The 140,567-nt window shown below is 27.0% G+C and overlaps 9 protein-coding genes and 3 non-coding genes across 15 annotated transcripts; 4 read left to right on the top strand and 8 right to left on the bottom strand.

Moving 5' to 3' along the window:
- Positions 1–30,182: 30,182 nt before the first annotated feature.
- On the bottom strand, positions 30,183–35,539 carry LOC119680587 (TATA box-binding protein-associated factor RNA polymerase I subunit B-like). 2 transcript variants are annotated; one of them, XM_038093486.1, is made up of 7 exons: positions 35,497–35,539; positions 34,658–35,003; positions 34,407–34,602; positions 34,220–34,337; positions 32,010–32,486; positions 30,870–31,955; positions 30,183–30,742 (listed from the first exon to the last, which is right to left on the bottom strand). In XM_038093486.1, the coding sequence occupies exons 2-7, from the start codon at positions 34,854–34,856 to the stop codon at positions 30,206–30,208; spliced, it is 2,613 nt and encodes an 870-aa protein (XP_037949414.1). In that variant the 5' UTR covers positions 34,857–35,003; positions 35,497–35,539; the 3' UTR covers positions 30,183–30,205. The 2 variants fall into 2 exon arrangements, with proteins under 2 accessions (XP_037949414.1, XP_037949415.1); XM_038093487.1 differs by lacking the exon at positions 35,497–35,539 and having other exon boundaries at positions 34,658–35,064.
- A 1,972-nt stretch (positions 35,540–37,511) lies between these two features.
- Positions 37,512–40,850, top strand: LOC119681698 (retinol-binding protein pinta). Its single transcript, XM_038094957.1, has 4 exons — positions 37,512–37,750; positions 40,064–40,256; positions 40,333–40,562; positions 40,633–40,850. The coding sequence occupies exons 1-4, from the start codon at positions 37,563–37,565 to the stop codon at positions 40,832–40,834; spliced, it is 813 nt and encodes a 270-aa protein (XP_037950885.1). The 5' UTR covers positions 37,512–37,562; the 3' UTR covers positions 40,835–40,850.
- A 2,805-nt stretch (positions 40,851–43,655) lies between these two features.
- LOC119686214 (MOB kinase activator-like 1) lies at positions 43,656–52,143 on the bottom strand. Of its 2 annotated transcripts, XM_038100725.1 has the most exons (3): positions 51,719–52,087; positions 44,401–44,567; positions 43,656–44,333 (listed from the first exon to the last, which is right to left on the bottom strand). In XM_038100725.1, exons 1-3 carry the CDS (start codon positions 51,730–51,732, stop codon positions 43,855–43,857), a joined length of 660 nt encoding a protein of 219 aa, XP_037956653.1. In that variant the 5' UTR covers positions 51,733–52,087; the 3' UTR covers positions 43,656–43,854. The 2 variants fall into 2 exon arrangements, with proteins under 2 accessions (XP_037956653.1, XP_037956652.1); XM_038100724.1 differs by lacking the exons at positions 43,656–44,333; positions 44,401–44,567 and adding an exon at positions 46,859–49,319 and having other exon boundaries at positions 51,719–52,143.
- Positions 52,144–54,165: 2,022 nt separating this feature from the next.
- Positions 54,166–56,297, top strand: LOC119686212 (nucleolar protein 56). Its single transcript, XM_038100723.1, has 3 exons — positions 54,166–54,332; positions 54,511–54,913; positions 54,974–56,297. Exons 1-3 carry the CDS (start codon positions 54,330–54,332, stop codon positions 56,062–56,064), a joined length of 1,497 nt encoding a protein of 498 aa, XP_037956651.1. The 5' UTR covers positions 54,166–54,329; the 3' UTR covers positions 56,065–56,297.
- Positions 56,298–60,595: 4,298 nt separating this feature from the next.
- LOC119678484 (clathrin interactor 1) lies at positions 60,596–78,983 on the bottom strand. 2 transcript variants are annotated; one of them, XM_038090340.1, is made up of 8 exons: positions 78,802–78,854; positions 71,747–71,948; positions 71,535–71,684; positions 71,262–71,448; positions 71,095–71,185; positions 70,725–71,032; positions 70,272–70,664; positions 60,596–61,330 (listed from the first exon to the last, which is right to left on the bottom strand). In XM_038090340.1, exons 1-8 carry the CDS (start codon positions 78,852–78,854, stop codon positions 60,756–60,758), a joined length of 1,959 nt encoding a protein of 652 aa, XP_037946268.1. In that variant the 3' UTR covers positions 60,596–60,755. The 2 variants fall into 2 exon arrangements, with proteins under 2 accessions (XP_037946268.1, XP_037946267.1); XM_038090339.1 differs by having other exon boundaries at positions 70,272–71,032; positions 78,802–78,983.
- LOC119678483 (telomere length regulation protein TEL2 homolog) lies at positions 66,863–69,704 on the bottom strand. Its single transcript, XM_038090338.1, has one exon. The coding sequence runs from the start codon at positions 69,663–69,665 to the stop codon at positions 66,900–66,902; it is 2,766 nt and encodes a 921-aa protein (XP_037946266.1). The 5' UTR covers positions 69,666–69,704; the 3' UTR covers positions 66,863–66,899.
- A 1,773-nt stretch (positions 78,984–80,756) lies between the features above and the next one.
- On the top strand, positions 80,757–83,032 carry LOC119681618 (FAST kinase domain-containing protein 4). Its single transcript, XM_038094861.1, has 7 exons — positions 80,757–80,841; positions 81,011–81,213; positions 81,269–81,964; positions 82,027–82,276; positions 82,332–82,603; positions 82,666–82,735; positions 82,794–83,032. Exons 2-7 carry the CDS (start codon positions 81,030–81,032, stop codon positions 83,008–83,010), a joined length of 1,689 nt encoding a protein of 562 aa, XP_037950789.1. The 5' UTR covers positions 80,757–80,841; positions 81,011–81,029; the 3' UTR covers positions 83,011–83,032.
- A 377-nt stretch (positions 83,033–83,409) lies between these two features.
- LOC119676242 (IQ and ubiquitin-like domain-containing protein) lies at positions 83,410–87,708 on the bottom strand. The gene is made up of 10 exons (XM_038087479.1): positions 87,326–87,708; positions 87,125–87,267; positions 85,746–85,858; positions 85,162–85,379; positions 84,738–85,087; positions 84,345–84,508; positions 84,129–84,261; positions 83,939–84,051; positions 83,684–83,868; positions 83,410–83,617 (listed from the first exon to the last, which is right to left on the bottom strand). The coding sequence occupies exons 1-10, from the start codon at positions 87,706–87,708 to the stop codon at positions 83,410–83,412; spliced, it is 2,010 nt and encodes a 669-aa protein (XP_037943407.1).
- A 1,688-nt stretch (positions 87,709–89,396) lies between these two features.
- Positions 89,397–105,923, bottom strand: LOC119683994. The gene is made up of 2 exons (XM_038097925.1): positions 105,882–105,923; positions 89,397–90,123 (listed from the first exon to the last, which is right to left on the bottom strand). The coding sequence occupies exon 2, from the start codon at positions 90,120–90,122 to the stop codon at positions 89,397–89,399; it is 726 nt and encodes a 241-aa protein (XP_037953853.1). The 5' UTR covers position 90,123; positions 105,882–105,923.
- A 20,563-nt stretch (positions 105,924–126,486) lies between these two features.
- Positions 126,487–126,568, top strand: Trnas-gcu. Its single transcript has one exon. It is a non-coding gene; the product is annotated as a tRNA-Ser (tRNA).
- A 2,078-nt stretch (positions 126,569–128,646) lies between these two features.
- Trnas-gcu lies at positions 128,647–128,728 on the bottom strand. The gene has a single exon. It is a non-coding gene; the product is annotated as a tRNA-Ser (tRNA).
- Positions 128,729–130,150: 1,422 nt separating this feature from the next.
- On the bottom strand, positions 130,151–130,232 carry Trnas-gcu. Its single transcript has one exon. It is a non-coding gene; the product is annotated as a tRNA-Ser (tRNA).
- Positions 130,233–140,567: the final 10,335 nt, after the last annotated feature.

The raw sequence follows: 140,567 nt of genomic DNA, 5'->3' as shown, positions 1-140,567 counted from the left end.
CGAAAAATAATTGGAAAAATAATAATTGTTATCACTCGTATAATCATCATCAATGATAAATTGTTCATAGATTTCATTATATTTTTATTGATATATTGAAATTAAATCTAATATATACTTACTTTGCGGTTTCTTGGTTCCATTTATATTAATTGCTGTATTTAACATATTTCCGATTTTCGTGAAACTGGATTGGCGCATAAATGTACGCGGCGGAATTGGTGGTGGAGGTTCCGGTTCCAAAACAGGACTTTGTCTACCCCAGCGGCCCATTTTAATGTGAATGCTATTGTTGTTATTGTTATTATTATGACTAATGGCGAACAGTTTTGTTTCTAAATGAGAAAAAAAAAATTAAATGGAAACTTTTTTATTTGAATCGTTAAAACAAATATATATATGTATATAGTTATATATACGTGTATTTTTGTTTACTTTTTAAATTACTTTTTTATTGTAGTAGAAAATTAATTTACAGTAATAATCAACACCATTTCTGCGATTTTTTAATGCGAAATTATTAAATAAACAGAACGTATTTTGATAAAGTGAGAATTTTCTGGTTAAACACTAAATTGTGAGTACATTTTTTTCTATGCCATTTGTGTAGAGTATATGGGAAATATTTATCAAAAAATTACTTTTAATTGCTTTAGTAAATAACTACTTTGAGCAAAACAAGAGTTGCTAAGTAACACTTCAAAGTAGTTAAGATGAATGAGAGAGACTTGTACCATTTAATCAGTTTAGCAACGGCTTAAAGAATTATTAGACTATGTTACCTTACAGTCCAATAAACCTAATTGACTGCTGCTGACTACACCTTGAGATAAAATTATAAATACTATTGTAATTATGGTGTTTACATACAATTTTAAGTTTAGTACTACATTAAGCAAATCTCGTATTTATTTGTGCTGCTACTAGTTAGTTCTAACGCTGGAATTTCCATCTCCAACACTAGTATTGTGCTAAATATTTACTTATTTGGAAACCTATTATCTTTCATTTATTTTGCAATACAACAGGATAACATGAAGTCACAAAAGGTATAAGAATATTTTTCAAATATATCTGGTCCTCTAAAAATCTCTGTTAGTTGATTTCCTTTGTATTTACAACGTATATATACTAAAGTTTCTTTCATATAAATTGTATATCTAATAAAGTTAATTAATACTTTTAGAACATACTATACTAGTTATTGAACTACATAGAATCCTCGAGCGAAAAAGTGTAGGTCATTAGTATCTTCTTTATACACAATGACTTCTTTTAAAATATACTGTGATATTTACAAAGTTGAATTATTCAATTACATAGCATCGCACTTTCTATTATATAGAATAGAATTACATAGAACCTAAGAGGCAAAGCAGTTTGGGTCTTGTAATATGTGTTTACAAGAAGAAAAAATTGCAAGAAAATTTGAGAGTAAATAGACAATTATAGAATAGTTAAACACGTAAACCAAACACTATGTGTTACTTTGCGATGAAAAGAACATATAACGGGTAGGCTAAAAATTTTTTAATCGCTTATATAAATATACATTTTGAATAATAGAGTTTTCAATATTTTTATATATTTTCCTTCAACTCTAAAACAATTATTCAAACTCTTCTCTTTGCATTTTTGCACTTTTCTTATAGACCAATTGGTATAGATATGGAGACCTGACGTTGTTGGCAAACATTTCTTCATTTTAGCCTAATCTTTTTCCCAAGAGCATACTTTAAAGGGAAAAGTATAGTAATCTATGGAAACCAAATCTAGATAATATGAGTGTGTTAAAATAATTCGAAATTCGATGCGCATAACAAGGCCCGTCATTTTCTTTAGGTTATACCGCGGATCCCTAGGGATTTACTTAAACCTACAGGCTCATTGTGTTAGTCATTTTTCTTAACATGCAACGAAAACGATTTCATTATCTTGTTCAAAGAGTACCTACTTATTCATCTATAAACGAATTTCTTTAGCTCTAATAGTATGTTAATAAATAATAAATTATCTGAATGTCATAAAATTTTGATACATATCTTGGTTGATTGTTTGGAATGAAGGATTGAATTTTATTTCAACAGACACTATCTATATATCACCCTAAATATTTTTGAGGTTTTCTAGTTTTCTAGTGAGTAAAAACTAAATTGTTTAATTTTTTTTCTAGCTAGGATATCCAATTTTGATAGTGATGGTTGATGAATATATTTGTTTCAAGTCATATAAAGGCACTTTCTTAATTTTCAATGCCGATTCTGAAATAAGCTTTAATTGTTATTTAGTATTATAACTATATATTAAGGATTGTCTTAGTATGTGTATTTATTCCAGAACAACTCAATGCAAAATAATGGAGGAGTACTTTCATTTCAGAATCAACGTTTAGGCTTTGTTTGCAATCTCTACTATTATATTATTATTTCTTTTTCGGTTAGGTGGTAAATTATAGTATATTTTTGTGTCCTACAAATTAACTTGAAGGCAAGTAATGCATTTTTTGCTAACTTTCTAACAGTTTATTCATTAAATAATTACTCTAAATTCCCATATGCCCTTTTTGCAATAAATATTTTTTTTTTTAGACTATACAATGTCTAAAGTTGAAAGCTTTTACTTTCTAATACAATAATATATGATTCAGCCTATTATATCTATATGCACATATATTGTATATAAACATTCAAACAATAGACGGTGTAAATTTTTTTTTATTGATATATCTGTAAAAGTTTTTAAGAGACATATGTTTTCGACAATAGGTGATTCATATTCTATCATATAGTATAATGTGCAGCAACAAATTGTTTAGATACTTTTCTTTAAATTAAATTTGAATGGCACCAAATGGTTTAAAAATGACTTACAAAAACGTTTTCTGCTTTTCTTTTATATTGTTTTTTTGCTCTTTTTTTTTAAAAAACAGATATTTGTTTTTATATTTCTTTATTTCTATTAGCATAAAATATTAACATTCTTATGAAAATGTAAATTGTTACAAACAAAATCACAACAAATTCCATATTTATTATTTTTTTCATCGAAATGAACTTGGTAGTTTAGTCAATGACTTTCTGCTTTTTGTTGTAGATTTCCAAAGATTTGTACTAAAATATTAATTTATATGTTAAAAGTGTTAATTATTTAACAAAATAAAAATCGTGCATGATTTGTTAATAAAATAGCGAAAATATTGGACAAATTTTTTCAATATTTTTTTCTTCATTATTTTACTGAGCAAATATCGATATAACGAATGTGTATATAGACGTATGTGTATGCAAACAAAATATTGGCAATATATGTATATAAATTTATATATATTTAATTTATATTATATAATAAATATATTTATATGTATATATATTAAAAAAGTAGACGAGGCTATACAAATTGAAATATTGCAAAATTTTTAATTATTAAAATAATTAACGTTACAGTTTCAACTTGGAGTATCTCAACAAAATGTGAGAAAATTCTAGTTTTGGTGCTAGATTAAAATGATGGTTTGTATATCTCAAGAAATGGTTTTTCCTTTTATTAATGTATGTACGAGTACAATATGTACAATTATATATACACAATTAATACAAATAATTCCCATTTCAATAAATTTGTTAGAGTAAAAATGTTAATAATTTATTATTACTTATAATTTATAACTGTACTACACAGAGAAAAAAAAGTAACATGTTGCGTTATTTAATTTCAAAAAAAAAACGCAACGTTTTAAAAAAACATTGTATTTGTTGCATACAAACATAGCATGTTGCATTTTAAAAATAATATATAAAAATAATATATAAAAATAATATATAAAAATAATATATAAAAATAATATATAAAAGGAACATTCGAAAAATGTGCAATAGCCTATTTTAAAACGTAATAATCGGGTTTTTTCATGTCAGAGACATTTTATTTCAATTAAATATTAGGGTAATCTTTAACTAAAATCAATAGTTTAAGTTTACCTTATATTAATAGGTGGGTGTAGCTATGCCATATGGTATGTCGCCTAACGAATGCCTTGTGATATGTTTCATCCTACTAATGATTTAGTATTTTTACATTGTGAGGATTGCTATGTGTTACACGCTTTCCTGATTGAAGATTTGCTTATATCACTATATACAAGCAGTTTTAACACTGCTTGTAAAACTTGTATTTATATAAACATAAATATAAACATAATTATAAATATAAATATAAACATAATTATAAATATAAATATTAATATATAAATATTAATATATAAATAATAATATATAAATAATAATATATAAATATTAATATTAAATATTTATTTTTTCATATATATTATTTATTTAATTATATTTATACTTTAATTTGTGTTTATATTTATATTGATATTACAATATTAATAATATATAAATATAAAATAATATATATAATATATAAATATAAATATAAATATTAACATAATATTAATATTATATTTATTATTTAATTTATAATTTTATTATTATGATTTATAATATTATATTATTATGATTTATAATATTGTATTATTATATTTATATTTTTATTACAATATTAATATTAATGTATATAAAATTTAATAAATTTATAATAATAATAATAATTTATATTAAAAATTAAAATTAAGTGAAAAATTTTTGAAAAACCAATAGAGTCTAAATTGTTTATATTAAAAAAAATTGTATTAAAATTAAAAATTATTTAGTATTAACATAATATCGTATGAAAAAAAAAATAATATACTCATTAACTTTGAACTGAGTTTTCTCAGAATGTATCTGTATCTTCTATCAAAATAAATGTCACTGTCCTAACTCTCCATCTTCACATCTCTACTCGATACTATATACTTTAAGTGAATAATCAAAAAAAAAATAAAAAATAAGAAATTGTTATTTGTGAACCACTTTTCAGATATATTCCACTGGTAAACAAAAAACAAAATGTAATAAAATTTTTAAATAATTCATAAATTAAATGAAATACTAAGAGTTCGCAGAATGTAAACCAAAAAAATAATTCCGAAGTAATAAAATTTTTTTTATTAATTTATATAAAGACTAAATTTTTAATGCAATTTTATTAAATAAATAAACAAATTAAGCATTTGATATTTTGTTTATAATTTGATAATTCATTTGTGCTCTGTTTTTATTGCTTTTTATAATATCAGATATCAGTCTTTATTGTTTCAGTTGTTCTGGTTGTTGCTGCGCCAAATATTTACTTAAACGATTTTATTAGTTATACGAAACGGTGTTTCATACGAAGCCGTCTGTGAAAAACAACTTGAAATACTCATATACTTTAATACTCGTCTATATGTTAATTATGTCTCCACGTATGACATGTCGTTTGTTTATACGACGACATACATTCATACATTCCGTACCGATTTTATGACCTCTGTTTTGAGCGTTACTTGTTTGTTTATTTTTCAAGAGCCAGAAACCAAAAATCACAAAAGTCGCAAAAACGTAAACACTGCTTTTAGACATAATTGCGCTAATATCGCGCATAATAGCTCCACAGTACGTATGAGTGTTTTTTGTATTATTTTGTTTTTAAATAGTTTTGTTTTTATTCAATAAATTCAACAATAATTGCCATGCATGCACTGGTGTAGTGTTTGCTATTTTCCCATTAATTAAATCAATAAAATTAACAGATTATGAATATTAATGTACATTAAATGCATTTATTTAATAATAATTATCCGTTGCTCAAACAGATTAATAGTCTCGATTATTGCTAAGTAAATACTCGTAGTGCTAAAAACTATTTTTAGAGTGCAATGAGTCTCTATCGTATAATTTGCACAGGTCACAAAAATTGCTCTACATAATTTTTCACATTGCCTCAAAATCATTGTCAGTGTCAAAAACAGACTATTTTTAAATATTTGCATTCAACAAAAACGAAATTAATTATTATAATTATTTTATATAAATTTTATGTGTCGTTAAATTATTATCTAACAAAACGGGGAATTTTCATTAATTGAACTTTTAAGTTTTGCAGGAAAGAGAATGACATCCCGCAGGCATATGCTGGGACGTTGCCCAACACTGATGCTGGAATGAAAAAAATAATCAGACATCCTTTTTCGGACTTGGTTAAGTGGCTGCGATAAAATAATTTATTGGAGAAATTATACACACACAGACACAGACTCTGAAACCATTAATGTGGCAGAATAGATCTCTAGGTCGTAGTAATTGTAATAACAATAAAAACTACAAAATCTCAATCAACTAGTAATGAATAGCAAAATCGCTAGCTTGGAAAATAACACTAAAAAAAAAAATTATGAACAGTAGTTACTGCTCCACACAATGCCCGGTGACCGGATGCTTAAGTTTGGTCAAAAATCGAAAATGAGTATCGAATGGCTCATTCTTGCATATAAAATTTCAAGCACAATATAAGCAATTTTCTCACATTCTGTATGAATGACGTTCGAATGCATTCCACATATGTTCCAAATGCAAAGGAATCTATTGAACATACCCTAAATGAAAGCTCTTCATGGCATTTTAACAGTTTGAAAATGCTGCTTTGACATATTTACAAAAAAAGATAAACAAATGTTTGGTGGTTGCATTTTCTTTGAAACGATGCACCAATTTTTGGAACTTCTACTTCCCAAAAATAAATAAATCGAATCTAGAAACAAGTTTTTAGTTTATATTGTAAGGTTTGAAGGTATATTTAACCTTCCTGTAACATTTTTTTGGCACAGAAATGAAATGAAATGAGATAAAATGAAATACAACGAATGTAAACACTTTCAAATGACTCATCCAAAATGAGCCATTTTTGGCCAATGTAAACGCCGTATTAGATTGCGTACAAAACTATGTGTATCTGGGGAGTATACTCACAGCTAGAAGTGGAGCTGATGAGGACAAACTCTATCTTCGATACGCTAAGGATCATATGGAAATCGAGTCAAATATCTCGTAAACTCCACATTTTCGAATCTAATATAAAATATGAGCTTTTCTATCGCTGTGAAACATGAAAAGATTCGATCTTGCAGTGAGTCCATACCAAGCTTAATAAAAAAGTTCTTGCTTAGTATACTTGGTATAAAATGGCCTGAAATAGAAATGAAGAGCTGTGAAGCCGTACACAACATGAAACTGTTCCAATTCAGATTGATCGATTGAATAGCTATGAATTGGCTACACACTTCGAAGACCTGAGAACCATATTGCAAGAAAAGCACTCAGATGGAATTCCAAAGGCTCTAGTATGCCTGGTGCATCAGAATTCAATAATGCAAATTATAACTGGAAGCACCCAATAGAATTAGGTTAAGATGTCTGGAAGAAGACAACAGTAAGTAGTAAGTAAGTAAGCTCAAAAATCAAGAAACTAGAAAAAAAAATACAAACTTAGTAGAAACAAATAGAAAAATGGCATTGCTAAATCCGTTTAACTCGTTGATTCGATCAATATCGTATATATTAAGGGTTATTATTATTTACATCACAACAGATATTTTATTAAATTTAAAACGCCACTTTCATACTTTGTATGAAGTATGGTTAAAGTTACTGTACATATTTTAATTATTTTTATTTATATATATTTTTTTTAACAAATATATTAAATATAGTACAAAAATATATATTATACCATAAGACTAACCATATATAAAAAATAATTGTATAATTATATCACAGACGTAAAATAATATTTATAAGTATTATTACACATCTCATCATCAAAGATCAGCCATTGTCGCAATCCTCCCTTCCATTGGGAATTTAGTACCCTGTTAATGTCTACACATCTAATCATAAGTGATTATTTATGTTTTACAAAACCAAGCTATAAAACATATTGTATATATGATGACTTTATTGTCTACATCATAAATTATTCATCCTATTTTACAACTTTGATCCAAGACACAATATATGAGACTTTTTAATACTGACGTCGAGACGCGTCTAATAATATTATTTTAAGACTTTAATGATCACATATACGGTAATGCTTGATAGCATTTGTTTTGTTCTTAGTATATGTCTACAGAGAACAGTCGCAGAAGTGTTGAATTTCACATAAATATATTTGAAGTAATTCTAATATTTTTTAATAGTTTCTTTTGAAATAATCTTAATAAGGAACATAGATACCAAAAACAAGAACAGTACCTAATATACTTTTTGTTAACTATAAAATGCAGAATAATAAATAAAGAACTTACAAAACATATAATAATGACATTAGATACTTGAAGTAAAAGCTTAGGACGGATGTGACATATTAAAATTAAAGCATTTATATATATTTTTATTGGGATTAATAATTAGAAACTATAATTTCAAATCTACAATGGAAAATTAGATTACTTAAACAGATGATACTGTCTTTCTGGCGTTTACAAACAGTAGCAACGCCAGATGTGCTTTCCATTTAATAGAGTATGCAGAGTTAATAATACTAGAACTTAAAGAATAGTTTAAAATTCTATGTAAATTTTTACAAACCATTTTTTTTAAAACAAAGTCTAGTTCCAATGACTAAAAACAAGACCTCTACTCACATCTACAGACACTCCATACAACTTAAACCACTATCGTTTTAATTTACTCCACATTTATTTTACTGACAATTTAACTAATTCTATTATTTTACTTCTAATACCAAGAAAGAGACATTTTATTTGTCCAGAAGAATTTCAACTTCAGAAGGTTTTATCGTTTTCTGTTATGGATTTTGTAATGGCTACAAGATTTTTTTCTTTTAGTGTGTACCAGAATAAAACCAAGGCACTCACAACAGTTGACCATTGTGCCCGAATTCAAATAAAAAATGAGGTGTCTAAAATTGATGACGCTACTCTAGTTCGAATTTCTTAGTTTTCTTAATCAATCTAAGTAGATTAAGCAATGAGAGATCGAGAAAGAGGGACCAATCTTAATCAATCTCAACCAACAATCTTAATTTTGCAATGCTTGTTATATCTTGTTTCAATATCTATCATATATATCATAGCAAGTTGGATTGAAGCATTAAACATTATGAATAAGATAATAGACGAAAAAACGCCGGATCAAATGGTTAAACGATCTAAGATATATTACCTGATACCTGATAGTCACAATATAACTTTTAATTTATGCGAACATCATAATTTTTATTGCTAATGAATAATTTAGTTATAAGTTGTATTAATATATTTCTACTAATATGGTCATAATAACTTGTTTTTGGGTTTAGACCTGACGCAGCACTACTCTCTCTGGTAATTAGAGGAAAAAGATATTGATGAAGACCGTGTATTCAATGGGGATATCAAGTAGTGGAAATACTAAACACACTATAAGTACGAGAGTGAAGCAGGCGGGCACAAAATTCTTCACTCTCGTATTTACAAATAATATCTATCTATTGAGCAAAAACATTTAAAAACGCAGTAACACAATTTTTGTACAAGGACGACGGCTAGCCATAGAACAATACTTGCAACGATTGAATAACTTCCACCATTCCATCCATCCAACTTCCATTCATTACACTGATCAGATGTCACATGTCATAATGTTACAATGAAGTTTTATTAAACATATCAACACACAACAATTCTACTATAATAACACAAACAAAATTAAGTACATAATATAGTTTATTACAATATGTGCGCATATGCAAATGTATCTGACATTGTTTTGTTGACAATTTGTTTGCATTTTGTGGTTAAGCCTTATTCATAACGTGTAAATTACAATTTAAAATGTATTAAAAATTATAAGCCAATTAAAATATTTCTATAAATAAAAAATGCCATTGACTATTTGAAGGGCTGTTCGGCACAAAACGTGAGCCAAATGCAGACAACCTAAACGTTAGGCTGGCACAACCATTTTCACGGAAGCTAGAAGTATTTTTGGTGGACAATACCATGTAGTGTCTACAAATAATAATGAATTTATATTGTTGAATATTTTTTTTAAATAATATCTATTGCGATATATATTTTGATATTGCAAAATTTCAACATATAAAAATGTTCAAGAATAATTAAATTAAATTAAATATATATTTTTATGATTAGTTTTTAATGTTTACATTATTTTACATTACTTTAATATATTAAAAATATTTTATAAGTAAAATAACAAAAATTACTCCTTCTAGAAGTTAACCCGCGGCCTCTCCAATCCAGCCCCTTCGCTTAGTTTCATTAACGGCATAATAATGCGATATTATTCGATCGCCTGATTGCTACCAAACGGAAAATTCGAATATTTCCTAAGACCACTGATGATGAGTACGTTGCAGTACTCGAAACAGCGTTGTATGGTCAGCCAAATTTCAATAAATTAAATAAATTTTTGTCCTTGTCTTTTCTATGCTATTTGAATCCGTCTAACTTTTAAATAGTTTCTTTTCGTCATACAGACGCGCCACTTTCAGCAAGGAAAAGCAACTTGTTTGTCTGGAAAAGTGCGAAATGAGTTTTGTAGCTCTCAGCTCTATAAGCGAAACTCGTTCACTATTACTTTGACTACTGAAGCAAACGCAGTTAGTCGTCTTCGTATTTTTTAATTAATTATTAACTTATATACATATAACTTTCGGGGCACCGCATAGCATTATTTTTGATTAAATATCAAGTCGTCATTTCAATTGTCAGATCGCTTTGAAATGTTTATGAGTTATAGAGTATTCTTGTCTGTGTGAACGCTCTTATTATACTTTGATCTATACCATAATTTCGTCGAATGTGACAAATAGGAAATGATATAAACATAAATATGTCTATATATAAATATATACAAATACAAATATAGACTTTTGGATGAAAATATATTATATATATTTATTTAAATATCTATTAGCACATAAACTAATAAATAAAGATATCAAAACTTGTTATATAGAACCAAAACCTTTTTGCAGACTATCTTTTTAACAGATTAATTGTCGTTAACCTTTTCTTAAGAACACCAGAACATCGTTAATCTAGTTTGATAATTTTAGTATTCATATTAGTTATTATAAACAAAATAACATGTCTTATTTTAAAGTTTTTTGTGGGCTATTACAACAATTTTATTTTTATTTTAAAACAAACTATGTTGTTTCAATTAAATTATAAATTTAATTAGAATTTAAAAATACGATTAGTCCTAAATTTTTCGACTATCTTTGATGATTACCTTAAGGAACTATTTGCAACAATTGCTTCCTGTTGTTTGGAGTCCTGAGCATAACTGATTCCATAAACCAACATATTAACTTATACAGAAGGCTGTCAAAACTTCTTATTGTATATATAAAAGCCAAGTCTTTTTACAGACTTGTTTCTTACAAGTCTTTCAGAAATGAAGATATACACAAAGATTCGAGAGTGTGTAAAAGTATATCAAAGACAGAACCTTGAAATTTTTGGATTCTGTGGATGCGCACACTAATTTAGAATTGTTCTCTCTCAAATCAACTGCAATATATATTGATTGAGAAAGATATGCTGTATACTTCTATAAAATTATCTGAATAACATATTTTCAGAATTCCACGAAGCTCTTTTTTTAGTAGATCATCGAAGTGGTCACAGACACTATTAATTAAAAGTGCTTTAGAAACTTACTCGCGTTTCGTCAAGCAAAACGCATACTAATTAAGAATTGTACTCAAACCTATAATGCAATATATATTTTTTAGGAAGATATGCTGGACTTCAAAGTATAATTCTATAAAATCATCTGAATAATTTATTATTAGAATTTAACGAAGCTCTTTTTTAGTGGATCAACCAAGTGGTAACAGACACTATTAAGGAAAAGTGGTTTAGACACTTACTCGCACACTAATTTAGAATTGTACTCTTTCAAATCAACTGCAATATATATTCCGTCAGGAAGATATGCTGGATTTCAAAGTATAATTCGATAAAATCATCTGAATAATTTATTATCAGAATTCAGTGGATCATCCAAGTGCTCACAGACACTATTAAGAAAAAGTGCTTAAGACACTTACTCGCGTTTCGTGAAGCAAAATGCACACTAATTTAGAATTCTACTCTCTCAAATCGACTGCAATATATATTCCGTCAGAAAGATATGCTGGACTTCAAAGTATAATTCTATAAAATCATCTGAAGAGGAAGCTCTTTTTTCGCTGGAGCATCCAAGTGGTCACAGACAATGCTTTAGACACTTACTCGCAAAGAAGAATATAGAGAAACTAAATAAAATTCTGAAGATACTCATTAGACAAAGTCTGGAAATTTAGATCAGAGCACATTTTACGGTTTACCAATAGTCTTCTAATATTTATCAGGATGAGATTAATCTCTCTTATAACTTTTTCTTTCTTCCCAACAATCAATTCTCATTAAACTTGCATACACGTGTAATGATAAAGAACGGCGGATATAGCTTGTAATTATTGTAATTTTGTTGACTGTCACGAGTGCATTACACGAATGCACTACGATATAGTAAACAATAACAGGAAGACATATTGCAGCCAAATAAAATTAACAAATAGCAAACATTAAAAAAGTTTTCGTTTTTAATTAATTTAAGCATGAAGAGCCCGTGCCCAAACATAAAATGTCACATACTCGTACAACACACATTAGGAACTATACGATGAGATGAGATGAGATGGGATAATAAATTATTTTACAATATTTCATAAAAATTAATTTCGTTTTGTAGCGATGACATTTATAGAATGCTCGACTTAATAAGTTGCCTGGTTGATCGGCTGTTTGCCGTTTGTGTTACCTAAAAATATGCTTACATAAAATCACACACAATCAGCAACATTTGCTTCCTAAAGAATTATTTTTAAAAATATCTACCCGTACATAACGATTTTTTCACGCAGCATCCGTCGTCCACCTTTAAACTGAATGATTTCGCACGTGTTGTACCACAAAGATTTTTCCCCAATGCACGAGATACATTTTTAAACAAAAATGTGACTTGCCGTCTTTGCTATTTTATATACATATATTATTGTTGAAGTTGCTAGTGTTGTTGTTGTTGTTGTTGTTGGCGGTTGTGTAGTGTTGTTAATGTTGTGCTCATATCCAACAACATATTCTTCTATTAAGCAACTCATGAGAGCAACAACAAGTCGGAAAAGGGAAAAATGCAAAAAATAGATATCATTGACATCAGCAGCAACATCATCGGTTGCTGCGCTAAGCGGCAACATCAACAACAACAACATAAGCAGCAGCAACAGCAACAGCAACAGTAGCAGTAGTAGTAGTAGCAATGATGATGTTGTCATCATTATCCGTTGAAATTAGTTTATTTTTGGTTGGAACTTAATTTTGCACGGTATGCGTGCCATCGAATCCACATCCACATTTCTATGCCGTTTCTATTTGTTTTTTTATGGTCTCATGCATGGTTACTTAATTGGCGATTAAAATAAAATGTACACAATCTTTCCTTTTTTTTTTGTTTTTTTTTTTGTTGGGGGTATTTTTAGCTTTAAGAAACCGAAACAATTTTTTAATATTATTTTTAGTATTTGTTTAAAATTTAAGTATATTTGTTTGCTTGTGTGTCTGTCAGACTGTCAATCTCAGTGCGGCAGATTCGTATATACTTTCAAGTATGCGGGAAACTAGAGAAATTTCGAATTTCCTTCAACGATGCTCACCTCCAATCATTGCTGACAGACATATGGGCAACGCGTCATACGCCATTTAAGCAGCTGGTAAACAGAAGGAGGCGAATCTTATACTTAGAGACTTTTTCGATATTTTAGAATAAAAAATCATATTTTGCATAATTTTTAATTTTATATAAAAATATTTGTTTTATTCTGCACTATGTATTAAAAAAAAAAAAACATTTAATTTTTCTAATATTTATTATTACCTAAAAATAAAATTTATTAAATTCTATCACTTAAACAAATTTTTATGAATGATAAAATTTAATTTAATATTCTATATATTCCAAATACTTCAAGGCAAAAAATAATTTTTTTAACCTTCACTTAATTAATAATACTACAGACTAAGTTAATACAAGATATTAGCAAGATCTCAGACCTCCGTTTAAGAAGCATTTTAGACTTTGCAATATATTTGCTGTAGATTCAAGGTGATTTTCACCTTGAAGAGTTTGTATAATAGAAGAATGGGTTTGATATTTTAGAAATTCCAAATATTTCAAGGCAAAAAATAATTTTTTTAACCTTCACTAGATTCATAATACTAGAGACTAACTTAATATAAGATTTAAGCCATCTGCAAGACCTCCTTTTAAGAAGCATTTTAGGCTTTGCTAAACATATGCTAGAGATTCAAGGTGGTTTTTGAGACCTCGAGAGTTTATATAATAAAAGAGTGAAGGTTTAGTAATCTAGATATTCCAAATTTTTCAAGGCAAAAAAATATTTTCGACCTTCACTTAATTAATTATATTAGAGACCAACTTAATACAAGATATTAGTCTTCTGCAAGACCTCCCTTTAAGAAGCATTTTAGGCTTTGCTATATATTTGCTATAGATTAAAGTTGGTTTTTAAGACGTCGAAAGTGTATATAATAGCACAATGCGTTTGATATTCTAGATATTCCAAATATTTCAAAGCAAAAAATAATTTTTAAGTTTTCACTTATTTAACTATGTGAGAGACTAACTTAATACCAGATCGCATCCATCTTCAAGACCTCCCTTTAAGAAGCATTTTGAACTGTTATATATTTACTATAGATTCAAGGTGGTTTTTAGGACCTCGAGAGTTTATATAATAGAAGAGTGGGTTTAATATTTATATATATATATTTATATACATATATTTCAAGGCAAAAAATAATTTGTTGAACCTTCATTAAATTAATTATACTTGAAACTAACTTAATACAAGATCGTAGCTATCTTCAAGACCTGCCTTTAAGAAGCATTTTAGGCTTTGCTATAAATGAATCTATACAAAAGATTAAATATTCTTTCTCTAATTTACAATTAAGGGGTTTCAAGATCATAAGATTTTATATAATAGCACAATGGGCTAATGGATATAATTTTAATACGAGAATCGCCGGTATAGCTTGACTTTTGAAATTTAAAATAATGTCAGTAGAAGTCATGTAAATAAAATTTTAAGCATCATAAATAGCGATAACTTTATAAAAATTATTTATATTAATTTAGTGTATAATATAAAATAAAAAATAATAAAAAAAAGTTATAAATAAGTATGCACAAAGCGGAATATTTTTAACTGTTTTCAAAGTAAATTGATTATATCACGAGATATATGACATATTGAAATATCTGACTAACATATATAACGTCTTAGTAGTAATCATCTTAATTAGCGATAATAAACTTATAGCATGCGTGTCACAAACGACACGTTTTAAAATTTTTGTTGTATTCATGTTATTGTGTTTTACTTAGGATATTTTTAAAATATAGTACCCTTTCTTCAAAGCAGGTCTCTTCCGAAATAACAAACTTATCATCAAAACACTTTTTGAACATATTTTTCGGAATCGATTTAAGTACTCGTCGCGAATTCTCTTTTATGTGATTTATCGACTGAAAACAGGAGCCTCGAATAGGTAATTTAGGTTTTAGAAGAAGAAAAAATTCGGACAAAACCATATCAGTGAAGCAGGGTGGCTGTTCATTGGAAGGATAAAAAGATATTGTTTGACAGATCCTTTAAGGACTGTTACGTCAAGAAAGCTAATAATACTATCTATTGACAACAGTTTAGGTATGGTTAAGTTGATATGAACATTAATACTTGCATTCATAGGGAATTATTGTCTATATTGTGCTGTTTTTGAAGTTAGCAAGAGGAAGTAAACTAGATTAATATTGTTTCTAATATAGCTCATTGTACTATTCTTGTTAAACAATTTGGTGTTGCAACTGAAATGGAAGAGATCCGATAAATCTACTATCGGTTAGACTTATATATAAGTCTATAGACGAGTGTACTTTCGTTATGTCTGACAGACAGTGAAGAAGCGATCTTCTAGACATTTCAGTCACTTCGTATGTGCTCCCGTGCATAAATATAAAAAGTGATTGATAGTTAATTTTAAAGCTTAAAAATGTCCATAACATAAATTCCGTATTATTGTTAAAAGATAAGAACATCTATTTTTCTTGTCTGCATATAAATTGTTTTTATTATTATTTGCGAATATATATAAATATATATCTATATATACGTATTACATATTTTTATATTTATATATATTATATATCTATATTTTATCTTTATTTTAGCTAAACTTTAAGACCAAGATAATTACACAAATAATTATGTTAATACCAAAGCCCAGAGAATAAGTATATATATATATATATATATATATATATTTGGAAGTATTTTTTTGGCAATGTGGTAAGACATACCATAAGGAGTATCATTCTTATTTGGTTAGAAAATTGTATTATATTGAATTGAATTTTTGTAGTAATAAATTTAAATATGTCTCTAGGCATTTATTATTTTTATCATAACATATTTAATAACTTAAATAATAATAATTTAATAACAAGATATTTAAAAATCACATATTTAACCGACCTTAAATATACTTAACTCAGACCTTGCAATTGTGGTTACAATAATTTATGTATGGATAAATAATAAATACATAATACATGAAGTTTAAAGATTTTTCGTAATATTTGAAATACATTTTAACTATTTAAATCGAATTAATTATTTCATGCCAAGATTATTCAAGTATATACCATATATACGTAGTCGAATATACAACTGTATTTGAACTGGCGGGAGGGAGTGTGTAAGGCATGTGCACAAACTAAAACAATGAACTTCAACTCATGAATAATAATGCGTTTTTTAAAGAAATATTATTTATGAGTAGCACATACATACATTTTATATAATATTGCAAAACAGAAACCAAAAATAAATAAAAACATATATTTTAAAAATATAATAGAATTTATGAAATGTTTTTACAAAATGTTTATGCAATATTATTATGCAGAGCTTTTAGAATTTTATTCAATTTGATTTTATTCAATATTTATTGCTAATATTTGTTTGTTTATAAATTACGCACGTTTAAGTTAAAACAATAGATAATAATAATGTTTATAGTACTTATTATTATTATTATTTTCCTGGTTAGTATCACAGCTCTTGATAAGATCATAGGGTTTGAGTTTATAGTATTACGTAGAATGAAACCTTTTGCAAATACAAAATAATTACTACTCTTAATTTATTAATTAAGATTAAAGTTAGATTAACTAATTAAGTTTTTTTTTTTCTAATAAAATAAATAATGAAGCTGTACCCGGAAACATTATTAACGTTTCGCTTACACGAACTAAAATATCTTTATTTAAATGAGATAATATTGCTTATTCTATAAGATTTATGGATATAAGATTATCTATATGAGATACATAGATTTATAATCTTATAATATATTGATAATAATACGTAGTTACTAATGTTATATTGAAACGTTAGTGGCAGGCCGTACCTTATAAAATGAAAAGGATTTTCTCTCTCTATTTAAATAAAAAATGTTGCTATGCCTTATAAATATTACAATAAAATTGTGTCCATTCGATTTCATTTCTAATCCAAATATCACAATATTTTAAAAATTATTTCTTTACTTAACAAAACGAAGCTTTAGTTTTGTTTTCTATAGGTCAGTAAAGAAGACAATGAAGCAAGTGTATTTATTGATTTATGGCCATTGCACTTAAGTGGAATATCAATACACAATAGAAGCAATTGACCTCTGAGATAAAATTTAGTTTTTTTTGGCAGTTTTGTGGCAATAACCTTAAAAACATTGCAACTTTTAAGAATGGCACTTAAAAAGTAAGTTAAGAATAATTTATAAATATTTTTTAGATTCTATAAAATTTTTAAATTTCGTTTAGGACAATATTGAAGGACTTTTCTTTCTAAAAGCAAGAACTAATATTGTCGACATATGAAAAAGACTAAATTAAACCATATGCTGTAGAATAATTGGTAAGAATTAAAATAATTAACATCCACTGAAAACGAAATTACTTAGAATGATTAGAACAGTCTAAATTAACACTTCTATGAAATTAGTTGAGATGATTTGGGATGACACTTTTAAAGTCAAATGGTGTTGGTAACTTCTTATCCACCTATAAAAAGTTGAACAATAATACAAATAAAATTATTTTTCATGATAAAGGCAGAGAAATAGATCTGAAGATACAATAAACAGTGTCATTTAACGTAATTACAGATTAGTTTACTAGCTCGCATGGTTCCGGATTAATCAATGTGCTATAAGTAATGGTATTGGAAAGGTTATAATGTTAAATGTGACAATGATAACTATAATTTTTACAAAATAAAGCTAAAGTATTCACTGGTTAGTTTTATTAAAGTAAGCATACTTTTATAAGTATGGCTAGATAAGTATCTGGTGCATTTCAATTCCAGATTCCAGGCTAGCTTTTAGAATCTTACGCTCCGTCTCTGGAATAGACTTGCAAGCACGTCTTATATTCGCAAAAATATGTAAACATCCTACATAATGCTTGCCTACAAATTTAAATACACTAATAAATGTTAGTATTGCTGATATATTACATTAATGTTTTAATATTCCTCATATATAATACAAAAAATCTGATAAAGGATTTGAAACTGAAATGACTGTATTAACTATAAAATAACTGGCTACTATTCTCAACAAATGGCATGAAAAGATCAGGAGCAAACCATCGAAGTGTGGCAACAAAGATGGAAAAATAGCAGACAACGAAGATGAACAACTAGACTGATATCAAATATAATCACCTGGCTCAAACGGAAATCAAAAGACAAAAATTACTAAATCACTCAGATACTGACCGGATATGGTGGCTCACATTTAGAGAAAGGATAAGAGCCCAGATTATACTGATAAATCCCAAAAATATAGTGGAAAAGATGAGAGCAAACCTAGAGAGCTGGCGAACGAAAGAGTGATATGTGATTCAAGTTTTTAAAGAGACGTAGAAAGGAGAACCAGAAACTAGGCTAAGTGCGGTGAAAAAGTGGAGGTATGGATGCAAATCAAAAATTACAAGAGTATGGCTTGAAATGCTAACATAAAAGAGTTCCTCCTCCAAGTAATGCGAAAGCAGTTTCAAGGTGGAACAAGTATTGCCGAAGAGGACGTGTTTTAGTCCGTATACTGTATGTTAATATTAAGGAGTCGGGCACACCATTCCGATGACGGTTGGTCTGACGGTGCAAAAAGCATTCTACGCCTCACCACAAAAAAAAAATTACAATATAATTGCAATTTCTATTGAAAACTATTGATAGATGTGTTCATAATAATCTATGCTTAATATTTAAAATAAATCATATCTTATCACTTTTATTTTTTTATAGTATCTAAAATGCTGTAGTATTTTTACAAAAAGAAAACTCCAAGCAGGAGAGAAAGTTTCATTCAATAAATAATTTTGAGAATAAATGTGGTAGATAAAACAAATAAGATAACACGATTTTTGGTTAACACCCCGGTATTACGGCACTTAAAATGAACATAAACACAAGTAATCAGTCGGCTTATAGTATTGACTGGTACTCAATATCTAAGTTTATTAAAATTTTCACGCTGATAAATGTATCTTAATTTATGAATAATTCTCTGTCAGTATACATTAGTTTATGATACTTATATTCATTTTGATGTGATAATATATTATCATATATGTCATCTTATTTTATTATCTGTTTTATATTAGGTGCTTATATGTAAATAAAGCAAAGGATTAGCTTTTAAATAACATTATTTAAAACGAATCATAAGTAAGTAAGGTATGTAAATGTTAATATAATATTTTTTTATTTATACATACAATGATTGAATGAACTTTGAAAAGGGGTATTATGAAACAGGAATTTGATGAAATGATAAACAGAATTATTAAATATATATATTCTTGAATCAAGTTATTAAACTTTTAACGATGTACTTTACATTTGGTTTCAAAATTAATGTGCGCAACACTGAAAAATTTTTCAATTACTAATTAATTACTCAATTTAAATGTATTCAAAATACTATATTAAACATTTTTTATTATAATTAAATTTTTATATATTTAAAGAATCATATGATATGTAGGTATTTGTTATTATCTTTTTTGTTTGAAGTGCAAATTTATTAGTATCTTCTAGCTAATGAGCAATTAGCCTGTTTGTCAAGCAAAAGTAGTAAGCTGTGTTGATCTTCTGTTTCGTAGTTAATAACAATATATATTAATAATTTGTTTAATTTAAAAATTTCATATAAAAAGTAAATATACTAGTATAAAAAATCAAAATATTTATACATGTTGTTTAATTTGTTTTTTAGTTGAATTAGAAGTTAAACATTTAAAACAGCAAAACAATTTAATTAAAACCATAATAGAAAAGAATAATATAAAGTCTGTATGACGTATAGACATTAAAACTAAAAGATTCATTAGTAACTAAAAGAAAAATAACTATTTCACTTATATGCCAGCTATAGTCAAATTTTCATAAATTCATGAAGGCTTCAATAGTGATACATCATTTAATATTTATATCAATATTCAATAGTGATATATAATTTAAGTTGTTAAAAAATTCATAAAACTATGTTAATAAACCATAAAGTTTTTATTTTTATAAACACCTATATATCAATCTTTCATTTATAAGTCAACTATATTAAAATCTGTACTATTCCGAATGTATTAAATGTAAACACTTATCAAATATCAACTAAATATTTCTACAATTAAATAAAAATCATAGCCATTGGTTTTTATGGTAGGTTTAGGAGCAGGTTTAGGATTTTGGTCATTCCGATAACTGTTCATCGTCATTATAATTTTTTTTGCAGATAGTTTTTAGTGGATCTAAATCTGTCGTACAGCATCCATCTAGTTCTTTGGATCCTTTAGTTTTCCAATCATGCACTTTTATATGTTATATATTGGCTACTCCTGCACCTCTTATGCAGTTTACTTTTTTCTATTGTTCGAGATAGTTCCGCTAATATTTTATTTTGTTTTTTTCTATATATATGGAATGCTTAATACACCGTCAGACCGATCGTCAGCGGAATGGTGTGCCCGACTGCCCAACATTAATGTGTGGTATACGCCCACTACGCCGAGACTTATTCCCCCTTAGAACCGCTTTCGCATTACTTTAAAGAGGAAGGTAGTTCTGCTAGTAAAAAATTTTATTTGAAAATTTTTAATTTGGCATTCGTATAATCCATGGCAGTCGCGATTTATTTACATGACGAAATACTTTGAATATAATAAAATAAATTGATTGATAATTATTTTTAATTTCATTTTATAAAAATTACTTTAATAATTTTTTTATAAAAAAATATTCATGAAAAATAATTAAAGTTTAATAAAAAAAATATATTTATTTATAGTTAGATTTTTATTATAAACAGATTAGTATGCCAAATTTTTGTAGACTGTGACGTAGTTGCTTGGACCAAACTTTGGAATTTTAAAGCAAACATTTTAAATTTTCTATTGTATAAATTTAATTAATTAAATTTTATTGAATGCAAAGATTTAAATTTATATTTAAAAATGTATTTAAAAATGTATAACAAAATGTTCTGTGCTAATATTAAATTGTTAATGTATACATTGTCAGTACCAGGTTTGCGCTCCAGATAGTATAACTAAGGTATACTAAAAATACCATTAGTACGACTAATAAGAAATAAAATAGATGATTTCAAAATTATTTTCCTTTAAAAAATACAATAAGGTAGAAACAAGTTATAGTTTAAAATATATATATCTTTTTTGAAATCTTTTTACTAAATTTCAGTCTGCTACTGAACTGGAAGACATAATGTTAGATTAATTTTGTTAAAAATATAATTATCTAAATAAAATAGGTTTAAATTAAATTCGTAAACTAGAAAAAAAACGAAAAGTGTTTCTTTAGGCAAGTTTATAATGGCTACATTTATAGGGAATGGTTTGAAAAAATTAACTCAAGTTTTAAAATAGGTTATAAGATATACCTAGTAACAATGAAATGCTAACAGGCTTTAAAGTATAGAAGAGATACATGGCAAATTACTTTGGTGGACTTTGGTGCCCAACTTAGTCCCACTTTGGTGGACTAATGGTCTGCACTAGAAGGTAATACACCAATATAAGTTTCCTTAGTGTTATTTTCAAAGATTTTTTAATTTCTCAAATGGATTCATTAGAGAAAAGATAATGGTTAATCTTTGAAATTTCAAATACATTCTTAGCGAATTATTTGGCACTTAATCTTGTGGTAGGAAGGTCGGAATATTACATATGTTTTGAGTGATATTCATCTATTATTAGTTAGCTGAAGAAAATAGAGGTTAATGCCGTCCCTAACGATGTTCAGCAGATCGTAATGGACCAATGCTGATATATATTTATAATTATTCTAAAAGATTTTTAATTTCTTAAATAGATTTATTAGAAAAAAGTTCATGGTTAAACAATTAAATTGCAGGTTTATTCTTAATTAATTATTTAAGATTTGATTGCCAATTGAAATTATGACTAACATAAGTCATGGTAAGATACTAAAAAATTTCTTGAAAGCATTTTTTTTCATAATGGTTACAATACCAATTGTATTGCACAGATATACTATATACTATAAGTCACTTTATTACTGGTGCTAGAATTCTTATACATACATTATTATAGAAGTTATTCTCTTCTTCTATGTAAGAACACATATTGCAATATACATAGTTTTTATTGTATTTATATTATACTTCTAGGAAATTTAATATTTTTAAAAATAATTCCAAAATTATAAAGAAGCGTCATCATAAAAATTTGTTTATTGATTTAATGAAAAAAAAACACTGTTTTTAAAGACAAAACCACTTTAACTCTCATTTTAGCAATGACCATAAAAATACTGACAAAAACCGCAAAGCTTAGAATATCATAAAGCCGTCGTCGATACTATGTAAGTAATTGTAAATATTGTCTAAATATCGGTGATGATATAATATTTATTGTTTTTGTTTGTTTTAACTATAAAGTAAGATGCAACAAAAATTTAATGTGTAAACAACATTTTTTTTTAAATAAAACAAAATTGTTGATGTATGCATATTAAAGCATTTTTAGTATTGTTTTAACTTAAAACTATAGATTGAAAAATTTATATATTTCTCACATATTTCTCAACGTTATTCACGTAAACTTTTAATTCAAATTAAATTTAGAAAAAGAATCAAAAACCGCAACAAAAATATTAATGACAATGTCGTCAATGTTGTTCACCTCAAACGGTATATAAAAAACGAGTACATGTATCTGTCCGTCTCCACATAATGTGAATACACATTTAAGCAAACTTAAATACATGAGTATATTTTGTTTTTTAAATGTTATAAAATATTTATTTTTAAGGCATATGAAGGACTTCCACACAACTTAAAAATTTTAAACAAACTGAAAATCAAAAAAATTATGAAATTCTAAGAGCGTCCGATCTAATAGATTTACGCACAGCCAATATCTGAATGAAAACTATTGGCTTTCATTATTGACAAGTACAAATGCGTTTTTTTTTATTGAAGACAATAAAGTTGTAAAATGCATATTAATATAAAAACAAATTATATGATTCTATTCCATACCTTTATATAACGGGAACTCTAAATTTTCAAGAAACTGTTTTTAATATGCTTTCTTCTCAAAAAGTATCCGAATTTTGTTGTTTGTTAACTATTCCTTAAGTAATAGACCTTTTTCAAAAATTTTTTTGTTATGTTGGTACACCGTTTTTTGACATATGGTACAAATCTGAGCGCCATCTGTCAATTAGTTTGTTTACAGCAGCTGTTAATGTGAGACTACCTCAAGTACATTTAACGATTTTTACTATGGAAAATTCTTGTTGTACGCGATTTTTTGACCAAACACGGAACCACTGTAATCGGTCAGGCACCATATTCGCCAGATCTGGATCCGTGCGACTTTTTCCTGTTCCCGAAACTCAAATTGCCCCTTAGTGGTAAGAGTTTTGAGTCGATTGAATCGGTAAAAGAGAATTCGCTGAAGGAACTAAAATCCATACCTTCACGGGCCTACGAAAAGTGTATGGAAGATTGGGTTAAGCGTTGGCATATGTGTATCGCTTCAAAAGGAGCATATTTTGAAGGAGACACAATAAATTTGGAATAAAATTTAAATTTGTGTGTTTTATTTACAAAATCCGTGTACTTTTTGAATAGAAGGTATTGTACATTGAATGATTTATTTTCAAAGAATAATAAATTTATCTAAAACTTGTTTACAGTAGTTAATTTTTATTCAATGAATTCAGTAAGTTAGTTGAAGTGGAAGGAAGAACGAATCCTCCTCAATAAGCTAAGAATTTTCAATCCACAATTCCTTGTATTAGTGGGTAGAAGAGACAATCGACGAGAGTCTAGCATATGCTTATACTGGAGATATCGCTGAGTGTGTTAAAGAAGGGTGCCAAGAAAAACCTAAGCCTAGACATAGACACAACAGTTGTTTTGGTGTACTTTTTTCGAAAGTTGGTAGACATGGGTTACAAAAGATACCACAGGGTAGGCCGAAATAACCTAGATAGCTTTGACTTGCTTCTATGTATCAAGTCAGTGGTTCTTCATTTAGAATACGTTAGCCATGTACTCCTTGACCTGTCTACTAAGGTATTATGAACCCACTCACTATCAGTCTGTCGCAAAACAAAACCAAAAACATAAAGCAACCTCCGACTTTAACTGGTAAGGGCAGGGATTGAAATAGGGGTATCCGTAGAAAAAGCACACAGTCTAGCAAGCTTATCTCAATAAATTTAATTTAAGATATTTTTTATACAATTAATTTTACTGCAATATAATTACAGTTCAAAATAATGTCTTAATTAATTATTATATACTAAATATTCAAGTCGATACATTTTTTTTTAAACGTATGCTTTTCAACACAAATAATCTATATAAGACCGATGACTTTATGTGACTGTTACAGGAATCAAAAAATTATATACATACCCCATTCTCTATATAGCCTGAAAACTGCACAGACCATATAGAAATATATAATATATAATATATTCATATTATATTATTATTTTAATTTTTAATGGTAAATAATTCAGTTACATTTTGTCTGTAAACTTAAAGCAAAAACTCTTGCAGTAATCTGCCTGTAAAAAATTTATATAAATTTTATAGAGTCAGTTCGACAAGATAAATCGATTTAGCTATGTCAAACTGATCATATTTCTTAATGTCGGCAAACAGATCTCTTAATTTATAAACCTTTTATTTATGAATATTATATTGAGTATCTATTCTGAATCGTCTCTCCGAAGTGGGAAAGTGGGGTTTTATTCCGTATATTACATAATAATGTTAGATAGTCGGGCATACTATCACACCGTTCCGGTTTAAGGGTGCATAAACCATTCCACTTTCTCACCATAAAAAACAAAAAAAAAACCTGTAAACCGTCTGGACCACCGATGTGCAAGTAAATTAAGGAGGCTTAAAGCTCCTCATAAAATTTTAATTAAGTATTAAAATTAATTGTTATTGCAAAGTAGATAGCTTAATTAGAAACCGTTTATTCCTTTGATTGTCCTTTGTGCAATAGATTATGGTCGATTTGAAAATAGATGGTAAATAGATGGTGTATATATAAAAAAATTTTAGTTAAAAAAAATTATTTTGAGATAAAACTTCATATAAAAATAATTCTACAATTTTCAAATTCTGTAATTATAAATTAAATTCAAATAAAAAACAATTTACGGAAACACTAAAAAATATCTCTAAATATGAAAATATAAACATAAATTAAAGCGATTTATTAGAAAACATACGAGTTTTGCTAATATGAGATTTGCAAAAAGTTTTAATTTAAATATTTAAGAATTGCAACCTTGAGGACTTTTTGTTAGTTTTTGTTTTGTTTTTCTTTTTTTTTTTGGTTCACACAGCACATTGGGATAATTTTTAAATTTGGGAAAATAAAAGAGAACAGAAATTTACAAACATTGATGGAATCCTATTCAAAAAAAATAATTTATAGTAACCGATCAAATGTAAAAAATGTACCCTTCGTATCCTCTTGATGCAAAAAAAAAACATATATAAATTGCATAGTATGCGTCAAAGAAATGGTGGCAATATGGTAAACGCCATATTTTTTGACAGTAAACGTAAAGAAATGTTTGTTTTTACCGTTTGTTTTTACTTTTAATTTAAAAAAAAAAAAAGAAATACATGCAATGTGCAAATATTATCGTTTCTCCCCTGAATTTGAATTTCTTCAATTCTTAATAATTGATCAACACAAAACAATTGATCATCCTTTCAAGTACTAATTAAGTAATTATTTATATAGATCGACAAGCTCTTAGAGCCATTTTTTAATTTGATATATCATAATTGATACCAAACTTACCGCACTTGACTTAAATTATTGTGGTTATTGTTTTTCGCTATGTTGAAAATTAATTTGATTGATGTAATCTAATATTTCGATAATTAATACTTTTTCGATTTATTTATTGTGTTCTTGTGCACCGTTTATATTTTTAGTTCTTTTAGATGAATGATTAATATTATTTACTTTTTTTTATAAAATTGCTGTTTTTGTTTTTTTTTTTTGTTGTAAAATATATTCCTTTTTCTTTAAATAGTTTTCTTCATTATTCTTTACTACACAACAATAACAAATAACTTTTTCAGCTTTTTTTCTTCATTACTATTTGCGTAAAAAATAGCAAAATTTAAATATGTTAACTGTTTTTATTTAATTACACATAAAGCACTATAATTTATAATTAGTCTTTATAATATTTAAACTATAAATTATAAATTTTAATCATTTTCGTGTATATTCGTTGTAAAAAAAAATTAAATCTTTAATTTAAAATCCATATAAATCCAAATAAAATTAATTTTTTTACATTTATAATTAGTAAATATTTTTAAACTTTAATATAAAATTTTATTAAATAAACTCGCACAAACTTGTTGCCTTTATTTTGAATTGCAACTTCACCTCCCGTAACGACACGTCTTGTTTCACGTTGGTAATGAAACTAAATTTAATTTAAAAAATTAATCTATGTCTTGTCTCTTTGTTTACTCTCGCAGCCAGCAAATTTGTTGTTGTGTTTATGTCGTTGCCGCCATGCACAATGCTTTTTGGTTTTGCATGTGTGTACTTTACTGGGGGGCCGCCACCTGTGTGCGTTGTTGGTATTAAAATAAATTTGTGCAACGTGAGTGCCATTGTTATCAACAAAATACATAAAAAATATGTTTTTTTTTTACAAAGCAAAGTATTTACTCTTTCATTACTGCGTATCAGGAGTTTTGCTAAACTCCACTTTAAAAACCATTTATGGTTTCTCTTTAAACGTTTTGAAAAAATTTTAGCAAATAAGATTTGGCATACAGTGGAGCTAAAAAAAATATTTAAAAGAAAAATAACTAAAGTATATCAACGGAGTCTTGATGTGTCATTCATATAATGTATTATAAATTATAAATATTATATACTCGTAAACTATAGAAAAATTAAATCTTTATTATGAAATATTATAATATGAAGTTCTAACCATGAAGATAATAAAAACATTTTCTAATAAGAAATTATATAATAAGCAAGCATATACATATGTACATAGATATGTATATACAAAATAAACTACTTTAAAAGTTGTACAAAGTATATACAATATATAAAAAAAATTAAGAAATTATAAGAATATTAAGATTTAATAAAATTATAAAAATATTTTTTTTTATCGATTATTTTTTATGTTATAAGACGACAAATATATATTTATTCTTTATTAAGTTTTGTAGCACACCATCACTCACGTGTGTCTGTTCTTGAACACCATCATCCACTGGATTTTCCAGACAACCCATTTTAAATTAAGTTGAAATAATGTATTGTTTTTAATAGCAATACATTAAAATTGAAGATAGTTTTATAAATTAAGACAACTCTTCTTTCAGATTTTTTTTATTTAATCATAATTTGAATTGCATAATTTGAATTAACTGACAAAGATATCATAAAAAATTTCGGTAATAATCTTGTAAATTAATCAATAACTAACTATACATAAATGGCAGAATCAACTTTGGTACAGAGTCAAGTCTAAAATATATTGTGATATACATATGTTATAGTGTGATATCAACACATATACACATAAAAAACTCATACTCCCAAAATATAAGAAAATACTATCAATATTTTCTCCAAATATTATATTATCTAAAATATCGCACAATTAAGTTTTTTTGCAGTTCCTTTTGTAATCTATAATGTTTGAGCTCAACTTTATGAATTAAAGACATTGCCGACAACGATTCCAACAAATGCATTCCGAGTCTCATTTGAATTAAGAAAGGACCTGAAGTAAGATAAAGATTTTTTCCTGGATATCAAAGTCTATATAAGTCAGAAACAAGGACAAAATCTAAATACAGGGTGAGTAAGAAAACTCTTATTGTTTTCATCTTTTCTTCTTCATTTCATGCCAGAAAGTCAAAAATTATGAAGAAGGGAGTTCTTCATTATGAAAATAATGACTAATAACTAATATTTAAAGTCACTTTAATAGAAATTTTGGAATTTAACTAGCTAATATCTTATAAATAGCAAAGCTATTATCTTAATTGAAGGAAGCAATGCATTTTGATCGATATTCTTTCTAGTCTTTGCGTTCAAAGTTGTGGAGTAAATTGTTTTAGACGATATACCATGTAAATATACTTCCGATATAATCCTAATAACATTGTTGAGAAATACAGACCATAATAATATTATTAACTTATATTATTATGTATTATTTATTATATAACGGTAAATGTTTCTCTTGGAATTTTAACGATTAGAGATGGCAAAACGACACGGATTAAAAAATAATTAAAAAATAATTGAATAAATAGATTTCAGACTGAATTTGCGACATAATCCACGTAGAGCTCCTATAAGTTCATTGCTTTAAATAAAAAATAAGTACATTAATAAATAAATAAATAAATAAGTCAATTCATTAACTTATTTAAGTAGATAAATAAATAGATATTGATATTTAAAAAAAAGTATACATATTTAAAATAGTCTGAAATTAATACTACACTCTGCAACAATTTAATCGGGCATAAGTAAAGTAAATATTATAACACATTTAAAGTAACTCTCTATAAATAATTTGAGTACTATTTTGTCTTGTAATTTCAATGTAATATTAAAACGAGTACCTGGAATTCTATTCAAATTTATTATTCACAATATATATATTGAATTCACATATATATATTCGTGAATACATTTGTATTCTTTTTATCATAATAAAAATGTTTTAGCTAAGTAACGTATCAATATAACATATATTAAATTATTTATTTTAAATTATTTTAAAAATCAATTATTTTTTATTTTATTATTTTTTTACTAATACAAAATTATAATTAATTAAATATAGCAAAAATTAAAAGAAATTAAGGATTTATTACACAAAAAGAACGGACATATTCTAAACTAATAATTAATATAAAAATCATAATTATTTAATTAACATATTAATTTTATAAAAGGTAATATAAATTTAAATTGCGTATTACAATTTTAAATATTTATAATACATCCCTATACTCGTATAAAAAATACAAAAAACAAAATTGTCGACTTTATACAGATTTTTCATATCCTCAAGGCATATATTTAACTAATTATAATAAATTATAATTTTCTTTACATATGAAAGGTAAAAAAATTATTATGCAGCCTTTAAAAAATAAACTCCTACTCTGTCAAAATAAAATTTACTACTTTATTGGAAAAAATTGGCAAATTGGTAAAACGCAAACGATGACGACATCGATGCGTATAAGACATGAATCATTGATAAAAGCACAAACACGCGATGTCATTTCTTAAAACCAATTTCCTTTTTTCTTCTACTGCAGATAAATAACAAAATGAGGATATAACGTAAATATACATATATCATTCTTAATCAATATAACTATGTAGGAAAGTTTGATAAAATTCATTTCATGTGTACAAGGTATTAAATTTAAAATTACTTAATTATAAATGTTTTTCAATTTAAAAATATATTGATTAATTTTAGTTTATTTTCTTTTATTTTTTTGATGTAATTACCAAATTTCACGGTATGCATTAATTAACATATTGATTTCCTTTGTAGGATTATTGTTTTTAAATCGTATACAATCCTGAAATTCATTCAAATTTTCTATGCCTTGAGTAAACATTAATTCAATTGCTAATAATTGCTCATATACCATAATCCAGTCAACTCCGATTGTGTTTGCACATGTCTCTACTAACCAAAGGAATGAACGTGGAAGTTTAGTTTCTAATACTTTTTTCTGGGTATCCTTTATATTAGTCATATAACCCATCAACGTCCAGCAGTCCATACGAGATTTTAACAATATCATTGTATTTTCATCAGCAGCATTGCTTAAATATTCTTTAATTTGATTAATAGACATTGATGCTGTTTCTGTATTTTGGCACTTGTCTTCTTCATCATCGCTAACATCTTTAAATATATTTACTTTGTCAAAAACAGTACGTGGTTGATTTAAAGTTAGATTGTTAAATGGTTCCATATCTTCTTCATCGAATATGTCGAAAGAATGTTGTGATAACAAATCTGTATCAATCACCTTCGAATTTCCAAAAGAAACAAAAAGCAAATTTTACAATCAAATTTTACAAATTAAGTTAAGTTAATAATTTCATTAATAAGTTTGCATATAAACATGTTATAAATAAACAATGTAATTTACTTACATTATTAGAAATATGAATTAAGTCTCTGGAAGGTTGTTGCCGTTTTAGAGCTTCAGCTGCTAATTTTCTTTTATATAATTTTTTATAACCTTTCAACTCTGTAATAAATTCAAGGTCGACAGCTGGAGGTTCAGGTTCAATAGATTCATGCCATTCATTTTCATCAATATCGAAATCAACTTTATTTGCGTGTAATTTTGCAGGTCCACCACTTTTGCTAGCTACACGATACACACCTGCAAATTCTCGATGACCGGTACACGGCATGCTCAACATTTTCAGATTCATATTGTGAAAACCAAAGAATTCACGTAATGAATTCCCGCTCATGTAGGTATTTAATGAACGCTGGGTATGGTCAACCCGCATAAATTCAGGTATATTTATAGTTAAATTCGGTGATTTGGAATAGTGTAGCAATATTTGTTTAAAATAAGAGTGACCAGGTGTTAAGCTAGGAGCGAATTGTAATATTTCTACCTTTTCAACTGGTGCCGTGTTACATGTTTCCATAAATTTTTCAAATAATTTCTGCATAAAAGCCACCTTCACATTATGTTGTGTATCCTGTGGTATTAATGTATTTTGTTCATTTTGCCTGATTTGTTCCTCATTCATTTCTTCAAGTAACTGTGCTGTGCTTTGGCATTGCTTGAATTGTCGACAGAAATTTTTATTATATTGTGACAAAATCACCTTACGCATTTCAATGTACTCTAACCATTCACTCCAGACAAATAGCTTTGGATGAGATTTATGCAATGTGTTTAGATTTGCTAATTTATTATTTATATTTTTTGCTGATTTTGATATTAGTTTTTCTGTGTGTCCATCTAGACCAAACATTAACTTTAGTACAAATACTATGTAAGCCATTGCACGTGCCTCAAAGGATGCATAAACATAAGAGCCCCGTACTTTCATTTGTGGAGGCAGTAAATTTATTAAGCGTTCAACGTAAGTACCAACTTCAGGCGGTAAATTTAAATCTAGAACATAACGACATACAAGTTGTTTAATATTAGGAACTTTGAATTCACTTATATGTATAAATCTGGCTAATAATCCGACATGCTCACGAATTACCTAATAAAAGTAAACTGTTGATTAAGAAATTCATATAAAATATATTTTATTTACCTTGTCTGCATATATAAAAGGATATGCGTAGTAGCCGATATCACGTAGTATTGTTTTAATATTTCCTCTTAAATTATCTGGAAAAAATTGTATTATATTTTTACCACTTAAATGACCTTCTCCAACAAAACGTACTAAATCAGCCATTTGAATATCATCTTCAATAAGATTTAGAGCTATTGTTAAGATGGAATAAACATTCCTGATACTCATATTGTGCAGGACATGATCTCTGCGATGAGTTTTTCGTACAATTGGTCGAAGAGTATGGCATTTTAGTATTCCTTCGGCATCCTGCTCATGCTTCTTTATATGCTGTCCAGGCATCATCTGTTTTAATTGCTTTCTTGCACGAGCTGAGAATTTTAAACAAATTGCTTGAGTTGTACTCCCCGTTGATGAAGTACACGCTGATGAATGTGTGTATAAAGATGTTTCCTTTGAAGAAACTGAATACGCAGATTCATCCAATTTTCGCTAAAATTAAAAAGTATGGTTTAAGTAATTATTGAATGAAAAGTCTGGAAATAAGTAAAGTATAAGGAAGTGTTAAATTTCAAATAAATAATCCCAGTTATATCAACATATAGCGTAGTGAAAAAAGTTGCTCATAATATTTAAATTTATCAAAATCTTTTGTCAAAATGCTGCACCTGGCAAGTCAGAATGTAAGTAGCTAATTAAATGTACAATTATGTAGATCTTTTAATTTATAATTAAAGTCATCAAAACATAACCTATATTTCTAAAAACATTTTTCAGATTTTTTAATAAACTTTTGCTTATATTTAATTGCTAAATTTTTATTAATTTTTAATATATTTTAATATTTATTTAAACTAAAGCAAAAAACCGTAAAACTGCACACCTTAGAATATTTTTTAGCAATTAAAAATATCAATATTCTATCATATGGAACAGAAACATCAAGATCGCTCAAGTTATTATATAATTACAGTTTATAAATAATATAATTTAAAATTAAAGCATTTTCAATACTAATACCTAATTATATAATATATCTCAAAATGTACTTTGCTAATGATTTATTTAAAAAATTTCTTTATTTGCATTTAACCTTCGATTTACTTCAAATATGATTGATGAGCTTTATTTAAAAATTTAGACCTAACCTATTAACGTGTTCAGGTATAAAAGGCGTGTACTATTAGAACAAATTCAGTTTCAAGAAGAGTTTTGAAATTATCAGTTTAAAAATGAAGCTATTCATTTTGATTTGTTTGGTTGCAGTTGTAGTTATTGCTTCTGGTGCAACAATTGGCATTAAACCACCTGTTGATGGCGGTAATAATAATAAAATAAATACAATAATAATTATTACATATTTTTTTTTTATTTTAGTTGATTTAAATGAGCCGATTGAGGATGTAACTCCAGCAGATCCTGATCAACCAACTTTAGCTATAAAACCAGAATCACGTACTTTGTTCCTCTTATTACCATTATTGTTCCCTGATACTTTCTACTTCTCATAAATATTAATATTTTATATATTAATAATTATCTGATTTATGATGATGGTAATATGAATGAATATATAAGCAGTTCAGAAATTAAATAAAGAAAATTTGAAAAATATTTTTGACTTTCTATTAATTTTAGATATTAAAGATATTAAAAATTTATAAAAAATATAAAAAATATTAAAAAGATTTTTAAAGAAATTCAAAATATTCGTTACTAGTCTGACTGGGAAAAATGTAGTTACACTTTCCTAACAAAATATGTATAAAAGTATGTAAATACAATATATAAAAAATAAGGGTATAAAGCATGTTCATCATTTATCGCCTTAATGATTTAAATAATAATAATTTTTTAGTTATAAATAGATATTTAGTTTCGTAATAAATATGCATTCACACAAAATATGTTCTATTATAATAGTTAAATGATTATTATTTATTATAGAATTTATTATCATTAAATAAGGAATACTATACATCGCGACTCTAGTGGACTTTTGTGATAAACGCAATTGTTTCGTTGTATTTCACATATTTGCATGCGGTATTATAAAAATGTAAATGAAATGAAAATGTATATAATTTCAATAAGAATCTAAACAATAGTTATGCCAAATGCGAAGACATTGGAACAGAAGTATAACTAATATTATTTAATATATTATTAGTCTCGTTTCAAATCAAAATGGTTCATTATTCAATTGTGACAACCATTTTAAATACCTTTGCTTTTCGCCAGTCACGTGCACTGGAATCACCACTGTGTATAGAACTAGTATCCTTTCGTTTACGTTTTCGTTTAGTTGCATTTAATCCATAATTATATAATGTTTGAGCATCTCTGAAGCAATAAAAATATATTAATATTTACATAAACAATATTTTCTTAAAAATATTTTTGGATATAGACCTTTTATTAAAACGCAGTCCTAATTTTGGTAATTCGGCTTGTTTTTTATTGAAAAATGCGACTTCCATGCGACGTAAATAAGCTGCCCATATTTGCAATGTCACAGTTTTCAATTCTTCTTTTGCGCCCATCTGCAAAAGTTCCTCCACCATACCACGTAATATGTAATTATAACATTCCCACGACGTTAACTCAGCTGAAAAGTTTTCATGTTAAATAATTAAAATAACAAATTTTAAGATTATATTTACGTGCATTCGCTTTAACTTTCTTTATTTTAGTTTTTCTCTGAAGTACACCATCAGGATTCTCGGTGTCAACTTCGACTTCACGTAGCTGCTCTTGTTTAGTGCCACACTCATTACAATAGTAGAAACCTTCTCGCAACGTAAATTGAATTTCGCCACATATTTTACAAGGATCTGTGTCAAATTTTAATTCTTCCGACATTATAGATTTATTAAATTTATTCGTTTAAAAAATGCTTGTAGTTATTTTGAAATTTTTGGTCACACTTTTAATTTAAACAAAAACAGCTGATAATTGACATGTCACTTTTCATTTTTCACAACTAGGTGTCGCACACGAGAATTTCCTCTAAACGTTATAATAAGATTAATTTTAAATTGTTTTTATGTTATAAGGCGGGATTATTAGCATAAAATTATAAAATATTATAAATATTATAGATATTATTTTTTTATGATAAGGATACTGGTAACATTTTGTACAAGTGATTTTATCATTTATTTTAAAATTAAACAAGTGGAAATTTAATTCTTCATTTCCTAATTTTTAAACTAAGTACAAAAACTTAGTTTCGTATAAATACGGATGAAACTTAATTTTTAATAATATTAAGTAATACAATTTATTAATAAATATATTTATGAGACACAGACATTTTTCATTATATGGAAATAACACTAATCTTTTATGCTTTTTGCAATATTTATAATAAACATTAAAAAACTTCACGCGTTTAATTATTTATTATTTTTGCAATCATCGAATGATCCAAATCAAAAAAAAAAACTATATTAAATCCTTTGGAAAAATTTTTTTGATGTAGTGATTTATCTTTAAATACCCTTTTGAAAATCCCCCGTTGAGTTCCACTGATAGTTTTAAGATATAAAAACATATCAAAAAAAATAACGAATACTTTGCTGAGCGATGATTAAAAAAATTTTTCATTGGCATGCTTGTTTTATTTGCTCCATATATTTTACACATCTTTATTAAGGGTTTTGATTAAGTTATATAACTTTCATCAATATCTTTAAAATCTTTTTGAGATTCTCAGTTTTTTAATACCTAATTATATATCTAAAAAAAACTATTGTATTGTTGGCTGATTGGTTAATTTATTTTTCATTTGCTTATTTGGATTTACATTACAGTAATCCTCCTTATAACGCAAAAAATTGGTTCCGCGTTATAGGAAAACGCGTTATGGGGGTATTCCTATATACACTGTGCAAAGGTACGCAAAGCTTATTATAAACTGTACAAATCTCTTCGTTATATGTTATACGGGGAATAAAATCGCGTAATATGAAAACGCTTTCTAAGCGAACCGCGTTATAAGGGGAATTACTGTATTTGTTTTACACATTCTTAAAACGTTTTTAGGAGGAAGCATGTACTCCATTTAAAACTTAATTGCACACGATATTTACAAATAACAAATGTAAGTATAAAACAATTGAGAATTGTTTTTATAGTAGGGGGGATAGCAGAATATTAAAAGAAAAATAATAATTACTGAGTAAATTACTAATTATATTTTTGTATATTTTAGTGATTAATAAACATATTTCGATTCATATGTTCAAGCAAGTCACTCTTCTCGATTTTATGAGAGAATACCGTAAGGTGTTTCATTGAAGTTCTTTGATAAGTGATATACATAGCCGCAAATAAGAGGAACACAAGTTCTTTTTTTTTTTGAGATTTTTATTGAGTTTTCAGAAAGTTACTGGTACAACTATATTACAGCTTTGCCAATAGGGCATGAGGTATATAAAATATAGCAGAATCGTTTTCTCGGCGTTTGAAAATTCCAAACCTATATTTTGAATTAAAAATGCAAGTTTATATATTTAACTAACGCAATATTTATAATATTATCAACGTTGCTGAATTAATAGATTATATGAAATTCAATACTGAACAAAAACTTCTGTTCAAAATTTTAATCTTAGCACGCGTACATATAACAATAAACTGCAATAAACAAACTACATAGTTTTTGCCTATAAAGAAAACGAAATATGCAAACAAGTGTTAGTAAAGTACAGTATAAATATTTACGTTATCAACTAGCGTCGTCGTTATATACTTTTACTTGTTTTTCTTTGTTCTCTTTGTGTTCTTTCGTACACAAGGCTAATATTTTTAATCGTTCTGAGTATTCTGAGTTTGCATGTCAGTTAAGTACGGTTGGATTGCGCGGGCATAAAACTTGTAAACACTTGCACCACTAATCCAATTGCGCTATAAATAATTTATCAAGAATTAATCGGTCGCAATTATCGTGTAAATTAAAGCAAAGTTCAGCATTTTTATTCTTTTTGGGTCTCAGGTGAATGAAAAACATCAATGAAGGGTATAAGCTGCTCATTGTCAAGGCAATAGCCATTGCACACGGACGAAATTATTAGAATCGGCTGAATTAAAAGATATACATGTTTTTTTTATAAAATAAAATAAAAAAAGAGCTAATAAATTATTGCGCAAATCTATTGTATCATTGATATGCAGGCGGTCTAAATGCAACGAGCTTATCGCTTTGAAAGCAAAAAAAAGTTCATATTTTAAATCGATTTGGAATATCATAATTTTTTTTTAATAAAAAAATGGTGACAAGTACAAACATTAACCATAAAATTATTAATCTCTGTCGCAAGAAAATATCGAACAAATTGCGCAAAACTTGGTATTCGATTCAAACGAAATAACTCCGCATTCAAATACTCACGATCTTCAATGCCGGGCATTACATTCGTTTCAGTGTTTAATGCATAAGTATAGACAGCATAAAGAAAAAGAAAGTAAAAAAGCAAATTTTAATTTATTATAAAAATAAATAATACAATTTTAAATAAATCAAAAAAAGTTATTTTTTAAGAAATAACAAATTTTGTGGTAAAAATGCAACCTAATATAAAAATAGGTGCGATCAGCTCCGATCCTGAGAAAGTGTGTATACAACTACAACATCTTCGGAGATGGTTAGATGAAAATCCTCAAATTAACGCTCGTAGAGATGCTGAAACTTTGTTGTTTTTTCTACGAAACTGCAAATATGATTTGGAACGTACCAAAAAGAAGATCAAAAGGTGGGTCTACATTATTATGGAAAATTGATTCTTAGGCAACAAATAAATCAAAAATTTGGGTCGTAAACTATTATAAGTCCATATTTCTCAGAGCTTAGCTCCATTTTAAACATAGTTATTATTATGTAAAGTACCTATGTTAATACCTGTTGAACTCCAAGCTTCAGTGGTATATACAAATGCAGTTGTAAGATACAAAGCCTCTTAAAATATTTTGGACCCATCGATTTTGTTTAAATAAATGTTTTCATATATTCATATCTTTCATAATACATATCTCTCTGTCACTGACCAGAATTCGCTTTACTTCACTTATTGAAAATCAAGATTTTTTTTCTAATCGTACGAAGTGGCATCCAATCGATCGTAAAATTAAATAAATACTTTGTTATTCAAGGTACACCTATTGCAGGATATGTAGTAGGACATGAACCTTGTATTACAAATTTTTTATTTATTATTTTTTCCACTACAATAAAAAAAGGTAGTGAGCTCCAGTTATTTAAAATGTTAACTAGCTAATGGATATTCTTTGATTTTACCAAAGGTAAAACATTAAGTTAAAAATAATATAAAAAATCTGTGTCCATGTTATTGATGAGATATATACGTTTTAATTAAAATAAAATTGGCGAGTATAAAATGAAATATTAATAAAAAAAACTATCACTTATATATAACTCAGGGCATCAACTCAGGACCCGAACTAAAAAAAAACACCGATATTTTTACCGGAACGAAAATCAAAACCGATCCGATATATTTTTTTTTGTCTTGAACCAAAACGAAAAAAATTCCGGTTCGATACCCTGATATAACTACCGCAACTTCAATATCTTTTACATTGAACATGTATAATATTTATTTCCTTTCTTAAACTATATGGTATATTAATTTTATATTGGACCGCTATTAGAGTTAAGTAAATACCAACTTATATTATTTAGATACATATATTATTTAGTATAATAAAGCCTTTATTAATATACTATTTTAATTTGAAACTAAAACGTTTACTCTAACTCATAGTGATGGAAGGTTTCTATTTTTAAAATTAGAATCAACAATTCCTTAATAGAATTCCTTATTTAATGTTAGGTTAATCTATTTGACTGTAGACCTTTTGGTCTCTAACAATACCATATAAAGTACAATCTCTATACAGATTGTATAATGGACTTATTTAAAAACTGCTTAAAAACTCAATTTTTGAGACTGAAGCACTACATTTTCTTTTTTTTATTTTGAACAAAGAACCTGTGTGCCGTGGTTCTAATAGATACGTATTAAGTATGTCAAAATAGCAGTACAATGACTCCAAAATATAAGTTTATTACAATTCCAATTTAACTTTTTATTACATTTAATAATCAACAATAAACTTTAGATCCATAATAGATTCAATTTTAGTCTATCTTTATAATATTTTGCATTTTCTAAAGTATAAGAAATCATAAAGACTAGTGACAGTAAATAAAACTTTATTACTAATAAATTTGTTTAATATATACATATGTACAAATATGTTATTTAAAAATTGTATAGAAAATAGAAAACGTGCTTTGAAGCAAAACAGATCTTTATTGATCACAAAACATGCAATCATATCATGTGAGGTATAAAACTTTAAAATATAAATTTCCTATTCAAATATGGTTATATAATTATTTCTTAATGTAAAAAAAATACTGTAATTTAAATTGTAAATCTAACATGAAGTAGTGAAGTGATGCTAATTTAATATTCTATAAGTACTTGTTCTATACGTAGACCCTGATGTACAGTACATCCCGCTATATAAGTTATCGAGCTAAAACGAAACAAGTATGCAACTACAGCTTACTATAATTGTATATATTATGACATATAATAAAAATATGTCATAATATATACAATTATTTAAGAAGATATCTTAAACATTAAATTACTAATTACTTAAATTTACAAATTATTTATAATTTGTATTTACTATAAATAAATTTACTCAAATTCCCAGAGAAAATAATCGAGACAAATTAATAAAAAGTATTACCATTATGTATATATTTATCGTTTTTCTTACTTGACTACAAAGATCAGATTAGAATTTTAATCTAAGAAATTTTATTACCCAAAACGATAAAAATCTTTGATCCCCATTAAATGATAACAAAATTCTAACCAGTTCTTTAACCTTAATCTAATCTATAACTTACTAAAAGTATATTTAAAAATTAAAAATTACTTCTTGTCAAATCAAAGTTTAAGTACTTTTAATTAAACTATTAAATGACTAATAGTTATCTATTAAACCTATTTATTATTATTGTATAGTTTTTACCAAATGCGGGCTGAACGTGTAGAATGGTTTGCAAATCGAAATCCATTATTACCGGAATTACAAGATCTATTACGGTTAGGTGTGTTTCTTCCCGTGGACGGAGTTGATGCAGAAAACCGCAAAGTAGTGATAATAAGAACGGCGGCACATGATCCTAAATTACATACACAGAACAATGTATTTAAGGTAATTGGATGGTGACAATATTTTAAATAATATATGTATTTAAAAATAGAAAAAAAATAATTATTAAATATTTTAGACTAGTAAAATGATACTTGATTTATTGCTGAAATTTGAACCAGAAAATTGTGCAAAAGGTATAGTGGCCATATTTGATATGCAGGGTGTACAGCTGGGTCATGCTCTACAACTAAACCCAAAACTCATTAAACGATCTGTTGAAAGTTGGCAAGCATATCCATGTCAACCGAAACTGTTGGAATTTATCAATACACCAACTCATGTCAATTTAATATTAAATACTTTTCGGTAATTATAAGTTCTAAACATTATTAATAAATATTATATCAGTAAATTTATTTTTAATTATTATTTATAGTGTTTTTATGTCGTCAAAGATGCGTTCCCGTGTCGTTGTACAGAAACGTAATTGTTCAGTTAAATGCAATAATCTTCCAGTTGATATAGGTGGTACTGGACCAAGTTACCAAGAGTTGGCAATGAAGTGGAAGCAATTAGTGGAGCAAAATGCTGATTTCTATGTTGAATATGATAAATATAAAAGTATATTAAACACTTAAAGTTGATCAAAATCTATATTATCAGTACTTTTAATTGTTAATCAATTTAAACTAAATACTAACCAAACTAAATATGTTTGGTGTCTTTATAAAATTATAAATATATGTCGAGATTATAGAATGCAATATAAATTTACTCTAAGTATACTCTTTTATAATTAATGTGTAGGGATTAAGATACATTTGTTAAAATTTTTTATTTTGAATATTTTCATCTTCAATAGCCATATAAAAACAAAACAAATTAATGACTTTTTCCCTAGTTTGATAAACGGATAACTATAGTTCTCTTTTCTTAATAAATTCTAAGGATCTTACCAGAGGCATCTCTTTCACCACTTTTAGACTTTGACTAATTAAACACCATTCTGTATAAAATTGTTGCAGATTATGAACAAAAAAAAAAATTCTTCGTTCAATGAAACGCTAACTATACCTCCCTATTTCTGTTGAAATATTGTCAATGAAGAGAAGATTCTTAGAATTTGTTGTGACTTCTTTGTCACCATAAAACTTCTCTGTCATTATAACAGCTAGGAAATAAGATAAAATATCCAGACAAAATATCGGAAATCTAAAAATCATATTACTAAGTGCATGCTAGGCTATTAAAGAAAATTGGGCAGATTGAATCAAGCACTAGCTTAGCTGCATTGCGTTAAGTAGGATGACTTTTTTAAAATTGTTAAAACCAATATTGATTGATTATTATTGTGTTATAAATAAAAATTTAATTATTTATATTATTTTGTTGAGAAAATTTCGAAAAGTACTGAAATGCAACAACCAAATTTTTAATTTATTTTTAATTAATTGAAATTTGTTTTTGCAATTTAGTACTATTCGAAACCGCTCTATTACATACAATAGTCTCTATTAAGTAAAATAGTCGATGCCGTCATAACAGACGTTGAAATCAAATTTGTTGGGGCTATAAAAAAAATAAGAATGAAGATAGTTACATAAACTACTTATTTTGGGGTACTTATAAACCAGAACCAGTTGCAGCCCGAATAGTCTATATGACAAAACACAAAAATGGATTTATAACGCGTATACATATATATGGGTTAGAATAAATGTGGTTTTAAGCCAGGAAAGAATTATAGTAACTAGATATGTTAATTTTTTTTGTCTTCTTATGACTGCAAACGTCTAGTCTATTTAAGAAATGCACCCATTGTTCTAATAGAAATATGTATCTTAATCTAAATTAAATTTAATATTGCATTTGTATGTAATAATATCCCTTGTATTTATTTTTATTAATTATAACATAATGAGTTATGTTTTAAATGTATACTTTTATTGAAAACCATCATATTATATTATGTATTTATATTATGTATTTGCATATATACTCGTATATATATATATTTATTTTGAATATTTCACATATGAAAATATTTTTGTATATTATTGTAATAACTTTACATGACCATATAAATGCTTTTATCGTTTCCATTTAAAATATTTATTTATTGCAGTTTTATTGTGCAATATTTTCCACTTAAATATTTTTTATAGTACAATATATTAGTATAAATAGATTTTAAAGTACATATGTACCCTATATTTTGAAAGCGGTGCTAAAATATAATTTATCATGTAAGTTCATATCAAAATTCTTTTCTTGTAAAGTTAATAAAAATATTTTATAAAAATTGAAGTCTTTATTTACTCTTACACTTGTTTAAAATATTTTTAATGTATTGTATATACATATATAGTAATTTATTAACATAAGACTTTTAACTACTCTTTTATAGCAAGTACGTAATAAAAATTCAACTAAAATAACAACATAAAATCCAAACGTTTATAGCGTTAATCCATTTTAAATTAGATTATTATATTTTTTTTTTTCAATTGAAACTACAAGTATATAGATTAGCAATGAGGCTTAAAAGGATTAATTCTATTTTTATATCACTAATTTAATAAAAGGTAATTTAGTGTAATATAAACGGTATTGTCACTTGAAAATGCTTATTACCAAATAAAATGTTTACTAAGCTTAATAAATCCAGGGATTATTCATATATTACGTATGCGTTTTTTTTATTGACCCGGAAAGAAACCTAATACTTTTTCAATTTATTTTGTTTTTAGTTTTGTGATGTCAAAAAAAATGTGTAAATTATATGATATAACTATTTACTTGGTCATTTTATACTTTATACTATTTTTAAGTAACTGTAAACAGGTTTTTTAGTTTCGGATTGAAAAATAATTAAAACTAAAGCTAATTAGGAATTGACAGTAAGACAACAAAATTTATTCGGCCCCTTAAATCGTATGAAGCCTTATTTTAAATTTAAATTTAAGCTTATCTAATATAAAATTAAATTCAAATACTCATATTTATATATAGGAATATCTAATAATTATAAAATTGTTCTTAAATTTATACGTTTTCATTATATTAATAATATTTCAGTACTACATTTTATTGTGCTTTTGTTAAAAATAAAAAACACTATCTAGTATATTTATAAGAACAAAATATTAAAAAAAATCACTATTATTTTTTAAGTTCTTTATGTATATGTATTATTATTATTATTATTGTGTATATTATACTTAACACCTAAGGTAGTTCTTTATAAAAATATATATATACTTTTATTTAATTGTTTGATTACATTCATTAAATGAAGCAAAAAAGGAGTTTTGAAGCTGCTAATTGGTTAAAGCTACAATTAACAAAAATATAAAATATAAAAAAAATAAATTTAAAAAAATATTAATTTAAAAATTACATTAGATTACAATATAATATATAATCAGACTTAATTTCTAAAAATTATATCATGTTTTCATGACATATTAAAAATAACACGAAATTTTCTTCAAGCAAGCATACTTCAACTTAAATCGATATTAATAATAATTTATCCGACAGGCAATTTGCTTATACGACTATATATTTATATAAATACTCGTATATGAAATATTTGTATAATTTTAAAAATTACTTAAACTGAAAACTCCGCTTGTCTAGCGAGTTTCATCGAATCCTATATTTGCCGTTCATCCTTTGCTGTTAACTTATCAATGAGTTCCTGTAAAGGTGCCAACTCCCGCCGTTCAATTAAACTAAATTCCTGCACAAAGAATATAAAATGCTTAAATGATGTATTTAAGTGTGCCTCCTCTCCAAGTGTTACAACTTCCGAAAAATGTTGATGATATATATGTGCATAAACACGGAACAGACGCTTAAGTATGGTCTTGGCTATGTTAAGAAAATTCTTTGGAAAAGGTATACCAATTTTAGATGGAAATAATGTTTCATCATCTAATTGATCCTGCACCCAAGTCATAAGATAGTCAATGTATTTTGGTGCACTACATTTAATTGGTTTCTTTACGGTCAATCCATCTGCCCAATGATATTCATACTTAGGTCCAGCTGACATTATACCACAACTATCTTCTGTACAAAATTCAGTTATCGTACCGTACAGCATATTTATTTGATTGAAAAAATCAACAGCTAATATATATAAAAGAATAAATAAATACATAGTTTTAATAAAATAGCCATAAAGAATTTAACTTACTGTTAACAGCGACCCATTCATTTAGATCCTCTCCATCTGGTAATGCTACTGCATTTCTTAAGTTTCCAGAACCCAAAGTGGCCGCAGCATGCTTCATTAAATCATATTGATGGGTACCCTCAGGTATGTTTTTTTTAGGTTTAAAAGTCTTACTGGAACGTGACCCGCTATAACATTTTAAAAAGCAAGTTTTTATATAAGAATAGTTTATATGAAAGCTATATTATAATTTTAATAGATGAGTCGAAATTTGAGTATACACAAAGATGCTTCTATCGAAACCATAAGTTTACATAAAACTTTTAGGTATATAATGTCTGTTTTTGCACTACTCGTATATAGACTTTTCAAAAATAAGCATATTATTTTTTGTTCTATAAATAAATTATATTAACTTAAAAACTGTATACAATTCTAATTCTTGAAATAATTTAGTCATCAAACATTTATTTTTATAACACATTACATATATTAATTACATTACATATATATATATATTATATATTACATTATATATATTAATTTTAGTCAGTGAACCCTTTCTTTCAAACTTTGTTAAAGATGTTATTCCGATTTTTTTCATTTTTGAATAAGCAAGAACCAGTCAAACCACATTATAAAATTTATTTATATTATCTACACATACTACTCAAACATGCTTCTTTTGAGTACTTGGAAAGCAATTAAGTCCAGTTCTAGTCCAATTGACTTATAGCTCCGCCACACATAAGATCCCAATAAACTTACATCTAGTTTTATTTTCAATTACCCTGTTTCCTCACATCCACTCCTATCCCAACACATCACTTTTTATTTACTGCTACATTAATATTTCTGTCATTTTATTTTTGTATTGCACATTTGGTCTTGTACCTCCTATATTTTCCAAAGGATGGTGGAACGATTAGAGACGTTAATAAACATATAACAATTAATATATTCAAAGCCGAGCTAACTAATATTTTTGGCAAAACACATACTTCTAGGTATAGTCCTTTTAGTAGTAATAAACAGCGTTTAGTCGTTTGGATAGAAAAGTAATCGTGGCAACACAATTAGTACAGCTCTCTCTCTCCACACTGTGTCCGTTATTATTTTTCTTCGATAACACATATTACAAAGAAACTGATATCAGTCCAGTTGAGTACAAAGTACTAACTATCCTCCATATTGCAGCAGTGTTTACTTCGAAACTACGTTTGCTAGCAATAAATTTTTCAATAGGTCTCTGCCTGACATTTCTAAAAAAGAAGATCGCCTTCTTCATGCATTAAAAGCTGTCGTAGCTTAATTAATCTCAAGATTTAGCTAAACACTTACTTGTCACACCTAAACACATCAGATCACAATGCTCAGTTGCAGTTCTACTCCCCATACGTTACTAGACTGATGTCAGTCAGAGGCCTTCCTAGTGCAGCAAGCCTATCTTTGCCAAATAGTGGTCACGACTTATTTAACACGTCATTTGTCAATAAATGCCCTAATTGCACTTTTACTCCTTTCAAAGCGCTGTTCTTCTATCTAAATTTCTAATCGAAACCTATGGCTCCGCCATACGTGCACCCACACGGTTATCACCATCTTACACACAATCATTTTTCTATATCTATGTATGCCACTCATGTTTCCAATTATATACATTTTTACAGTCCACAACAACATATTTTCGACATTCATTGGATATTATCCAGAAAAATTCTCACATATATCATATATTAACTAACTGTGTTAGTTAACAATGAAGCAGCTTACGTATCAATCATTTATTTATTTATTATAATTAATTACAAAATATAAAATCTTATAACTAAGATAAGAAAAAAACGAGCGCTATCTGCCAAGGCCTTCAAGCTGAAGGCTTATCAATCATTTAGGTTATGTTATAGTAATAAAATATAGTCTGCGGAAGTCGTTAGCACAAAATCACGTTTATCTTCCATATAAGCAGGCATACAGACATATGAGCATGGCCAGACAGAAACTTATTGTCGAGTTAAAAAAAAGTGAACTCACAGATCACAATACGATGTCACCTTTATCTTGATAATCCTAACACAATTCTACATTTTTTTATTAACATAAATTTTTGAGCTGAAAGCAATGAAAACAAGACATTTATTTTTTTGACCTGCTTTAGTACTAATAGAGATATGTATCAAGAAGTACTGCAACCGTATTTTCCATGGGTCTTTCAAAAGATTAGCTAGATATGGAGAACAGGAGCTTGAATGAAATACAATTATGGAAGTTACGTACGACTGTAACAAAATTTAAATATAATTTTATTTGTAAATATTCTTTTATTAAATTTCAATTTTTCAACACTATTCTGAATTCATATAAACATAAATTTCAATTTATATAAACATTTATATATATTAACGTAATATGTGTAGTTACAAATAATATTGTAATTCATTGTAGACGTATTTCACAACTAAAATTCTTAATATATATTATTTAAAATATAATATTGTAATTCATTACAGACGTATTTTGCAACTAAAATACATACATATTTAAAATATAATTTTGTTTATAACAAACAAAATTTTATTTTATACTTTAAATTAATTATTAGCCAAAATATGTGATGCAATTTTGCTCTCAATTTTTTCCCTTCTTGTGGTTCATTGATCTCCTTCTCCTTCTCCTTCTTGATCTTCAGTTCGTTCTCTCTTAATTACCAGCATCACGGTTATAAAACCGGAACGATTAATACGTATTTGATATACTTTGCCATCTACAACACGTCTAAATCCTCTAGGTTTACGGTCTAATTTGTCTCTCGGTTTGCTTTTAATTTCGTCTTTTAATTCTTGTGGCCATTCTTCTTCTGGGAGTACTAGTTTCGTACTCAGACTCGGTTGTTCTAATTGATTTATACTAGTTAAGTCTTTTGCCTTATTTTGTCCAGTTTCGGGCGCAAGAGGAACCTTACTTAAGACGCTTATAGCATTATTAGTGTTAGTTTTATTATAGCCAATACTCGGAACTGCGAACGGTAGTGGTTGAATTTGATTTGTACTTAAATGCTGAGGTGTACTAAGTGCCGTGTTATTTGTGTTAATTGAAGGCTTATTGAAGAGCGGCAGTACTATCGCAGTATTGCTGTTAATTAGATGGTACGTAGTCTTGTTTACTGTTCGCAGTAAGGACACATTATTAAGATTGCCTATGGCATTAGTGGTGTTTGTGGAATTATTTTTAGCTTTTTTAAGATTTGGAATATTATTACTATTTTGCGCACCTTGTGAGGACTCATTGGGATGTTTTCCTTTATTGTTTGTATTTAAATCAAGACTTAAGTCACCAATAGTTATAGTAGTACCTATAGCTTTCAAGAAGTCTATACCCAGAATTATATCATTAACTACATTAGGTTGTACCAATAGTTTAAGAATCACTGTACGCTGTTCAAACTCGATCTTATTACGTATTTCCGCCACGGTACCTTCCATTCGGACTTGCGTTGCTCCAATTTTTTTAGTTAGTTCTTCACTGATAAAGCTTCGCGTAGATCCAGTATTTAATGTTGCATCCACCATCTGGCCACCTATTATGATTCTCGCAACAAGGCGTTTACCATCTACTCTGAGATTGTTTGAAGTTTTTGGTTTGCTCTGCTGTTGTTGTTGTATCCCGCTGGGACCTGCTTGTGAAGTCTTTGTGAGATGAGTCGAATGGCACTTGGTCGTAGTTGACGTGGACCCGGCCGTTCTTGGAACCTGTTTGCTCTGTGATGTGCTCTGTGTTTGATCTCGCGTTTGGTCGCTTACTTTCGTGGAACTAGATTGGGTACTCTGGTCATTTTGCGCGTTAGACTTACAGCAATTAATAGTTCTGACGTTTAGTTTACCGCATTTCCAACAAAAGAGTAAACGTGGATGTTCGCAGTTGTTTACTAAATGCCCATGATTACCGCATTTGCGGCAAGCTTTCTTCGGATTTTTGATTTTTAAATCGATATATTGCGGTAATTTGCTTAGATTTTTTTGTAGTGCTGCATGTTCTTCATTTGTTGGTAATTCTTCTACAGTTCTAAAATCGTGCTTTTGATCCATTTGCCAGTTATTACCAAATGGCTTGCATTGTTGACTAGCGTCACTAACCGACTGCGGTATTAGATCACGTAATCCTGTTACATAGTCCATAAAAGATTCATGATGTTTATCTCGACGAAAACGTATTTCATTTTCTAGTGTATCCAAAGATCGAATAGGTGAGAAAAATCGAAGAAAATCAGTTTTAAAATCCTCCCAATGATTCCAGGTTCTTATATTAATATTATTTTGAAACCACAATAACGCTTCACCTTTCAATAATACCACCATGTTTCTAGGAATTGTGTTAAGGTTAAGGCCACATACTTTTGCAAGTTCTTCCACTCGTTCCAAAAATTCAAATGGACTCTGAACACCAGTATATCGACATGCCCATCTTCGAAGTTGTTCCATGGTTTGCAGACACATATCACTATTCGGAGCTATCATTTTTTGTGAAAAAGGATCTTGAAGTTTTTGCGTGAAAGTTGGTGAATCATAATGTCTGCGAGAGAACGCGTTTTCAACATTTTCGTCATATTTTTCTTCGCAATTGTAATTAGCCAAGCGTTGTTGCAATTCCTCAAAGGTATTTGCTTTTTCGAACTTGGACTCGTCTGCATAATTCAAAACTTCGTCATTTCGCATATTCAACTTCCACGGCCTGCTTTGATTGTAGGGATCTTCTGGATTTTGATCAATACATTCTCTATTAATTCTAAATTCCTCCATATTGTTTCGGTTATAATCACGTCGTATTGGAATCTGGTTATGTGTGTTCTTGGGTGCCAGTAATAAAAAAAACCTTTTTTTGTATTTACGGATTTACAATAGGCCTAGTGCGTGTCCAGAGTAAGTCAATAAATATTTCCTAGACTTGTTTTTGAAAATAAAAAAAATTATGTCATATTAAAATATGCTTATTAATAAATATATGCTTAAATTATACATCTCTTATTTGAATGTATTTAAATAATAGTAAATAGTTTCCCAAATTAATTAATTTAAAAGCTTAATTCTTTATAGTCATTAGGACACAGACATTAGAACTATAAAGGATCTACGTAATGAGAACTCAGTTTTGATGTATGTTGTTGTTGGTGTTGAGATCGGACTTCACCGTAAATGTACTGTGTTTTAGGCAATGCTGCCGCACTTGGTGGTGAGAGCTTAGCTTGGCGGTTAATGAGAAATCATATAGCCAAAAGATTAGTATTTAATGATGCTGAAATTCAATAGTCCTGTTAAATACCCCAAAATTTGCAGATGACGAGAATACAGTCTTCCTATGGGTACTGCGATATCACACTACCAAAAAGGTTAACACTTTAAAGTACTAAGAAATTAGTATTTGTGTATGGTGATACGGATGCTGACAGATGAGTTTGCCCATTAAGCATTACTTCTACAAAGTTATTACGCTGTAGAGTGAACTGCGCAAGGATTTGAATTTAAATGTGATTTAATATTTGTTATAATGAATGTTACTTTGGATGTTAAGAGATTAGACTTCACAAAAAGCAAACATTAAAGCTGCTAACAGATTAATCACTCTGAACGTTACGCTGAGTGCTGATAAATCAACCTGTAAGTTCAGTTATGAGAGGTGCTGAGATAGAAATGCTTAAAATTAGTATTTTAAACATGCTGAAAAATCAGCCTTTCTGTGTGTCATTCTGAAAGATCAGACTGTCATAAATTTATTATGATATTATTTCATATTTTATTGATATATTAGATACTGAGATGAGACTTACCAAGAATTAGTAATTACAGGTGCTAAAAGATTAGCCTTCCTGTGATTTGAGTGCTGAAAAATCAGCGTACAAAAGAATTATTATTTACAAAATGTTAAGAAATCTGTTTTTGCTGTATTTTATCATCGATACTGAGACTTCAAACTGACAATATATCTAGTTGTGACATCTAGATTTATTTCGCTTTATACCCAATACACGATTAAACCACATTTCCCTACTATTCTTAGAGTAGCTAATAACTCTCACTATAATCCAATTGAACGGAATACAGTATTTAGTAACTATAGCTTAAAGGTATGTTTTACAATATATTAAGTAGAATGCTGAAAGATCAAATTCATATTTTCTTGTAGCCTATTATTAAATATAGGTATTACTGGGAAGTGACGTTATGAGAGTATTTCTAATCCATATTTGCGATAGCAAACAGAAATATATTAGTTTTCAAAAATATATACCTGTTAATTGATTTGCTGTCAATGATGCAAATTACTCTTTAAAAGATTAATGGCTAATATTCAATTCTCATTAAAGTATTGATTCGACGTAAGATATTGGTTTAGTGTTTAATATCACACACTTAAGAGCCACTTAAGTGTGCATTGTAAAACTGGGTATAAATATAGTGTCATTAAACAACTTAGTAAACTATAAATCAGGCTTCAGTTCAGTAAAATAATTCTATGATATGAAAGGTTAACTTTACTAGTTTTATATGGTTTTTCTCTATGGTTTTTTTTGCATTGTGGAATATCGCTTTCATTGCAAATAATTATACATCTTCTTCGTCTATAGTTTTTGGAACCTAAATGAATAGTTGTAGTAAAAATTTGATTACACAGTAATCCCCCTATAACGCGGTAGATTGGTTCCGCGTTATAGAGGTATTCTCGTATATCCCGTATACACACGTGCAAAGGTACGCGAAGCTAATTATGAACTGTACAAATCCGAGGGATTGGAATCGCATAATATGAAAACATGTTATAAGGGTACCGCGTTATAGGGGGGATTACTGTATATCACTCGATATATACTTCCATAATTACTTCCATGCAATTTTTTTTATTTGTAATTATAGAATCAAATGAATATATTATGCAGAACCTAAATAAAAGACTGTATTCCATATAAAATATATTAACATTCAGTAAAAATTTTTAATTATAAATTGAAATTAAATAGTTATTAAATAAAAAAAAATCCTAATAAAAAAATAAAAATAAAGTTTGACTGTTAAAATCAACCGAACAAAATCTGTTTTTTAATTAACATTATTTTTTTCCAATTGTTATACAAAAACAAAATGATTGCTTTAAAAGATATTAAATTATCTTGAAAAAATAACAGCATTTACTACGTATTTGCAAAACTTTTCTTGCGGCTACTGGCGTGGGAGGGTAGAACAGCAGGTCGCTGCACTTTCTCGAAAATTTCGATAGAAAGAACAAAAACTTAACAAAATAAGAATATTGAGAAAGTAACATAAAATTTTAAACATTTCCATTTACTTACAATAAAAACTCCATATTGCTGTAAGTTACTGTAATTTAATGCTTATAATTATATTAATAATTAATACGCGCTCTAAATTGTTTTCGGATTTATTTTTAGCAAATATGACGAATAGGATTTATACGCCTTGAATAGAATCAAATCGTTAGTATTCAACACTACAAGGATTGTTCCATAGGCGCTTTAACCGTAAAAAATGTTTTAAACTTATATGCAAACGTGATCGCCGACTTATATATTTAAATTCTTTAAATTTCAGAAATTTTATTCGTCTTCTCAATCCTCCGTCGTCTAATTTCTTTACACTCTTTAACACTTATATTCATTGTTGTTCTGACTTTACATCATTTTTTATCAGTTGCAACTTTCTTAGATTGACATATGTTTGACAACAAACTACAGTACAGCTAAAATTTGTTTATTATTAAATCATACATAACAGATATATTCACACAAAATATGCAAAGCATACAATAAATATTTCGTCTACTAATAAATTAAGAAATATTATTTTTAAATTAAATTTTTATTTTTTATGTATAATCGTATATTTGTATAATATTAATTGTACATAATCCGTACGCATTCATAATGTGTCATCAACTGACTAATGTCTACTATAGTAATATAAATAGATCGTCCTTCACGATTCGTATATAACATTCTAAACTCGTGTTAAATATCTCAAACCATTAAGTGTTAAATTTATGCTAGTAATATTGCGAGAGATGTCAAAATGTGGCGTAAAAGTCAAATGTTTAACATTTCAAAGTATGAACAAATTTGTTAAATATTATTTTCAATGTGATTAATTAACTATTGCCACCTTAAAGTGTATTCACACTGTCTCATTCAGGAACTTGCTCATTTATATTAATGTGTGAAAGTTCATATTATATTGAGCTTCTTTATGCAATTGAAAGAACTTTTATAAACTTAATAATATAACAATATACTTAATAATATAACACACTAATAAATTATATTTATAATTGTTATATTAAATCTTTTACATATATTTTATATATCAATTAAAAATTCAATTAATGAAAACAGAGATATTATTAATTACTTACTTCCTCAGTGCCTTTGCTTACAGCTCAGCTGTTGTTTGTTTACATTTTATATATAAAGCATAAAACAAATATTTCTTATATTGATAATTTCTCTTTTGGAAAGTTTATTTTTAAGGGTTGCATTCCACTTTTTTTTGCCTTAAATGAGCTGATTTATTGATAATGACTTTATTTATATGAAAGCTATTTGTGAGGTAAATCATTAATGAGCAAAACCAACTAATATTATATTAAATTATTTGCTTTTGGAGCCTTTAGATTAATGTGTATTTAAAATTTACAAATAAAGTTGCATAATATAATTTCTTTGTGTTATGTCAAGTCTTGCTCCATAACTTATGGTACACACAGAATGTACAATCGCAATGTTACTGCTTAATTATTATAAGGGTCATGTTATGTAGTATCATGGGCTCGTCATGTTGTTTTCAATGCAAATTATAAAATTGAGAGACAGAGAAAAAAGACAATATATCGATTTGAATTTGGTCATAAGAGACAAGGCTATCTATTCCTTGTCAGTTTGACAAAGCAGTATTATTTAGTAATAAATGTCAACATTTGTGTCTTTTAGAAGCAAACTACCATAATTTCTGTGGCACTCTACATAACATGCATTTTAGTCAAAGCCCAAAAGAGACAATTTTAACGAGCTCATCACACCTATATAACTTGGCCTTAATAGATGTTATTATTAATATGTTAATTAATTTAATATATATAATTTAATACAAATTAGCATGCTTAACAAAAGTCATGTAAGTGATTTTTGTAAGATTTTACTTTCTTAGGAGAAGATGTGAAAGATAAATAAATCGGACATGGCTTTTAATCACAACAGCATTAGGAGAGGTAAATATTATAAAAATATGTACGAATTTTAACTAATAAACATTTATTTGTAATTGATACAAAAAGTGCATTTGGATGCTTAAATTTTAAACGTCTTTATATTTTTCTGAAGGCCTATCGAAGGTAAATTATTAAATAAATATTAAACATAATACAATTTTTTGTAGTAGAAAAAATTTAATACATAAACTTATTAGAAATTTAGACAAATTAGTGCCAAATTAGTATATTTCATAATTCTGGTATGGTGAATAAATAAAAGAGATTTTTTTGTGATATTATACAAAGAGGCACAATTATTTAAAATTTCTTGTCAGTTTCTTTTTTTATCTTCTTTGCTACGTATATTCAGAAAATGAGTATCACTTATTATATTTCATAGCATTTCATCAAATTATTTAGATGTGTTTTATATTATTTTCATAAAAAAATTGCGCAACTTGATATAAAAGAAATCAAATTTTTGACAATGTAAGGAAGTGCTAATAAAAATATTTTAATAGCAGTGGTATTTTTACATTGTGATCAAGAGTGTCGTATTCATATATATGTTGTACAGTACGTTCAAAAACCTCTAAAGCAGCGAACGAAATCTGAACACACGTGGTAAGCATTGTGCGTACCAGTTCAACTCTCAGGGTTTATTTATAAATTGGATCCAGTGTATTTTCTTTTAAATAAATATGGTAAGTATTAATTTTAGTTTATATATTTTGGATAAATAAGTATTTAATATATAAATACTGTTAAACAGAGTACTTAAACAAGTTAATTAAAAAATTTGTAAAGAACTCATAACCTTAGCATAGTGCTAGGCCAAGGTGGCACATATTTTAATAAAATGTGAAAATTTATTAATTGCAGACGAGTCTTTATGTGCTCTACGAGCACGCGGCAGGTTATTCGCTGTTCTCCGTGAAGGAGTTTGAGGAAGTTTCAATGTTTTTACCTCAAGTTGAGTCTTCAGTGACTGATATTGGTAAATTTAATTCAATCGTAAAACTGGCAGGCTTCGCACCCTTCAAAACTGCAATAGCTGCTTTAGAAAACATTAATGCCATTTCGGAGGGCATAGTTCCAGAGTCATTGTTAGTGTTTTTGGACGATTTCTTTTCCAAGCTTAAAAAGAAAAAATGTACGCTTGGTATTGCTGATGCAAAGTTAGGTGCAGCCATTACAGAGTCTGTTGGTGTGCAATGCAGTCATTTTGGTGTCGTTCCTGAAATAATACGTGGTATACGGTTCCATTTCCATAAGCTGGTTAAAGGTGTGCCTATATTTTGATATATTTATTAAATAATTCCACTAATAATAAATACTTTTTAAGGATTTACTGATAAATCTGCGGGTGTTGCGCAGCTTGGTTTGGGCCATAGTTATTCGCGTGCTAAAGTCAAGTTCAACGTACATCGTTCAGACAATATGATCATTCAAGCTATTGCACTACTTGATCAACTTGATAAAGACGTCAATACATTTTCTATGCGTATAAGAGAATGGTATTCTTATCACTTCCCAGAATTGGTTAAAATTGTCCCAGATAATCATATGTTTGCCAAAGCAGCAAAATTTATCAAGGATAGAAAGTCTCTAACACAAGACAAATTAGAAGAACTTGAAGAAATTGTTATGGATTCGGCAAAAGCGCAAGGTATAATTGATGCAGCAAAAATGTCAATGGGTATGGATATATCCATAGTTGATTTGATGAATATTGAAATGTTCGCTGAGCGTGTCGTCAAATTATCAGAGTATAGAAAGAAATTGGCTACGTACTTACATTCAAAAATGGAGTGTGTTGCTCCAAATTTGCAATCGTTAATTGGTGACCAAGTGGGGGCCAGACTTATATCTCATGCAGGTAGTTTAACAAATTTATCTAAATATCCTGCATCAACAGTACAAATATTGGGCGCTGAAAAAGCACTCTTCCGTGCATTAAAAACACGTTCTAATACACCTAAATATGGTTTAATATATCATTCCTCGTTCATTGGACGTGCTGGATTAAAAAACAAAGGACGTATATCACGTTTCTTAGCTAATAAATGCTCAATAGCATCGCGTATTGATTGCTTTATGGATCAGCCTACATCGATATTTGGTGAAAATCTAAAGCAACAAGTTGAAGATCGTTTGAAGTTCTATGAATGTGGAGAGGTTCCTAGGAAAAATATTGATGTAATGAAAGAAGCTATTGCTGCAGTAAAAGAAGAAGCTGTGCAAGTAGCCGATGCCAAGGCTTTAAAGAAGAAAAACAAAAAGAAGAAACGTAAGTTAGAAGAAGCTGCTGAGGAAGAAGTGAAACCTAATGGAAATTCCGTTGAAGAAACCGCAGTTGCAGCCGAAGAAAATGGTGTTGGAGAACCAAAGAAGAAGAAAAAGAAGAAGAACAAGAATAAGGAAAAAGAAGAGTAAACTACTACCAACGTATGTGAAATGATGAATAAGAAATTTATGCAATTAAAATAAATTAAATAACAAATGAAGTTTAGGTACGTATTAGTTTAAAAATACAAAATGCAGTTACAATAATAATTTTGCTTTTAAAAAAAGTTGATAGAATAAGAATTTCTGTTTTTACTATACGACTGTATTTTACAATTAAGATAAGATTTGAACACTTCGTTACATGTAAATAAATATGTAATTCCCATATATATGTAATTCTTAATGTAAAATTTAATAAATATATTTTTTACAAAAATACTTTTATTTTATTACAATTTTTAGATAATGTTCATCAGATATATGAACAATGTAGTGTCACAATAAATGTGTCCAGATATTGAATAATGATTAAATTGTCCATCTTTGCGCTAGGGCTGTATGGATACTACGCGGTTAGAATTAGTCAAATGGGTGACGCTGTTAAGAGTTAGGTTATGGTGTTAATATTTTTGGTGATACAACCATAACCAAGCTGGGTTTGGAAATATAGCATACATAAAGTGTAGAGATACATTTTTCTTTATCCGATTTTATTAGAAGAAGAGTTGACACATTTTGAGAACTATGTTGTAATAACAGCATAATCTCTAGCACAATAATTTATTGAATCATAAGTGAAGTAGTACTGGTATAAGTTATATTTCAAAAACCGTTTCAATCCCGAGTCACTTACATGGTAATTCTTTCATTATGAGCCATTTACATTATAACAGTTTAATTACCGATGGTTTTGCAAAGGGCTTAATAGATCATTATCTTTTTTTCCTTATTCTGATAGAATGTTGTAGTAGTTGAATTTTATCAAGAACTGATGATGTATGTGTTAATAAAATAAAAATTATAGAAATTATGTAATATAGATTCTAACATCATTATTCGTAAATAGTCTTGTTAAAATATTTTTTTCAGAAAATAAGAATGTTCACTTGTTTTTTCGATTTCCCATCGTAATTGATTTAGTTTAAAAAAAATTCGAGTACAGATGAATAGTTCTTCGGTGATAAATATACGTTAACCATCATTAGCAGTAGTATTATTATATTTTAAAAACCATCCCTCTTTATAGTGGTTTGATATTATTAGCAAATCGAATTAGTATTCAAACTGATTTAAGCATTATAACCTCTTTTCAACCAATGTCCATATTAGTGTACAGAAAATAAATAAATACTCCACTAACAACAAATTTATATTATTCTAACATTTTCCGAATGAATTAAAAATTCAAATTAATACCACATATCGTTTAAAATTATATATACATATATTTTTTTAGTAAAATCAAGAGAAAAGTAGCTTTTAATTGCTTATAAAGCAAATTTCAATTGAAATAATTTTAAATACAATATATATTTTATTTGTTATTTAATCTTTATACATAATTCATATGTTTAAAAACATCATTTTTCATTATTTTTTTTTATATTGTAAATCTGTAAATTTTACAAATACTTCAATGTAAAATTTCAATTTATTTTATTTCATAATCATACAAATTATTTAATATATTTTTTTTTTCAATAAAATACTACAAAATACAACAAAATTATTAACGAAAATTATCACGACATATAAACATTTCACAATATTAAAATTTTTAGTACTAAATATATATATATATATAATGTTATTATTATTTTAAGTTATATTAAAATATAACTTCTAGGTCCATATAATATTATATAAACATATTTATAACAAATATTGCATTTCACATAAATTCTATCGACTGTTTATTTGTTTTTTTTTCTTTGTTATTTATTCTAATTTTCTTTAGATTTAACAAATCTAAACTTAATAATAATTTTAATGTATTATTCTTTTGTTTTCTTTTCTGTTATTTATTTTATATACACAATTATATTATGATCAATTTATATGCAAAAATAAAAAGTTAACAATATCATTTTGAATTGAAGTAAAAAATAAAATTAAGATATCTTTGACAAAATTATATAGCAAAATTATTAGGAATGTTAATTTCATTGCAACTAATTTTTAATAAAAATATATTAAATATTGCACAACATTGCTTGTGCGACAGTAAACAAATTTAATAATTTTTAATTATTTTTTTTTTATATAAAAATATTTTTTTCATTATAAAAAAAATATTTTACTTATAAATACATAATATTTAGATCCAATAAAAATATATATGCTTATCAATTGCTTTGATTGTGATGATTTAGCAAATTTGATATATATAATCATAATATTGAATAATTCATTCTAAACATAACCAACACCAATTATACTAAATATTAATATTTAACACAATTAAATAACACTAATTAATATTAACATGCTAATAATTTATTAAGTTTTACATATATTAAATGTTCAGTTTCTTCAAAAACTAATTGAATGTGTTTAAAATTAATTCAATTTACTTTTAAGACATTTTCTATTTTATTTTATTATTATTTAAAATAAAAGTATTATATTGCATTTTTATTTCATTTAAATATCAATTGCGGTATTTTAAACATTTAAATTTACAACCTTTTATTTTTATTTGTTACAACTATTTTCCATTTATTATTTTATTACTTTTTAAAACAAAATTTTAATAATATTAGCACAGGACGGAATGGGATTTGAAAGTTTTAAATTTTGAAATACATGTAAAACGAAAAGAATAAAAAAATAAATTTTGTTTAAGAAGAAAACAGAAAAAAATCAAGTTATATATATTTTCTTATTAAATAAAATAAAATGTTTGATGAATAGCTGGCTCAGAATAATATTCATTAAATTTAATTTTTAAATAATACATAATGTTACAGAAACAATGTTTTTTCTTGTATTTAAAAAAATATATTTTAAACAAAAAAGAAAAAATAGTTTAAATATTTAATATTGTTTTACTTTTTTATTTTGTCTTAAATGAAACAAAAAATACATTGTTTTAACAATATATATATTAAGAGAAATAATACATATTTAATTAATTTATTACTTTTAACAGAAAAACTAAGAGTTATTTGCTTTTAACAATATATATTCTTAAGGAAACATTAAAGTATTTATTTCTCAATCAAAAAATAATTTTATTAATATATATTTTTACAAAAATATATTTAATTAACTTAATATTTTTAACTGAGAAATTAAAAGTATGTTATTTTAACAATAGATTTTGTAGAACTAATAAAAAAATAAAAATATAAATTGTAATAATATTGTTTATTTAATTTTTTTTATTTTTCAACTGAAAATGTAACAATTGTATTGTTAACAATATATATTATTGCAGAAATATTGTATATTAAAATAATTTTTTATGAGTATTTAGACGTAGCTCGGTAAATCGTTAACATTGTAATTTTACAAAAACAAATATTCACAAAACATGATTACTTTACCAAGCATTTCTAAATTTCCCTATTATTTCTCAACAGAAACAATAACACAAATAATTAATAATTTCATTAATATTAATTGTAACAAAATTATAATTTAATATTTTTCAACTGAAAATCTAATAAGTATATTTTAACAATAATTAAAATATAAATTATCATAGAAATATTGTTTATTTTATTATTTTTGATTTCTCAACTGAAAAACTAATAATTATATTGATTTTAACAATATATATTGTTACAGAAATATTGTAAATTATAATTGTTTATTTTTTTCAACTGAAAAATTAGTAGTTACATTATTTTTTCGTTACATATTTATACAAAAATATTACGTATACAAATTTTAAACTGTAAACATAAAAATTCTATTAATTTAGTAAGTAATATATATTGTTAAACCAATAATTATATTTTGTTTTATATACATACTATTATAGAAATATTATTTATTTAATCATTTATATCTGTCAACAGAAAAACTAATATATATAATATATATTATAACTGAAATTCTATAAAAATAAATAATTTATTACTTGTTTATTGAACAGATAGATATGTAGCAATGTACTGAAAAAAAAGTATTTAAATATTGAGTTAAAAATTGGTTATTAGATCTGGTTTAAATGTTTAATATAATCTGAATAAATTTTGAAAATTGAATAAAATTTCAATTTAAAGCTCTTAGAAAAGTTAGGGTGCAACTTACATAACATAAACAGTATTTTCACTAATTAGTTTTCTTACTTGATATTATTTATAACAAATGTTCAATTGTAAAGATAATATTTAAATTATATAAACATTCAAATAAGCAATATGAATTCACCTCATTTAAGAATTGTTAAGTTACAAACAAACATTAAATAGCACAAATTATATATAACAAAGTCACAATATACAAATGCAAATAATTATTTATATATAATTAAAAAAAAAATAATTTTAAATAATTAATCTTTTTGGAATGAATTATTGAAATTAAAAAATTTGGATAAGTGGAATGATTAGTAAGCAGTATTTTGTTTATAATACAGAAAATATTCTAATAAAAAATTTTTACATTTTTTTTCTTCTCTGTATATTTAAAGTTTTTCAGTTGTAAAAATATATATAATATATATTTTCTATACGTAAGTCATATAACACAAATGCCATAATCTCTTTCATCAAACATATTTAAGAGAATAACATAATAACATATACATATATATATATAATAATTGCATAAAACAAAAAATAATTAAATTTCTAGAAAACATAAAAATTTTAGATCATAAGACAATATCATTGGAACAGATCAAAAGATTGTGTCTGTAAATTATTATTAACAATATTTTGTTGTTGTTGTTGCTGGGTTTGTGACAAGTTTGGTTTATTGAGTGCATTAAAATTTGCAAACATGGCTGGTTGTTGTTGTTGCTGCTGTGGAATGCTTTGAGTTGCATTGAAGAAGTTTGTGTTACTCATTCCAGTAGGTGCACTATAGCCTGGACTTGTAAGTGGTGATATGCCACTAAAAGCATTGAAGTTACCCATCGTTGGCGTTTGTATATTGAGCGCTTGATTGTTTGGTAACTTGGTTGGCGTTTGAGTTTTGAGCGCATTCATTGAGAGTGCTGGTGTATTTGATTTGCTGGATTTACTCTTCAGTAAATTATCCAAATCAATATTTAAATTGCCTGCATTTAGATTTCCTGACCATGTGGCACCAACATTTTGTGTTGTTGTATTTGCATTGCTTTCAGGAGTTCCTGTTGAATTCTGATTATTATTATTATTGTTGTTGTTATTGTTAGCGTTGATGGGTTGTAAAAGGTCAATATTATTGTTGGAAACAGCAATTGGTGGAAGAATATTGTCTGAAAATAATATTGGATAAAATTAAAAATAAGTAAAATGTTGTGTTAATATAAATCAATAAAATAAAATAATCGCTTCAATACATTTAATTACAGTTACATTACTTTTACAATCAAATTCATGATGTATTTATCACATTAAAAAAATAGATTTCTTAATAAACCAAATATTTTACAAACAGGAAGAGATTTTAGGTGTATGAATTTTAAAAATATTTTTAATATCTGTTTTGTTAAAATTATATAGATTATAAATAAAAATTTTAAATATTTTATATATACAAAAATATTAAATATTTTATACATATAAAAGTTGGAATTATTTTATATATACTAACACTGAAGTAATATTAATATATAAAATTGATTTGCCGTTTCTATTATATTAAATATTACAATTAAGTAATGTAGGTATATAATTTTGACACAATTTTTTATATATATAAAATTTAAAACATTTTATATATTAGAATATATAAAGATTATTTTATAATCTTACGAAGATTATATAAGGAAATTTAAAAAGACTTTGTCTATATAAATTTCATACATATGCATAAAATAACTGAAGATTTTATATATAAACTCTATCGTTATAAATAAAAACCAAGAAAAACAACTTCATTTTTTTATTTTGACTTGTTTTTGTTTTTAAATTTTTATTCATAAATTGATTAGAATTAAAATAAAATAATTAAATAAATTATTGTTAAAAAAATTGATTAGCCTAATTCATTTTTTTATAATTTTAATCATAAAATAACAAATAATAAGATTTAGAAACAAATTTATAAATAAATATATATATATATATATACATAAATAAAATAATATAATATATATATATATATATATATAAATATATATTGTAATATATATAATATAATATATTTATATATTATTGTATATATTATAATTATATATATATATAATATATATAAAATTAAAAAAACACCAAATTTTCTCAAAATTATATCTTTTTAAGATATAAGAGTTTACATATATAAAATTTAGAAACTATTCTATATATATATATATATAAAATTCTTAATAACTTTGTATTATTATAACAAAAAGATATATAAGATCAAAAACATTAAATTATTAATGACATTATATATATATAAAATTTGGAAATATTATATATATGTACATATACAATTTATAATTATTACATATATATATAAAATTTAGATATATTTTTGATATATAAATTTAAGATAAATTTTTGAGATTTAAATTTATAATGTTTCTAAATACGAAAATAATATATTTTTTAGAAAACTTTAATATGTATAAAAATTATACACAAATTCTTTTATATCTAAATTTAATATGTAATATATTATAAAGATAATATATAGAAAGATTCCATATATAATAATTCTATATATATATATATAATTTTGTATTAAGATTATTATATGTATAAAAAATTTTATTTTTATTATAATTATGTATATGTAATATTAAAAAAATTTTTTCCATTTAATAGTAAGAAATATATAGAACTTTTAAGTATACAATTATTCGTGAGACACGGTTTTAAAAATAGTGTTTTACAGAAAGAAGTACAATATAAAATAGAAATTTTTACATAAAAACTTATAAGGTAATTACCATTTTTTAACATAATTAAAACATTTGAAATAAGCAGATTAAAGTATATAAAAGGGAGTGGTTCAAGTCTATATTCATATCAGTACATATATATAAATATAAGATAAAGCCAGTTTTAAGAAGTGCTTTATGTGTTTTCTTACTTAGCGGTGATAGAAATATTTACCAAAGATTTAAGTGGATTTAATATACGAAAAAAAATATTTAGTGATGTGTAAGCAGACAAAGAGATAAGACAATTCAAAAAAGGGCTAAGGGTCTATATATAGATAATACAAAGATATATGTTTTTATTATTAATATTGCATAAATAAAAAAGCAGTAAGCATTTTAAGCCTTTGAAGCATACAACAACCAATTGAATCTTTACCTAATGTGAACGCGTCCGCGGCGGTACTATGCCAGGAATATTCAGAAATGCTTTTTGGTTTATTGTATAAATTTATAAATGTTTTTTATTTTTTAAATATCCAAAATGTTAAGCAAATTTGTAAAGAAAAAATGAAAAAAAATTAAAATTCTAATAAAGAAATATAAAATTTTTAATACAATTATTTAATTATTAAACAAATAGTTTAAACATTTAATGAATATATATATATATCATACACTGTAAGTAAATACAATAATTTATTAATTGTTATTTTTGTCTTCGAAAACCAAATGTCTTATAGCTGAAATATTTGTTATATATAATTTCCAGCAAAAAATATAAAAGTTGATTTGAGAATAAAAATGCCAACAAATAATTTATAATTTTTATTTTTCAAAGAGTAACTTATATTACAATAGCATTTAATTCATTATTACATTTATAATTTAATTAATATTTTATTAAATAATTTTATTTTACATATGAAATTAATATACATATATTATGTCTACCAAATAATATTAATATATATTATAAATGAATATATAATAACAACGTGTACATATATATATTAATATTATATTTTGAATAGCCAACCATTTTGTTATATCTCTACACCTTTCTTAGATAATATTAATATATAATATATATGCTTGCATAATAACATGTACATATATATATATATATTAATATTATGTTTTGAATAAGTAACCATTTTTTTATATCTCTGTCCTTTACATAGATGATATGATGATATAAACATTATGTTATAAATGAAAATAAAATCGCTAGAAATCTAAGTATTGCAAATAGCAAAGAGTTGGAAAGATTACCAAAACTCATTGAAGTCCATTCTTATCGGTTCATTGCACACATCAGTATGCAAATAATCGTGTAAGTGCTATAAAAAAATTCCATTAGTTCGGGAAAAATATTTTTAAGATGAAGCTATAAATATAAATGCGGCAGATAATTCATTGGGCCGTGAAAGAGTATAAGAATTTGCAAACTTTAAAGTAGCAATTTTTGAAAAGAAGGATCAAATAAATATGGTAGTAAGACTACCATATTATTTTTGTCTATTAAACAAAAAATCCTCAACTTGAATCCTTAATAATCACGAAGTAAACCTTTTCGTTTTACTTGTGCATGCAGTCAGTGCTGAATTTAGCTCAAATATGTATATTAAAATAAACAAAAGACATAGAGTGAACATCAAGTCATCAAGTCAACTCGTCAACAGCATTAAAAGAAGCAATTAAATAAAAAATAAAAGAAGTTAAGAAAGTGCTCCACCAAAAATATGAAAATAAAAGTAGAAAAGTTTTCTAGAAAAAATATCTGTGTAAACGTTTTCAATATCAAATATTGTTTGAGAGTGGGGTGTGTTCATTTTTTTTAAATATTGCCGATATATAGGAAGTCTATTTTTCGTTTTTTAAATAAAGTATCACTTCCCATATATATGTCGCTGTGATATGGTACACTCCATATATGTACATATAATATAATTTATTTTGTTCTTTTTTTAAATTTTTTAAAAAGTTTATTTATAATTAATATTTTGTAATGTAGTACAAATGTTTAATTTTTATTTAAATTTTTTTAATATGCTTCATAGTTATAATTAATTTTATATTTAATGTCAGAATGATGCAAAAATGTTAAGAATTTATATTGTTATTATAAATCATTTTACACTTATACAATTTTAATCAAATTAAGTTGCGAAAAAAATTATTTAAAGTATTTTTTAAAATTTCAATATAAATAAATTATAACTTGAATGTTATTTATAACTTAATTATAATTTAAACAGATCAAATTTATTTAGTTATGTGTATAAATAAATATGTATTTAGTTGTGTATGTGTTTAATTTTTCCAGGCTTTAGGTATTTTTTTTTTTAAATTATAAATTTATATAACAACTTATGTAAAAACCAATTTAAGATTAAATAAAAAAAAAATAAAACAAAATAAAGATTAAATAAAAATCACAGTTGTTATCTTATGTATATATTTATTTAACAAATATTTCGATTTACTTCGTAGAACAAAAACCCAAAATAAAAACGGTGTAACACTGAAAATGGTGTACGAACCGGAATAATATATTAAGTAAATATATAAATAAGTTAACAACTGTGATTTTTATTTAATCTTTATTTTGTTTTTATATAATATCCTTAAATATAATTTTTAAAAAATTGACTTAAAGCCTGAAAAAATTAAACACATATTAGTATTGAGGTCGACAGCAATTTAAACAATTCTAGTAAAAGTGTTTATTAATACTAATATGGACTATTTCCATAATCAAGTAAAATTATTTTTAAATTGATCGAATAATTATTTAATTTTGAAATTATAAATAGAGAACACGAATTGCAAAGTATATTATTTAAAACTTCTTTTCTTAATTTCATTTTAAAAATGTATTAAGCATAATTTTATTTAAGAACAAAAAAATGTTATTTCCGTATTCTCTCAATATATTTCTTACACCAACTTATTTGTTATATCAAAATTTTATTATATTTTAATTTACTTGTTTTATAGAGATATCCTTATAGTTTATTATATAAACGCAAGATACATATATGTCAGGAAGTTTTTTTTATTAATAGCTTACGACAAAAATTTAGGTATTTAAGTGATTTCTGGACTTGTAATAATTAGATATATATATATTAATATTTTAAGTTAATAAAATATTCGCATTAATTTTTATTATTTAGAATTTATATATATTCAGTAATGTTTGTGTGAAAATAAAAAAAATATATATGCAATCAAAACATAATGCTATTATTTGTAATATATTTTATTAAATTTATTTTTTTATTAAGAAAAAAACTAAAATGTCTACAAAATAAATTTGTTTACAGTTATTGAAAATTATATAAATTTTTTTTAAAATATCTTTTAATATTTACATAATTCTTAAGATCTGATTTAACAATCGTAACTTAAGCCAGTGTTGGGACTTAAGTTAAGACTGTGAAATCGGACCTTAAAATTTGGGTAAAAATTAAAATATATTTAAAAAAATATAACATAATGATATTATATCACAGTCGTAACTTAAGCCAGTATTAAGACCTGACTTAAGACTTTGAAACCAGACTTTAAGGTTTGTATAAGAAAATTAAACATGTCGTGATTATTTTTAGTATCTTTAAATAAATTTATTTTGTCGTCGTTTTAAAGTTTCTTCATAGGAAAGAAATAAATTTTATTAAATCCAATATATTAAAAATTATAGCAATATTAAAATTAAAAATTTGATTTTTTACATATATTTTTTCATATCCACGCAAGCCTTAATTTTTATATATAACTTTTTAATAATTAAAATTAGTATGAACAGTTTATGAACTTTAAAATGTGAATTTTGATTAAAGCTTAACATATTAATTAAAAAAAAAAAACTGAAAGAACTTAAATGATTTAATACCTTAAAATTAATAAATTTTTATATGTATATTTCTTATTTTCATATCGATTATTTTATATGGAATAGTTATGATACTCTATATTATATATAAACTTAAAAATTGCTTCATATTTAATTTTACATTAATTGTGATGCTTCTTCATTTCGCGCTGCATAAAGTTTTTGTAAAATCTGCGTGGCAAGTGTCCTACACTCATCGGATGATTCTCCTCCAACATAAGGTGATTTTATAATGTCTCGCAGCCAGTTTTCTATTTCCAAGATTTGCTCAGTGAACTGCTCCACCAGAATAAAACGTGGTGTAGTGACAAGTGTAATACCAATTAGTTCCATAACTGCTAAGCGCACCCGTGGCTCTGCACTAAAACGTATAAAAGTGCATAAATCGAATACTTCACGTGTGATTATTGGTATTATTGGACAATTCTGTGCACCCATTACAATAACAGCAACAGTACGCATAAAATATACCAATAACATTATATCAATATCATGAGCAATGCGATCTGTTTTGGAATATATCATCTGTTGTGTGCGCTGGCCACGGACAAGTGAAAAAAAGAATGTACCTGCGACAGCATGGAATGGATTTGGTTTAGCTTGATTTTTTTCAAATGTAGTTTTACTAATAAATCGTCTAGTTTTATCCTTTAGACGTTCTTGTATAATACGTTCTGCTTCAGCAAGTCGTGTCTTATTTTCATCTTTAAAATTAAATTTCCTTACATGATTAACTTCTACATAACGTTTCTTTTGTGCATACATTAATTCATCGTCACTATCTTCTTCCTTTAGGGTAGCGCCCGAAAGCTCTTTAACTGCACCAGTCAATACTTCTAACATGAATATACGCAAGTTAGCATTATAACAGGAATTATCGGTATGAAATTCACCGCAGATGTATTTAGCACATAGTTCCGGTTGTATCACACATATTGCTAATACACAATTGTACTTTGTTCTTTCGAAATTTTCATAATAATACTCCATATCCAAATGTAAAAATATTTTCATTAAATCTACAGCCAGTTTTGGGTCATGCTGTGGCAATTGTGTGCGTATCATTTGTTCAGCAGAAGACAAAGCCGTTTCGAATATATCATAACTATCGCATTTCGTACTCAAAGTATGCAAAAGATCAAGTACAAATTTTGGACGTTTTTCCATTATTTGTGGTATATCATTGGACATGTCGTATGCAGGGAAATCATCATCATCAGAATCTAACTCCATCTTTACAGTTTCAACTTTGTTAGTAGTAGAAATATTTGCAGTTTCTTCTTCGCGTTTAATTTCTTCGATGATTTCTGTATTTTGATTAGTTAAAGTTACTGGAACAGTTTCTTTACCATCTTCAGCAGACATGAAATCTTCTAGTAGAGTTTCTAGACATTGCATATCAACCTCAAAGGCTTTTTCACTTTTAAGTTTATATTCTTTGACTTCACCAATTTCATCTAATTCTGTTAAGATCTGACCTTTGGATGTTGTGTCATATTTTTCATAGTCAAAATGAAGACGTTCTTCCTCTGATTTCTCATCGGTTTCAGCATAATTAAAAACTATTTCAACCGTTTTCATACCAATCATACGTTTTAGATTGTCTGGACTTTCTAAATGATTTTTCAGACCAGTAAATAAACTTTTTTTAAAATTAAATAAATTACTGTCCTTGATATCATCGTTTTTCCTCGTGGCATATAAATGTTTTGCAGTCAAAATTAGTAACTTTGACATTATTATATGTTCCATATTGGTTAGTTGCTGCAATGCGTATCTTCTGCACCAAGCACCGGTAAGTTGTTGCAGTAGTTTAGGTAGTAATTCTGCTTTGTTAACTATGGCTAAATACTCTACCAATGCTTCAAGTTCCTCATTCTTTTCAGGCGCACGTTGTGTTGTTAATTTATATAAAAAGCATAGATTCCATGTTTCTGACTGCTGCACTGCATCTCCAAGCAGCAGATATATATTTATATTTGATTTAAGCATTATCAGTGCCAAAGTGTGTGCTGCATTTCCAGATACTTTCAAGAAAATTGTTTGTAAAATATTGTGAGTATGTTGATGGGTTTTGGCTAATTCATTTAATATATGCAAAAAATTTATAAAATTTTTGTCTCTATCTGCGACATTATAGAAATTGATCACAATGCGTGTCAACAATTGCGATAAAAACTCAAGATTAAAAATTTGAGTGTCTTCACATTTGCTTATGAAGTTAAGAGCTTTTAAGAAATGTTTTAATAAGAGATGAGCATAATTTTTAGGTATAAAAATATATGGTATTTTACTCTCAAATTTATTTGCCACACAATTGGGGAGGGCAATAATAGTTTGTAGGTATTCAGCAATGGTTCCATCCAACTTTTCAATACTGATCTCTGGTAAATATTTTATGGTTCTTTCGTGTTGCTTGATTAGTGCTGCTTTCTCTCTGCATATATGCAGGAAACTTATACACAAAAAGTTGTCATCATTTAAGAGCTCAGTAATTACTTCTGTTACTTCAATGGGTTTCCTATTTAGTTCCTGGTTTAAAACATAAATTGTTTCGTAGATAAAAGCAAAAGAATGATCAATTTTAAATAAATTAAATACAACTATTTCCTCTCCTGATTTTGGCCATACTTGGTTAAAAAGACTTATCAAAACTGTTAAAAGATCGTTGTATTCATTCTTTGCTATATCTGTCCAATCGAATATGTAGTGATCAACTCCAATAATTTGTGCTGCTGTCGCAAAGCCTGGGAGCAAATTCTTAAGATATAGTTGTCTTATAATAATTTGTACTTCATTAATATCAGATGCGCAAGTAATCTTATCTAAAGTTTTTAGCTTCATAATGGCGTTACGCAGCTCGGTTTTTATGCTGTTACTCATCTTTAGTTGATGTTTAGCTGAAAATGAAAAATGTGTGCATCCGATTGGAATGTATTTCCGAAATTGTTTATAGAAGAGGCAAGGATACTACTAAAATTTGTATACGAAATTATTTTGTAGTAAAAATACTGTTAACGCGTTAAATAATTTTCGCTCAATAAATGATTTTATGATACATATTTTCTTTTGCATGCATGAACAATTTACGAAAGTTATTATACTTCGATTAAAACAAATCAATTGATATTAAACAACAATTGTCAATAATAATTATAAAAAATTAATTATAAAAAATCATCGTTACAATAAGCCGCAATGTTTGCCTTGTTACAGAATTTGTTATAAATATTATATTAATCCTGTTATATGTACTTTAACAGAATAACATTAAGCTCTTTTATTGTATTTTCAAAGTAAATCAAATATTTATAAATAAAATTTGTTGACAATTGTATAATTAATATAACAAATCCCTTTATATACTTTTCATATCCATTTTAACAACAAATACAAAAATTGATTAATTTACAATTATTTATAATATATAGCCTATATACAAATCATTTAATATAATAACAATATTATTGTTTATTGAAATAAACTTACCCATTGGCATAGTTTGATGTATTGAGAGATCTCCCAGTCCGGCTAGAAGATCGGTAGCAGTAGTTGCACCGGTGGTAACTGTATTATTAGCTTTGATTCCCGTTGTAGGGTTAAATAAATCGAAATTTTCATTAGAGGGAGCTATTGGATTAAACAAGTTACTATCCAAGCCACCAGCAATAAGTTGTGAGGAATTTGTTGCGGTAGGTGCGCTTTCTTGAAAAGCAGAAAAGTCAGCAAATTCATCAGAGGTATTGATAATACCAGTACTTGGTTGTTGCGCACTACCAAATGCTGCTGTAAAATCTCCAAATTCCTGTTGAGTTTCACTAGCACGTGGATTGAAATCATCCATGTCATTAGCTAACATAGCTAAGTTTGTTTTATCACCAACTATACGTGGTGAACATGTTTTAAAAAGATCATCCGCTACATTATTACTATTGGTATTACCTTGACCCGTTGTTGATGAGTTACTATTTGTGATTGATGTTCCACTATCAATTAAATCATTGCTACTAAGCGGTGTATCACGATGAGTTGGTGAATGTATACCAGCGGCAGAACTTGACATTTTACCAAAATTAGCAGCTGCTCCTAAATCGAGTTTTTTTGAACCAGCTACGGGTTTAGCAGGTTGTTTTGTTATTGTTGTGGATGAATTTGAACCAGATTTTGTTCGTATATTCATATTAATAGTATTTGGTTTAATTTCAGAAGCTATATCAGCTGGGCTTGCCCGATCATTTTGTCGATAATTTCTATTAAAAATAATATTTAAAAGTTAATAATATAAATACAAAAACATATATAATTACTTTACCTAGGACTTGGGGAATCACTATCAGAAAACTCCTTTTCACCTTCATACTGTGTTTCATCATCCTCATAGCGATCACCACGTGAATCTGAATCTGTAATAAGCGTAAAAAAGTTTATTTATTAAAATTCTATATATTAAAGAAGATATAAATATAAATTAATACTTACACCAATTATCTCCATGATAATTTCGGGAATTATTCCATGAATCATAACTACCACTATTACTATTCAGTGAGCGCCCACCCATACCATCACAACTCATTCCAACGTACTTGTCTTTATTTTTCTTCGCCTTTTTACGTTCTTCTCGTAATCGATCATCGTCTTGTATAAAGTCTATTAATTCTCTCACCTAATTAATATAGATTTATTATTATTTTTAAATAATTTTATGTTATAATTGCAAAATTTATATAATTATGTTTAAATATTATGTACCTTATGTCTAACATTAACACCTTGGTCCTTACCACCTTCGTCAGTAAAGGTATAATTTTCAAGTGAGCGTAAATCATATATATGTTCTCTTGAAGACGTAACAACTCGTTCTGAACCATTTCGTACTAGGTAGCTTAGTAAAAGTAAACTCTGTAAATTAAGAGAATAATTTTTATAACACAATTTTAAATAAATACAACATATAAACAAACCTTATATGTACGACGCCAATTAGTTTTATTGTCCTGTAACATTCTTTTCCATAACATTGACATTACTTCAGGGAAACTTTCATATGAAAAAGTTGCATGCGCTAATTCTTGCATTAGGGGACCAGTTGGTCCCCAAGGATCATCATTTGTTGCTTCGCGAACTTTACCCTCAATTTCTGTATAATTCATTACGACATTGGTGCTGTGAACAATAAAAATACAATTATTATAAAATTAAAATTTACAATATTAAATATAATTAGAAGATGAATATTTGGTGATATCAGAAAAGTCCAGGAATTCACTTCAAAAAAGAATTCAAAAAAATTATTTTTTGGATTCCAATTGTCACACTATTACCATCCTTTTTTATACGAAATAAATTTCTATATAATTTATAATAAGCTTTCTTATTCTTAATAAGCTTTTTTTTATAACAAATAAGACTAGTTAATTATAATATATATTATTAATTATTATCAAAATCTTAAAAATTAAATATAGAATATATAAAAATACAGAAACTTTTAGCTTAACATGTAATTTATTAGCACTTAATAAAAACAGTAAATTAATTCCAGAAACGGTCGTGTCCATATCGCAAACTAATTCATTTATCCAGACGACTAAGTGCTGCTCATCCTTTTCAACAACAATGTATATAAACATTAATTTTTTGTAAATTAATATTAGCCTAACGTATATTGGTTAACAATACTATAGTTTATATGACAATAGTTTATCTGTAACTATATTGAAGATATGTTTTCTATGTATACATAAATATTCTTAATATGTTATATTCTTATATAATACAGGGCTGCCAAGTAAATAAATTTTTGAAATTATAAGGTTTAGTGTTTTGAAAATACTCTCAACTATTTGTTTGATATACCGTTTTTTAATGCAAATCTAGAATGGCTTGGCAATTATATTGATAAATCGGCGGTACTGGTTCAAAACCAGCGAGAATTCGTGATATATAATATAATGGCGACGCCAGTTATGGGATTGAGATATAAAATGTTGTGCTTTTTTAGTGTTTTAATGGAGACAATAAAACATCCGTTATGGCGCTTGATTGAGCTAGAGTGGCCTTGCACTAGTGATTACTACTAGTGATTAAAATTAGTGTTGTTTGTTTAGTATAATTTTAATAATATAATAATAATAATTAATAAACATTTATTTATTATAATTTTAATAATTTTTAAAATTCGTGCAGAAAATGAAAAAGTAAGATTCAAATGTAATTAAACAAATACTGTTAGCAGCTAAGGTATGAATATTGTTTCAGAAGCGTCAAGATCTAATCTAGCTGACCAAGAGCCCTTCACCAACTCTGGTTTGATTTCAATGCATGTTAAGGTAGTTGCAAAACACGGATTACATGCGCAACATTATGTGAAATGCATCACTGGATACGATAATCAAGAGTTCAACTCTAACTAAATAATCTAATGATTCTAACTCAGCATTATTTAGTAATTCAATAAGTCTGAGATGGCTTTAATTAGAAACAAAACTTAACAAGCTCAGTCAAAAAACTGATTTAACAAAACAATTTATTTTTTTAATAATTTTTTTAAACTCTTCTAAATTAATATAAAACTCTGAGTAATTCAACTTCGAATTAATATTAATTATTACTTAATATTACTCACATTCATACTTTGAAAATTCACACACCCATATATTATAATAATTTAAACAATAATATCAGCAGCAGTAATAAAATAAAGCAAAATTAATTTATTGATAAAATAAAAAATATTTTTTCTAGAAAACCTCTAATAAACCGTTTTCAACGTCGAAAATTTGCAATATTTTATAGATCATATTATATATGTGAATAATAACACAGCTGCAAATAGACCATTTTTAAAGTTTACGGAATTTCTTATGTCTGTTTTTGCCGAAAGCATTACATATATGAAAAGGCATGTTTATGGTTTGTTTATATTTAAAAAGGTGGCGTTTTAAATGGTAAATAATTTCTTTTAATTCTTTTTATCATTAATGATAAGTTTTATTTGAAATATGTGTATATATTTATATACATTTAATCTTATAAGGTAGAATACATTGGTAATAAATTCTACATTGGTAGAATTGGTATTCAATATCTGAATTATTTTGCGATCTTGTAGTAACTGAATATTGTGTTCAAGAACAGATAATTATTGTTTAATATTGTTTAAATATAAATTATAAGCTTATGCTAATTTTGTGAACCTATCAATCTGACCTATATATTTCGGATTAATTTTACTTTTTATTGCAACGAAATCGGAAACACAAAGGTTTTTAATTTTTTCCATATCCATAGACTTGTGTAACATTATAACCCCTTTATACCCTTATCAATTCGTGATTCCGTAGTAATTTTTGCAATCTTTGAAAAGGTGAAAAGCAAGCAATATTATTTTAAAAAAATTAAGCAGTAATTATCATGAATCTTGACATTTCCTTGAAATTGTCTTATGATCATCATTATCGTCGTGGCGATCCTAATCTTATCTTAGCCTACTTAACAAATTGCCTCCATGTTTTTCTGTCACTTGATATTATTTTCCAGTGTCTTCAACCAAATTCTTTCGTCGTTCGTATGTCATCTACTAAGTGTAGATTTAGCCTATCTCCTCTACTTTGGCATTGTATCCATTGTCTGAATATGTCAAGCCCTCTAAAGTTTTTGCAAATTTAATTGGTTTGCTATACTCTATACAATACTTCATAACTTTGATTTATATGTAATTTAATCGGTTGGCTACTTGAACCCTGATCTGAAATCTGGATTACGAGAACATTTTTTTTTCTTTATATTAATTATTCTATAAAGTCAACAAACTGCTTAAACATCAATAAATATGTTATACTTAATACCATTTTTAAATTTCAACAAACTTTATTAAGAGGTATTTTAAGAGGCGTTTCTGTTTAAGGGAACATTAAGGGTCCTTTATAGTAAAGTTTATATTTTATAGTCATTTTATTATTTCTTATATAGCAAATAATAGCATCTTTACTTATCTAACAAAACAGTTCGGAACTAAGAAATGCAATTAAAGTTTGCTTTTTAACCGATTCCTCAATAAGTTTATTACTATGAAAGTAATTATTGAAGTCATTATTGTATAAATGTATATTATTACTTTTTTGTTTATACTAAAAATATTTAGAGCACTAATTCTTTATTTAACAATTGTATACTTGACAATACTTGATTTTCACAGAATGTTGTACTACAAAGAATACAGAAAAATTATCAGATAATATAGTGGCAAAACAAAAAATAATATTTGCCTGGAAAATTAATGATCAGATATATACAACAAAAATATTTGACTATATTCTTACTGCGAATTAAATAACTTTAATGGAGTCGAATAGGTCACGTGTTCAAAACATTCAGAATGGAACATCTTCAACATTTTAATGAATGTTCCAAGATTACTATCTTCGCTCAAAAATTTCATATAATATGAAACAATATTTGTAAAATATATAATTCATTAGTAGTAAATTTAAAAAAGATCAAGAAATTCTTTAAGAACAAATATTTCTGTAACTTTTCTTTAATGAAATGATAAATTTGAACATTAAAAGTCAAAGTTTATTATTAAAGTCTTCAATAAATCTTCAAAAATATTTAAATAACTTTAAAAATCAAAACAAAGCATTAACTTTCTTTATTGTTAACACATTTCTTTATAATAATTAATTTAAAATGGTATTCGTGGCGTAATTTTTCAATTACGATAAAAATTTGATGATAATGTGTAGAGTAAATATATAACTATACATAAGCAAAAGTACAATAAAACAAATAGTCAGTATAGAATACTTATCAGTTTGAACATTTAAAAATAAATGAATAACATTGCAGTAAAAGAAAACAATTCCGACGTCTGATAAAAATTCATATTTGTTAAATTTCTACAGGTAGATAGGTAAGGTAGGCCAGTAAAAACACATACAAATTGCTTCGAACTAAATTTTATTAATAAATAATCAGAAATCTGTGAAGCGTACGCGGCAACGGAACCAAACATAATTTATTTCCGACATGCTTTATTAGTAGTCATTGTTATCATTCCGTAAAAAAGATATATATGTCAATGTCCATAAATGAAATGGAACAAGGGAAAATGTTTTGGGTGTTTTATTTAGAATTACTATAGCTCGACAGTAAGCTTGCAATTCATACAGCTGTAAAGCTATTACTGCCATTTGGATAGTGGGATTTAAACATAATAACGATACTATTTTATGATGGGAATTTACAACTGGTTATGTAGCACATACTTATCATTGTTCAACAAATATTATTTGCATTAACAGGTTGAAGCTATAATTATCCAACAATGATACAGTTTTAAGATATATTATCGATAGACAAAGATGATAGGCTATGAACAATTTTCAAAAGCATATGTGATTAGTACCTCACATACATTAAAAGAGTGATTTTATGATCCATCAATGACATTAATATTAATTTATGTGCCGTTATCAGGTAAAACACCATACTACAAGTGCGGGTCTTAGTAACTGTTATATCCAATGCATGATGTAGCAATATTCATCGTCTACTGTATTTAACATAATTACACTATAATGAGTATCATAACTTATTATTGCTTAATCATGCATTGGCATAAGTCTATATATTATATCATAGGTAATTTGATTGTTAAGGGGATCAATTTGCAATCACAATTTAATTGACATTATTAACATTGAAATAACTGTGACTAGTAATCACTGTAAAATATTTATCTATATTTACAATTATGAAAAAATAAAGTTACAACAAATTATTTATCTTATGGCTAGACATCTGCATAGACTTGATCTGAATATTGATCTGCTCAAAAATATACAAAAAATCTACTAGTAAGCTGATTTAGCTAAAGCGTAACCTGCTTAGTATCGGTGCTGACAGTTCACTGCGCACTAAGAAAACATATTATGAGACTAGGTCTATCCTATAATGACTTTTGTTGGGGTTACGGCTTTGCAAATGAGGAAGCAACTCTGTTTCACGTCATGTGTTAGTGAAAAAGCTGTCATCTTGCAATTAGGAACTATATCAAGTTTATAAACTCGTCAAGTTGATTCAACTTCACTTCAATGGGAAAGTCGTGTTTTTAAGCATTGCTCGCAAGTTGACTATTGCCATTCCTTTTGGAATCTTTCTGGTCTGCGTATAAACAATGCTAATCTATGGTGTTACAACGGCTCAATATTTGAGCAAAAATTATTTAACTGGCTTGAGAAATAAACTTTCAAGGTTTAAATTTTGGAGCTAATCTAGAGAAATCAAATTACTTTCACTATACAAATTTATAGTGAAAGTAAACACGTTTTTCCTTGGAACTCACAGTTATTCGAAGCAGTTAAATATACAAAAAGAATCAGTTCGAAATATATATATATTTTTATTATGTAAATAAAATCATACTAATATTAATTGGCATAATGAGGTAGATATATTAGAAGTAAAACTAGTATGATACATTTTAATATAGAAATGTTTACCTATTAAAACTATGAAATTAAAATCACATATTGATCTTAATAGAGAATAAAGAAAAAATATTAAAATGCTCCATCATTTTTAACTTTTAATATTGTTCATTTTTAAGGATTATAAAATAAAAAACTAATAGTAAACAATTGCTAGAAAAAATTTAGAGAAAAAAAACTATTTAAGTATATAATAAAAAAAGAAGTGGTGTCTGCAAAGAAACTAAAAACTTTTCAATGGTCTTGAGCAATGCTGAAGACACTAGCGATTGGGTATGAGTAATCATTTAATATTTTATACTTTTTGTTTTTTTTTTTGGCTTTTTAGTGTGTGGGAAGTTGTGAATTGATTTTAAATGATTTTGTTAATTAAAGAAATAATATTATATTTGATAGATTTCGTGGTTTTTTACCACGAAAAAATATACTTTTTAATGCAGGTATACTATGTATGCTGTATAAACAATATAATATAATGTTTATATAATATATAAACAATACAATATATAACAATATAATATAAATATAACGATATATATCCTAAAATAATATCTATTATTAATAATTTATTTGTTTTTAATAATTTATTTATTTTTAATAATTTATTTATTAAATTATTATTACAAAAAAAAATTAAATTATTTATTAAATTAATGTATAGGAATTCCAAAATATGTGAACGTTTTTTGGCTTTTTTTTGTATATATTAATATAGTTATACCTATTATTCGTATATTGGAACAGTCTAAGTATTATCTTTAGTTTTATTATTTTATATAATTTTAGTTAGTTTTTTATATAGTCATATTAGTGCATATTGTTGAATTATAAATACTTGCAAGATTAGTTGTCATAAAATCACGCTCTAATAAAAATGTCAAACAATTTCGAAACGTTTAAAAAATATATAAATTAATAAATATATAAAAACAAAGCCACTGTTTTTATAATAAATATATATGTCTTTATATAAATATAATTAATAGAAAATAAACCCAAAGCATTCGAGTAAGTTTCAAATTATTTCGGTCACTCGCTTTTTACCAAATTTAGATATTACCCATAATGTTTAGTTTCAATATAAGACCAATTTAAGTTATTAACTAATTTTATCAATATATTTATTACAATGTGTTTAATATTTTATTGCTTAAATAATTTAACACATAATTGTTATAATAAATTGTAGTTTGAAATGTGTACGCGAAGTAAATATGGCATAAACACAAATATGTGCGTGACATATTTAACAAAAAGAAAGACCTTGAAAAGTTAATAGTTAATGTTCAGCTTAATATAATTTTAAAAACTTTAAATATAGACTATTATTTGCACCAAATTTTTTTAAATTTATAATAACTACTAAGAATTAATTAAATTGGTACAATTGCACTTATGCTAATTAGGGTGGGTGTGTGATGGAATGTCTTCTATTACCTTGACCTAACACTCGATATCAATTTAACAAATATTAAAAACAAAAAAGGTATTATTTATATAACTTTTTAATATTATTAACTTACACCATGTCCGCCAATTCGCGCACTTTCCACATCGATATGAATTTATCAACCATTTTGATGTTATGCTATTTCCTGCTTAGAACTTTTTCACTAAATTTGCAAAGGTTTTGTTGTATTTTTTAACTTGTTCTACTTCTACAGTTTCTTTTTAATTGTATTTCTTTACACAAAATACAATTGCAATTAAGAAAATAAAATTTAACCAAAAATTTAGAAATAACTTTTTGCAAAATTATTGTAAAACTATAAAAGAAAAAAAGTTTTGGTGATTTGGCTTTTGTCTGTCACCATAAATTCTTTGCAACTAGTCTCTAGTAAGTTAAGTTGGTTGCGATTGAAGCTGTCAAGTAAAATTTTTATGAATTATCTGGTATTGTGAATAGTCATTAAATTGAATTTTGCATTCTCTTCTACATGTATATATCTGTAGTAAAATTTTTATGGAGATTGATTAATGAGAATAATATCATATTTCCACTGCCACTACTTATATTAATGAAATTATAATTTTTCGTTTCTATTGGCATAAGTTGGTTTATATATGTGATTTTGGTAATTTCCTTTGTGGGAAATTTATTTTTAGGGTGTTCATTCGATATTTTTGAATCAATTGATTTAGTTATAATGAGCTCATTTCTATGAAAGGACTTTATATGGTAAATTGTCCTCATTAGCGGCCTTAATAAACAGAGCTACCAAATTTGAGACAAGTCGAAATATGTTTATGTAAATGAACAAAGACAAAAAAGAATTTTGTTTTTGTAGAAATATTTGAAATTTTTTTGTAGAACAATTTTTTGCTTACTGATGAAAGAAATTTTAATTAATGAAACAATTTATACTATGTTCAGACAACCAAATTTGCTTAATTTATTATTCCTTATTATTCCTTTATTATTCCTTTATTATTCCTTATATTATTCCTCTGCGAAGTTTTAAAACTTGATTATTATAACTATAAAGTATGGCATTCAGTAGACTTATTAGCTTTAATGGATTTTAGGTATGTAAATTATTATTTTTCACTCTATTTTAAATTAATAACAGTAATAGTTTTTTCTCTATATAAAAAATTTAAAAATTTGCATTACTTTCTAAATATTTTCTCGGTTTTATTAAAATCAGCTATTTTTAAAAATATATATTACTTTTTTGTTATCTCAACTTATCTTTTGCTTAAAATTTACCTTTCGCATAGTTGCATCTGAAATTTCCCTTAATATCAGCCTTCATTTTTACAAAATTAAGGCCATTTTCCTTAATTACGTCCTAACCTTGAAACTGAATTTCATATGAAAAAAATCACTTAATTTCGCTGAAACGAACACGAAATTAAGATTTAAGCAAAACTAAGGCGTTTCTGAACATAATATTAATCATTCATATAATACTACCGAAATATTTTTATTGTAAAATATTTATTATAATTTTTGTACAAATTGTAATAAAAAACTAATTACTCTACATAAGCAGACCAAATTAATATTCAGTTAATAACCTAATAATAATTATGTTCTTGATTTCATATATTCGATTCGCTGCATTAAAAACATAGAGGGTGTTCACGCTGTCTTGCAAACTCATTGCAAGGTACACCCATGTATATATGCTTGCAACGAAACAAAAAATTAAAAAAAAAATTGATGTTTTGACACCTGTTGCTTCTTATGCGGATTTGGTGTGCAGCAAAAACAGCTGTTTCATATTGTTGTTGCAATTTTCCAACAGATGTGTTCTTGCACTCTTGCAATTTTAGTATCGCATTCTTGCATTTCGTACACCTTACTATGACTTTGCAAGACAGAGTGAATATCCGTAATATTTGTTGCAGCTCTCAGTGCTTTCAATGTGTTAACTTACATTAAAGCAACAGCATATGTTGTGATAGACGATCAGTTGGTTATTTGCATAATAATGCTCTTATTAACCATTTAGTAAATTAAGAATGTGTTATTGTGAATATTGTGCAAAATGTAAGAAGCAGAGTGGAGCAGCTGATCACCCCGTGGAAATAATTTTGCCGATTCAATTAATAATAAAGTAAATTTTTTGAAATAAAAGTGATACCAATATTAATTTAAAATTAATTTATATACAACTAAATATGTATTATATTTTGCATATTAAACAGTTTTGTTTATAACATTCATGATGTTATGATAAATGTTTATACATGTAAAGGTTATGTAAAAGATTCTCTTATTTGCAGTTAAAAAATTTTTGATGAAATGTTTGGTCTACAACGTTTTACAAACACTATCGGCACAAAATTATTCAGAAGGGCAGTTGTGTACAGTAGCAGTAGTACAGTCGCACGACCAGTCGCTGCTTGCACGGCAGAGAGAGGTATTGAAACTGTAGCTCCTAAAGATGATGTCACAAATGAAACATCTCCCGGGACTAAGAAAAAAAGTAAGATCTTCATATAGAAGTCAAATTTTACAAAACCAACTTTTTACTTATTTAGGTACACTTGTAGCAGCTGCTTTCGAGTCATTGAAAAATTCCGATGAAAATAACACAGAAAAAAGCACACCCACTCCAATAGACAATGTTATAAATGAAAGAATTATTAATGCAAAAACTGTTAATGGCCTTTTGGCGATTGTTGATGGCGATAAGACAATAACAAGAACACATGCTTTTAAAATTGTATCGATTTTATCCGAATGGAGCTCTATAAATAAAGTTAAAATTTCTGATTTTGAAAATGATTCTCGATTTTTGCGCGTTTGTCGTTTACTCGGACGTCATACATCGAAAGCTTCTAATGTTAATAATACAAAAGCTATAAGTGGGTTTCGGACGGATGACCTCAATACAGTGCTTGGTGTAGCAGGCGACGATGAAGCAGCTAAGCTCATTGCTAGTATAAGTCTACCGCAAATGGTTAAAGTTATGAGTGCTTTGGCATCACGAAAACGCAGAAGTACACCTTTGTTAAGGTCACTTGCATTCAATATTAGCAGTTCAACAGAACAATTGGATCTAAAACAATGTGCAGATGTGTTTTATGCAATGGCAACATTAAATTTTCAAGATTCTGTACTGGCTGCTAAATTATGTTCTGACGTACTCGCAACTTTAAAAAAAAATACTGAAAAGTCTGCGGTGGTCGGTTCAATATTGACAAGTTTGGGAATACTTAAATATCGCGATTTAGGTAAGTAAAATGTTTAAATATTTAAATAGTTTATTAACGAATAATAATTATTTATGATATAGATATTCTTGAAGCGCTTACGCAATGGATTTTGACAAATCAAGAAATATGCCGACCTCAAGATCTCAGCGCATTATTTTTGACTTCAGCTTTGTTAAATTTTAGAACCATGGATATTGAAAATGTGCGTAGCAAACTAGTCAAATCTATAGTAAAAGAGGATTTTCCAAAACCTAGCGACTGGCTTAATCATGTATGGGCATTGGCTTTACTAGATTTGATAAATAACAACCACTTAGAATCAGTGCTTAAGTGAGGAAATTTTTTTATTATTGTTACTTTATTTATACTTTTTTTTCTAATATAGTTCCAAATTTCTACAAACCTTGACCGCAAAAAACAATTTATCTCCTACAAGTAAAATGAAGCTATTAAATTTAAACAGTTATGCGCAAATATTAGCAAACAATTACAAGGGTTCCCTGCTTCCTGCCGATAGTGATATATTTAATGTACCAATAGTGCATAGTAAAACAAAAACAATATTACTTAATGGTATGCTTGATGCACTGAAAAGTTTACTACCCGCAAATAACCATTTTAATAGTCTAGTTGATAGTAAAATGGGTTTTTTAATCGGTTAGTATAATGAAAATATTTTGAGCTGCTATTCAAATAAATAAATATATTCATTATTTCAGATGCTGTATGTATATTTGATGAAAAGCGCAATCCATTGCCATTGAATACAGATAACCCTAATAGCAAAAGGTAAATATATTTTATTAAATCAATAAAAATTTTTAATTAAATGAGATTCTCCGTACAGAGTTGCGCTTATGGTTATTGACTATCACGACTTATGTCACGGTGCTCATCGCTCTTTTAATGGCATTTTGTTTTTAAATTTTAACCTTCTGGAGAAAAGTGGATATAAAGTCATACCTATTCCGCATAATGAGTTCAATACGAGCGATAAGTTGCTGAAACGTGTGCAGTATCTAGAAACAAAGTTCAAAACGTTAGTTAGTAAGAGGGCCCAGTAAATTATGTTTTATAGAACATTTTTAATTCACAGAAAACTATTAAATAGTTTTGAAAAATTATGTTTGCCTAGTTCATTTCAAATTAAGTTAAATATATTTTATTTTGTAAAATATTTCAATATTTTTTTCTGTCCCACACAATTGTATGATAGTTTAATATAATAATTATATTTAATAATTTGTTTTTTATGATTATGTTTATTTATATTTTATGATACAATATTGCTCGCCTAACATTTGATTGAAATAGAGAAATTAAACAAGAATTTTTACTTAGTGATAATTTACTGTATTTGTAATGAGAAATTAACATTATATTATTATTGTAAGAATTACTCTTGGTTTCTAATTTCTATTGATCTTGAATCAATGTAATAATGGATATTGATATTTAAAGGTTTAGTATTCAAAGAAATTTTCTCCAAGAGTAGCCAAGTTCTGAAAAGCTTTTCGACCTAACACGTGTCTACTCTGTATTTCTGTACGTAGTTTTTGATTATATGTTTTCTCTAGATCGTTAATGTTGTAATGGTTTTGAGTTTCTGTTTCTGTTAGACAAATGCAATTCCATGGGGACCACGGTTCACGTATATTCCAACGCGGTAAGCTAAGTTGAATTTATAATGAAAAATAATTATAAAAATGCACCAATATATTAAGGCAATCCATTTACCGCAATATTTGTAAATCATTGCATTTACTTAAAATTGAATATCCATGCCAGATTTTCTCTATCAAATGACGTATGTCGTCAACTTGCATTATGAATGCGTATGAATGAGGAGAGCGCTTTTGTCGTTCGTCTCGTTGTAAAGCTCGTAATATTGAATTGTAAATATGCATATTACCTGCTTTAAACTATATTGTCAAAATAGAAAAATATTTCTTTTAGTTTTGATATCATTGTTTTAATTAATATATTAGCAACCTTAAGACAGTAACAGGCGTTGCATGAATTTAGTTTCTCTTCCCGTGTTCGTACAGCAAATTGACTTAACGGTTTCACTTTCTTACAGAAATCACACATATTCCTAACAATTTCTGCAAATTACATATAAAAATAAGCAGTCAATAATAATAACATATAATAAATAAACTCATATGGGTATTTCAATTACCTTTGGGTTTTCTATCCTTGGAGAATTTGATAAGCTCAAGGAAAAGAAAATTTTGTCGTTTATGCAAAGTTTCCAGATCTATAACTCTTGTATAGATTAGAATATTTTTTTCACGTTCAAATAAATCAAAAAGCTTTATATTTAAAAAAATAGATATTTTCATGAGAAAAATGAGATACTTGCAATGAAAAAAAGATTTTTTTTTTCAAAATATACCTCTGGAAGTTTCTGAAAATCCTGTTCCTCAACAAGTACATTTTTTATTTTACTTATGAGTTCTAAACGCTTTTCCTTTTTCATAGGCTTTTTTAAGTCCTTGTAAATTTCATGTAAGAAACGTACACGCTGGTGTCGTAAAAGATCAAGATGAATATTTGTATCTATAGGTATGTAAAAAGACAGTTTATTTATTAGTATATATCATATATTATAGTATATAAGACTGCCTTCGCATATTATGAATGCAGTCTTTTCAAAAGAAAATTAGTAAGGTCTAGATAACAAATTGATAGATAGTTAGATAATGTATAAAGTCAGTTACATATTGTGTTTTCACATAATGATTGATAATTACATATTAAATAGCTTTTGTAAAGATATGTTAAATACCTTTATAACCAATCCACTCTATTGGTTGTCCCATTTTATTCAACAACTGCTCCTCCCTGGAATCTTGCATAGCCTTACGTATAATTTGCTTTTGACGTTCGATTCCATTTAAGAGACCAATCTCTTTATCCAGTAATAAATTGAATTCTGCTATACGTGCAACGCCATGGTGCATCTGACTTATACGTTTTAACTCTGCTTTTTTCCAATTATCCACTTCCGTATAAAGTAAATCAAAATCTTCTTTGGTTTGAGGAAATTGTTTTACACGATCGGTACGTTTTATATGTATCTGTTCAATCTGTTCGTTTAGTTTATGTTCAGCTTGTAAGCGATCGGCAACCATATGACTTTAGGTCGCGAGGTAAAAGAACAACGTGAAAAAAGAATTAATCTGACAGACTCTAAGATCAGATTCTCTTACCGATATTCAGCCGCTGCTCTTCTGATGAGCCGCACAAGTAAATACCGTCGAAAATTCCGTTGAATTAATATTATTTTCTTCAATTTATCATCTAAACGTTTCTTTTGGTAATATGTTTGAAATTTTCGGGGTGTTATAGTAAAATCCTTAGCATTTGATACGAAAAGAACATTTGAACCATCCTTAAAGCATTGAGTAGTTTCATTGTTAGGTGTGATCTGTAACGAAATTTGTGAATTAATATATTTTTTGTATAACTATTGTGGTATAACATTTTAAGTCCAGATAGTTCTAATTATATTAAAAGAACAAATGCACAGTCTTTAAGGGGTTTATACAAATATTTGTGTAGTTTAATTTGTTTTTGGGAAAAGTGAGCCACTCGTAATCATCTTGCTTCTAAACGTGACCTATAATGTGAACTATAATGTTAAACTAGAAAAAGTGACTTTTTGTCATTATAGGTGTGTGATTTATGGAACCAGCAAAGACAGATGCAGTATATAGCTTTCAGTAACAATAAATTTACAGTCACTGCTGGGTATTAGACTTCTATATCTTTTATGCAGCAAATTTTGACTTACTAGTTTTGGATAATTATAATTCGTTTGTGTGTCCCTGCTAGAGTAATTTCCGTTTTCCCATTTATCACAATTAGGTGGACCTGTTTGAGTAAAAGCTTCCACATACTCAATACCTGTAAATATATATGAGTTATTTATTATAAATAATACATTTTTGTATTAGAATGTAATATTATAACATCTAAAAATGAAAGTGGGAAAGCAAATTATATTAGTCTTTTAATCTTTGTGAATCTAGAAGAAAATTAATCCAGAAGACATGAACTCAGATTTTTTGAATAGAGCAATCTATGCCAAACTAATGATTGGATCGTTAATATAATTTTATATAAGACATATTTATAAATATATATAGTATATTATAGTTAATAGTGTCAAATTAATCTAGTCTGAAGAATCAAGTATATCTGTTAATTAATTCGACTAATGGGAATGAAGAAAGCTACAATGAACATCATTTATTACAATAATTAGTGAGCTCTTAAGCAAAATGTTATAACCAATTCTAAAGTTATTTTTAATTTTGTCTTTAGTATTATTATTAATATTTTACTCAAAATTTATGTTCATCATTTAGGAACCTATAAGTTCCCTTGATTTCTGAATACAGAATACAGTGAAAAAGTATGAATGTCTAGCAGCCGAAATTCGACTTTTTAAATGACGGTTAAAATTTTTCTCCTTGATACTTTGTTGATTCTCACCACAATATATTAGGAATTCGAAGTCTCTTTCCAGTATGCTCCTTTTAGCACATTTCACAGCCAGCTCATCAGAAAGTACGCACCTTCGGTATTATCTTTCAATTAAAAGCTACATCATGTTATCTTAGAAGGAAATATATAAAAAAATACTCGGTTTTTAAATACTTCTATCTTTGCAATTTTAATCATAAGCCGATATACTAGTCAAGTAATTAGTTTTGTATATTTTCTGTGTGTCCTATATAAAATATATATTTTCATTATAGCAAAAGTGTTATATGGTGTATAACTAATATTAAAGATTCTGATAATTTTATAGAAATTTAAGTGATATTTGTAATAATATACTGCCTGATTTAAATACTATTAGTATTATGCCTATAAAACTGCTAACTGCTTGCGTGATTCTCTTTTCTCCATGGATCAGAGTTATCGTACTAAAAAAAGAAAGTGGATTTGAAGACTTTATTTGTTTAGAGAAACCCCCAAGCTATCAAAGAGTAAAAGTGCCCAGATGCATTAACTCGGAAAAAACTCAACTTGAAGAATTGATTGTAAAAAAAAGTTAAATTTAATATTATGAATCAACTCTTTGATAGCTGAAATACTACAGTTTAAGCCTTCCAACAGATATGTTTATATTAATTTTCAAATGAATATCAGTACAAAACTTACCAGTTATTTTATGTCTATAACGTGCTAACTCAGGTTTATCTATTGCTTTATTCTGTATTTCAATAACAATATCTTTTGGATTTCCATCTCTTGAATCCTCACCGGATATATGTACTGTTATAAAATCCGGTAAATGGAATTTACTAAATAAATAAGAAACATTTGATTGATATTTGAATATTTGAGAAATAAATAACTTACTTATAGTACACATTTAGATCTAATTTAGCTGGTTTAGATTTTGAATCCCATCTACTTGATTTCTGTAGTTTTAAGCAAAATTCATATATGCCAAATTCATTTTTATTAGTTTCCATAAGTAAACTACTATCAGCTACTTCGGCTTCATGCTGCATTACACATAAAACTTCTGGAGTTATTTCAAATTTACGTGCCAGATCCTTCTTAATATCCATTATGGTAAGACGATTAGGATAGATTTGTGCAATAATTTGTGATTCAGAAATCCGAAATTTAACAGTAACATTTTCAATCTGCACAATTTCTTCATCGAATTGACCACTAGATGAAGTTCCATGCTCTATGCAGGTATTTGTACTACTATTCACTCTGGGACTTTCCATCATTAATTAAAACTAATTTTTTATTTTAAATTAAATCAAAACTGTAAAAACTGTTTTTTCACACTGTGCAATCACCTAGCCTAGTATATATTCGTAATTAAATAATTAAACTTAATTTGGTCAATAGTGTTGCTTAGTGCAGTGTTTGGCGTTTGGTTAGAAACAATGGAAGTTCGGTTTCCATGATAGCTTTTTAATGAAATCATATTTAGTATTATATATAAACACTTCTATAGATTGTGGCACAATTCAGTATAAAGGTCTTACAGCTCTAATTCAAATAGGTGTTTCTAAGGAAATCACACATAACCTATTTATGATATTCATATGTAGTAAATGCGAATTTTTTGCAGTTCAAATTTTCGGTATTTATTTCAACTTATGGGATTTTTAAGTAATACCTACTTTTAAGAGAGATTTATTATTATTAATATGACAATCCTACCACAAAATATATTGTCACTTATATATGTGAAGGGTCAATTGTACCATTGGAAAAATTCTTTCTCGCCATCTTAGCCATCTTTAACGAACCATATTGTTTCTAATTCAATCCTTCAAAGATCAATTGTACCGACTTGAGCAGTTTATCAGATTCTTCATCAGGAAACATGAAATTATCTAAATTCGAGATGAATTTAGTCTGAAAGAGGAAACCGGAACAGCAGTCTCAAATTTATTGCATTATCCGAAAGAGTAGTAGCGTCTCTAACTAGTTTATCTGCTCTACTATTTCTCGCGAAACTCCAATTACTTGCAGCCCAAATAAGTTGGCATTTGTCTCATATAGACATGAGAGACACAATACCACGATGATCATGATCTCATCTCTACAGTTATGATGTTGTTTTATGGATATAAAAGTAACTAATGAGAAAAGAAAAAAAATAAATAAAAGTTTACGAGTATATAATTTCTTTATAAGAGTTGTTATTATATAATTTAGGTTGTTGCTTTAGATTTTAAAAAATATTGGGTAATGTTTTGAAAAGAATTCAAAATATATATATTATCCTAAATTGAGTTACTGTTAGTGGGTTGGACCACTCATGTTATCGAAGATTTGAAAAAGATTTGAGTTATAAGAATCAATGCATATTTCATGAATCTTTCGCATGGATTATGGCTTATCTGAAAACAGGTCAAAGGATATTTTTTTAATTAAAATTAAAATAGCCGAAAATAGGCCAAAGAATATTTCTTGAATTAAAATTAGATTATGAAGTAGATCGAGATAAAAATATTGATTTTAAGATACCTATGCTTATTTTGGTATATTAAGTTCTTAAACTTAATAAAAAATATATGATGACGTCATAAACTAAACATAAAATTTCTCACTAAATAATTGTAATTTTTATATTATAAAATTTCTAAATTAAATTTTGAACTTTCTCGAAGAGATTTTTCCATTTCTTCTCGATTATTAAGTAAAAATAAATAATTACTATTTTTTCGCAAAATACTGATTCAAGTAAAAACAAACTAAACTTCAATAAGCACGAGATTGTACTAAATTAGTTTTTAATTAAATTGTTTACTTTCCAAACTTTACACGATCGGTTTGACTTTATCAACCTTTAGGACATCTGTAAACTTACAACATTTTCAGTATTTGGGTATAAAAAAAAAATATATACCTAAAACTTAATTAAAAATATATTAAAAAGAATTATTTTTTATTTTAGTTAATAAATAAAATTTTTATTAAAATACAATTTCGATTTGAGATTTTGTGGCGTTATTTGATGTTTCGGCTTCGCATGCGCCACCTGCAGTCTGAAAGGGCGCCCATTAAAAAGATAATCACCGCGTTGCAGTCTATGCAATTTACTTTCACCGTTTGTGCCTGAAACTGCTGTGTCGATGCGATTATTCTTATTAATATTAGAGTTGCCGCTCGTGCTGGACATTGTGCTGGAGTCTACGTTCACTAATGGCTTGACAGTATTTGGATACGTTGGAACAAATGGCATATAAGGTTGATAATAATGATGATGGTGATGATGATGTTTCTGTGAAGCTCCGCCAGCAATTGGATATGTATCTTTCATAATCGGATTTATTTTCATTGGTTGATAATCGTAGCCCACGCCTGCTATATATCTGTATGGTGATGGAGGTATGGGAATGTAATAAATTCTCGAATCCTTCTTTGTTTTCTTCTGTTTTAAGCCGCTACTGTATTTACGTAAGCTTAGCGGCTTCGATGAGACAATAAATTCTTTATAGATTTTCTCCATAAGGGGACTTTGGTAAATTACTTTTGATGCTAATGATGAAGTGGGTGGGTGTGATGTATCTGCTATGGCGTTGGTATTTGTGACAAATGCTTTAACTAATAATTTCGGTGCTCTTCCACTGGCAAGAATTATTGTAATCAAGATAAGATTCATTTTATTTAATGATGGCATACTGTAATGAAATAAATTTATACATGGATTAGTTAAAATAATATGCGTATTAAAATCAAAAAATATTTGGCTGTGATTAGAAAATATTGTATTATAAAAATTCATTCTACTTAAATTAAAAAATATTATATATTATAAAAATTTATTCTACTTAAATTAAAAAATATTATACATATATTACAAAAATTTATTCTATTTAAATTAAAAAATATTATATATCACAAAAATTTATTGTACTTAAATTAAAAAATATTATATAATAATATAAAAATTAATTCTATTTAAATTACAAAATATATTATATAAATTTATTCTAGTTAAATTAAAAAAATTTTATATTACAAAAATTTGCTCTATTTAAATTAAAAAATATTATATATCACAAAAATTTATTGTACTTAAATTAAAAAATTTATTGTACTTAATTTTAAAAATATATGTTTTTGTTATAATACTAGTTTTTATTATTATTATTTTTTTTTTTGATTTTAAGAAAATATTGATTTATTGAACTTTAATTATTTTGTTTTACTCAAGACTTCTACTGCACTTAAGCCTCTTTTTAGACAGAAATTCACTGACTTTGTGGATTGTATTCAAATGCTTGAACGCTAACTCTCCGTTCAATATTTTGATAGTACAGCCAGCTGACTTTTTAGCTTCCTGTTTTATAATCAAAATCTTTCTTAGGGTCTTTAGTCATTCAATTTAAAAAAAATTCTTTTTGTTTGAAAACGCGGTATTATAACGTCTAAGAGATAAATTGATTCGTTTTGTCACTTTTTTATTATCAACTGCATATTATCTCTCGGATGTTTAAATCTATCTTCAAGATTTACCCGACAACTAAAAGTTTTTATATTATGACAAATGTTAATGCAATGGTGTTCTGCAAAAAAAAATCATTTCTTCTTTATCTTTAGGCAGAAATATTTATTATTTAATAATTTTTTATTTTTTCATTCTGTAATGCATACATTTCATTTGAAGTGAATTCTTTTAAAGAACACAAGAGCAGAAGAAGCAACTATGCACATGCAAAAACTATGAACAAATGATAACAACAAATTTGCAACAATTATGTTGAATTTTTTGCAATTAATTTATTTAAGTGGATAATGTAAAATAGTAGTAAATAATTTATAGAACTAAGACTGTCATGGCGAAATAATACTACATATGTCTAATATAATGTTTTGTGAGAAGGGTGTATTAAAATATAATCTAACTGTAGGTTTACATTATCCAATGTCGAGTAATAGGTGTAATTTTTTGTACAAAAGCTATACAAAATCTATAAATAGCGCTAATGAGGTCAGATAATACCTACTGAACGTAAACATAATGTAACTTTACTTAGAATTGAGAATATTTTCAATGCCTTAAATTAATTACTTTATTAAATAACATTACTTTTAACATTTTAATTTCTATATCCAACTGAAAATAATAGTTCGAGTTTTAAGCTGTTATTGCTAATGTGCTAGAGAAACTACTATCTTCCTTACTTGGTTTATTTAAATTACACAAATATATTGTATTAGATTTTACTACATTTCAAAAATGTGTATGATAAAATTTAATAGTTAAGAATCATCTGAAATTGTAGAAATGTGTTGAGTAATTTTATACATGCAGTTAGTTATGTATGTTTCTTTTTCTAAATATATGCTAAATTATAGAATATTATTATAAATTCGAATAATTAGTAAATTTGTAATTCTTGAATATTATAAATGAAATAAATGTATTATAAAAAAATTATAATTCTCATTTAGTGGAATTAATTGTAGTTATTAACATTGTTGAAATGCTATGTGAAATTGTTAGAGTCGGTTGTGCTTACCTATCTTACTTTAATATAATATCTTGTTGTTATTACTCACTTCAGCTTCCAATCTACCAAAGTACTCGTGGTTTTTATTAGTTATTATTGTTTATGGAAACGTACTGATGTTATAATTGATATCTACTTCTAAGTTTCAAAAATCTTTTATGATTATTATTAGTTATTATTGCAGTCTTGTAAGAATACAAACAAAACACTTACTTCTGCACTATATATAATATAATATAAATACTATAATATAAGTAATATAATATAAATAATATAATATAAATAAACACGAAATGTATTCGTTAAAAAGGGAACATAAATTCTAATTAAAAATATCATTATCTTTAAATCATTTGACTACTTGAAAAATAGATAGAGTTCTGGTGTGTGTATTGGTCTAGAGTGTTTCACTTGAATGGTATCATTAGGAACTGGGGGAAAAACCTTCAATCTGAAGTATAAATAAGTTGGATCTAAACTCCGAAACTGATGTTTATAAATTTTGTGAAACGAATATTGAGAACTTAGAACACATTCTTTCCGAGTACCCAGCTCTTGGTAAACAGAGGGTTCAAAATTTAGGAGACGTTGTTGTGCTTTTATAAAATTCTTAACAATGGATATTTTGAATTTAATTCTAAGGGCAGTTGCTAGCATAAAAGATTAATCATGGCTGCATTCCTTCGTTTCAATTGGACCCCTAAATACTATCGTATCTTTATTCTAATTCTGTATTAGACAATATATAAAATATACATATAATATAACAAAATATATACGTGTGTAAAAACTCAAGTAGTTGAAGCTGTTACTTTAACCATTTAATTAAATTTATTTATTATATCTTACTAAGCATTTCGAATTCACAACTATCTTAGATCTATTAATACTTGTAAAATGTATAATAATTATGAATACATTCATTAAGAGAATTTATTTTGTTATCTCCATATCACCTTAGAATGATGTATTGAGCTTTATGAATTAAATTTACATTTTTTTTTTATCTACAACAATTTGTAGTAAAAAATGTTCTCACGTTACATGCAAAAACAATTTTCTGTTATTTAAAAATCAAAAAATAAAAAAAAAATTTAAAAAAAAATAATATAGGTAAATATAAATAAATAAAAACTGAAAGAATAAATTGCTTATTTGTTCAAATTTGATTGATTCTAAATCAACCCATTAAAACGTGCGAGCGGACAACTCAAGTAGCAAATAAGTTCGAGCCCAGCAGCGTTTGCGGCAGTCAATGTACGCACTCTGCCATCTATAATTCGGCATCGGTGAGATACTTTGTGTACGGCGCATATCAAATTTCAGCGCTTATGTGATTACTGACTTTGATAAACGATCGATTTGAATCAATTTAAATTAACAAACAATTAATATCGGTAAGATACAAAATTATTTGGCAATTCATGCCCTTTTTTGCTGCTTGAGATACTTGGTGCTGAAATTGTTGACACGCCTTTCTGCTGCCAAACAAGTAATCACAGAAGTTAATTGAACGTAAAAATTTACATAAGTCAATATGTTTGTAAGTAAAGTCAAATTATGCAAATTATTTAGTCAGAATAATTCTTTTGCTTTGGCTTTAAAGTACCTCATCTTTCTTAATTCTTCTCAGTTGTGGCACGATTTATTGGTTGACTGGCTCACTTATGATTACTCAATATTTAAAGAACGGTTCCCGCGTTTCGCATAACTTATTTTAATTTTCAATATCAAATGATGCGTCTCTTTGGTGCAAGTCAACTGAGAATTTTATCTTGTTATTTTAACAATTTTACTGTTTTCTCGATTAAAGAATGAATTATATACTCATAGGTATGTATAGTATGTATACACGCAAAAGGTCATTTGCTCCGGACAGGTAACTATATACGGAGCATCGCAATTTGACGAGAGATTTAGTTGTTTCAGATAGAAAATAAATTTATTTATAACATAACGATTTGTTCTTAAAATTTTAATAATTACGGGTCCGCAATATGGTTAGTTTATCACCATAAAGTAAAAAGCGTAGATTGGAGAATAAAAAATACATAAAAATACTTTAAATTACTTTACAACTAATTTATTTATTATTAATTTAATAATTATTAATTTAATTTTTTGTTTAACATCAATAAATTTAGATAATCAATAATAATTTGGGAAAATACAATATTAATAACATAAGCAATTTATAGTATCCAAGCAAAAATTGGGAAACTTTTTGCAAGTCCAGGGCTATCCAGCGTATTATTGCAGATGTAATATCATGAATATTTGTTCGGTTCACTTCAACACTTTTTATTTTATATTTCTTTAATATTGATAATCTACAAAAAATAGACATGATTAATATATCATATGAAAGATGAACGTTCCTCAAAGAACGCTCCTGAAGAGCAAACTCTCTCCAATTTTTACGATTTCCGACTAGGTACCTGGTACTCCTCACCCACTGATAAATGGGTACCTTCTCCTGCCTTAAGGGTTTTATTAAAACATCATCTTCGTTACATCATGCTGAACTTTTCTCTCAATGGGTACGCTAATTCTGTTTTCTTCTTTTAATTTGGTCTTCTCTTATTAATTGGCACCGTGTTGGTCAGCTGTGTTGGAGATAATGTTTAGATAATGTTTAATGATTTCACATTTCTTCCTAAAGAAAAATTGAGATTGTGAAAAGCCATTGCTTAAGTTTTTCAAAAATGATACTACGAAATTCGTTGTACAATGGACAAATCATGGCTCTTGAAGACAAATGGGCTAGGGTAGTTATAAAAATGAACAGCAAGTAATAAAAATGAAACTGAAAAAAAAAACAACTGACAACTAGAAATACTTTTCCTTAAAATAAATATATTTTCATTTATTGTTCACATATATTACATATTATAATAGTAATAACGTTTTTCAAAAGTCCTGTTAAAATAGATATTAACCTTGATACTTTTGATTTGCTTCTGCGCACTATGTCAGAGGTTCTACATTTAGAGTAAATTGGCCATGTAGCCCTTGACCTTCCTGCTGAGGAAATATGAGTGCACTCCCTATTTACCTGTCGTAAAACATGGTAATAATTCAGTCTTCGGCTGTGGTCAAGAGAGTCGGAGATTGGAATAGGAGTTTCCATAGAACCAGGTAGATCTGCTTCAAACATATGTATAAGCATCCTGGATTAAAGTTTTTTCTACTTTAAAGTTACAGTGTGCCCCACAAGTATATTTAATATATTTATATTAGTGCTATATAGCATATGACGTTATACATAACTATGTATAGTAATAACAATATAGCATATTATAGGTATATGCTTTAAAGTTACAGTGCCCCACAAGTATATTTCATATATCTATATTAGTGCTATATATGCTATATAGGATATGACGTTATAAATAACTATGTATAATAATAATATAGCATATTATATATGCTATATATATATATATGCTATATAATAACTTTATTTCAAGAACTGAATTCAGATCTTGAACCTAACAGACGGTATATTTTTTTTTGCTTCAGACTAAATTGCTTCGATGTGTTCTTGCCACATAAATTTTCTTATCTAAATGTATGTCGAGAAAGCTTCCGAACCATTTTGAACCTATATTAAAAACCGAACGATGTTATTAAAGATCGACAGAAAACAGATGATTCATTTGTCATCTAAATTTCGAAAATCGCTGTGGATTATAGGTAATTATGAAGAGCAATATCTGTTAATTACGATTTAATTGGTTTAGTTTATGTTAAAAACTTTACTTGAAGCCATAGAACATCTTCAAAAATAAAATGAAATTATTAAAATAGAAAAGTAGATTTGATGTTGAAATGCACTAAATAATTAGTAAAACAAGCTCTTAATGAGGAACAATTTTTTAAGTAGTTCGTGTTTATATGGAAGATATTATCTATACATAATTGTCGCGGTTTGTTAGAAATTAAACCAAATTAACGGAGTCGGAACATGTGATTAGCTAATTTGTGACTCAAATTGTAGTGCGTTACTGTTTATTCAAGATATATCACAAGTGTTTACGGTAAGTTAAGTACTTTAAAAAAGTGAATAAATAAATAAAAAAATTTTTTTTTGAATAATTTTATTATAAATATTCTCTTTTACGTTTCTACGAAAATTTTTATGCTTCATAAAATAGCACTTTTTTATTGTTTATTGTTTTCTTTTTGTAAAAATTTATTGTCAACTTCAGCATTTAATAAAAATAATATTGTTTACTCTGCACACACAAAGCATAAAACTATCTCAACCAACAATTAGTTTTTTTTTTAAATTGCTTTAATAAATATTATATTTTTTATGTGGGTAAATATGATATTTATGTATGCTACTTGGGTTCTTGCGGAATTAAATATCAGTTTGTTAAGTTGCGCAATTTCATTTCTTACAACAATTTTCTTTTTCTTTTGTTGGAAAGAATCAAATTTGCAACAATGGCTTTAAGATACTAGCATCTATCTAGTATCTCTTCGGTGAGATACTTTTTTCGTTATGCTTCAAGATTTAAATTATTTGCTGCGAAATTGCAAATGCAATTGCAATATTTGCAACTGTGATAAAATGTTAACTAAGATTTTATAATTCGTAATATAATATAAATTTTAATTAAAACATAAAAATTCTAATACATATACTCTAATTTTTTTTGTTTAATCTGATTAGATTTTAATCTAGAACATAACATTATTTAATGTAATGGATCTATAAAAAAGATCCTCTCTGAACTCATCAAAAGAGACCGCGTGAACACTACAATCATGGTTGCCACTTGAAAATTTTTTTCTGTACCAAAATTGGTTTAAAAAGGTACCATTTCTGTAAAAAAAGGTCCCAAATTTTTTGGACCTTTTTGTTTTCTCGTTCTGTGTTTTTCATAGTGTTATAAATGAATAAAATATAAAATAGTGCAAAGTTGCATTTATAAAAAAAATTAATTGGAAATATCCACAATAAAGTTGGGTCGTCAAAAATGTACCATTTTTTGAACGTGAGTACCAAACAAAAAAAAAAAAGTACCAATTTTGGTACTAAAGTACTATAAGTGGCAACCGTGACTGCAATTCTTTCTTACTGCAGTTCTTTCTGGTCATTGGTGTGTAGGAACCAACGAAGAGAAACTGCGTATTTCCCATAACCCTCACTGCAGAAGTTGTGGAAACCCGCAAGAAACCCTAATATATTTTCTCTGTGAATGCTCTGCTTTGGCGTCCAAAAGATATAGGCTCTTAGAAAGATACTGTTTTGATAGTTTATCAGACTGTTCATCGTAAAGACGAAAGACCTATTAAATTATCTAAATCCAGCGGGATAGAATTAGTCTTTAATCTTCCATACTACGGTTTTTGCGAGGAATGTGGTAGCAAAATGGAAGTTATCTAATAGCTTGCCAACATTACTTTTTTAATATATATTTATTTTAACATATTTTTTACATTATTTTATGTGCATTATTTTAACTTTAAGTAAAATTGGTTATTTTTAGTCAATACCGACAAAGATACTATTATATCACAACTTCAGTATTTGGACTACACAGAATATAACCTACCAATCGAAGAACCTTCAAAGTGAATATAGCACTAAAATCTGGGAGATAAATCTATTTTGTATGCTATTTAATCGAATTTAAAATGATTGGGAATTGTAAAATATTTTAATTCTGAAAGTGATTAATCCACTGAACTGGAATCTTGATCGATATTATTTCATTCAATTAATAAACATCTTGTATATCAAAATAACAAACGAAATTGTGAGAAGTAAAATTTTTGTTTACATTCGCCTTTTATGAGAAAATTGTTATATGTTAAAAACAAGTAGCAATCATTACGCCAACAGATAAGGAGCAATCTTTAATAGCTCATAAACAGTAATATTAAAATCTTCAAACCTAATTTGTCTATTTGCTTATATATTCGAATTCGAATTACAAATGAATGAGAATTGTAAAATTTTTGAATATTGAAAATGATGCACTAAACTCCATTCTAGAAGTAAAATTTTTTTCCCAATTAATAGATATTATAATGTACCTTGAAATAAATTTAAAGTTGCCTTCTGTGAGGTAACTTATATTTTAAAACACAAATAGCAATTATTACGCCAACAGATAAGGAGCAGTCTTTAACAGCTCATATATAGTAATATTAAAATCTTCAAACGCAATTCGTGTAGTTACATATGTAATGTAATTCCAATTTCAAATGAATGAGAATTATAATATATTTTAGCACTGAAACTGATTAATGCCTTGAACTTGAAACCTATTCAATTTCGTGTGCTGATTAAGCATTGTGGCCAAAATTCACGAATTGGGATACGAACTACTACCCCATCTAAAATATTCTCCAGATTTAGCCCCCTGCGACTTTCTGTTTCCAAACTTAAAGAAATGGCGAAATTCACTTTTTTCCATTTTAGTAAAAATTCTCTAGTTTGTCTGCTTTGAACGGCTATCAAGCATCAATTGAACGACGTAGCTTGCTCAAAATTAAAAAGTTGCCCAGTGGTAGATTATAGCTGACGGCAGCGCTGTTGCATTTGGAGTAACTGCGCGGGAAATTCAAAAAGTCACTGATTTATCAAACCACTGACTTATTTATAAAAACTGTAAACAAATAATAAAATTTAAAAATGAATATAAGTTTTTAAGAATAAAGATACAAAAACTCAGTTTAACACAATCTTAATCTTTCAATAGAATGAAGACTTTTAACGTTTAAATACGATTAAAAACGTTTAAAAAACATTTAAGTATGATTAAATAGTATTTTTTATTAGTTGTCTATTTTTCTGAAATATCACTATATACAAAAGCTATCACTTTTAGTTTGGAGCGATTTTAAAGAAACTTTTTAGTTTGGGCTTGCCTTTTATTCTACATTTTAACAGGAGTTGAATTATTTGCTATATGAAATTCACAGATTAAGGTCTCATCAGTAGTTATGATATGATCCGAAATAACATTATTCAGCATATCTGAAGCAATCTGCTCATGGATTGTTTTTTGAAAAAAATTTTGGAACAAGCTGTTTGCTGTCCATGTTTAATGTCCGAAATAACCACATAGCTTTATCTTCAATCTCCAATTTCTTTAATGCAAGAAGTCATAGATCTCCTAGGCTTCTCAAACGTTGAATATTACTCGTTAAGCCATATATTTGATCAAACTATACACCATCATTATAACAATTTGTGCAATTTCATAGAGGGAATTGTCATTAGAATTGTCAATTAGTTAATTCGTTGAAGTGGGCTAATTCAATTAGCTGCTGCTGATATTCTGATTGTTAGATTATTCCTATATTTTGTATAGTAATTTTTAAAAAATTATTAGTATGGACTTTATAATATGTCTATGTGTAAATTATTCTGATTGTATAGAAATGTGAATAATAGAATAATAGAAATAAATTGTAATTAATTAAATTTAACTCAATAATAATTAAGAAAAAGCTATTTATATTTTCTTATGGACTGTAAATGCTTTAATATATTAATCCATATGTAATGCTCTCGTAAGAATAAGGTTGATGTACGCTTTATGTCTCTAAGTAAATTTAGAAATTCACTTTAATCTTTACCTCATTAACCTCATTAACATTATTACCAGTACTGTCAGTACAGTATAGTACACATATATACTATATATACGCATGTATGACATTTGTGAAGCAACAATAATATGTACATATATTCATTTAAGATGATTAATTTTTTCTTTCTTTTGGTGACTAATTATAAAAAATGAAACATATATATATTTATAATTATCAAGCGATAGTGTTTTTGGTAATTTGGTAAATAAATAGTATCTAAGTAATTTATAAATTGGACAGGATTATCTAAAATTATCAACAAAACCGATTGATTTCATTTGATTGCAAAAGGCAGCACTTCACCTGTGATGAGTGATCCGTTCACTGCCTAATTCGATTAACTTGTTACGACTTCTAAGCCTGGCACTTGCAATCCAAACAAATCTCCGGACTATTAACTAATTACAAAAATTTGAATATTTCCTAAGATCACCGATGATAAGGAATTGTCAATACTTCAAACAGCGTTGTATGGCCAGCCAAATTTCAATAAATTAATTAAAATTTTGTTGTTCTGTTTTTATTTCTATTTTAACTCTTCTAACTTTTAAACAGAAGTTTCTCTTCGTCATAAAGACACGTCACTCTCGAAAAGAAAAAAATAAACATTAGGAAATGTTATTACAATGTATAGCTGTCTCATTTTTTTACCGATTTATATATGCCTAAACTAGTGTATTAGATAAAGACGACAACAATTTTTTCACAAGTTCATGCGTATTTTATGAATATGAACCCGTGATATAGCTTATTATTATTAAAATTTCATACATATTATTATTTAGTAAATACTATGTATATACTTAAATTTCTTTATTTAAAATTTTCGAAATACTTTCAATTCATAAAGAAAAAAAAATTAAAAATTTAGATAATATTATTTTGTTTATATTCTCATTATCAATGCAATTTAACCAATTAAATAAAAAATATGTTAAAATTAAAAACAGAGTTAAACCAGTTTTAAGTCGCTTAAATGTCATCAGCCTTATATTAAGATTTAATGATTTTGAAATAATTTCATATATTATTTAAGTAAATTAAAATTCAAAATACTTTAGTATAAATAAAATTTTCAATAAATAATATTATATTGTTAGAAATACATTGACTCTGACTTAATTAAAATTATGTAGACTACTTTTTTTTTAATTAACATAAAATATTTATTTATTTCACTTTAACTTCGTAAATGGAGTTTTAAATAATTGTTTTTATTTATGTAGATATTTACAAAATATAAACAAAAATATTTAGAAAATTTATTTAAACAATTAATATAAAAAATGTGATGGAATGAATTTAATTAAAATATCAAGGAATTGAATCGTTTAAAGTCTAACTTGTTTTAAACACTTAATAAGTGGATATAGAGGTATATACCTATAAAACGTATCTAGAACAAAGCTTTACCAATATCTTAACTGATAAAAATTTAACAGCCTGGACAGTACAGAGAGAGAGAAAGAGAGAGAGAGAGAGATATGTAAATGTATTTCATAGGCTATAATTCTTTTCGTCAACAATAACATATATTATTTTTATAATATTTAAAAACTTCATGATATTTCTACAAAATGAATAGATTTAATAAATCAATAAATAATTCGTAATATTATTATGAAAGGAGTAGATTGGTTACAGAAGTCAATTCTTATTATAAACGGTTACTGGGATTACAATAGTTATAACTATTCTGAAATAAAAATACGATATTTTTATTGAATTTCTTAAAGTTCTATAAAATTTATTATTTAATAACATATAAATAATAAATATATATATTATATAATTATATAAAATATATAAATATAATTATATTAATATATATATATATATATATATAAATATATTATTTATTAATATAATAATATATATAATATAATATATATAATAATATAATTATATTATAAAATAATGTTACTGTTAGATTTTAAATATGTGATCATTTACTTAAAGGATTAAATATCGTCAAAGTTGTTTTTACTTTGAACATTGTTTTTTAAATAATAATAATCTTCATCGATTTGAACTTTAAATTGAGAATGTATATATATATATATATATATACTCATATCAATATTATTATTATAATTATTCTTATTAAAAGAAAAAATGCAATAGCACGACCTATTATGCGAGTATATCCTTGGGTAACGAAATCAAATCAAGGACATTGAACCAAGGACATAAAGAGATATTGGATATATAAATGTTTAAATAAATGATTATAAATGATCTGACAGTCAGTGAAAAGATTCATATTCATATTTTAGAGAATCTGCTGATATTAACGTCTGTAAATCTCATCACTGAGAGTGCTACTTATTAGGTGCATATTTCGTTCAAAAATTACTGAGACATCTGGTATTTCAGAAGTTTGTTGAAATACCAGATTGACTTGAATGAGCCTGCTATTTGCTTGTCTTAGGTTTTTATCGTATCCTTATTGCCGCATTACAAAAAATTTTTATCCGCTGTTTCTAAGTATAGATGGACTCTGAAATATTCTGCAGAATGTTTCTATTTTGTTAATGTGGAGTCTCTCAACACAAGGTAGATAGATAACTGTTCATATAAATAAATACAAAATTTTTAATAAATAGATAATTGTTCATATAAATAAATACAAAATTTTTACTAAGTGGAGTTTGAGGTTAAATACCGTAGTACTTTATTTTTACTTCTATTAATCATTTATTTACAACTTTTTCATTTCTATCGATGTACATTGTGACCGAAAAGCTTTCGGAAATTCTCATTTAAAATTCGCGCGCTGTATATGTTTCGATATTTTAAGTTTATGTAGTTTGGCAGCACTGTCCTTAATTACTATGCCAAAAATGAGCGCGATCTGTCAGACAGTTCGTTTACGGCAGTTGTTGAAACCAGTTCACCTCAGTAGTGCGTTGCGAAAAAAACAATGGAAAAAAATATTGAACAAAGAGTTTGCATCAAATTTTGTTTTTCGAACGAAATTTCGTGTGCAGAATCGTTGCGAATGCTACAAAAGGCTTATGGGGAATCAGTTTTATCGAAAACTCAAGTTTATGAGTGGTACAAAGCCTTTCAGGACTGTCGTACGACCGTCGAAGACATGCCGCGTTCTGGACGACCTTCGACCTCTACCACCGACGAAAACATTGAAAAGGCAAAGGAAATCGTGTTCAAAAATCCTCATGTGAGTGTTAGAGAGATAGCACGAGAGCTAGGCATCGGTCGTGAGATGGCTCGTTTGATTTTGGTGGACAATTTGTGTATGCGACGTGTCAACGCCCGGCTTGTTCCGATTCACCTCAATTTGTTCAACATTATCAACGATTTTAAGGCCAAACATTCAATAAATACCATCGAACAGCCACCGTATTCACCTGATCTTGCACCGTGTGACTTTTTCCTGTTTCCCAACCTCAAATTACCACTCAGAGGAACGCGTTTTGAATCCATAGAAGACGTAAAACAGAATTCGCAGAGGGAACTCAAAGCCATACCGGAAAGCGCCTATAAAAAATTTTTTGATGATTGGAAGAAACGTTGGCATTTGTGTATCGCTTCTAATGGAGCATATTTTGAAGGAGATAAAATAAATATTGATGAAGATTAAGAATTTTGCGTTTTATTTAAAATTTTCCGGAAACTTTTCGGTCACAATGTATATTTATATTGAATATTTTTTCAAAATTTTAAAAAGATTGTTTATTTAATATTTAATTAACAGATCAATTAAGTTGGAATTTCTATTCACCATTTCATTAAAAAGTTATAAACTCTCTATATTAAAAACTGCATATTATACGACATTTAAGTGTTTTATGAGTGGTTAGTTTTTTTAATAGAAGGCACTCGTGAATGAATTGAAAGTATCTTAAATAGATCAAAAAAAAAAAAAAAGAAATATGTATACAAATGACTAACAAATTTTTGTAAAAAGTGAAATTAGGTATTTTTTTGCAAACTTTAAAGTCTCTGATCTAAATTTTTTAAAATAAAGTCATTTAATACTATGAAGCAACATCATAATTAGCAAAATATTTGTCATTATAAATAAAAAATTTTTTAATTATCTGTATCAATGATCACGAAACAGTTTTATGATATATAAAAACTATCTAAATAATAATCAAAAAAACGTTCATCATTTATTACTGCATCTAACATGTATTTGAAATTATATAGAATCTTTAAGCTGAAATAAGATAATTATAATCACTTCGATGATTATGAGAGGAAATACAAACATTTTTGGTTTATATACTATAAAAAATTATGCATTTTAAAAATGTTTTCTTTTTCAAACCACAGATTCCATTTATTAATTATTATTAAATTTATTATTATAAATAATTAATATGTACAAAAAAAATTTTATTTCCTCAACAAAATATACATTTTCATAAGAATGGATTGTATGTAATTCAGTAAAATAAATCTATAATATTAGAAAACGCCTTATAAAAATTATTGACAATTTTTTAGTTAAAAACCTGTTTTAAATCTCAATTCCAAAATTATTTTTAATCAACATTACAATTTATTTTATTTAAAGTAATTATACGTTATTATTTTAAGTGAAATTTAAAACTTAGTTAATAAACTTTTTTTAGAATTCTAAAACCTAATATTGCACTTTTTTAAAAAACCAAAAAAATTTAATTAAAATAAAACATAAGACTTTTTAAAATAAAATTTTAATTTCTATTATTTTTTGAAGCAAAAGGATTTTGAAATAAACTTTTCGAACTAAATTTATTACTAAATTACAAAATTAAACCAACGACCTTATGTGAAGTTTGTTGCTTAATTCTTCTGTTTGTGTAAAATTTTAATAATTAGTAAAATTACAAATTTTAGTTTAATTATAAATATTAATTTAAAATTCAAATTTTATGTAGCAACATAAAAGTTGAAATTTTCATATATAATGACTCATTAATATTTATTCTCAACGGAAGCAAACGTCTATTCTAGCATTCAAATTTAACTGTTCTTTGCAAAAATTTTTTATTATAAACATTGTTAATTTATTATCGTAATAAAATGTAAATAATTAAAAAAATTTGTTATTTTCATATCATTGCAAATTTTAACATATTTTTTTTTTGTTATTTTACGGGTAAAGGTGCAGACTTAAAACATGCTTTCAGCCATTTGAAGGTACAAAATTTGTACTTGAATAATTTTTTCTATTTAACATAAATATATATTATGCAAACACGCTTGCAAATGGAAAATTTAGATAAAATACAGTTTTATACATTTATACAAATATTATAATTATTAACATAATTCATTTATTAATTTATTTCTCAATTTTAGGATTTCGATAATGAGGTCCGCCATATGTATATATTTTTAATTATATGTACACATGATTTCTAATATTTTTTTTATAAGAAATTATAAGATATATTTATATCTAGTTATTTTTAAGAATTTATGCAAAATAATATATTCTTATGTGCAATATATATTTTTAAAGTCAAATAAAAACTTTTCTTAATATTGATAATATGATTATTTTTCAAATTTTAATAAGTATAATACAAATTATAATATATATTTGAGTTCCAAAATTAGCAGTTTATATATAAAAGTCACTAATTTAAACACCTTTTGTCCTCAGTTTAAAATCTACAAACTAAATATTTAATAAATTTGATTTGTTAAACCATTTTGATCAATTAATTTAACAAATATATTTACTATAACTACATAATTATAATTTTTTGTATAAAGAATATAGAAAAATATGAATTGCAAATAATTTCATTTCAAAATATTTTCTTTCTGTAATCACAAATATTTACACTATTTTTTAAATTAAGAAAAATAAAATAATTTTTTTATTTTAAAACGAATTTATATTTGTTAAATTAAATAACTGAATTTAATTAATGTTTTATAAAAAAAACAACGCAAAAAATGAACTACAAATAATTGCGTTTAAGCACAATTGCGTTTTTTTTATTTAAGCACAAATATTTACACTTTTTTTAAATAAATAAAAATAAAATAATTATTATTTTTAAACGAATTTGTATTTTTTAAATTAAATAAATAAATTTATTTAAAGTAATATAATATTTTATTTCAAAAATAACGAAAAATATGAACTACAAATAATTACGTTTTAATTCCATTTATTAATTTAATCACAAATATTTACACAATTTTTTAAATAAATAAAAAATAAAATAATTTTTATTTTTAAAATTTATTTTAATATTAATTTTATTTTTTTATTTTTATTTATTTCATAATAAGTTTTTATTAAACTCGAGAAACAAAAATGTAAATACACTTACTTGATTTAGTTCTTATTTAATTTAAATTTTATTAAATGAAAAATTATTTTTCATATAATTTTTTCTTTAACACTCAGTTCTTTATTCATAAATTATAACACAATTTATAGGTAAAAAACATAAATATAATTTAATTATTAGTATATTGCCACCGGGTAAAATATAATAAATAATTTCCGAAACAATTAACACATATTAAAAAAACAAATATCAAATTTAATATGAGAATTTATAACGATTAAAATGAAGGCGTGAAACATATAACAAACGACAGACGAACGTGCGGCTGTGGAACGTTTTTAAAAGCTTCGTGTATGAACGCCTTGAACTGCGGCAAATAAATGAGATCTAAATTGTAATTTGTATTTCTTAAAGCAAAAATCACCTGAATCACCGTCACCAACACGATCATCATCATCGTCGTCATCGTCATCATTATCAACATCAACATCATCATTAACAGCGTAAACATGTACGCCACCAACGACAACACAACAACAAGACAACAGTAGCCAAAAGTAACAGCAGCACGAACAGCATGCAACAGTTAAGAAGAATGGCAAGCAACTTTGCGAAAACGAGGCAGGTATTCGGCAAAAAATACGCTTATCGTATGTTTTCACGAAACCGACTACGTCTTGCATGCGCTCAACTCTATGAAGAAGGAGTACTAATGACATCGATTGGAATTAAGTTGTGCTAATGGTGTTGCCTACTGACGTCTGCTACGTCACTCTTAATTCTTTCCTACTTTTGTTTTGGCGCTACGGAATTTGTGTGGCAATTCTTTATTTAAATTGCTGCTTTAATGGTGCATTTATGGTTTCAAAGCAATAACATAATTGAAAATATAAATGCTCTATATATTGCAATAAATATTTTTTCAACATTAATTATATTTTTATATATTTTCTCCATATTAAATTTATTGCACTAATTTTAGTAATATTTATTTATACTTTCATATGATTTTTTCAAGGAAGTTAAAAAATATAACAAACGTTTACGGCATTAAAATTATTTTGTTCTTCCTGTGGTAGATAGGTTAGGAAGTCGTCTATTGAGTTTCATTTATTATAAATTGACACAGTTCAGCTATATTCGCCTAATGTAATACTTTAGAATCGCATTCAAATCTTAAAGTAACAAACTCTCGTTGAACTTAATAATCAATGTCTTGAAGTATAGGCTCACTGTTAAAGGCATGTACGGTACATTGGAGAAATGTCGTAATATGTGGGAGCGTCGTATTAGAGAATATGTTTGATTTCTACAATATAACTAGTGAATATAATTTATTTATTTATTTATTTAAATGCATTAAGGGACAACCCTTTTTATTGCAGTATCTTAAAGCTAATTTAAAGAATTAAAATTAAAATAAAAAATTCTGAATATAATACTTTATTTATCTGTCTCTTTGTGAAGCATCCTAAAATAATTTTTGTTGAGTGCGTGACTTTACAAATGAGAACTAAACTGTACTTCACGTCATGTGTCAGTGTCCATGATTGGCTAAAAGAAGATATTAAATCTAACCGACCTGAATAACGCTAATCCGTGATATCATAGCAGAACTTTTTTTGAGCAAAAGGCCGCCACTCTAACCTAACTCAACATTTCTGTGAAGCTAGTAGAGAGTCAGTACCCTTCTTTAGCTAGGAGAAGATCAGAAAACTTCGTGGTGCCTTTTCTTACCGTACTGACCGAGCTATCATACTGTAACATTAGAGACTTAGCTAAATTCATAGAACTGTCATTTGATACTAACCTTTTAGTCTATGTACGTACTAAAATGGGTCATTATTTAAGTTCAAGTGTACTTTTGGATACAAGGCCGCCACTTTAACATACCTACCTACCTAGTAGAGAGTAGATATTAAAAGTGTGTTATATAGCGTAACCGTGTGACATAATGCTAAATTAATGTTGACTTACCTAATGAACTTGCTGAGCTAGACATGCAATTATAACTGACATTCACATTCATATCTCCATGATTGAAGCCCTAACAAGACATAATATCTTAAGGACGAGTTTCGTATAAAAAAGCATTTACCGAAATTGCAACACATCTAGAATAAAAAAGAACACATACTATTTCAATACTGATGGCGTTGTCGAAGGCAAAAATGCAAACTAATCGTGTGAACTGATATTATTATCTGAATGAAATAAATAAACAGAACACCAAAAAAAAATCATGATAATTTTGGCCATTATTATTTTTCAATTTTGCCATTTTTTGAATAGCTTTTAATTTTAATCGGCCAACTGATTTTTGCAAAAAATTGGCTAACTTAGTTCCAACGGCTCTTCGGTCGATCGTTTTTCTACCATTCAGGGATTTTTGCAGAGACCGAAATAAATGATAGTCAAATTGTGCAAGGTCTAGGCTATTAGGCAGAGAGTTTACAATCTTCCGCTTACTAAACAGAACATCAAATTTGTATTATGTATTACATATTGAAAGGAATGGTTCTATTCCCTAATCACCCCATGAATAAGTCACTATAGTGAAAATTTACTTTAAATTTGTAGAAAATGTTAGTACTATCACATTACGGTGAAGCAGAGAACACTTGTGATCTTGTGATCTAATTTTCAGCGACTCTTAACTCAGTCAATGTTTTCAAACACAAACGTTTTTTTTGTGACCGAAATAAATGACAATCAGATTGTGCAAAGTCTGGGCTATTAGTGAGAGTACTTTCATCCTTCCGAAAATTAGGTATACTTCGCAATAAAGATGAAGCGATGGACTCGCCTACAAGTTAGACACACAACTACTGTTATATTACAACTCTACTAACTATTCTAAGAACTGGTATCGCTAAGGGGTGTCTATGCTAGTTCTTACCTAACCTAATGTAAGGTAACTTCTTTCCTTATTCGAGTTATTCGTATTTCTTTTTATATTTAAGTCCAAATTGCTTAGATTGTCAGTAAATCGTGAAATTAAACTTATATAAAATTTTTATAAAGATTACTATGATATTCACTGTTTCAATAAATTTTATTGTATTTAATTTATTTTTATTAATGATAAGTATATTCACAGAATTATGTTATACGAAAGACATACTTACGGAAATTTGTTGGCGATGTAGAGGTAATAATTGCTTGAGACCACGCATATTATTTTTATAAGTGCATTAAAATTTTTTATTACTATGAATGTAGTTTTTTAAAGCAATAATAATTATTGTTGCACTTTTATTTGTTTTAATTTTGGACCGTTGTTAATTTCCTTTTTATAGTCATTATAGACGTTTTTATCAAATGAATTTTTATGAGATTTGGAAGCTACATGGAAGATTATCATAAACTCATTTATTGTTTCACAGTCAGTGTAAACATTCCTCCACATCCTTCAACTTATACTATATAGCTTTTATTAAGAAGTTTTTTTATTATTGCTGTCTGCGAGTGCTACTGCAGTACGCGATCCAAAGTAAGGAAGATGAAATGCATTTCTGTTGCATTTTTTGCGGTCAACTGGCGACATACATATGTGCAACTCAGTGCGTTCACTGTGATATTTAAGACTCTCCTGCGGAGATTTTAAAAATACTTTTTCCAGTCATGCAAATGTAACTATTCGATTAAGATATATAAAATAGTTCTTGGTTTAACTGCTACTGTCATTGTGGTTTAAAAAAAACACATTAACCGTGATGGTATGTACGAGCTTATTAAGTATCAAATTACTGAAGAAATCATAAAATTGATCATTCTAAGACATAGTTTTATGCATAACTAAGCACAAAATAGAAGAAAATGTATACTAAACAATCTTTATGGCATCAAATTGGTTAAATTGTAGCATTTTTGATTGGAAATCAGTCGTAACTTTCACTTAAAGTAAAAAATGTTGACATAAATCAAATAGAAAGATTGTGATTTAATAGTCATAACATAAATCAATCATAATAATGTAGCTATATAAGTGATATATACTTCATATTAATTATTAATATTCCATATTCTTCTTTAAATTTAAAAGGAAAAGTATATACTTCAAGCTCCTTATGTGAAGCTAGAAGTTATCCTTATAAAATTTAATATTTGTATTATTACATTTTATTTAAAACGTTTACAAAATGATTAGATTAGGAGCTGAAAACTATTTATATATTTTATTTATTTATTTGAATTTTTAATTTATTTGTTATAGACTATTAGCATTAATAAATATTGTATTGAAATAATTAGGTAAAAGCACTAAGGCCTATTGAAACTCTTAATAAAACTGAAAAAGCTCTTTAAGTATAGGCATGGTAGCTGACTAAGATCCTGTAAAAAGTTCTTGACATGTTTTATTGACATACATGCGCTGAAAGATGACAAAGTCAAGGTTTTATTCACGTATATGCGCTGGAAGATGACAAAGAAAAGCTTAAGCAGATTCTTCCGCCACCTCACTGGTGCGATAAGTATCATTGAATCATCTTCTTGCATGGTTATCTGACCGACAATCATCTGTCAGCAAACACATAATAAAATTGATATGTCTATGGGTCATCTCAAAGAGATTGTTGGAGCTTTTGTCTGTAATGGTCGAATCCATCTTGCATTATAATATTTAGTATTATCAAATAATATAAAAAAAAACTACCAATCTTTTCAATTAAACTCCATCGAGTGCTTTATATAATTATACCACCGCTTCACTTAATGTTCGATACTTTTTTTAAGCTGATTGAAGTATGGCTTTTAAGTTCTTTAGTGAGTTTTGTTTTATGGCTGCAATTGACTAGACTAAAAAACTGAAAAAAATTAGTTTGGGCCATATTAGATCAGTACGGCGCTGGCTTATTGATATTATTTGAGTTTTTCTTGCCAAAAACATACACAACAATTGCTTTAAGCGATGCTCCGTAATTTGGTCTTCCATAAATCAGGCGTTTTGGGCAGATATATTAGAGTAAATGTCATAATTCCTATATCACGGTAATAGAAAGAACTGTCAATGATCTTGATTATGTATTTATATATCAAGGTTTATTTATCTTAATTCTTTTGATTTTCCAAAAAAGTTTCGTTATAGAAACTTCACGCAGAATATTGTTGCTTATTTACATGTTATACTTGTGAACTTGCACTTCATCGCCAATTCTGATTTTTAATGAAAGTAAGGTCCATAGAAGCTCACGAAAACACACCGGTAGCAATCTGCTTTCTTTGTTATTCTGAGCTGGTTTGGCACCAGTAGTCACCTAAGTATATCATGCCCAAAATATCAGATTTTATATAATATTATGAACGGATTTAAATGGTATGTCTACTGTCTTGTCTGAACTCAATAACTTTTATAAAAGCGAAAACATTAAATATTTTATATAACGAAAATTGAACTAAATTGAAATAAAGATTTTAGTCATGGCGTGTTAAATTCTTTTATTTAACAAGTTAAAAATAGTTAAATGACCTATTGAAATGAAGCAACTTAATAAAGATACTTTTATTATTGTAACTTCTTTTACTGGTGCCTTTCATAATAAATATAATTAAAAGATCAAGTTACCATTATATGTAGATTATGAATTTTTTCATATTAAAAATTAAACAGACGTTAATTATAATTATATTATTATATTTACATCTACGTCTTAAATTCCAAAAGCGGCATACTTGTAACATTCTCATCAAGGACATGTAATTCCCTAAGCAGTTCTTTATATCCATGTATGTACGTACCTTTAGGTTACATATTCAGTGGTTACTCTTGCTATCTTTTTTCCTTACATATAAACGTTTGTCTTTAATGCAGTATAATATTTCACAAAATGCATTTAACACACAATTATGGGTAATAAACATTTTTGTGGTTTGTGGCTAAGGAGATTTTTCTTCAGATGAAAGAATATAAAAATAATGAGATTAATATGAGATTAAAAATTTTAACAAATTTATAGTATATTTTAAGCTATAAAAAAATACTTTTCTATTGTGATGTAGCACTTCCATCAGCTTTGCAGAAATTTATATACTTTTATTTGCTGTTTATGGATTATTTCAGTTGTCCACAATTAATCATTACTTTTTATTTTTACTTTAATTTACTTAAGTTTGCTTCGTTCAATTGAATTCAATTAACTCAAAATTAACTATATGATGTTCAGGTGTAAAATATAAAAGCTTAATATATAATTTTGTAGATTATGATTATATAATAATAAATTTGAATATATATAACTGTTATTTGGAAATTACCATTATAGAATACTAGTAGAGAAAACGGTTCCCAGTAAAACTTCATCTTCCCAATATATAACACAATAAGGTTCTTTACATTTTCAATTGGTTTATTTTTGTGTTGAAGAGGTAGCTTCGTAGAATTATAAAATTCGAAAACTCTTTGCAGAGAACGTACATAAATATAAGCTATTATTTTCTCAATTTTGAAAATATTTTCCAGTGTTATATCTTAAAATCTGTCTATTAATTTGAAAGCCTTACCTCATAACTAAATAGTCGCAAAACATAGCTTAAGTAGTAATAATTTTATTTTCAGAAAGACGAAAAGCAATACATTGTGATATATCTGCGAAGTCATTAATGTTGTTTGTAACTGTACTATACAATAGTGGATAAGAACTATATTCTAAAGTTACACATAACGAATCTTTTAGAACATTTTAATGATCATTGTATTTTTTTTACCAATTCCACAGATCACTCTCGAATAATTGAAACTTGATCAAATCAAACTTAATCAAAGTCATTTCGTCTATATTATAGTGATTAATTGTTTTAAATATTTTTTTACCACAACTAAAAACAATGAACCCACATTTAAGGTTTTATAGCTTTCGATAACTGATATTCCATTAAAATATATTCTTAAAGAGGTTTTTTCGAACAGTAGTGAACTACAACAATAAAAATTCAATTTATTTATTTTAATTAATTGAATTTTTGGTTGTTTCGAGTATTGCCAAATACCCATCATCAGTGGTCTTGGCAATAATTCTTATAATTAATTATTCGTAAAACATTTTTTGAGACTGCAAATACCAGTAATCGAAATCGTGCCCGTAATGCTGAAAAATTCATGCTAATGTTACTCCACTAGTCGCACGGGCGATACCAATATTTTCTGAATATAAGTTGTTATTTAACGTCAAATTTTTCAAAAGAAAGTGACTATTATATTTAATAAAAACTTAGTATTATTTCATAAAGAGGTTTTTTCGATCAGTAGTGAATATATTCTTAACATTGTGTGTTTGATGCTCTGTGGAATAACTGGTGTAGCTCCTATCTTACACTTAGCTTTTGTATCTGCTAATTTTTGGATCATATACGAATAGCGTACATATTTTGAAATTACTATATAAATCTACCATCTTACAATAATTTTAGATTTTAATTTTAGTCTAAGAAATACAATATATTCATAGTAATAAAACTTTTCTTTCTGATCTTTATTCTTAATTTTTAATTAAATTTAATTAATTATTTTAATGAATGAATTAGTGAATTACATATTTATATAGAAATAATTAAATAGAATAGAAAATAAATTAATATACTTAACATTTGCTTGTTTAGTGAAAACTCAGTAGATCTTATTAGTCATTGAAGAAATCATCAGTTCTCTTTCATTTTATGGAACAATACTTTGACTTTCGCTAAATGCAGTTAATTGTTTTAACACTTTCGTTGTAAATATTAAGATTTATTGAAAAAATACTCCACATTTTTAAACGTTTTTCTGTTGAACTACTTTTGAAACCCAATCATTGTCGTGGATAAATTGAATGCGAATAACGAATAAACGTCGTTTTCAATTTCATTATTTTGCTTTCTACGAAAGGCTTAATTGGCTACTGACCTGATTGAGGATTGTAAACAAAAGATGATCACATTAAATTATTCGACATCAGTAATGATAAGTTGAAAGTTAGTTTTAGTACAACTTCAAACAATTATACTCGTATATGAAAAATATATAAATTGAAAATGTTTATATATGTATATTATTATATAGTGCCTTTGTTATAATCTTCAAACAACACCAACTTGTAATGCATAATATCCAGCACACATATAGTGGAACATATAGTATACTAAACCTGGATAAAATGTTTGAAATACCTTATGATATGAGAACACTTATGATTTAAACATCACTGATATGGATTTGGTGAGTATTTCGATCATAAGATAACTTACCAAATAGCTTTAGAATTATCAAGTAATATTTAAGGCATTAAAAAAAAATATTATGAGTAAATGCAATTGTTATGGGTAATCTCAATGGAGATTGCTGTAGTTATTTTCTATTAAACTTTAAATTTGTTTGTTGACCTGTATTCTATAATGATTTTATTGTTTATATATTAGCTGGCTATAGGTCACTTTTATTTCAATAAAATTAAAATTTATTGCTGTTTTATTAAAAAAAATTAATTTATATTACGACTCTCTTTGAGAGTCATCATCAGGAGTATGGTCTAAAAAAAAATAATAAAAATTTAATTTAATTTTTATTATTTTTTATTGAAAATGACTCTTAAAGAGAGTCGAAATATAATTAATTAAATTAATAAAACAGCAATAAAGGATTTTTAATTTTAATGAAATAAAACTGACTTGATTTTATTGCTAATAAATAAGCAATAAAATGATTGTAGTTATTTTCTTCCATAATATTTGTTAAACTAATTGTAAATAAAATAAATTTTAAAAAAATTATATTAATTATCGTTACTCTATATTCACGTTATGTTGATTAAATTTTAATAATTAAAATACACAATTAATACATTATATGAATAGATATTGAGATAAACAGTTACACACTTTCATATGAAGTTGTTATCTGAATCACGTTTTATCAATTCAGATACTTAATACCATTATTTTTGTTTTATACAATACATTACTATGACACTCAATGAAGATAAAAATAATATTGCATAACTCATTAAACACATTTCAAATGTTATTAAGTCCAAATTAAGACAGTCATGGTGCGAATGCATTCCTCTTTGAGTTCCTCGAACAGTCACAGATGCTTTTTTCTTCCAATATGAAAGCAAATTACGATGAATAAAAGTAAATAAAACTTCGTTGCGCTTTTATTAAAATGCCATTGGATTATATATGCGATAATTTGGAGTATCTGCATTATCGTGTGAAGTGATTCACTTGTGCTGTTATGCGCGTCCAAGCAATTAAGGTTACTGAACTCCTACACAAAATATCTTTGAGCTTAAAATTGCCGTTTTACTTCTCGATTCCGTGACTTGTTTTATGATTTCACGTTTAAAAAGAGATAAAATTTAATCTTAATTAGCTAAAATCCTGTTAAAGTTCTTACAATTAATAAACATCGTAATAATTACATAATATAGAATATCTTAGTTCTAAGATAAATAATTCATTACTTAATTACACTATTTAACAACAAGCATGTCAGAAATACCTTTGTTAGTACCAAGAATTACTAATCAACTATCACTACGATAGTGACGCAACCTGACTTTTGATGTGGCAAGAAAGTCTTCCAAGATCATAGGCGGTAGAGTAAGTTTAAGGTTATTTTGAGATGTGCTTCCACACTATATCACTTCATTTAAGATATAAATAAAAAACAAAAAATAATTTAATATAACAAGTGATTTTTTTTAGGTTATTCGTAGCACATAAGAATAAACTTATTCTTATTATTAATTACGAACATAATTAAACAAGCCACTGTTCTTATTTAAATTATTCTGACTTTTATATTCATGAGAATTTCCTCATTAGGTATTTGTTTAATACAAAATTATTTCTAATTATTAATTAGATATGCAGTATTAAAACAATAGAAAAAATAATCATAATTAAAAAAACTTAGTGCCACCCAACTCTATAAAACTCATTTGAATTGTTTAATGAATATTATACTAAACGACCTTCATTGAGACCTTCATTCATTAAAGTATAAATATTTATTCCTATTTATTATAAAAATTAATATCTTCTTAGTGACAAAATGGTGCAGTGTATTTAATGTTGTGAGAAACCTAACGAGGGCTATGCTATTTACTAGCAGCTATGAAATATTCTTACTTTCTTCTGTCTTATGTTATTGACTAAATGGTATGAAATTCCTAACTTTACCTTACTTAGAATTTATGACATCACGCATTGTTTAAACGTAAATGTCAAATATGGGTCTTAAACCTTAAACATGACTGTGAACTTATCTCAAAGATTAATTTGTCTAAAAAGGTCCGTCAAGCGAGTTGTGTTCCTTGCTGTTGTAGAAAAATAACTAACTCAAAATGGGTTTTCTACGCCATATCATACTCTGACTCCACACAGCCGCTATTGAATCTATACTTCCATACCGTTCTCTGTTCTGGTAGCAAGCATCTAAAAAGGTTAGCTACTTGTGGTAAGAAGAAAGGTCACACTTCAAATAATCATAGTCTTATGTTCCAGCCTTTGGAAAATTGAATATATTACTTTATGGATTATAGTCCAGGCTTTCGGTGAAACAGCGTATAAATATATAAAGCAAGTGATATGAACGGTTTAAACTGTTGATATAAAATTTAAAGGATTTGGCATCCATAGGATTTTATTTACTGCCTGTGTTTACATTTAAACTATGCTTAACATAGTGCTTCGACTCTCTCATATCCAGCAGATATTACTGAACCGAAAATATAGTAGATCTAGAAAATCTAGTTAAAACTTTCATTGACAACTCTAAATGACAGAATGATAGGCAGTGGCGAATGACAGAATCGAGTAAAGTTTTTAACCTTAAAGTGGGTTTCTGTGGCTTCATTTCAAAAAGTAAATTCCTTTAAAACAACAAAAGCAACAAGTTAGCATTTCCCTTCGATTGCCTAACCATTGTAGCATCTTTCGGATAATATCAATATAGCATGCAGTAAAATAAGTATGCAGTATAACGTTCCCTATATACCTCAATTTTCTTGGGTAGCGAAGTAGCAAGTAAATTTCATGTAAGCATTACCGTTGCTGCTCTTTTCGAGAATACCGGGATTTCTTTTATGAATTGTTAAGGTTTATTAGTGTCCAACCAATGATATAGAAACCTAGATATAGAGACATCTTGGGCAACTATGAAAAAAATAACTTGATTAAAGCAGACACGATTTTCAATTTTCGGATATTCGTATCTTTCTTACAACAGCTAACCTGGTAATTAGATATAAATACCTGAGTTAGGTAATAAAAACCTGAATAAACAAGGTTTCTTGTTAAGGTACAAAACTCATCCGGTTCAAATGACACAAAATTCATACTAGTTAACTGCTTTAACTAAATCGAAATCAAGTCAGTGCTATGAGATTTTGGTACTGAGGGCCATAGAAATGCATGCAAAAAGATTTATACTACCGCCCTATGGATGTTGTCAAACTTGTGGCTGTACGGATGAAAAGAAAACCGTGCTCTTTTTCATATGTTAATACCTATTATTGACCAATAGGCCATTCAAAATCTTTGAAGCCATTCTTTGATTGATCGGACATAGGTATTATCTTTTAAAACTAGAGACAAATTTATAGACTTCTCAAGTTGGGTTCCTTTTACTTGAATGTGTAGTGTCAGACCTTCTCAAAGTGTCGCTGTTCGAGGGTTAGTCGTTTACTTTTAAGATGATTATTTAGATCTTTCTTTTGACAATGGCTCATCTATAGTAGCACAATGGTCAATTATTTATGCACCAGTGAGCTTTGGTAACAAGGATTCTACTTCAACATAGCCTAACCTACTGCAGTTTTAATAAACTCTAGAAAAATAGCATCTTACTTTAACAATGATATCATCTTTTTAAATAAATACTGTTAATACAATAAATCTGTGAGTTTAGTTGGCAAATTTAGAAAATATTATAATAACTCTCATATCTTGCTTTTCCATTGTTATAAAATTTTAGTAAATCCATTCAAATTTTATTTGCTAGTTTAAAGAGCATTAAATTCCGTATGAACTTTGGTGTCCTTTGAACTTGGGTGACCTTTCAAATATACCTATATCTGATTAACTTACTACTGACTGCTGTAAATTTCTTCAAGTGGAGTATAGGGTCTCAACAATTCCTCTAAATCTTACTCTGTTGTCTGCTTCTCTCGTAATTTCGTTTCAGGAGTACTGTGCGTCTTTAAGCTCCTGTTCCACAATTCTTCGCCATGTCTTAGCTGTGACTCTAGGTCGGCGGTTATCTTGTGGATTTCAGCGTAGGGATTGTTTTGTTATGCAAGATGCTGTTTTCCTGATCATGTAGCCAATCCATTTTCATTTTCCTCTTTTGATTTCAATGGAGATTGTGTTTGGTTTGTGCATTCCCAAACATATTAGATATTGTTTAGTGTGCATATAAAATATTTCTATACCTATATATCCTCAAAAATTCTATTTTAAAGGAAATTTTTTCACATTTTACAGAATTTTGTTTATATACGAGTTCCCTTTAGAATCAAAAATTAATGTTTTTAGTTTATATCAGAGAGCATCAAATGGAAATATGAGAAAAAATCCGAAAAGATACCATATCGATTGAATTCATCTTTTATTTCATTCATAGCCGGGACCGAATGCAATAAATTCTTTAAATTCTACACTTCAGTTCCTCAAAGTTAATCATGAGACATAGGTATGGGCGTTTATGGAGCTTTTTCAGGAATATACTTATGAAGTTTTTAAAAAAGAAAAATTTTTGGTTTTTTTTTTCTAATTGCACAATTTTTGGTTGACAAAGTTGATACCATTTGAAGAGCCTTCCATAATGATGCAAACTTGATTCACGTGTTCTTCAAACCAATATTAGACATTTCTAATATAATTTGTACTAGATCTTATATCTATCGCCGTGGTTTCGTTTTTTCAATCAAAGACTTTAAATCCATTATTTTTCTAGAAAATAGTTTTTATTTTCAAATCCTTTTTTTAGAATTTCAAAATTTTGAAAAAAATCATTAACCGAAATAAATTAAATTATTAGTTCCAATCTACAGTATAAGAGGTATTCTCAGCCCCTATTTAATTAATAGAAAAATCTAAGTAACTAAGTTATTTATTTTTTATTTTTATGGTCACAATAGATCTTATAGGTCGCATGATAACTTTTTCATGATAAAGTTATTTTTTTAACATTTTTCATTACTTCATGTTTGAAACAGTGGATATCTATTACTTATTTCTGTTTTTGTTTTAGAGAGAACGAATTAAAAATAATGACATTTTTCTAAAAAAAAACATTATCAGTTCTGTCTTGATGAAGTAATAAGAAAGAACAAGTTGCGTTTCTATGATGTTTCCGCAAACTGTAGTTCCCATAGAGTTAAGTGCATGATAACTCGAAATTTTTATTACTAGAGAATAGAAAATAAATAGATTTAATTGTTTAGTTTTTGAAGGGATTATTTTAGGCAGCGTGACACTATTAAGTACTCAACTTGATGACATTTTGAAGAAGTCCATAAAATTAAAGTAAGTTTCTTTGTATACTCATTGTCGTTATTTAAGCCATTAAGGTTCTGGTAGCTAGAAATTTCATCTCTTCAACACTCCAACATTTCGACAGTTCGGCACTCGACTTTACGGAAATGTGAATGCTAATAAGTGAGTTGAGTAAATGTTTATATTTTGCTTTTCGAGATTACAAAGTTCCACTGAATTGAAAATTAACAAGTCACTAAATGAAAAAGAAATTAAAATAAGTAAAAGCACAAAAGTGCTAAGGAATTCTTAAAAAAAATAAGAGAATAAAAGCCATTTTACGGTCGGCATTAAAATTTGCTTAAAGACACGCAAGTCGATGGCGACTAGTGGCACTTGAGATACCCGTATTAACTTATTTGAAAGTACATAAATTTTTTATTATCGTCCGCTTTGAGCTGTGATGATAATGAATGTGGCCGGGCGTTTATGGCTTGCAAGAATTATAAGGTTTATTGACATTGACCGAGAAAAGAAGCCCGATAATAACTTTTAATTTTATAGTCTAGGAAGGCAAAAGTAAGAAAACTCCACTCTAATATCAATACACTTAAGCCAAGGTCAGGCAGCATTTGAAATTTAAAACTGAAAACGAAGCGAATTGATTCGATGTGATGGTATGAGTTGACATAAATATGGCAACTCTTAAGCGCAGATGATTGCTTTATATTAAGTAAGATTCGGACTATTATTTAGAAAATTAGATTAATAAAAATGTTTAGTTAAAAAATTTTTATTTATAATAATAATGATACACTTTTTTGATTTTACTGAATAAGAAGAATTTCGAAAGTTGTCAATTCGATTCTTTGAAATGTAAAAATGGTAGATGATAGATACCAGTGGGAAGTCGTCTATAGGCTCAGTTAAGCCATTTTGATGCCGCAGTATTAAGACACGTTATTTGTTTTCAGTAAATTATCTTTAACAAAATCTTTTAAATAAATTAATTTTAAAAATGTTAATAAGGGTCAAAGAAATAATAATTAGCTATTTTATATTGTTATGGACCACAGAGATGTATCATTTATATTCGAGACATTTCTCCTAGCAGATAATTGATACAGGTAAAGTTTCAAGTATAATGGTTCCATTAACCCATACAAGTATATTTCGAAGAAAAAACTGTTCTTTTGCCTAAAACTGGAACATGTATCAGTGTTTCTAAATTTTAGAGATTTAGGAAGCTTTTTTAAGAATTTCTACCTAACGACGGATCTTTGGAGAAGAGATGTTCTATCATAAACTTGTGCTCTAGAGGTATTTTTATTACCTCACAGGGCGGTACGTAGATCTAAGATCAGTCATCGAATCAAGAATCATCGAAGAATATTTAAATTATTTAGTGAGAAGGGTGGGACTCTGCAGAAACACCCCAGCTATCAAAGAGTAAAAGTGCCTAGATGCACTAACTCGAAAAAGAATCAATATGACGATGATCATGACTTACAAAAATGATAGAATTTTAATTAAATTTTAAATTGACAAATTTTAACATGATGAAAACAGTGTCATTGAGGTTGATATCCGAACAGATAGGCTACTTGAAGCAAATCAAGTATTTTTAATTTAAAAAAAAAGCAAATTTATTGAAAATACTGATTTCGGGTTGTAAGTTGGTCAAATTAGAAAGCGGAAATTATTTTCTCAAAAGCCACAGGTAGGGGAGTGGGCATAGACAAGAATTGGGGCGACGATGGAAAGGGAAGAAACAGTTTTTGTAATTGGTAAATTAAAATAAGTAAATTTAAAAATTATTTTATCAAGCTATACATTATAACATATTAATTTTTATTTTCATTCTCATTATTCTTAACTTGGAGTTATATTTTTAATCACACTTGCCGGACATATCCTCACCATTTAATACGCTATGGGACGTTTTCTTATTATGAATTATTACTTTGGACATAGTTTTAGGGGAGAGTTTCGTTCCATATGCTCATTATTGGCTATGCCCATAATAATGAACTAGAACTGTTCAAAAGAAAATGTACTGTTATAAACTATAACGACCGATGTATCAGTGTTTTCACAAAATTTCTATAATATATGCCGAATGACAGGTTTTAAAAATAAAATTGCCAAAGAAGATAGTGGCCTGAGAGAATATGGCAAACATTTACAAAATTTATAAAGATTAGCATCCGAAATTGAAGATTTGAAGCCATCAATTATTAGAGATGGGAATGGTGACATACTTGGAAGCATAATTTTTTCTGAAGTTGTTATGTAAAAAATGATGATATTAATTAAGTAGTGTCTAGTGACAGGCAATGATTAAATAATTTATATATATTATAATCATCTTAATTTACAGGAGTCTTAATGTCAAAAATAGAGAATATGCAGAAATATATTTAATTAAATTTTAGAAATATGAATAATCTTCCTATTTAAAATTAAGGTAGTTGAGATACAGATACATATTTTAATAAGAATATTCTATGATTGTCTTAGTTGCTACGAAAATTCTTTTCAAAATAATATTTCAAAAATATTATCTAAAATTATAAATTTTGATTATTAATTAATTTTAAAGAAGGTACGTCCGAGAGTGAACACAAACTTCAAAAAATAGGTATAAACCATCTATTGACAATTATACGGTAAGGCGGATTTTGGCTACAAGCGTCCTTCCAGGTGGGATGGGTCTGTGTCGTTATTGTTAAACGCTGCCACACTCAGTGGCAACTGAAATGACTTCATTTCAAATTTATAGACTTCAAATATATTTATGGAAATCTAACTTGAAGCAGGAAGGGGGTTAATAGTAAAGAATCTTTAAAAATTTGATTTAATTAAGTGAACCCCGTTAAATTTAAAACCCAGTCTCCTATGATAATACATTAAACCATCGTTTCATTTAGATTCCGTTGTTCAATTTATAAGTTGTCTTACATTGTTGTTATTTCCAAACTTAATTAAAAATTAAATTTCTGTTTAAAAATAATTATTGTATTAAAAATAAATTGAATGAAAATTCGGTCAAACCATACTTGTACATTTTGACTTGTATTTCAAGCAATTAACTTCAATTTTCCCATTTTCAATTACTTCAACTCCTTTCACTTGAATATTTTTTACTCCAATTCATCAAGAGATTACATTATTTTTTATATTTATACTATAATATATATTTATTATTTTATTTTTTTTCGCTTCAAATTAGTTAAGTTAAATTATTTCTAAGAAGTCGTAGAAAAGGAAAAATTCCTAATCAACTTTTTATTGATAAAATTAAGTAAAAAATTGCAAAAATAACTAAAAAGTCTTTTGTTAATTGCGTTTGTGCGTTTTTGCGTTTTGCGTTTCCAACTTGGCTAACTTCAATCTCAAACGGTTTGACTGGCGCATCCGTAAACTTTAATGCATTGTAATTCCGGTTGAAGTTTTTAGATAATTTCAGTTGCTGCCTTTGGAGTGATTCTCGTTTCGACTTACAGCATTTGTCGGAATAAGTGCGGTTTTTGACTAGATCACTAGAGACGGTGTGTGTGCACATTGGAACACATAAAATACTTAATGACATATTTGATAGAAGACCTGATATTTAGTGACAGATGACATCAATTGAAACCGAACTCTTCTCTTCTTTTATAAGGACGTGAAATGCGTAAATTCATTTCGAAGTGAATATTTTTCAACAACTACAACTAGTTTCTTACTTTTATAATGAAAAATTATAAACAAAAGTTTTAATGTTCAAAAATATTGAAAAAAATTGAAAATAGGGTCAATTAGACCCAACAATTGAGCCCAATGTGTTTTTGAGTTTTATTTTGAGATAATTCTATTTTAGTTTTTTGTGATGTCGTCGGTCACGTTGTCAAATCATCTTATATGTGAGCTACCTCTTCCATTGTGGTCTCTCATCCAGCATTCTCATGACGTGTCCGATCTACCTCAAACCCTGGGACTTTGCGAACTTAACAGCATTCATCGTTACAAAGTTGTAGCTCTGCGTTCATGCGCCGACGATATTCTACCTGGTTCAGGCGGATATCTTTCACAGCAACTTTCTTTCAAAAGCTGTAATTTGGTTTTCATCTGCTGTTGTTAAAGTCCAAGTTTCGGACCCGTAACATAATACCAGGCGAATGATTGTTTTGTAAGCGTGTAGTTTGGCGCTTCTGGTCACAATTTTATATTTGAAGACTTTCGCGTGTCCGGAATCACTTCTGTTTGCTGCCACAATTCTGTATTGGATACATACACTGATGTTATTGTTGCTATTAATGAGGACACCCAGGTATTTGGCGTTTTCAACGTCTTCAAAGGTAGTTCACCGACATAAATGGGCTCTGAAATTCACTGTGGATGTTTCTTTCATCTCTCTTGTATTTTGTTTTATTCTCGTTAATATTTAGTCCCACTACTGTGGTGTAAGTCGATGAACTTTTCTACTTAAGATTGCTATATCGTCTGCGTGTATGAGAAGGTCCTGCATATGTCCAGGTATATACATAAGTATTTTTCGGTTTAATTAACAGATGGCGCTATAAAAAGTGAGTAACGTATTAATACGTTAATTTATTAGTCTGACATTAAACTACAGATATACCAAGTTGAATCTGTAAGAAGCTATCAGTGATAATGTCGAATTTTGTGTCCATAAAGGACATTTGCCGCACACATTGCGTTTCTTATATAATCCAAAGAAAACGCTCCATCTAATGCAACATGTGAGACGTGGTTTCATAATTAAATAGTGGAAATTGCTATGTGAAAGACAATGAGCGCTATGGAGACTAGAAAAATTTTTTTTCCTACTTTGTAGAGATAGAGAATATTGATCTATTTCTTTTCTCATATTTCATTTTAGGTAGGTAATTTTTTATATGGATAGTTACTATTTCCTTCGTTCCATTTATTCACATTTGTTTCAATTATTTAATATTTATAAAGTCAGTTTTTAGTTGTAAAAGCATAAGTGTTTCTCCGGTAATGTATTTCATATTCACATACTAGTACTAAGAAAGGGTAGGAGGTTAATGGCTTTTAAGAATCATATCATTGAGCATTACCTAATGCTAATGTTTTCTTTCTCTCAATGGAATTTCTATAGTTTTAAAATTTTATTTTAATTATTTAATAATGTAAATTACTATACTCATATGACATTTAAATATATTTATTTTTGCATAAACAATGTAACGTATAAGTGCATCATAATTCGCCTTAAGCACATGTGCAACGACTTTGAATATGGAAATAAAATCTGAAACTCCTCAAAGCAATCATGAGGATGCATTGTAATTAAGAAGACAAACTTGTTAATCCAAAATGTGTAAAAATGCTTTTAATTTGTAATGAATCAGTGGATTTAAAGATTTAAGTAGAAAACTCTACCAACATCATTAACAACATCATTAGAAGCCATCGTCATAGTTGTTAACAAGACAGCAGCACAGTAGCTAAGTACACCTGGAGGAGTGGATGTTGCAAATTTTAGTTAATGACTAGACCCGTCAATTACCATTCTAACAGCTAGTAAGCCAGAGTCTTACTAATCGGTTTTATTTTTAGCTAGATTTTACTATTATTTTTATGTTTAATGGCAATTGAAATCGCTACATGACCCTGTACGATGGACAGCCTAGCGTTCAGTTTGTTAATAGTTGAAATAAAAAACACGAAAAACGGCTCATAATGCGGGAAGAGTTATAGTACAATGTGTAAATATTAAGTTTTCTTAGCATTGGTTTAATATTTCCCATTGATTGCATTAAGTCATAAAATTCAGCATTCGGTCATCAATTGTAGCCATAAAATTCAGCACTCGGTCATCATTAATAGCACTGATACATCAGTGATACTGGTTTAAGGTATATTTATTTCAGTCTAAACATTAACTAAATTATTATTTATGTCTTGAAGAGAGCATTTTTTAAGCAAAAAGACTTTATGTATGAAAGGGAGAGAGAGAAAGCAAGAGAGAGAGAGAAAGAAAGAGAGAGAGAGAAAGAAGGATTGGGAGGAAGAAAATGTGAAAAGGAGGACAGATATTTTTATGTTGCGGCAACTCTTTTTTTACACGTTGAGTGTAAGTGTAAGAGTGTAAACATTTATGGTGTTTATGTGAGATTGAAAAGCGCGAAAGAGAAAGGGAGAGAGATAGCGAAAGACAAGAGAGAGCAAGAGACAGAGAAGTTGAGATAGAGAGCGTAAGAAAGAGTGCAGTAGTATAAATCAGTCAAAGTTTTTCGAATTATCCCAAGTACAAACAGGCCAAAATAAAATTGAGTAACTTGAGCAACTTCCACTTCACTTATATTAGCTAGGAGATCTATAGCGAAGTTATGACACGTATGAATATTTCTTATAAATAGGTACAGTGGATCTAGTCATATAGGTGACGACCTTTCTTTTTTAATTTTTTAAAAAAAACTTTATTGAAACCCAAACGTCTAAAATTCAATAATAAAAATATTATTAAATTTAATACATGCTTATAAGTATACTTCCCGTCGCTAAGCTAGATGTTCCACACTGTCAAAATTTATTGGTGTCATTGGTTTGGTTATTGGTTTATTGTTCGTCATCAAAACATTTTTAGGCCCAGTGTTTTTTATACATACGGCTAACCATTCTTTGTCTTACTTTTCCCTTATACTCAGCTTAAAGGTCACTGCGATTTTTGCTGACTAGTCAAGTGGCCAATCGATAGCACAATGTTATCACTTCAACTTAATCCAACATCTTATCTATATGATATATATATATATATGTTATCAGCTAATAATATTAATTTTAAAATTAAAATGTTTTACCATATAAATTTTAAACATTATTAACAGATTATTTTTAAGCTTTTGTTGAAAACTAAATGTATTTTTGTTCTATTTCAAATAAACACAAATAACATATAATTATTTTTATTATTATCATAAATTATAACTTTTTTAATTTTTAATACAATTTTAATGTGACAATTTATTTTAATACAATATTTAATTGTTATTTTACAGATATTGTTCCCTTTATGCTAAAAAGCTTACCATTATTTAGTAAATATTCTTATATGAATGTATAAAGTTTATTGTTTAAACTCACCATGAATTTATTCACCACGACATTGTTATGTGAAAATGAAAATAAAATTCTCATTAGTGAAGAAATTGACAAGGACGAGGTGGCCGAGTGGTTAAGGCGTTGGACTGCTAATCCAATGTGCTCTGCACGCGTGGGTTCGAATCCCATCCTCGTCGAAAACTTTTTATCACTTACTTTGTTTAATTATTTATAAAAATGTTTTTTATTTTTAAAAATATTAAATGACAATACAATAAGAATAATATTAAAATAAATAAAATATTACAATTGACTTATTTAATGTATAATATTTCTATTTGCTAAACACAAGTTAGCAACTCTCACTGACATTTGATTCAGATTAAGCTTATCAGGAAAACAAAAACATGTATATTACTAAATAGTTTAGCTCAAATAAATTTGAAGAAAATATTATGAGAATGAAATAATATTGAATAATTCAATTTATAACATTCTTTGCAGTTTCAATATGTAAATAATTAACCCATTAATCCATATAATACAATTGCTGCGGTTCAACGCACTACCAACTTCACTTTTTATTATGATAACTTATGATACCGTACGTGAACCAGATAATTTTTTATTGCTTTCGGAGTTAGTTGGCCATTGTTTATTGAAACACCGCTAATATTTATTTATTAGTATTTAGATACATATTTTGTATATAATATATTTTTAAAAACCAACAAATATTTCAGTAAAAAGTGTCATACACGTTTCTTTTGTAACCCTGCCATAGAGTACTTTGGCCACAGATATGGAATTATATGTAGAATATTTAAAACAAATAAGCGTTTATATAACACAATTTTCGAAATTTAACCCTTTATTGGTAGAAACCCAGATGTCGAGGAGAAAAACAGATTGCAGATTTGAGCTCAACAACGAAATTATAACCTCAAGCCGTTGAGAAATCAAAAAAGAGAATTTAGTGTCTTACAGTAGAATATATGGTATATCTACTACTCCTAGATTTTTAGAATTTCTAGAAGAATTGAAAGTTCTTCTATCTGCATAAGGTTAATATATGTATGTAAATGTTATAGTTGATCAACTTTGGCTGGTTGGATGAATCAAAAGTCAAAAAAGAACATTTCATTTTAATATTTATTTCATTTTTAAATAAGAGGATATACGAACGAACTAACCAGGCGGAAAATATTTGGATAATATTAAAAATTTGCTTACAATCAATCATCTGAAATTCTCTTATATTACAGAGGCCTGTACGAGAGTTTAACTGTATAAAAATTTAAATGAGCAGATTAAGTTCTAAGCTGCACTAATAGGGAACGTATTCCAAGTGGGGACTTGAAGACAGTTTGTTTTTTTATTGAGACTTAGCGATATCTACAATTTAAAGAAGCCTGCACCAGAGTTCAGCTGTATTATAATACCTATGTACAGATTATCTTATTAGCCGCACTAACAAGAAGCTTATGTCAAGTGCAGACTTAGTAAGAATTCATCATAATCATAAGGTAATAGGACAAAAATGTTGTGCCTATACTTCAATAGTCAAGTTTGTTAGCTTGAGACCCTGCTTATGGATACAGGAAGCTTTTTTGTTTGTGGTCACATTTTCTTAACAGCATTAGTGAATTGTAGTGTCGCCCACTGAGTGTATCAGAGTAAGAAAGATAGAATATGTTCCGGACAGACCCTACTTAAATCACTCATAGCTTACTAGCTTATTATTTGCTTTGCTTACAATGTTTCATCTGCTTAATACATCTCACTAATTCATATACAATAATTTAATTATGCAGATACATATGTATATACATATCGGAATATTTTGACACTGTTACGACCGGCTTTGACTTAAGGATGATGTGGATTTTTAAACATTAAAAAATATCGAAGTAGTATACCCATCACATAGAGAGGGAAGAAGGCTTCTAAACGGTATTATATTAAGATCAAAGACGACTCTCGTCTGTAATGACCAATTATTAATTAATTAATTAATTATAAAGATGTTTGTTTTAATCTAAATTATCATAGTTAGATAAATCAGCAAACTAGTTTATGTCAAATATTACTTAATCGACTAATATTAACTCTCTGAAAGCACAAAACCACTTATATGTGTGTGTGTGTGACTTTCATTATGTTTCAACTCTTTTTGTAGTGTCCAAATTTGTATTTTGTTATTATAATTATTATAAAGGTTAATAAAATATTTAAAATTATAATAAATAAATAATAAATAGATTTTAAAATATTCCGACGAGGATGGGATTCGAACCCACGCGTGCAGAGCACATTGGATTAGCAGTCCAACGCCTTAACCACTCGGCCACCTCGTCAACAACTCGGCGCCGATTAAAATATGTACTCGAATTTTTAAAGTAATTTTATATTAATAAAAAAATATTTAATTATTTATGCATTATTAATTATGCTTATCTAGCATTTTCGTAATAGTATCAAAATATTAATAGTTATTTATATTGGGAATAAGAAGTTGTGTTTTGTTAAACAAGAACCTATTTAGTGAAATTTCCAATCAAAAACCTTTAAAATAATCTCAAATGCTCCTAGATATACGACAACTGAATGTATACACGGCAATCTCACTATCCCCGTAGTTAAGGTTGTTAATCCAGAAATCACAAAAAGCGTATATGCAATATCATTCCAACCATTTTGTTAGTAGAATTATAGCAGAAGGAAGAAAGTTCACACGTTTCCGCAAACAATAGCCACTGGAAATTTAATCTGTAACCGACTTCAACAGACGGATGTGCTCCTGAGTACAGTCCATTCAAGCCCACAAAATTTTAAGTATTTATCCACTTACTCTTAAATATTGTTAATTGTCTATTCTTAAGTGACAGGTTGTAATAAAATAAAATAAATTAAAAAAAAAATTGGTGAAATAATCAGATTTGTATGAAGATCAATGTTTATACCGACAGTCATATGACGTACATATGGTCACATCATACGCAAAGCATGTTATGCAGACAATTAAATCATAATTGTCATATTCTTACTATGATTCTACTACTTTTTGGTCATGCTTAAATTTAATAGGTAATAGGTGTAGTATGTATAATAGGTATATAATAAGTATATATATAAGTACAGTCAAACTTCTATAACTTCAAGTACCATTTTGCAAAGAAAAGGTTGGACTTATGGAGACTTCGAGTTAAAGAATTTTTTTTCTAATTGTGTGTTAATTTGCTCTCTAAACCCTGTTGCACTCTATTTAGTTCGAGTTATAGAAAATTCGAGCTACTCGAAGTTCGAGTCATGGAAGTACGACTAACTTTAAGTAAGTATGAAGTATGACTTTATTAAGTAATATTGATTTGATGCTAAGTACTAAGTAATAATGATAAATTTTAATAGATTTGACTTTCAGGTTTTTAATTTTAATAAGTAAAATAAAAATAATTATTTCAATATTTTTTCCAAGCAAAACAAGAACTATTTCAGATGCAAAACATTTCGACAAAATTAAAGAAAAATATATGAAAGTCTTACAATAATATATAAACCAATTAGGTAACAATTAGTAAACACACTCACGTTGTTGGTAGAAATGTATACCCAGTTATTTTTTTTCATACAATTGGATTGTACAAAATGGATTGTACAATTGGAATGTTCTATTATATAAATATATTTATAATATAAAAAACATATCATTATTGTAGTAAGAAAATTTAAAATAATAAAACACGAAAAAATATTAAAACAAAAAATAAAAAAAAAACGTTCGACGAGGATGGGATTCGAACCCACGCGTGCAGAGCACATTGGATTAGCAGTCCAACGCCTTAACCACTCGGCCACCTCGTCTTGTTGCTATACTATTGCTAAATGCGATTCTAAACAATGGCTATGTTGCTAAACTATATAAATGTTTATAAACATTTTTTTCGCTTCATACGCAATCTATGTATTTTTTATAAAAAAATATAGTTCCAAATTTTTTTTATTATCAAAATTTTAACAAGTTTAGCTTCAAAGTGAAATAAAATGAAATATTTCTTGAATCAGTAGACATTATTCCACATATACATGCACAATGCTTATCACTTAGAAGTGGGCTATATATTAACTTTCGTATATGGTTTTATATGCTGATAATGCATAATTACATATACCATTTTTTTCAAGTGCAAAGATAATTTTAAACTAAATAGTCCCAAAACGAAACTACGTACTTTCAACTCATAAGTAAAATCAGTTTTGCTGTACGGGTGTGAGTCTTGAAAATTTTAGTACATTTTCTAAGTCTTTGTCAATAAGTGCCAGCACGTATACTCAAGATATAAGTCAAAAAACGAAAGTGACAGTGGGTAAGGTATACACTGTCGAAACTTAGCGTATACATCTCCAGACAAGTCTTAAATGGAACCTCCCGAAAACAGAATAAGATTTAAAGGAGTTGTGGAGACCCTGAGCGCTTCCTGAAGAGTTAACGAAACCAATAAGATATATTCTACTAACAGCTTTCGTTATATTTTAAATAAGCAACAATATAATTTTTTTTTCTTTTTTGTAAAAATAGAAATATAGTATTCTCGTTTTGATTCCTATTTTATTAATTTTTTCTGAAACCCTTAAAATAGACATATTGTGGAAGGTTCTGAGTAGTTACTTTGTGATTCCAAGCAAAGACTTTATACTAACTATCCTAGCTGTAATTGTTGAAATTAGCCAAACCCCTTGAACAGTCTAATTTTGTCCCTTAACCAACGTTTTCGCGGTTTGGTTGAGATTATAGATCATTTAAAGATGATTATAATTGATCGGCCTAATAATAACATTTTATTTTCACCTTTATTACTAAAACAAGGATCTCAAAGCTGTGACCTTTATTGCCCTTTAATCGCTGAAAAGTTTATTATTCACTACTATTATATGAGGTGTGGTTTTAATGGGTTTAAATCTGACTTGGGGGCTTTAGAAATATGTTTGATGTTACCAAAACATTTAAGAAAGTGTAGTTAGTCTATGACTTTTATCACATTATTAAAATACGTATATTTTGATATTATTTTTGTGTGGCTAACTTTTTAATATATTATAAAATATTGTAAAACTAAAAAGGTCTATCTTAGATATATTGGGTTACCCATTATTTATTTTTGTAGTTTACTAGTTCAATATGTCTTTTTAAATTGTTTCTTTATTTTTTTTACTAATTTATATCACAATTTAATGTGATGGTAACATTTCAAAAGAGAGGTCAAGGTAAAATTTTTACGAATCAAATCGCTAAAAATCTATAAATTATCTGATACTAGTATAAAGTTTTTATGTCTATAGGATATTACAACGGCAATAAAATATGTGAAAACATTTTTATTATATACCAATCCAGACTTTGAGGCTATTAAAAATATAAGTAATGAATTTAATGAATACAATAGTAGTCAAAGGAATAAAACCACATGTATATTGTATGCAAATTGGTTGTAAAAATAAAGTGTGGCATCTCTTAAGTAAATAATAACAGATAAATAATATATCCTTTTCATTGGCTAACTTTTCTTTTTTGATGGTAAATGAAAAACAAACATCAATTTATTTTGCTACTTAGTCCTCTTTAAACGACAGCTTTGAGAATCGATTTTGGATAGTAAATAAAACATTTATATTTAATTTATTTCACTCTTTAGTCTTCTTTAGACTATTTAGACCATACATATATAATTTTAGAAATGGTGACGTATCAGAAACTTCTTCCGTAGTTAAACAAACTTATCTAATACAATTATAGATTACTGGAGTTTTGTGTTTAAAAAATTATTTTTTTATAATCATTTTTTTTATGCAAATACCCTCCTTTTTTCTTTTACTTTACTAAACTCTACTTTTTTCAAACAATATAACCTAAAAGTATCAAAAATGTGATGCTCTCAACAAGATCAGGTGGACAATACGCCTTTAATAGGTCTACAAGTATAGCTCTATTCACCATGTCTTCAACTAGTATTACTATGGAATTGGAGGTCTATGCGTTGTAGATTGACTGATGGACTGAACACTTGCTAGTTAGATAATAATATTATTTATTATATAAATTTTATGTTAAAATTTTGTTATAAATTTATTTTATATTTCAAATATTTAACTCTAATTTTTTATAAAATTCCCCATTTTGTTAGAATTTTTAAAAATCGTATTTTAGCAGTAAAATATTAGTAAAAAATATAAATATATTACTAATAACATTAGTAAAATTTATTAGTATTACTAAATTATATTAGTAAATTAATACTAAATTTGATTTTAGCGTCAATATGAGACTATTTTTACTTTAACAGAAACTGTGGTATTTAATAGAGAGGTTTCGAACAGTAGTAAACTACAACAACAAAAATTGTTCCCACTGAAGATGGGTATTTGGCAATACACAAAACAGCTGTATGATCAGCCAAAAATTCAAATAATTAAAAAATATAAAAATAATTTTCGTTGTTGTAGTTTACTACTGTTCGAAACCTCTCTATTAGTAATAATACAATAGTATAGAAATAAACAAGGTACCCGCTCCTAAGGGAACGACGCACCGTGACTATAGTTGATATTTTGTGCTGCTACAGACCCTAACCGAACAGAAGACATTCCGCTCTTTGAATGAAACCCAAAATGTCAGCTGTTAGTAATAATATTAATAAAAAATATTAAGCGATATATGATAATGGATTTAACGATTGAAGATAATAGGAATGGTCTTCAATTATTAGTAATAATTTGAAAGTCATTATATTTTTCTTTTCATATGTATCTATATGACATTTAATATTTTTAGTGAATGGGTACATGCAATTTTGAATGGGTTTTGTGAAGTAATAATTTGTAGATAAAAGTAAACTCATAGTTTAAAAATTAATTTAAACAATGTTAAATTTAAATTTACTCTTTCCATATTCTCCTATCCAAAGAGGATAAGAAACAGTTGCCTTAGGTGTTCATTCTGTAAAAGGTGTGGGCATTGAAGCTAATCAGCAAGTAACTCCCCAATTTCGTTTATTGTTTAAAATTGAAATCCACATTGATTTCATTGCCATTATAAAGCAAATGAAAGCAAAATTGAGTTGAGACCATTTAACTTAAATTAGATAAATTTATTTCTACAATTTACTGAACACATTCATAACTGCAAACTGGCACGGAATAATGATCAACAATGAGTCTCTTCAAGACTTCATATCAGAAATCATGATTTTGGCGTTTCTGGTTTTGTTTCTGGCCATAAGTAAACAAAGTCTGCATATGATCCAAGCTCCGCAGCGTATAACAATGATGACGACGATGACGGTGAAGTATTCAATTGAACTTGATACTCGTTAAGTTTGAACGTTCAGGCTACTTGATAACATTGTTATTGTTGTTTATTGACGGTATCAGATTCATCTCTGAACCAGGCGAGTACAATATGCACATTTGTTTACTTAAGCATTTTGCTTTTATTTGTAAAATCGTTTCCATTTCAAGTAAATTAAATAACGATAAGTGGAAACTTATGAGTTCGTAGTGCCGTAGGGCTTAGCTCGTGGAGCTATTGTCTTTTCCTACCATTCTTTGCAGTGACTTTGGACGATTCTCGCTGTTTTTTTTTTAAATGCTACTATTTCTGCTCACAGAAAAAAAAAAAAGAAACAAGGGTCTTTAAATATTCATTTATGCCAAGTTTTCAAGTAGCCAATAAAACATATTCACACAATTTGTTGACCCAGTTTGTGGGTGATTTTAACAATTTTAGTTCAGTTACCTTTGCTTTTGTTCTCACTTTTTAAGATAAGCCGTCGTCATATACGAGTATTCCTAAAATATTTCAGTATGGAGTATTTCAAGTATTTTGTTTTGTTATTTTTTAAAAAATTTTTATTCATATTTTTATTTTAGAATTATTTCGATAATTTTGAAGAGCTAGAAGAAGTACTTCAGTAGCAGTTTTGTTATCAATCAGTTCCTTTTTTTTTATAAAAACAAATTGTATGTAGCAAGTACTCAGACATTATTTCTATGAAGATTGCAAAAGAGAAAAAGAGGTATATGGGAGATTTAGAAGAAGATTTAAAAGAAGAAGGGACAAGTTAGTTTCAGTTTACCCGTATCTTCAATACTCTTTAAACAGACAACTTTGTTATAAATCAATTATTTATTACTTACTTATAAGATTTTTATTTCATTCATACTTTCATATTTGTTTTTTCATATTTGTTCAGTTTGATATCAATATAAAATATGTATAAAATATATAACTTCTTATTAGGTAAGTAGTTTGTAATATGATCTCACCACGACCTTCTACAATCCAACAATCCAGTGAAATGGAACACAATCTCTTGGTTAAGTATATCAGGAATCTAACATCATATCCTGATATCTATCAAGATAGTTTATAAGTATTTACTGCAGCTAATCAGCTGAAGTATATGAAATTCTATTAAAAAAAAAAAAATATAATATATAATACTCATTAGAAGACGAAATTCTATTGAAAAGTAATTAAAATATAAATAAAATAAAAACAATGATTCTAAATTAAGTTCAGAAATTTACATGAAAAAATATTAAAATAAAATATTAAATATTAACTTGAACTAAATAAATAAATTAAAATTAAAATAATTCTGAAATTATAGTAGAATTTTACGATATGGATTAAAATATAAAATAACATAATTTAGTATTTTTTTATAAGAAATAAAATTTGCACTCATATTAAGAAAAAAAATTTAATTAAATAATACAAAAAAAATTTACATCTAATAAAACGTCTTCTCTTCTAATAATCATATTTAATCCTTTTTTTATGTCACGGGTAAGCAATTTTCCAGTTAGGTAGCGCTGTGAGCCATTGCTCGCTTTCTTAATCATTGTTCTTAATTACGAGGAACATCGAACACTCCACTGTCAATAGGTAACGTGGTTAATTAGTGTTGAAATGAATGTGGATAGTTTGTCGAACGTTTTACACTTCGAAGTTGTGAACGTTTAACGAACGACAACTTGTTTCTTCCAAATTGGAACAAATAAATTGTGGACGTAGCGCCTTTACAATAAATCCAAAGTAGGGTTCAATCGTTGAGCAACTATATTCTCTAAAAGCGATTAAATTATAACAAACTTATTGTAGAGTATTAGTCGTATAATTGGTTTGATATGTAATCACTATTAGATAGATTCTGCTCAGAGCTTGATTACTTATTTTAGTTGCTCTTATAGTAACTGATGAAGAAAGATGAATAAATCGTTTCACACATGAAAGTGTTTAACATTGCTGAAAGATGTACTCGATACTTAATATATTGGAAATAGTAAATTTTAGGATCTTCTACTGCAGAATGTTTCTGACTTCTATAAATACGAAAACACATTAGAGAATAACAATTTTAGTTTCACTAAAGGTTTAAAAAAATTATAAACCCTTCAATATTAAAACGGACAAAAATACATTGGACAAAAGTCTAAGAGGACTTTAAAGATTAAATTAATCTACCCTAGAAATCAAAGTTACATATTCATATTTGGGTCACCAAATCTACAAAATTACAAAAAGTATATATATACATGTATACTAATTTACAAAGGTCTGGAATGACTTTACATTTTTACTGAAATAAAGCAGTCTCTTTTTTATCATTTAATTTTTAAGAATGGGATTGACATTATTTTTAAGAGATGCTTTTTACCTAGAAATATATGTATACGACTCTATTTTAGTGTTAATTAAATAAAATATTCTCTGAAATTAGCTATTCAAGATATCACTTTTAATTTTTCATTTTGTTTTGGTTGCTACTATACTACCGAGATGAATTATAGAAGGTATAAACGAATATCTCCGATGAAAGAAAATCTGTCGTCATTGAGATAGATAAGTTTCCTCTTATTTTCATTATTTTACAACAAACCCTAGAGTTTATGTGTTAAGTTAATTTGCAACAACAACAAAGATATTAGAAACGAAAGTCATTGGGATATGCGGACTAAACGAATATATCAATTACTCTAAATTTATTTTCATATTTATTCAAAATTTCATAGAGAACTCTAGAAAAATGCTATCTTCTACTTAATACTCAAATCCAATGAATGAATCCTATTAACGAAATCGAACACATTTGTCATAAACATATACAATGTTTCTATGACATATAAATGTGGTTCAATTAATCCTATGTAACCCATTCGACGACATATTTGACTTTATACATGTCTAGGAAAAATAGAGGCAAAAGTATACAAACCTGTCGCACAGCGGTATAGTAAAAATATTAGTGTTATTGAGGGTTCATATTTGCAACGATACCCTTTACATTAATTCACATCATTTTATTCTGTTTAAGATTAGTAAAAACTCACCAAGCACCCACTAATTCATTATGCGACTGTTATATGAGATATAGAAATAGTTTAATTATTTATTAAATAACTTCAAAATTCTTTCATATTTGCAACGATACTTTTTATATTGATTCACATCATTTTATTCTGATTAAGATTAAGTAAAAGCACACCATGACCCCACCGATTCATTATGTGACTATTATAAGATATATACAAATATACAAATTATTTATTTAACAACTTCAAATTCTTTTACATTAACAAAGGAGAGAAGAGTCCTATTGTACCAATTTCACTATTGATTACACAAAGCCCTTTAAAGCTTTGTGAACAAAGTCTAGAACTACATCTAGAGAAGAGCTCTTAATCTGTTCTGGTGACAGAAATTCCATATGAAATAAGTTTCTTCTGTCGTGAAATCGGTGAACTAGAGTAATTGAGCATAAAATATTGATAATGATTATTTTCGATTAAAAGAATTAAAGTTCTTTTCATATATATGAATTAGGTGTATATTACTTAATGGAAATGACAGGAAATTAATAGCTCTTATGATATCTTCAAGTTTTTGGACTTTAAATATAAAGTTTGACATTCATCGATGTTGTTGTATGAGGACATCTACGTAAAATATATTAAAGTGCTTTTTATATTTTTTTTAATAACAAAAAAAACTGTACGTCCTAAAAAATTTTGCGAAGAGACCTTATCCCTTTAGTTTTTGTTTCTTCATTTATACTTTAAGGTTCCCAATGTGCTCTTACTTGAATAAATATTATATTTTAAAGTTTTTTATTGCTTAAATACGTTTTTTATTGTTATTACCTTTAATAAAATTTTCCTGCTTAAGCAAATATTAAGGAATTAAAAATGCTCCCAGCAGATAAAAACTTTTTTCCACATCCGTCGGTAATAAATCAGGAGAATCTTTTTCATTTACGCGCAACTTCTTATAATTTAGGGTAATCTAATGTAACTCACTGGTTTTGGTATCATTTGGAACTCGTTAATCTTAATTGAAGTTGCGTTTAATTATGAGTATCAATTACTAGCCCTTCTCATGCTCTTAGCATTCCTTCACACCATCATTCCAGAATTACTTTCCGCTTGCAAATGCACTTATCCATATGAGTACCTTTCAAGGTGTAAGATTCTTGACAGTTGAAGCTTCAAACTGAGACTCACAGGGAAAGTAAAGAAACGAGAAGTGCAAGTATTTCGCACTCTTCAAAAGTGACTACGGAAATATAATTTTTTTTTAATTTTGTTAAGCTAAATACTTTTATTTTTATTTGAATTATTAAAATCAACAATTTTTCTTTTCCTAATGAAACGATGGCATGTTGGAAGCATTAATTTCCGTGTGTGAACAAAAATGATAAATTCGCGTTATTCTTGCTGTTCAGATCTCCTCGGAAGATAGTTGCCTTAGCACTCTTTTGTGTGAAAACTTCTTTGAATTTGTGTAAGCAACTAATTAATTTGATGAATTACTCGAGTTACTCAAAATATTTAAGTGTGTACAATTCTATTACTCTAAGTGGAATAAAGATTTATTTTGACTCTCTTTATCAAAGGTTAATATTCATGTTAAGAGTTTGTTGAAATTTGAACTTTTGCTCTAAGGAAGACGTAATAAAGTATATGACTTATAATTGCGAGAAGTGAAATGCTTATACTTACCATTGCATTTGGTAATTTACTAACTATAATACTAGATATGATCTAGGAGCTCAAATTGTTTTAGGATACTTATTGAAAAATAAAAACATCATTATTTATACACTTAATTTTTTTGAAGTATTTCTTTAATCGGAAACTAAATAGTCAAATTGCAACAAAACAAGTTTTAGAGATATTGAGCAAAATTGTATTAATATCTATAAAAGTAACTATATATGATGGATAACATCAAGAGAATCGTGATGCTAGCGCACATTACTTAATGAGAAAAGTGAATCATATAATGTATATCTAATGTGAGTTCTGGAATACACACAAAAATTGTACAAGCGATGATACGAAAAGATACAGATATTATTCATCCAGAGAATATAATTAAACAATGGTAAGCATCTTTGTATCTATATGCAAATGTCTAATCATTCACAAAATAATACAAACCCATTACTAAAACTTACACGATGAGGTCGAAAAAAATAATCTGGATAAATGCCACATTTAATTAGGTATTCATATATATCCAAAAACACAGTTTGACTGCCGTAACCCCCTTTTGAGGCCCTATGCTCCACTGGGAGTTAATGGAAAAAAGAAAAAACCCAATATCAGATATTTCATTTATATTTAGATTTAGTTATATTATACCTATTTCAGAGATTTCATTTATGTTCTACTTCAGTTGGCATATTTGACGAACCTAAGACTTTTTATGTCAGAATTTACAATTTTCACATATCCTACTATATTCTAGGTTTTTTTTTACGACATGTTGTCACTTATCCAATATCGCTTTTTATCTTGACTTTGTGTGGAATTATTTAACCAACCATTTTATTGTACGGTTGTATAATGTTTACTTTACTTACTAAGTTTTTTGGAATTATAAAACAGAATGAGAAGGTGGGTAAAGTATCCCTAGATATTACAAGTTATAACATGGAGCATATTTTAGAAGTTCAACTATATTTTTAGAACGAAGTTTATTGCCAATCAAATGAAGAGACAGTTTGTAGAAAGCCAATAAAGAAGATTACTTATTCTAAATATAATATATCCAATGGAGTTGATAGTGAATGTAAGAGACTTTGAGATTATATAAAGAGTGAAGGTACAAATTTCAACAGGCAAGTACTCAAAACTAGTTGTATTTTCAAAGATATTTTTAAACTAATTAATGAGATGGATATGATATACAAGGCGTTATTAGCTGAATAGAACCAGTAATATGGTTCAGCTTAGAAAACTAAATGTTTAAAAAAACGTAATTTGTTCAAAACTAAAAACTGGGCACTAACTAACAACATTGCATGGTTAATACCGGTACTCGTTTAAAAGAGAGTGCGTTGAAAGGTTTTCACTTCGTATCTACTTAAAGACAACGCCGTGTGATGTCTCGGTCTCTTTCTATGTTCGTTTACTCTATTGTGTAATTATGTATATTGTATAGATTGTGTCTATTGTGCAGATAGAGCACTTAAAATAGAATATTGTATAGACACATAACCTTTTTTAGTGCAAATTTGACAATATTTTTTCTTCGTTCGCTTGTATTTTTATGCTCCCAGAATTTAATGTAATTTTTTTAAAGAGGTTTCGAAAAATAGTGAACTACAACAACAACAATTTTTTTATATTATTTTAATTAATTGAATTAATTAATTTTGCATATATTGTTTTTGTAAATCGCATGCAAGCAAATAATGCTGTTATCTATTTAAGCAGCATTCCATTCTATATGACTTCTATTTTTTTTCTATAGAAGAAAGTATAACACTTACTTCACATTCTTTAAGAAAGGAAGGGATATATTTTAATTAATTTTTCATATGTATTGAAATTGAAATAAGTGTCTTGTCTAAGGTAAAATTAGTTTCATAGAAATTCATCAAAATCAAAAACTTTAAAAATTAAATTAATAGCAATATTTAATCATTTTAATACTATTATAAATAAAATTATAATATTATTTGTCATTTATATATTATATTTTATTTATTTATTATTTATATTACTACTAAGTTCTTTCTGATTGCATCTGTATGCAATCTGGCCACGTTCCAATAAAAGGATCCAAAATTCTCATTGAGATACCCCGTAGAGATGTCGGTCTTTTGATAGGTTTACTCAGTGACCGTTTTA

This window comes from Teleopsis dalmanni, chromosome 2 (genome assembly GCF_002237135.1).
Source record: "Teleopsis dalmanni isolate 2A chromosome 2, ASM223713v2, whole genome shotgun sequence".
In the NCBI taxonomy this organism is placed as follows: domain Eukaryota; kingdom Metazoa; phylum Arthropoda; class Insecta; order Diptera; family Diopsidae; genus Teleopsis; species Teleopsis dalmanni.
This window is presented reverse-complemented; position numbering and strand designations above follow the sequence as displayed.

Bases quoted from the DNA above. Each gene is read 5' to 3' on its own strand.
- LOC119676242 (XM_038087479.1), bottom strand. From the start codon at position 87,708: ATGGAAAGTCCCAGAGTGAATAGTAGTACAAATACCTGCATAGAGCAT. The intron at 85,088-85,161 runs GTAAGAGAATCT...CGCGACCTAAAG, and splicing joins AGAGCAGCGGCTGAATATCG to TCATATGGTTGCCGATCGCT. The intron at 84,262-84,344 runs GTATATTTTGAA...TTAAATATAAAG, and splicing joins ATTTTCAGAAACTTCCAGAG to CTTTTTGATTTATTTGAACG.
- LOC119680587 (XM_038093486.1), bottom strand. From the start codon at position 34,856: ATGTCGGAAGAATTAAAATTTGACACAGATCCTTGTAAAATATGTGGC. The intron at 31,956-32,009 runs GTAAATAAAATA...TACTTTTATTAG, and splicing joins CTTTTATATATGCAGACAAG to GTAATTCGTGAGCATGTCGG. The intron at 30,743-30,869 runs GTAAGTAAATTA...GGAAATTCGAAG, and splicing joins TAATTCATATTTCTAATAAT to GTGATTGATACAGATTTGTT.
- LOC119683994 (XM_038097925.1), bottom strand. From the start codon at position 90,122: ATGCCATCATTAAATAAAATGAATCTTATCTTGATTACAATAATTCTT.
- LOC119681698 (XM_038094957.1), top strand. From the start codon at position 37,563: ATGCAACCTAATATAAAAATAGGTGCGATCAGCTCCGATCCTGAGAAA. The intron at 37,751-40,063 runs GTGGGTCTACAT...ATTATTGTATAG, and splicing joins ACCAAAAAGAAGATCAAAAG to TTTTTACCAAATGCGGGCTG. The intron at 40,257-40,332 runs GTAATTGGATGG...TAAATATTTTAG, and splicing joins CACAGAACAATGTATTTAAG to ACTAGTAAAATGATACTTGA.
- LOC119678484 (XM_038090339.1), bottom strand. From the start codon at position 78,854: ATGGTTGATAAATTCATATCGATGTGGAAAGTGCGCGAATTGGCGGAC. The intron at 71,186-71,261 runs GTAAGTATTAAT...CGCTTATTACAG, and splicing joins TTATCATGGAGATAATTGGT to ATTCAGATTCACGTGGTGAT. The intron at 71,033-71,094 runs GTAAAGTAATTA...TATTTTTAATAG, and splicing joins AGTGATTCCCCAAGTCCTAG to AAATTATCGACAAAATGATC.
- LOC119681618 (XM_038094861.1), top strand. From the start codon at position 81,030: ATGTTTGGTCTACAACGTTTTACAAACACTATCGGCACAAAATTATTC. The intron at 81,214-81,268 runs GTAAGATCTTCA...TTACTTATTTAG, and splicing joins TCCCGGGACTAAGAAAAAAA to GTACACTTGTAGCAGCTGCT. The intron at 82,736-82,793 runs GTAAATATATTT...TTCTCCGTACAG, and splicing joins GATAACCCTAATAGCAAAAG to AGTTGCGCTTATGGTTATTG.
- LOC119686214 (XM_038100724.1), bottom strand. From the start codon at position 49,175: ATGGAGGAATTTAGAATTAATAGAGAATGTATTGATCAAAATCCAGAA.
- LOC119686212 (XM_038100723.1), top strand. The intron at 54,914-54,973 runs GTGTGCCTATAT...ATACTTTTTAAG, and splicing joins TTTCCATAAGCTGGTTAAAG to GATTTACTGATAAATCTGCG.
- LOC119678483 (XM_038090338.1), bottom strand. From the start codon at position 69,665: ATGAGTAACAGCATAAAAACCGAGCTGCGTAACGCCATTATGAAGCTA.